This window comes from Mesoplodon mirus, assembly GCF_964341445.2.
Source record: "Mesoplodon mirus genome assembly, chromosome: 16".
NCBI classification, from domain to species: Eukaryota; Metazoa; Chordata; class Mammalia; order Artiodactyla; family Ziphiidae; genus Mesoplodon; species Mesoplodon mirus.
This window is the reverse complement of record NC_138992.1, coordinates 18683166-18785176: the sequence shown is the minus strand read 5'-3', so window position 1 is coordinate 18785176 and position 102011 is coordinate 18683166. Positions and strand designations below refer to the sequence as shown.

The following is a 102011-nucleotide window of genomic DNA, read 5'->3' as shown; positions in this document are numbered from 1 at the left end:
CAACAGTGACTACCTCTGGGCGAGGAGACTGAGAAGACTAACACTAGAGCTTGTATTACTTATGTGTAGTTATCTACAAAAATATGAATATTTTTCGTTGTTTACCTCTATGCATCAACTTAAATAACTGAAAGCTCCCCATAAAAAAATGTTCCTCGTAAGAAACATCCAATATAAATATCCAATTTAGAAATACCATGTATAACATACAGTTCCTAGTACAATGCTTGATACACAAGAGGTGCTTAAATTATGTAGGTAGCTATTATTCGTCACTGTCTTCAGACAATACATAATTATTTTGAAATTTATCCTTACTATTTTCAAAGTTGAGAATTCTATAGATGGTATCACTAAACATTGTAATAAGAAATATTCCTTTTTCCAGAAATAATTTCAGTTGGCCAACACTCAGTTAATGGGAATATTTAAATAACTGCCATTTAGGCTCTTCAACGTCTGATCACACACCCTTTGCACTTACACTCTCGGCCAACTGCACTGCTTTACAGTTCCTGACTATGTCCTTGCTTTCCTCCATACTTTTGAAAATATTGTCTCTTCTGCTGAGAGAACTTTACCCCATCTGCCTACTGAAATCACTCTTCCTAACAGGGCCAGCTCAAATCCTGCTTATCCACAAAGCTCTCCTCAAACTTTGTGAACAGGTGTATTACATACACACACAAAGAGAAAGGCAACAAAAGATATAAGAAAATACAAAGGCAGAATGATCAACTTAAAAAGTTATTTATTAAACAAGTATATTCAAAAGTCCAACTTTACTGGATCCCTTTGAAACATCTATTCTGGGAAGAAGTATTTTGTCCAACTTTCTAATGATAAGGGAAATGATAAAAATAGAACAGGTATGAATAACATTTTAAAACAAACAAACAATAAAGCACATGGTAAATTTAGAAATAAAAATAAAAACACACAAACATACAAACTATTGAAGTATGAAACCAAAACATTTCATATGTTTTTAAATGCTTCTGGTACACTCACAGGAGAGCCAAACTGTCTATGTCCAAGTTAATAAACAGTATATAAACACCTTTTTAAGGTACGATACTTAGAGAAATAACTTTAGAATATGTATTGGGCATATAAATTGTCCACATTTGGCAAACATATTCTACATATGAATGTATTCACTCATACTTAGTGAAAAAAGGAACTTAAAATTTAAACATCTTGATTTGAGAACTGTGGATTTGATAGTTGTTAAATTCCAACATCATAATCACCAAATGTGCTATCAAAAAATAATTCAAATTTCTTTTTAAAGCTGCTTCTGAAAATTTCAGTATTTTAGGGCAAAAGAAAACATCATGTATTCTTGCTTATGAATTCTGATGCTTAGTTTCTATGGTTAACATGCAAAAAAATATGCAATAGAGAAGATTCCTATAGAAAAGCCCCTGTCTTTCAGTAGTTCCAAATGGTGTTATACAATATTTCACTGGAAACAGTGGTTTTACCACAGATTTGGCTGTAGCTTCTGTTTAAAACATAACTTTGCCCCATAACATCCATCAAAGGCTTTAAAACATAATTGACTTTGACAGTACACATGGAGATCATGATGTGAATGGGGACTGCCAGTGGATATGAGGGCCTTATGAAAGGGTTTGCTCTGTGTGTGTGTGTGTGTGTATTTTAAGGAGGAAACAGGATGAAATGGTTTATTCAGAACTATAAAACACATTTTCCTAATTAGATTTCAATTGTATAAATAATGTAAATCAAATGTTTAGAACTTGAATCTCTATGGGAGGCAACTACTTTTTTTTTCCTTTTATCATTCTTTATAGCTGACAAAGCTTTAGTTACATATATTCTTCTGAACACTGAGGAAAAGGTCTCCTTTATCCCCTTCTCAGTCTGAAAGAGAAGGAGAACGAATAGACCTGCCACTGGCGGGGCTGGAAAAAGTGAAAGGCTCCTTGTCCTTTTCTTTACTATCATGCTTATGCTTGTGCTTATGCTTATGTTTGTGCTTCTTCTTCTTTTTCTTGTGCTCATGGTGATGGTGGTGATGGTGGTCGCTGTGTTTGGAGGACGTAGATTCTTTAGTAAATACTGAGAGTGGAGCTGCTGCTACTGGATGCATACTCATCTCCAAAGGTGATTGTTCTTTACCTTCAAGATTAAAAACACCCAAATGAATTCCTGTTAATAACAAGGAAAGTGAAATGAAAGTAAGAGGGAGTTGGTGACAGTATAGAGAAGACAATGGATTCCCAAGTGTTTACATCACTTCCATGAAAAAAATCAGGAATGGGAGAAGTATCCAAGTAAGACATCCAATTAGTTACACAAAGTTAAGTTTTCAGCATTGTGACCAGGAAGTGAGTATTTCAATTCCTTGTAGTCTATACAGATTATGATATATACCAGTGTGTTATCCAACCATCTTCTAAAAATTAATATTCAATATTTTAAAGTACTATGAAGTGACAACGACTAGATGTGTGTGTTACAGATTAAGACTGACATTGGTCAATGAAAACATAGCTCCTTAACCACAGTTCTGCTCTGTGGTATTTGGGTGGGGGGGAGATTAGCACTACAGGCATAGTTTGTTTCATTGCACTTTGCAGATACTGCGCTTTTTACAAATGAAGATTTGTGGCAACCCTGCCTCGACCAAATCTATTGGAACCATTTTTCCACCAGCATTTGCTCACCTCTGGTCACTCTGTCACATTTTGGTAATTTTTGCAATATTTCAAAATACTTCCAGCAGCAAAAAGATTATGACTTGCTGAAGGTTCAGATGATGGTTAGCATTTTTTAACTGAGGTATGTACGTTTTTTTAGACACAACGCTATTGCACACTTAGTAGACTACAGTATAGTATAAATATAACTTAGATGCAATGGCAAACCAAAAACTTCAGCATGTATTTTATCTCTCCTAAAAATGGATCAAATGTCTTTGAAGGTTCTTTCCATTTCCAATGTTCTATCAGCCTAGGAATCTATAGTAGTGAGTAGTTCTCAGACTCTAGTGTACAGGAATTTCTTGCTTCCTCCATGCCCTACAATTCTTGGGCCATACCCAGAGAATTCTCTCTCTGTATTACTCTAGGTTAATGGCACTGCTTTACATGCAGCCAAGTAAGAAAAAAACTTAAGAATCACCTCAGGTGCCCTCTCTTCCAGATCTAGCTGCTTACCAAATCTTGTTTATTTTTACTTACAAGAATCTCTTTAATCTGCCTCTCTATCCCGCCTGCAACTGTACTAATTCAGACCACCTCATCTCATTTGGATCACAGTACTAGTCTCCTATTAACTGGTTTCTTTGCCTGAAGTGTCTTACACTTGAATCCACACTTTACATGGCTTCACAGCAGCGGTTCTCAACCAGGGGCAACTTTTCTCCCCAGGGGTTGTTTGACAATGTCTGGAGACATTTTTGTCATCACGATTAGGGTGGGATGGGGGGAGGAAGTGTTAGCGTGACTGTGGTAGAGGCTAGGGATGCTGCCAAACATTCAACACACAGGGCAGCCCCCTAGAGCAAAGAATTCTCATGGCCAAAAATGTCAACAGTGTTGAAGTTCAGAGGCCCTGCTGCGTAGTTATCTTCCTAAAAACAAAGCTATCATGATTACTTGTTTAAAAACTCAGGTAGTTCTACTGGCAGAACAAAATCCTTAGACTTCAGTACAGCGACTTCTGAAAAAATATATATTTTTTATTCAGAGTAGTCAAAAAGCCAAGCTTTTCACTAAAATGCACTTTAATGCAGTAGTTTCTTTTCCTTTTTAAAACGTAAATTCTCAGTGCTGACTTTGATCCAATCCGGCCCCAAGCCATGTTTTTACCAAAACAAGCATCACCATAGAAGTTTTCTAAAAATCACTTTCACCACTAATTTTAAGGACAGTTTACACTCTGTCTTGAATTTATCTTATCTTCCACTATTCCTTTCTATATATTCCAGACTAGCCCTTTCATAACTCTGTGTATTTGTAAATGCTATTCCTATGCTTGGAACGTCCTTCCCTTATTTCTTGTCTGACTTGCACATTCATTTACTAATACCAGGAACTACATGGGAACTGGAAAAACAGGGATAAACGGAACAGATCTCAGTTCTCCTGGAGCTTACAAAGTAGCAAAGAAGAAGGAAATTGAATAAGTACTCCTGATTAATAAAAAGACAAAACACAGAGTGAAACAGGAGCACAACAGGAGACTTAAATTAGTGGGGCAGGGGGAATCAAAGACAAACTTCTCCAGGGAAGTTATGTTTAAACTGTAACCTAAAGGAGGAGAAAGGAAAATTAAAAAAAACATTTTAGGTTCTTATTAATTTAAAACAGCTTAAATGTCATTTTTGAGGGAAGTTTTCCCCAAACTGCCCAAAAAGAATTAGTTCCCACAACATAATACAGACGAGGAAATTAAGACACAGAGAAATTAAGTGACTTGACCAATGTGGTACTGGCAAATCTGAGCTACGAAACCAAAGAGCCTGGACTCCAGAGTCTGTGCCTGCAGCCACTCTGCTCATCTGCACGTGGCGTAGTGCACACTGTCGCACATCTTTTTATCTTGGGGTCTCTTTCAATAGACTCATAGCTCCTTAAGGATAGGGCATCATCTTTGTATCCCAGTGTATTGCACAGCATCTAGCATCCTCATACCTCCACCTCCCCCAAACTTGCTAAATGAATGAATGAATAAAACAGAATTATGCAACTGTTGTGTTTCTTTTTAAATAGGATGTCAGGTGAACTTAGTCAAACTAAATGCATTTTGAAGGTCACTGATTTTGAAGAGAGAGGAATAAAGTACAGAAACTATTATAGACCATTCATTAAACTGGTATGGACTACTGTACCTTCTTTGTGTCAGGCACTATTCCAATATTTTAGAACAAGCTAATGTGTTAAAGTTCCTGTTCACAAGAATTATTCACATTTTACTACTGCAAAATTACATTTTTTATATTCATGATTTTTTGATAAAGCTAACACTAACAGTAACGTAAAAAAAAAAAGAGAGAGATTTTATATATATACGCTAGTTTGGGGACTCTGTATCTTTTGCAACAATTGGTGCCCAGATAGTCTTCAGAAAAAGAAAAAATTTGAGAGATATCTGACTTATAGTTAAATATGCCACTATATAATTTTAATTTATATTTTAAATGAACTATATAAATATATTCTCGATTCTATAAATATGGGAATATAGGTCCCTAACTGAGTATAGCCAAGTGACAAGGAGAAGTAATAGAGCTTCATAAACAAATTCCTTTAACTCCTATCTCATTATTTAGTCAGTCTACATCAACAGACTTTGCAGCTTTCCAATTGGCTGTCTGCACTATTGGGAGTCTGAGGTCCTTTTCTGCACTGAGAGAAGTTGCATCATCTAATCCTAAACACCTCTACTTGGATTGCAGAAAAGCCAACGATTATACTAGAAACTGTACTTCCCAGTAGAGGCAACTGCCAAGTATACAATTGAGTGTACTCTTTTCCAAGGAATACTAATAGCCACTTCAAAAGTAAATTCAATCTCTTGTCTAGCGGTCTTACACTTTGCATCCAAGATATACTGATTAGAATTCTTGCATTTCTCTTGATTTGTATGAAGTCTATTAAGAACACAATGGATTAGCTAGATCCAAGGATAAAGGTGTTAGAAACCAGGACTCCTAGGACAAATGGCTGATTCCAGGTCTGGCTAGAATATTTACAAGATGAGCCTGAAACATCTGGTATAATAGCAGAAAGGAAGTTTAAAGCCTTCTCAAGAACTCAAGAGTCAAGAGTTCTCACCAATCGAAGCTGGGAAAATCTGACTATTGATAAAGACAATAACTGTAATGGACTAGAACGAATTGATCACCATTGGAGGATGCTAGCCAACTTATTATTTTGAAAATTATTAAATACATAGAGAGAATCAAGTCTTTATCTTTCTTTTGCTATATGACCTATACCAATGGCTAACAGCAGGTGAGGGGGAAGTTAGCTTTATATAAATAATCAGCTTATAAATAAAAACAGAAAGATGAATTAGAATATCACCGTCTTGTAACCCTTAATGAATTAATGGATCCAGGCCTTGAACACCTTAGTGGCTAAGCTCATAAAAAAGTCAACCAGACACTGTATGCTTCCAGATGGAAGAACACACTACCATCTATAACCCTGAATCCAATTAAGTTTTTAGATATAATTACAAATTTAAAGAAAATACAGAGGACTCTAACATGTTAATTACACCACAGGTATACAATTAACAAAATACAGACTTGAAAACTACAGATCAAAACCCTGGAGTTTATAACATTGTAAAGGAGAAAAAAGAATGGACTGGAAACTTATAATTTTAAAAGATGTAAAGGATATATCAGCCAACTGCAATGTGTAAACCCTATGTGGACAGTGATTCAAACAAATAAATTGTTAAAAATTAAAATAAAAATAATGGCATTTATGATTCAACTGAAATGTAAACAGTGACTGTATATTTAATGATACGAAAAAACCATTTATTTTTTAAAGTACAAGAATATTATTGTGGTTATGACTTTTTAAAGTCCTTATCTTTTAGAGACACACACAAAATTACCGATGCATAAAATGATATGTAGGATTTGTTTCAAAATAATTCAGAAAGGTGGAAATGGGAAAGGGTATAGATAAAAAACAAGGCTGACCATGAGCTAGCTGACTGATCATTTCTGCATCTGAGTAATGGATACATGGGGGTTCATTATACTAGTCTGACTACTTCACAGTTTTCTATAATAAAAATGTTTTTTAAAAAAGAGAAGTTAAGGCAAATTGGCACTATCCGTGAAAATGTTAAATGCTCATACTTTTTAAATTAGAAAGTTCATTTCTAGAAACATATCCCACAAACGTGTTCATGCATAAGTGCAAAGAAATATATACAAAAATATTCATTAGAATAGTGTTTGCAACAACAGAACATCTAATAAAACCTAATGTTACCCTAGCATCACCACTAACCTTTAGCTCATAAATTTTCATTTATTATAGACAATATATGTTTAATTTCTTTCCTGAATAATTTTTACCAGGTCTAATTCAAGGCGATAAGAAAGTACAATTTCTCTCTCATGTGGACCTGTATAACAATAAGATTTGGGGACTTCCCTGGTGGCGCAGTGGTTGAGAGTCCGCCTGCCGATGCAGGGGACACGGGTTCGTGCCCCGGTCCGGCAAGATTCCACGTGCCACGGAGCGGCTGGGCCCGTGAGCCATGGCCGCTGAGCCTGCGCGTCTGGAGCCTGTGCTCCGCAATGGGAGAGGCCACAACAGTGAGAGGCCCGCGTACCGCAAAAAAAAAAAAAAAAAAAGATTTGGGACACATACGAGCTTACTTTCACACTAGCATAATGAGGTCATCTATAGAATCTCTACTGAGAAAAATGCATACATTACCATCCCCGTGACACAATGCGTAATCCCACATATCATTTTAGAGGTTTACAAGATGCCTGGGGACTTGAGGCCCACCCAAGGTTAGGTGCCACTCATTTTAAAGCTAATGAAAGCCCTTTTATAACTAAATCGTTTTGCTGTACACCTGAAACTAACACAACACCGTAAATCAACTAAACGCCAATATAAAACAAAAATTTTTTTAAAAATAAAAAATAAAACTAACGAAAGCACTTTTAGTGACCCAAAATATATGTCTCTATTGCAGATAGGAGATATATCAAGAAAAGGAGATAAAAATAATTCACAATATTATGATTTGCCTATTTCATGTTATAAGGAAAGAACAAAACAGATGTTCAGTTTTGTTGTTCTATCTAACATAGAATCTTTCCTAGAGACCTACTGAATTCACTATGGATAAGGGTTAGCTGCAGTCAATTTAACAAATGCAAAACAAACAGAAAGGGGTACTTAATACACACCTAATGTGGAAGCTTTCGGGCCCATCTGATAAAAAGTGCTGATAACAGTGAGTAACCTGCTAATTCTATTAAATTTATCGCACTAGGTATACGTTTAAATTTAACACAAAACCTGCAGTTTCTATTAGGAAATGTGTGAAGTCTGTTCTTCAGTTTCTTTAGATCAAAAAAAATAAAGTGTAGAATTATATCATCATAATTTAAAGAAAAATATCAAAGTCTTTTTCATATTAGACTCAAAAGAAAGAACTCTAGCTTTTTTTTTTTTTTTAATGGATTTCTATACCAGAATAGTGCTTTTCTGACTTAGGCAAGAATTTGTCACATAGTACAGCAGCCCTGGCTAGGCAACTGCAGCAACTCTTCTTTTCTTCCCCACAGAAACCACCAGGGACTTCCCTCCGCTCCTGTTCCTGCCACTCCTCCCCTCCCCTCATCACCGCAATCCCTGCAGCAACCTGGGAGACAGACCAGTGGCCTCAGGCGCTGCAGCGGTGGGAGAAGAGAGGACGTGGTATGCTCAACCCATCACACCATGCGACCCACGCAGCCCTTTCTCCGGATTCCCTTCCTTAACTCAGGAGAAGGAGAAAGTTAAGCAATGAAGGAAAACATCCCTGCCACTTCTCCTCTCTTACCCCAAATGGCTTAACTTACCAAACACATATCATCCCTACCCTAAAATATGCCTCTCACTATCATATGCAAGGAGAGAGAAAACTGGTGGGGTGTTAGAAAGTAAACCAGGACCTATCCTCTACTTAACAGTGTCCACCCCTCCCAGATGACGTCTACAACACATTCCAGTTCTCAACTGCCATCTGGCACACTGGCTCTGAGGGAGCCATCTTGGACTTCATCTCAGCACATGAAAAAAACACCAGGGGTCTCAAACTCAAAAGCCTTGAACCTAAAGAGACAGCATAAATGAGTAAGCAGACTACCGGGTGCACACACAGAAGCAATCAATGGAACGGAAAGCACATCCCTGCCTAAGAAGGCCTCTCATTAACTCTTTTTCAAGAGAAGCTGAAAATCCAAATCTTTATTTGCAGTCTCTTCATTTTTAGTCAACTACTTCAAAAATTTTTGTAAGAATTCTATAGCCAAATAAAAGATGCCTCAGTTGGATAAGCTTCAATAAGGCCCCTCAAACCCACCTGTTAATGTCAATCTAGAATCCCTAGAGATTTAAGAGAGATCACAGCTTCCCTTACCACTATTCTATGCCTCTTCTCCAGAACCCCCAACTCTCAACCCCAGGCCAAGGTAGCTACCACAGTAGGAGATCCCAGCTTCTGTTCCTGTTTTACTGCCAACTTTACCTGGGTTAGGTTAAAGTTGTGCTTCCAACATGCCAAAATATAGAGCTCTTAGTGCCCTTTCTCTTAGAAATACTGTTACACACAGTGGTTCAGTTTGATACTTCTATTCTTCAGTATAGTATAAGTTAAAAAGGGTTTTTGTTGGCTAGTTTGGGAAAGCTATGTATCAAATATAACAATATGTCTATGGGAAAACTGTTTTTAGAATTCCAAAATAAATACACGTATAAATAAACTTTTGGAACACTACCATTGGTAAAATGAATGTTTTCTAAATTCTAATAATGACACTGTTGAATTTTAAGACTAGCTCAGTGGTCATAGGGTACTGGACAGCATAATTACATTTAAAGGAAATTACAAAGGCACATTAAAGAATATATTCAAAATTAGGTTTTACAGATCAGTCTATATAATATACTGGTATACAACTTACTTCGTGACATAAAAGGGCCCTACACTGAAGCGACCAAAGCTAAAATGTTAATGTTTTCCTATTCCCTACCACTACCCCTTTATCTCCTCTCCAGTCTTCCCATATGATGCCATGAGAACTATAAGATTGTAAAGAGATTCCAAAAAAAGTAAAAATGTAATTTTTAAAGCAATATGAAACAAAGGCACACTGGTGGGCAAAAAAGGTGTTAAGATTTGCTTCTATACATATGTTAGCGTGCCACATCACTAGGATAAACTAAACAAACATACTCAGAATTTTACTGGGACAAGAATTTATCTGACTGCTGGAATTTAGACAGAATTTACTGTTTTTTAAAGGCATGGAAGATAGGCAGAAGCATCACTCTCAAACTATATCAAGAGGTTTGAAATGCCCTATGCTTTATAATTTTAAAAGATGTAGAAAACTTTTCATGTCTGAAAAAGTTTTAATAAGTATAATGATAATAAAGCAAATTTACACCAAATCCCAAAACAAAAACAGAGAATACAAAATCGGCAAGGGCCTAGAAATGTCAAAATTCACTTAGTAAAGTTAAGTGCTAAAGTCTCCAGCTGACTTCTTTCTGAAATATATTTTGTGAGAATCTGTTATAATAAATGCATAAAGCACACAAAGAGATACAAGCAACCAACAGTCTGGGGTCTCAATACCAAAATATTTTGAGGTGTTGCTTTTGTTCAAAGTTTCCTACTAATCACAGCTGATCCCTAAGCTCCTCAAATCATTAAACAGTTACTCTTTTGTTTATATGATAAAAACATGGTTTATATAAACAAAATCCATCAGTTGGAATTTTAAAGCCTGACTAATGACTTCTGGAAGAAGTATTCTTTAAAAATGATTTTGCTTATGTATCTTGTTTTTCACTCCCTGTCCCTCCAAAACTTGAAGACTGAATCTTTGTTCATCAGCATCACAAGTTTACTCTTTATTTGATTATAATCTTCTAAGCAAAAGAAGAACAGGGTAAGTAGAAGACAATGTAAAAAAGTAAAATAGGTAATAGTCACATCTGAACTGAATTATCTTTCATAAACTTAAGCCCAATTAGTATGAAGTAAATTTAAAAGACAAAATATGTTAGTCTTCTAGGTATATATAGCATCAAATCTTCATGATTGATCATGAATGACCAATTGTAAACCTGTCAGGGGGAGGCTGAGAGGGAAGTAAGTAGTTGATTTTTATATTTTATAAAAGTATGAAGGTATAGATTTCACACCTGCTACTGAGGCTGACATTTTTCATATTACAGTATTCTTAGAAAAAGCACTGCAAGGAAAGATCAAAATGTTAATATAATGGGTATCTTTAAATGGCATTAATAGGGGATGCTTTTTTTCCCTCCTTTCTACTTTTCTGTTATTTCAAAGTTTTATACAATAGGAGTATATTACTTTTGAAATAGCAAAAAGCCTAATTTAAAAGTCTTTAAGCCAAAGCAATATTAAGAAAGAGAAACGAAGCTGGAGGAATCGGGCTCCGTGACTTCAGGCCACACTTCAAAGCTATAGTCATCCAAACAGTATGGTACTGGCACAAAAACAGAAACACAGACCAATGGAACAGGATAGAAAGCCCAGAAACAAACTCATGCACCTATGGTCAATTAATCTATGACAAAGGAGGAAAGAATACACAATGGAGAAAAGACAGTCTCTTCAATAAGTGGTGCTGGAAAAACTGGACAGCTACATGTAAAAGAATGAAACCAGAACATTCTCTAACACCATATACAAAAATAAACTCAAAATGGATTAAAGACCTAAATGTAAGACTGGATACTATAAAACTCCTAGAAGAAAACATAGGCAGAACACTCTTTGACATAAATCGTAGCAATATCTTTTTGGATCCACCTCCTAGAGTAATGGAAATAAAAACAAAAATAAACAAATGGGACCTAATGAAACTTAAAAGCTTTTGCACAGCAAAGGAAACCATAAACAAAATGAAAAGACAATCTACAGAATGGGAGAAAATATTTGCAAACTATGAGACTGACAAGGGATTAATTTCCAAAATACACAAACAGCTCATACAGCTCAATATCAAAAAAGTAAACAACCCAATCAAAAAATGGGCAGAAGATCTAAATAGACACTTCCCCAAAGAAACATACAGATGGCCAACAGGCACATGAAAAGATGCTCAACATCACTAATTATTAGAGAAATATAAATCAAAACTACAATGAGGTATCACCTCACTCCAGTCAGAATGGCCATCATCAAAAAGTCTACAAATAATAAATGCTGGAGGGTGTGGAGAAAAAGGAACCCTCCTACACTGCTGATAAGAATGTAAACTGGTGCAGCCACTAAGGAGTACAGTATGAACGTTCCTCAGAAAACTAAAAATATCGAGTTACCATATGATCCAGCCATCCCACTCCTGGGCATATATCTGGAGAAAAACATAATTCGAAAAGATATATGCACTCCAATGTTCATAGTGGCACTATTTAAATACAACAGCCAAGAAATGGAAGCAACCTAAATGACCAGCGACAGACGAATGGATAAAGAAGGTGTGGTGTATCTGTACAGTGGAATACTGTATATATTCAGCCATGAAAAAGAATGAAATGATGCCATTTGCAGCAACATGGATGGACCTAGAGATTATCATACTAAGTGAAGTAGGCCAGAAAGAGAAAGACAAATATCATATGATATTTGTTTAAATGTGGAATCTAAAAAAAAAAAAAAAAAATTAACTTACTTACAAAACAGAAATAGGCCCACAAAGAAAACAGACTTACAGTTACCAAAGGGGAAAAGGGGGGAAGGCATAAATTAGGAGTTTGGGATTAACATATACACACTATTATATATAAAATAGATAACCGGCAAGGACCTACTGTATAGCACAGGGAACTATACTCAATATTTTGTAATAACCTATAAGGGAAAAGAATCTGAAAAAGAATATATATATACATATGTATAACTGAATCACTGTGTTGTATATCTGAAACTAACACATTGTAAATCAACTATACTTCCATAAAAATAATAATATATGTAGCTTACATTTGAAAAAAAGTCTTTATGTCAGATAATATAGAGTCAATGTGTTACAAGAAAAGCAAGTCCTGAGATCTGTCGTTTTTAATGTATTCTTTAAGTTGATAAAGAAACTTTATGAAGTTAATAGATTCGTTGTTGAGCAAAATAACAACAGCAATGATAATAATAATTTCACCTGTTCCCTTTCGTGCAAGTTCCATATTCCACTGGGGTTTTGTGGTGGGTGTGCCATCGGAACCTGATGAGTGTTGGGGGATTAAAACAGATCTGGAGCTGGCTGGCCGATATTTAGAGAGCCCTAAAATGCCAAAGAAGAGCGAAAACAGGGATTTATTTCTTTGTTTCCCAAAAGAAGAAAACAGTCTGAAGGTTTTTATAAGTTAACCTTAAAGTCAGAATCAGTTCAACAGTAAAATTCCAATAATAAAAAGAATACTACTTTTTAAAAGTACTGAAGATCCCCCATTTGATTTACTTCTTTGTCATGGTTCCAATATACTTAAGTCTGAGAAAAACACACATTCAAGAAAGACAGTATACCTGACTGGACTGCTGAACATATAAATTGAAGTCTACATTCTGGGGCAGAACCATGTCATGTTTTTTATTATTTATGTGGAACTTTGCATATAGTAAAGCATGCCTGCTCCCCCCAAAACTTATTAATAAATTGTATTATAATATTTACTCAACAAATAGATCAAAATAATTTAGGAATTACAGAAGATATTTAAAACAGGAACGTTTTAATGGTATAACATGAACAGCGCTGTTGTTATCAGGAGACCCAAGTTCTAATTCCAAACTATCCACAAATTAGATTTACAGTCCAGGTAAGACATTTATTTTTTTGTGCCTCAATTTCATTTGTCACATGAAAAGTTCAAGGATTTGGGTCTAGCACTGAGTTGGCTATTACTTGGGTGTGTCATTTAGGGTAAGTCATTTAATATCTCTCTGCTTAAACTTCCTTGTCTGTAAAATTGACAGAATAGATAAATAACTGTTAAGATCTCTTACAATTATAAAAGCCAAAGAATTCACGACCTGTCAGTTTTCAAAGATAATTAGGTTCATATTCTACCTGATGCCAGTTTTCAAATTCTACTAGCTCATCCTAGATTACTAGATAGTAAAAAGTACTTTAGGTCTCACAAATAAAATTAAACAAAAAGCCAAACAAACAAAAAGCAGACCAAGGTAGGTAAGGGAGACTTGCACAAATATAGCATGTTAAAAAAAAAACAAAAAAACACTTCATTCAAATATAAAGATCATAAAAGATAACCACAAGCTGCATGAAGTATAAATAGGATTTTCCAGTAAAAAGAAACAGGAACAGGACCTCCTCCACAAAAAAGAAAAATAGTCATATTCATAATAAAAGAAATGCATTATAAACTTAATGATCATTTTATAGTTAATAAATATCTTTTAAGTTATTATATTGACAATAAAATAGTACCATGAGATACAAAAATGATAAATATTAATGAATTACACCTATGGATCAAGATGGATGAATTTTGGCAGCAAAAGGTTGAGTGAAGAAGACCAAGTCATACTGAGTATCATACCATTTTCATATAATTCAAAAACTAAGGGCAAGTAAACATATAGATCATATATATATGTAGTATACTGTAAAGAAAAGCAACAGAATGATTAAGAAAAAGAAAAAAAAACTCAAGACAGTATTTACTTGTAATGCAAAGACAGGTGAACAGAATCAGGGAAGAAGCATAAAGGAAATGGCCATGGCATGGAGTATAATATACATGTTAAGGTGGGTGGCAGGTTCACTGATATTTGTTTTATTACTGTATTTCACAACTTACATGCAAGTTACATCAAAGCTTTATTCCTGAAAATTTAAAAATGCTGATGACATGAACTAGGTATAATCTCTTCAAAGGGCATTATGGCAATAATATCAAGAGCTATGAAAATCTTCTAAAGATAAGTATCTTACAATAAAGCTAAAAAATCACCAAAAATATATTTTGGGGAATTTATCCTAAGAGCATAATTTGACAAAACCAAAAGCTTTTGTATGAAGATATTCAGAGAGAATTATTTGCAAAAAATTAAAATCGGAAACAAATGCTTGCCCACAGGGAAATAATAAGGTAAATTCAAGTGTATCAACTCAATACTGCCTCAGGTAACATTTTCAAAAGAAAAGATTATGTTGTTTGAGAGATGCGTGCAAAAATCTATGATATGATGTAATATTATGTGGAACAGGCAGTCAAGAAGAGGAAGTAGTTGTGTTACAGGCTGCATTTACTGTAGTCAAGAAGTTTTGTATATAATTATGGTTACATTATTTATAAAAAAACAAATCTAGTATTTTATTTTGAGGTTAAGCCTACTACAAAAAACAAAACAAAAAAAGAAATGAAAGCATGGACATATATACACTACCAAATGTAAAATAGATAGCTAGTGGAAAGCAGCCGCATAGCACAGGGAGATCAGCTCCGTGCTTTGTGACCACCTAGAGGGGTGGGATAGGGAGGGTAGGAGGGAGGGAGACGCAAGAGGGAAGAGATATGGGAACATATGTATATATACAACTGATTCACTTTGTTTTAAAGCAGAAACTAAGACACCATTGTAAAGCAATTATACTCCAATAAAGATTAAAAAAATAAAAAGAAATGAAAGCTATTGGAAGGAATCTGATGAATGGACTTTTGAAAAAACAAATCTAGAAGTAAGCCGAATATTTAAAAAGGACCATAATAAAGTAAAAATCAAATGAAATACTTTAAAAAACTTTATTCCTTTGCTGATATGTGTTATAATCTGATACAATCTAGTATTTTATACTGGCTACTTCTAAACTTTATAGTTGTTCTCTTCAAAATAAAGCAACACACCTTAAAATAGTGATATCGTGTGAACTTTCTCCATCAACCCGAGTGAATGCAATATATCTTACCTGGAGTTGACGGCCTTTCAAGCATGTTTAAATGATGGGAAATGAACGCCTGGCTATCATGAACAGTATCCATATCAATCTCCTCCTCATCTTGAGAGCTTGAAAACTAAAACACACACATACAAAACAAAGGAGCAAAAGAGCCATTATATCACTTCATGTTTGGATTTTTGCTCTTAAGAAAGGTAGCAGAAAGGCCACAGGATATACCCCCAAAAAATCTTAAAAGGAAAAGTAGTCTTTTTCTCAAAAAGTATTAAGAGAAAGAAAAGATTATTTGGTTCAGCCTCCCAAAGAAGCTGATTGGAAATTACAGGAAATATAATAGCAACTAAAATCTGTTCCTATGTTGTGGGAAGAAATAGTGAGCTGTGGTAGATTGTGCACACACAGTTCCTCCTCCAAACAGAGAAGTATGTGATAATAGAAGTTTAACAATCGGTTGGAATGTCTTAGATGGACATTTGGGTTCTTTTATGGTTCAGTCTGTCCCAACTGTTCCTGCTAAGGAAAAACCATTGCAAGTATTCAAAAAGATTTACAAGAAGGTGAATATCCTACACTGTTAATACAGGTTTAACCTGTATTTCTTACTCTGATTTTGAGTTTGACTTTACTGCTATCCTCATTCTTCTCCAGTATTTGACCAGGTTCTAGTGGGGACCCCAGTGGTGTATCAGCCTTCCTCTTCACTCCCTGCTGATGAGCTGATATATTACATGATGCTTCCTTGGCAAGGTGATCATCTTCCTGTGGCAATATTCAAGATCAAAATTAGATTTCTGAAGACAAGTAGCTCATGTTATAGCTGAAAACTAATACCTATAGCAACCATGCAGATTAGAGCATGCCCAGTGCCTAAAAGTTATCAGCAATGGGCTTAAAATAAATCTCACCTTTTCCTATCTGCTGGTCTTTTTGGGGGGGAGAAGGGAGATAGTAAAGTGAACTTTTAAAGCTTTCCCCAAAGCATATATCTTTTGGTGTCATTTTCTTCTCTTATCCTGAAGACTCCAAGTATGAAAGTGGATAATTTAATATACATGGGCAAGAATTATAAACATATTCATTTCCACTAGTTTCTAAATATTCAGATATAAAAGAGCTCTTTAATGAGACTCTTTTTTTTTTTCCTATTAAAAGATGTGTCTTAGTTCTTCATAACCCAAACTCTAGGATACATTTTAAATTTATAACAAATAAGTATGGTTATATTTCAGAAAATCTAGGTGGATAAGTACTTTTAAATGACTATTACTAACTAGCATAAAGAGAAATTTGAGTTTTAAAGTGTCAAAACACCAGTAGGGAATTGCCAGGCAAGTAATCTGGTCTAAATATTGGTGAAAAATGAAGCTTCAAGTACTGGGGACATTTTGTCATCAATAAGAAAATCATTTCTGGAAAACTTTCTTTAAATTACAGTAAAATAATTGATATGACCCTAAAGGTCTTTCTACAAAAAGTTTGGTAATTTCATAATGCATAGTTGGAAATAAAAGCTTTTCTAAAAGCACACATACACATATATGTAAATTTAAAAATATAATGCATACTCTCCTCCAAAAATCAGCAGATGATGCTTTTAGCTGACCATTCATTGTTATTTATTTGATTCAATAAGCATTTTCCAGGCACCCTTCATATGTTTAGAATTGTGCTATTATGCAAAGTAGCAAAAAAAAAAAAAAAAAAGTCAAGGCCCTGTGTTCAAACAGCTTGCCATTACAATATATGGACAAGATAGGTTAACATGTAATAGGCTAAATATTCATTTCAGTATTCTACTACTCAAAGTGGAAATTCTATGCTCAGGTACAAAAAAATCATTGTCATCACAAACAAAGGAGTAAATGGACTAGCAGCACATCATTTGTTATGTGCAGCTCTGTATCAATAGTTGTCCGTAGCACTTTATAAATTGTAAAGTGCTAAACTAATGTCAGCTAGCAGTTTTCTAAATGGCACAAGAAGCTGTTAGTGGCTTTAAAATTCACCAGTTCAAAAGAAACAATTCTCTTCTTCAGAGCTCTACATAATAAAACTACACCTTCTATAACACATATAATTCTTACAGGGTTCTGAAATCCAACTAGCTGTGTGTGACTACTTGGATTAACCGCAGCTTCTTGGTTGCCTGCTATGGCCTCTGGAATTATGGTTGGATTCAAGACAGCTTTTTTCTCTTTCAGATTAAGGACCAAGCCAAGTTCTGGCAAGGGTAAGCAGGAAGGTCTACTGAGGCCAAAAAGTGTGAAGTACAAGTCCACAGCACCACACCGTAACCGCCAGTCATGTGAAGTACCTAGGAAGTAAATAACAGTAATAATAAAAAGTCAACATACACGTTTATCCATACATTTTTCAAATGCTCCAGAACCTGTACAGAGGGAAGGGATGAGAGGGTTATGATACCTAAAGGAGCCACCTATTGACCTAGGCCCTGATGGCAAACCCTCCACTCTAAAGACGCTTCTTATAACACGGGAACCTACAACTGTTACAGAAACAGTAAATGTTCAAATGAAATCATGAATGTTACAACTGGAAAAATTTTATTCTTTCATTCTTCCTGCAAAATAAAAATTAGACACCTAGTATAAATCCAATATTCCCAAAACAGTGTTTTTTCTGGCTCTAAATCCTCCTTTTAGTTCCTCCTCCTTGGTAACTGCTCCACATTCATTCATTCTCTGTTTATCTTATCTGATTTTCTTCTTTCATAGCTTGTTAGGAAGACGGCACACCAAGAGCCTTCATGAACCCTACCACTGGAAACAAATTCTCCTAACCCTCAAATTTATTACTTTCAGGTTTTAAATACAGTAAGAAACTCTACAACTATTTGAAATAACACAATTCTAAACTTTGACTTATTTTAGAGAAGGAAACTATTTTGCTAAACACCTTCATATTTGTGTTGTTCTAGTAGGTATTTATTTAAAAAAAACAAAAATAAGCAAACCCCAGAGATGGCAACAGGTTATAAAACATGTATTGACCAGAAGAAAACTGCATCTGTAGAAATTCAGTTTAAAGTAGAGACACTTTCCAATTTCTCTGATGAGTCTCAGTGTCTTCATCTCCAAAATAAGGGTTTTGGTCTCAGATTATACCTTACCCTATAGCAATAAAAGACCAGAGCACAGTGACATCAGAACTCTTCCTCACTTGCCTTCTTTTCCCCAGTGGAACACTCCAGGTAGATACTGCCACCAAATAGAACTGTCAAGGTGAAATTATCATCTAGGTTTAGATAATTTCTATGGTTTCTAGGCAGAATCTAAAATGACCTAGAGAATTTAAAACATGTGAGAATAAGAAATATTCTTCTGGATAAGAAAAATAAACCATATAAATACTTAATTTTGGCCAAGAAATGTGGTTTCAAACGGGTACCATAATGTTTTAAAAAGGAGAAACAAAAAGAAAGAAGTTGCTACAGCAAACTTTAGACAGCATAAATATTAAGCTTTGTGGTTTTCAACAACAAATATTAAAATAAGTAAATACATTGTAATCAAGTACGATTTTGATAAGATTTACTTTGACAGTTAACTATTATATTAACTATGTGCAAAGAACATCCACATGGATTTATAATCTTAATTTACAGAGTTCTTACTATATACTACACACTTGCTAGGCAATACACATGCCATTAAACAGCTATCAATCCTATTTGAGACATCTTCAGTTTTGCTACTTTGTGATAAGGTAACAGATACGTAACACTGTTGGAAGCAAGAGAAAGAGGCAGGAGCTTGAGAAGTATGAGTTTTTATATCATAAAAACTACAGAGAAACCAGAAATCAGAAGAACGGTACAGAGTGAAAGTAAGGATTTTATACTGGAAATCCATTTCCTTCTCTGGAATATCCATATTTGGACACTTTAATCGACTGACATCGCCTAGTTTTTTGTAGGCACTCATTATTCTTCTCCTCAAAGAATTTTACCTATGTAAATGTTCCACAAAGGATAGGTATCAGATTCCTGGGCCTTTTATTACAAAGGCTGGAGGGGCTCAACCCTCTCAGGAAAGGGAGGGAATCCGGCCAGAGCAGCTAGCCCTGTATCTATCTATTCATAGGTATAGCAAGAAAAGAAGTGAATCTCAGGCACTTTATCAGTAAAGAAGCTAGAATGGCTTAGGGTGCATTTACACTGGAATAAAACTTAACCTTGAAGAGCAGTATTGCCCACTTATGTCCACTGCAAATAATGATCCTGGAATCTTGTAGATGACACTGAAACAAGTCAGGCAACTGAGTATGAATTCCTAAAAGTTTCTTAAAAAATTAATTTTAAAAAGCAAGTAGATAATGTATATTTTGATGAGCTAGGGTGTTGTTTTGTTTTTTGAAAGTCAGCTAAGGATGGTTAAGCAGCACAGTGAATGAAGGCTGCTAAAAGCACTGAACCTCTAGAATATGGTTTTTGTTACTTTTTATTTCTATGTGGGCTTTTTGGTTTTGGATTTGTAAAGGTTTTGGTAGACCTTCAATTTGTATGAAGGAATGAGCATTATTCTTCTGTTCCTGGGGGAAGTCCTTGATTAAATGTATTTTTCCCACAAAAAAACTGACTTTTAAATATTACAATTCAAGGCTGATAAGAGGGAGCTAAAAAAATAAGCAGCACTTCTGTTAAAATTATAAGACAGAAAAAAAATGAGAACATCATGTTTCAAAATCATGGAATAAAATTTTAAAATGGTTGTCACTTTATAGTGGAATATAGTTGGAAAAAACACTTCTGCTTACTTACTAGTTAGCTCTGTGATTTTGGGCAATTCAGCTGCCCAGGCCATAAAATGAGAGCAATTAACTTAATCTTTAAGGTCCTCTCAGGTCTAAAATTCCATGATTCCAAATCAACCAATTCTATGAGAAATAAGCCCTGAAAGAGCTCCTGATTTCTACCCTCAGTGATAGCATTCTGAAGACCCTTCTTTAATCTTCTAGCTGCTACCCCACCCAACACAATCACTTATATGGCAAGGAACGCCCATATATATGAAAAAACAAGTCATTATTCTTTCCTCTCAGGTAAAACTGCTGTCCATTCTGGTCTCATTAGCAGTTATACTTTGGGACAAGCCCTGCTTACCCGAATCAGAACAATGCTCAGTGTTGATGTTCTCCATTCAAATCAGAAAGTATCTAAAGACAAATCCTCCAAATAACAAATCTGATCTTAAAAAAAATCATCACTTCATTTTCTGAAGTAATTGACATTAAAGCTGATCAAACCAAAAAGCTGCTAAGAAGAAAGCTCACTTTAAAAGCCACCATTTTCAGGACATTTTTCTTTTTTTGGCTGTGCCCTGTGGCTTGTGGGATCTTAGTTCCCCAACCAGGGATCAAGCCCGTGCCCCCTGCAGTGGAAGTGCAGAGTCCTAAGCACTGGACTGCCAGGGAATTCCCCAGGACATTTTTCAATAAACCCAGCACTCCTTATTGATGACAGAAGCTTAAAAATTTGTAGGCCAAACAAGTATGACTGCCATATGGTAGTTCTGTCCTGACATTTCTATCTTACACCGAAGTAAAAAAAACACAGCAAATTTCATATATATTCATGTGTGCATTTACATATATAATTTCTGACCAAAAAAATGGGGCTTCCCTGGTGGTGCAGTGGTTGAGGGTCCGCCTGCTGATGCAGGGGACACGGGTTCGTGCCCTGGTCCGGGAGGATCCCACATGCCGCAGAGCGGCTGGGCCCGTGAGCCATGGCCGCTGAGCCTGCACGTCCGGAGCCTGTGCTCCGCAACGGGAGAGGCCACAGCACTGAGAGGCCCGGGTACCGCAAAAGAAAAAAAAAAAAAAAAGAATTATGTCTAATAAAAATGTTTTCATTTTCTTCCACCATTCCTATTTCTAAGAGGAAGGGTTTGGGGGAGAGAGAAACAGAGGGGCGGAACTTTGAAATCTGATGTTAATATCAAAATTGTTTATTTTCTTATTCAGAAACCTGGCAAGTACTACCGAACTGAATTTTAAGTAGTCCTTCATTCTACCCCCTAGAGTGCAGCTGTAAACTTTCAAACATTAAAAGTTATGATGTAAATAAATAGCCTTCAATGTTCTGAATAATTACATAAGTGTTTTTATGTCATTCTTACAGTGAAGTGCCAAACAATGAAGAGCAGCTTGGGAGTAATAGCTAAAATTTCCTTCATGATGATATAGTATCTCTTCAATGAATGCTTATTATCTTAAGGGGAAAAAAAAGCATTGTTAAGCAGGCAAGGCCAGAGAAAGTAGTTACATTTTAAAATATAATATTTTAGACATTGTGGGCCTTTTGGTCTCTGTTCAATTACTCAACTCAGATGCTGTAGTGTAAAAGTTGCCATAGACAATACGTAAGCAAATGAGCAGGACTGTGTTCCAATAAAATTTTATTGGTGGATGCTGACATATTAATTTCATAAATCGTTCAGGTGTCATGAGATACTATTAACAGTTTTTCCAATCATTTAAAAATGCAAAAGCCATTCTTAACTTATGGGCCGTATAAAAACAGATGGTGGGTCAGATCTGGCCCTAGAGCCACTGTTAGCTGACCTCTGTTCTAGATGACATATATACTTTGAAATCTGTAGAAATGAATTAGTACAAGTACATAAAAATTTACAACTGAAATTTACTGATGAACATGCTAATGAATAACATATTGATGGGACATCATCATGCAGCATTAATTTACTGCACACAGTTCCAAACACTTATCTGGCTGTCAGTTTACATGTAACTGTCAATATCAGTGCCAGTGGAGAATTTATTCTCAAACTGAATTTGTTAAACATAATTTAAGGTCTACATTATTACAAAAAATGTAGTCTAGTCCAGCGGCCATTCCTATAGAATGAGACACAGTTACAAATAAATACTGGAATCGCTGTAATAAATTTATTTGCCATGGAAGAATGATGTGTAATTATTTTAAATAAATTACTATATTATAATTAGTTAACATTTTCATTGCTGTGATTCCAATTTTGAATTTTGTACTTAATGTTCAGTAGTTTGATTTGTGAATTTTATAAAGAATGACTTTACACCTGTTGCAGTTGTTTTAACAGGGAAATAAACACTATACTGACTTAAAAAAAAGCACCAATAAAAATTTCTGATTCTTAGGTTTTTATTTTTTAAATGAATTTTTAAAATTACTGTCATGTTGAGCTATAATCCAGTATTTTACCTAAAAGCTACAAAAGGTAGGATCTCATATATTTTGAATTTTGAAACATTTTTCTTTGGGAAAGGAAAATGATTTCTTTCAGTGTGCAAAAAAATACACACAGCTAACAGACGTCAGACAGGTCATAATTCCACCTGCTCCTCACTGCCTACAGGATAAAACACAAATTCCTGAGGCCCTTTGCTTTTGCATCCTAATCTATCTTTCCAGATAACACTCACTATTTTCCAAATACCCTTTCAGAACTCAAAGGTTTTATATATACTTAATTCTCTTACCTAAAATGTCTTTCTCCTATGACAAACTCTTTTCCATTCCTCAAGAGCTGGCTCAAATATCACCACTCCATGAATAGTCCAGCATTCCAGGCAGGGCTCACGGTTCTGTTCTTCAGGTTACCAGGGTATTTTGCTCTTCTCTTTATTTTAGCAACTACCTGTTTGTATTATAGTTTATCTGTTCCTATGTCTCTCTTTCCATTATACTAAGTTAATGGAAAAGGCATCTTTGTATGCAAAAACACAGCACAGTGGCAAACAGGAGGTGCTCAAGAAATAACTGATGAATAAATTAATGCTTGAAACCCTTAAAAAGAACTGCCCCTGGACAATGTAATATTTTTAACTAAAAATAAAACTATTTAAGATTCTTAAGCAACGAGGGATGAAGACTATATAATGTGAAAGATGTTTCTCTTTAAAAATGTTTTACTTTCTGTGGAGGATTATTACTTTAAAAGCTGTATGGGAACTATAAGGACATTTTTGGGGACAACTGAGGAAACCTGAATATGGGATATATATTGGGGTGAAGTGTGATAATGGTATTGTGTATATGTAGGAGAATGTCCTTATTCTTAGGAATATACGCTTAGTATTTTGGAAAAAGTATCACGAGGCAACTTATTTTCAAATGATTCAGAAAAAGAGGGTTTGTAACATACACACAGAGAGTGAAAAGAGAGAAAGTAAATATGGTAAAATGTTAACAACTAGTTAACAGAGCTGAAAATATTCAATATATGGTTATTCTTTATACCATTTTTTAAATTTTTCTAAGCTTTGAAACTTTTAGAAACAAAATGGTGGGGAGAAAATGTTATATGGGAAAATTAAACCAGTGAATGAGTTAAGATATTTAATATGAGTATGCATGTTACATACATCTATAGTTGTGTGTGTGTGAGTGTGTGTGTGTGTATTTTCACAACAAAAACTGTTAGGAAGATACCTGAGTAGCACCCAAAACTCAAGGATAAGTGGAGCTACCACACAGCAGGCAGAGTGCAGAGACCAGGCAGTCCTGGCATCCTGAGAGTAGAAGTCTGAGAACCCTCCTTCTGGCACAGAGCCATTAAAATCCCCCCAGTACATTTCTAAAAAGAGTATTACTAATAGTCATTGAATGATATATCAATTTTTTAAAAAGCACAAATATGATTTCTTAGTTCATCTTACTTTCAAATTAATTTCAATTTTCTAAATCCTGTTTCTCTGTATCCTACTGCAATTAATCTCTTATTGAAAAGTTTCTGAAACCAGCTAAGCAAAGAAACTTTGATTCCTCAAGAGTACCTGATGACCATCTCATAAGATGATCCTTCCTTAACTGCCATGATACGTCTCCATATATTTTAAATGAGTTCAAAAATTTTATAACTAAGCAAAGTCAACACTTGTCAAATCCACCTTGGAACAGGACAAAAATAAATGAATGAATATAATTAAATCCCTATCGCCCACAGTTTATTCGTTCTCCATATGTAAATCAAGATAATGCTTATCTCAAGTGACGTGATAACCCAGGAACCCCAATAAGGAGTAAGGGGCAGGCAGAGTTCAGCAGGATTTAGGGACTTAGATGATGCTCTAGCTCCTTTTGTTACAAGTGAGTTCTCATTAACATTTCTTAAAACAGTAACTGTTAAGAATATAGCAATGTGAAAAATTCTCATGATAAAATGAAATTTAAAAACTTCACTACAACTACAACTATGTCCATACACATATACACAAAAAGCAATTTTTTTCCCTAAAGGCCAAATACACTCAAATCTTAACAGTGGAGATATAATGAAATTATATAGTATTTTCCTTTTTTGTTATTTTGTGCAAACTCTGCAACATGATATTACTTATTATTGGAAAAAAAAACTTTAAAGGAATTTCTTAGATCAGATTCATTTATGTATCCCAGAGGCCCAGGCTTGGAAGGGAAATGGGCAACCTTCTAATCAATCTTCCCTAATGCCCAATGTTCTCCAAAAACATTAAAAAGAAAAACAAAACCAAAAAACCCTCCCAATTATTTGTGCCACTCCCACTGTTCATATTGCTCCCAGTTATTTATCTGAAGAACCAAGCAAAAAAGTTTATGACTATGGCCTCACTCATCTGTTCTGTTTAGATTACTGGCACAGAGAATTCCAAACTGAAGCAGTAACTGTACTTTATGCTGAACACCATCAAAAATAAATACTAAACATCAATCAGACCTTGAGTTTGTATAACCACAATCTTCCAATGGGCTTCAAATGTTTTACAGAGATTGTCTCATTAATCTTAAACACATATTTATTTTGTCCATGAAATCTTCCCTAGAAGGTGATATGAGAATTCTTTGTACTTCATTATGCTTTCCTCAAAGTTGTAATCCATCACAACCATGGAATCATGCATTCTTATTAAGAATATATTCAACACAGTACAGTTTGTGCCACATATTAACTGCTGAATGATCCTTTACAAGTTTGTGAACTTGTGTGCTCATCCCCTGGATCTAAATGACAGTAATCACAACATTCTTTACGGTAACCACAAGTAGCAAAATATAAAACATTATGTAAACAGTAGCACTTATTCTTCTAGGTATCAGGGAAAATATGAGAGTAATAATTTGGTAATATCAACATAAACTGGATTATGTGTTGTTTTCTGAATATTTTGAGGACAAGGGCCATTCTATTTTCAATTTTATTAAATTTCAATGAAATATCTACTATGGTGCCTTTACTTGGGGCTATTGGACTATGATTATGAAACTGAGGGACAGAAGTTATACAACCACGACATCTCAGTGACAGTAAATTAAATAATTTTTGAAAAAGAATCAGAACTTGGTATTTAGTTGTGATTCAGTGAAGCAGTCACTAATAAGATAGGCAGGGCAAGTTATTTTCCAGTATTCTAGAAAGAAGGTAAAGTGACATATTTCTTAGAATGAATACCCACTGCTCCCTCACCATCTATCTGTAACAACTTGTCTTTAAGCAAAACACTTTTCAGCCTAGCTTATGATTGAATTTTAAATCAAAACCAGTGAATTTTAAATCAAAACCAGTATTACAATTTCAACATATCAGAGACATAAGGCAAATTTTCTTTACATGTATACTACAGTTAGAAGTCAATAGGAAAAGACCAATAATTCAATTAAATAAAAATGGCAAAGAATATGAATGACTTACATGAAAGGAACTACAAATAGCTGACATATATGAGAAGTATAATGATATCATTACTATATTAGTATAACAACATTTTTGAGCACATAATATAAACTAGTTACTGTGCTTTACAAATATGAACTCATTTAATTTTCAGTTTGCAGAAGTAGGTATCACCATCACCTGCATTTTAAAAATGAAAAACGATAGGCTTAGACAAGTCACATTGAGAGTAAGTCATCCAGCTGAGACTTAACCCTCAGCAAACTAGTTCTAGAGCTCATGCTTGGGAGCACTAACCGCCTCTTGACTTCACTTAAATAATGGAAATTAAAACTGTGATGAGATGCCATGATCTCCAAGGTGCAGAACAGTAACAATATGTACTGCTCTGAAAAGGATACACAAGAAATTGGTTACCTCTGGGAAAGGCCACTAGGAGGCTAGGGAAAAGAGGTGAGAAGCCATTTTTTCAACCCTCTGTAACCCTCTGAAATAAAAATAACAATAATATTTGCAAATTCATGTCTACAGCTCTTTAAACATTTGAGACACTTGCCCATAAATTAGTATTTTTGTTTCCTCAACCACCCTGTGGGGCAAAGTGAGTGTCTATGTCCTTAGCAAATGTAATCACAGCCACCACTGTGAAGGTAAGTATTCTTTAAAAAAAAAAAAAAAAAGACAAAAATTAACCACAGTTCTTTAGTATGGATAACCTGTTAAAAAATGAAAATACCCCAATAATAAAAAAAATTTTTTAAAGCCATTGCTGTCTTACCAGAATTCATAAGTTTCCAAAGTTGATCTACCAAAGCTTCATTGCATAAGGGAGACTCCATGTTCTTAGTAAATGGTGGGTTCTTAGTTAACATGTTTAGAATCTTATGTCTGAAAGATAAAGAAAAACTAAATTTTTGCTAACCATTAAATAAAAACTTTTGAAAATTATCTGTAGTTCCTCCTTCCTATTTTATCATCTCTCTTCTGAGATCTAGCTTTGAGTTTAGTTCCATTTCAAAAGACATTATGTTGCATTCTAAACATTTACTATTGTTTTTTTACTAAAAAATTCTGGTGGATTTGTTCTCTCTAAAAGTGCCTTAGGGCACAATGAGGTCTTCTAAAACCTGACTCTATATATTCCTAAACAACATTTCCTATCCCACTTCTAAAATGAACATTTTACTCTTCTTAGAAAAGTTTACAAAAAAGACTGTTAGTAAATATAAAAATCTTAAAATGAGGCAAAAAAAATCACATGTAGGCCAAAAAGTCTACATTTGAGACAATAAAATAAATATAAACTTTATTATTATAGTAACTTTGCAAAGCATGAAAATGTGCAGCACTATCCTAAATACGGAGATTGCAAAAAGGTTTCCTCAAAATAAGCTGAAGTTTAAAAGAGTCAATTAAGAAAAGTATCCTCACAGAGGGTAGGAGTTAAACTCCACTATTGGAAGTTTTTATCTTACATGAAAGGCTACCCAAACACATTATGGAGTCTTCTGAAAAATAGGACAATGTGACCAAAACAAAATTTGAAAAACAAATGCACAATGCTATGAGCAGGAGACACCATAAAAAAAGAATAGAGAAAGAAAAGGAGAAGCAAGGAAGCCACGGCAGTAGTCTAGTAGTCTAGCATTCAGGATAAAAGCCAGGTCTAGGACTAGGTCTGAGAAATTCAAGATCTCAGAATAATGGAAGGCTTGGGTATAACTAAGGAAGAAAGAAACTTAGGTCATTATATTTGTTGAGGTTAGCAAGACCTTAAAGAAGGTGAACCTGGGAAATTTTTACGTTTAGTGGCAAGAGATCAAATTGGATTTGTACTTGGAAAAAAAGATGGGAGGAAAGTACAACTGCAAGGTTGTAGTTTAAGTCACTTAACCCCTTTTGGCTTCAATATCATGTCTGTAAAACTGAAAGATGTGACTTTCACTGTTAACATACTTTTGTGATTTGAAATTTTAAGACTGAAGACTATTGAAAGGCTACGAGAACCAAACGTGAAATGTGGTTATAGATGCAATTTATACATAGGTAATACAAAAGGGGGTACATACCTTATGGATCTTTCATATCCGTATTTTCATATCTTTATGAGTAATTTGTTTGTAAGAATAGATTGGTATTACAGGTAAATAACACCGTTTAAAACGTGGATGGATTTTTCTTTAGAAGATGTTAATGTTAACACTTTTAATTTGCATGAAGAAGAAAAGTTAAGTTTCTATCCGGTTGCTTCCCCAATTACCCCAAATACCAAAGTGGTAGGCCCAACAAATAAAACTGGTATTTACTCAGATCATTACAAACTCTTTATAGCCATGCCAATGAATTGTAAATGGTACTCTGGGGATAGCTCTGAAATTATAATTAAAAGAGGAATAATGATTATTATGTGTACTACTTTTAGTAAATTAAGCATTTTTCAAAAGTTGGTTTTCTTTAAAGTTTAAATGATAGAAGGCTTTCACAAGGAAGTATTTATAACTGACTGAACACTCAACGCAATACTGAGAGGAGATAAAGTTTAAGAGCAGAAAATGAGAATCTTATGCTTAATTTTTTAGAGATTAAACAAAATTCACGATAAGCATACACTTCAGATATACGAAACAGACCTGAAGCAAATCCTGAGAAAATTATGGGTTTATGCCATGTTCATGGCAGCAAAAACATCACATTATTTCCCTGAACAACTGACAAATTTCTTGGTGGACTAGTCCAATCCCACTGCCAATCACTATCTATAAGAAATGTAGTCAAATCGAAACCAGAAAAATGTTCAAAATCTCTCTGGAGAAAAAGGCATTGAGTGTAAGTGTGTCCCTTGAGGAACTGATATATTGTGATCATATATGCATGCTTGATTCCAACATGAGAAGATAATTCCATGTCATCTTTAAAATAATCCTACCCAAATCTAAAGTAAATATATTTAATAAGTTCTTCTTATTAATGTAAAAAGTAATATACATGCATAGAAATGACCGGAAAGGAATAATCCAAAATGTTAAGAATTATTGCTTCTGGTTGAAATAATTACATGTTATTTTTAAGTTGTCTTCTTAATGTGAGTTTATATTTTTCCAAATCTGAATGAGCATTTTAAGTTATTCCCATTGAAAGGAAACTGTAATTTTCAAAAACGTAAATTTCATTTGTTTTAAAAACAATGCACCAACCAAAGCACACTTACTTAAATTCTTAAGATATCCTAATAAAGAGCTGATTTACAATCTGAAAATCTTTTTAAAAAAATTTATTTATTTTATTTATTTATTTTTGGCTGCATTGGGTCTTTGTTGCTGCACACGGGCTTTCTCTATTTGCGGTGAGCGGGGTCTACTCTTCATTGCAGTGCGCAGGCTTCTCATTGCAGTGGCTCTTCTTGTTGTGGAGCACGGGCTCTAGAGCGCAGGCTCAGTAGTTGTGGCACACGGGCTTAGATGCTCCGTGGCATGTGGGATCTTCCCGGACCAGGGCTCGAACCCGTGTCCCCCGCATTGGCAGGCGGATTCTTAACCACTGCGCCACCAGGGAAGCCCTGAAAATCTTCTATTGAGAGAAGACTATACAAGGAAAGCCAACAACCCTATTATTACATTTAAAACATCAAACCCAAATAAAAGACCAAGAACTTCCCCAAACATTTAAAAATAATTAAACAGCTTAAAGTTTTTTTCCTACATACAGTTGTCACTACAGAGATAAAATCACTTTTCTTTAACATATGAATTAAGTTAAACATATATATGATTAGAGGGGGGAAAATTATATCCAACCACTTGTTTAACATGTATTTAATTACCTATATGCAAAGGATCATGCTATGTGCCAGACATACAGTGGCAAAAGACGACAAGGTCCCTGTCTTTTTAAAACTTATACTCTCATGGGGGAGACAGCAGTAACAAAAAAAATCAAACTATAGGGGCTTCCCTGGTGGCGCAGTGGTTGAGAGTCCGTCTGCCAATGCAGGACACATGGGTTCGAGCCCTGGTCTGGGAAGATCCCACATGCCACGGAGCAGCTGGCCCCGTGAGCCACAATTACTGAGCCTGCACGTCTGGAGCCTGTGCTCCGCAACAAGAGGGGCCGCGACAGTGAGAGGCCCGCGCACTGCGACGAGGAGTGGCCCCCACTTGCCACAACTAGAGAAAGCCCTCGCACAGAAACGAAGACCCAACACAGCCATAAATAAATAATTAAGTAAAAAAAATCAAACTATAATAATACACATACATAGGAAGTATGTATATACTTGAGTAAAGGAACAACTGTAGGATTTTATGGGCAATTATGACTTGAGGGACCTGACCTAGTGCAGGTAGTCAAGAAAGTATCCTTGTAGAAATGGTGTTCAAATTTAGCTTTAAAGCGTAAAGGAGTAATTACAAGTAACTAATTTCTTTCCTCTAAATTTTAAGGTTTCAGCCCCCAAATTCTTCAGAGCTTTATCTAACTCTAAAAAAATCAGCAATTGTGATATACACAATAATACAGAAATTTTTAAAATCAACATTTAAAAAAAATTTAATTCTTATTAATGGCCATCTTACTATTAGGAGTTTAAAAATCAACCAAGGGGCTTCCCTGGTGGTGCAGTGGTTGAGAGTCCGCCTGCCGATGCAGGGGACACGGGTTCATGCCCTGGTCCGGGAAGATCCCACATGCCGTGGAGCAGCTGGGCCCGTGAGCCATGGCCGCTGAGCCTGCGCATCCGGAGCCTGTGCTCCGCAACGGGAGAGGCCACAACAGTGAGAGGCCCACGTACCGCAAAAAACAATAATAATAATAAAAAAATAAAAATCAACCAAAAGCCATAAAAATAAAACGCTTTTTGGGGGGGCAGGAGAGACGAATGTCACTGATTTTAAGACAGACAGAAACAGGAAAGTTTACCTAACTTTAAGATTAAGAATTCTATCCAGTTAATACAGCAGAATATAGCAGCTCTATATGATGGCTACTCAACGAGTTTAAGAAAAAGTAACAGACCAGACTGGTGGTTGCCAGAAGCGGGAGCTGGGGGGTGGTGAAATGGGTGCATGGGATCAAAGGGTACAAAACTTCCAGTTATAAAATAAATAAGTCATGGGGAAGTAATATACAGCATGGTGACTATGGTTAGTAATACTGTGTTGCATATTTGAAAGTTGCTAAGAGAACAGATCTTATAAGTTCTTATCAAAAGAAAATAATCTGTAACTATGTATGATAATGGATGTTAACCAGACTTATAGTGGTGGTCATTTTCTAAAACATAGAAATATGGAATCAATATGTTACACTCCTGAAACTAATATGTCAATTACACCTCAATATAAATAGAGAGGAAGGAAGGAAGGAAAAGAAAAGGTAATGATGGGGACAAAGAGAAAAGGACAGAGTTCCTATTCAAAGTATAAAAAATAGAGAAAAAAACGCCCACAAAAATAGAGACAGATATCCCAAGACACCAAATAATACACACATACAGTAACTGTTGATGTGGTAACACTCCTATCCTGTGACCATTCACTGCCGTTAAAGACTTTTCTTAAGACATGTTGAACTTTTTTTAACTATAACTATGGGCTAGACGATATTAAGTAAAGCCTAAGAGGTTCCCTATTCGTGATATAAATGAATCACATCACTTATGAAGTAAACACATCAAATATAATCATGAAATATATCTTTATACAGATTTTCAGTTTAGAATGTAAATAACAGTGCTCTTAAAATTTGAATGACATTAATAGCTCCACATTTCAAAAGCAATCATTTAGACTGCACAGTATATAATTTAGAAATATAACTTCAAGTATTATATAATATTATAATCTGCTGAAAATGATCTTCAAAACACAATTTTAAGATCTCAGAAATATGTGCCTTGGGTCTTCCCTGGTGGCGCAGTAGTTAAGAATCCATCTGCCAATGCAGGGGACGTGGGTTCGAGCCCTGGTCTGGGAAGATCCCATGTGCCGCAGAGCAACTAACCCTGTGCGCCACAACTACTGAGCCTGCGCTCTAGAGCCCGCGAGTCACAACTACTGAGTCCACGAACCACAACTACTGAAGCCCGTGCACCTAGAGCCTGTGGTCCGCAGCAAGAAGCCTGTGCACCTCAAGGAAGAGCAGCCCTTGCTCGCCTCAACTAGAGGAAGCCCATGCACAGCAATGAAGACCCAATGCAGCCAAAAATAAATTAAAAATAAATTAATTTAAAAAAAAGGAAATATGTGCCTTGATGTTAGTTCTTGATGTGAATTGAAAATATAAATGAATACATGATAAGCTTTATTTATACTGTATTTATACTTTCTGTCCCTACTTGTCATCAGCAGCATCTTATTATAAACTTTCAAATGCATGAGCTCTGTCAGATAAAGAGATGAGGCTGGTTTCCTGCCTATTCTCTTTTATATGAATATTTACTTCAGAATGGGTGATTATGAGATTTTTGTCCATGTCAACCTTACCCCTTGTACACATCAATAACAAGGACAAATTATTTAAAATACAATTCAGATCACAAATCAAGAACTATGAAATACAAAGAGAAGAGCTTTGTACAAAGAATATTTATTTAATAAGCATCATTTAAAACACTGAAATATAGATGTCAGTTAGCTGAAATCCCTTACATGGATTCTTCATGCTCAGATGCATTTCAGTGAAGTTAAAAGGCAGAGTTTATTTGTATGCCTTTTTAGGTGAAAAATATCTGCCAACTGATGTGTAAAGTTGAAGAAGACAATGTCTCTAGGTCTGTGTTCTTATTTCTAGCTGGAATAGCTAAAATCTAAATTATCTTCCAGCTTTCAAATTTCATTTTATGAAACTGAATTATTACAACATATGAACACAAATTTGAGTCTACTAGGTGTAAAGAAAGGACGGCAGAAATGGTAAAAATTTTAATCCTGCTCGAATACACTATAAATATCCTACTTTGCAAAAGAAAGCAGCAGAAATGAAAGAAATGAAGAAGAAAATACAAAAATGAAAATAGTTACCATGTCAGGACCAGGATTTTCTTTTATTAACCCTTATTTTCTAAATTTTTAACAACGTCATATTACATTTTTAAATCCTAAGTCCATTTATTAAAAATTAAGATTCTATATAAGATAGAAAGGAACAAATGGGATACATCAAAACACTGCTCTTATTTACTTTTAAAATAGATTAAATCAATCGATACAGAGGTTTTAGGATAAGGGCTTCCCCCATGTGCACTAAAAACGGTTACACAAGCTTTTCTTTAAGTTACAATAGAAATCACATGTAAAATTCAGGGAATTACCCTTAGTAACAATATATTTTTAAAAATGTCTTTCCAAAGGCAAATAAAATAAAAAAGGACATGAGTAAATGGATAACATATTCTTATATTTTCAAAAATTATACACATGTTCCATATACATGGAACAAGTATAATGCTCTGAAATTATTTACTTTAGGACTTAGAAAAACAAAATATTACAGCATAAAAAAACTAACCTTACATAGGGTACAGGGTCATTCTGAATCATATTAAGTAGCCATTGCAATTCTTCATAACTCCTGTCCACTGAAAATAAAAATAAAGAAATACTTTTGTTGTTAATTATAACAAATTTAAACAAGTGACAAATAGGGAGTTTACACTTAATATTTAGGATTCTCCTGCCTTAGCTGTATTTCCAATCAGACTTGAAGGATGTAGGCGATTTCTTACATGTTTTAATGCAACAGGCCACTTGGCAAATTTTACAAGTACTATGCTATATAGGTAGCCAAAACATAAAACAGGATCAAGAGTATATTTACCACTAAGGCGCAAATCAACAGTAAATACACATAAAACAAATTGTAATTTATTAAGAGCTCTAAATTAGAGACGATTAACTCTAAATGGAAATGTGATTAAATTGTTTTTCTAGATGCTCAAATCAAATTATAGAGAGGTTCGATACTCAGTGGTATCTCAACTATATCATACAGTATGGTAAACTGTTTCTGCCCAAGTGGTTTCTTTCATTTAAGACAAAAGAGCAGCCTTAACTTTTCACTATAACATAAGAAACAACTATAAAACTAGTACTATAAATACAATTAACTTTAACAAAATAACTTATTAACTATTTCCAATTACCTTTTCAAAAAGTATTGCTTTTATGATTTGAAAAGCTTTATTTTTAGAATTTTATTTCTAATATTTTCCATTTTTTCATTTTCTAATGAACTGGATTTATGGTTCACACTTAAACATCTCTCAATTAAATTACACTTATTAATTTAGCATTCTTTTTGGAAATCATAATATTAGCATTCTATTTGATTTCAGGTAGAACTAATTCATGAATTCTTCATATTATGTGATTTGAGTGAGTGAACATCATTCATATACCTTGGCTGGGAATAATGGCATATTTGGCAGACCTCAAGATTTCCACATTTCACAAATTGGTAATAGTCAAAATAAAACTGAAAACTGACATAGGATTACATTTTTTTTCTTGCCAAGAAATACGTCAAAAAACATCCATATTTTTACCAGCATTTTTTAAAAGAAAGAATACTTTAACCCTCAACAAAAAGGAAGAACAAATGACAGTCCTTTCTGAACTTGGGCCAACACATATAACACACACACTATATTGTTCTTACTCTTTTATAATGTCTTTCTAGAAGCAGTATTTCTATTGAAATTTACAAAAAATTATAAGGATGAGTATATTTTCCTCTACTTAACATGCGAAACTTAACCAATATCTACTAAAGAATTTCCCTCACCCATTCCTCTCTTTCTACATTCAGATGAGAATGTTATCATAACTTCTTTATTCTTCCCATATTTTAGTATAATCTGGAATTTTAGATTAGTTTACATATTTCTTATACTGACATGTTATTTTTTAAGAATTTCTTTGAAATTTGCATTAAATTTTACAACCATGTTAACAAATATTTAAGCTTAGCTCTTTGTTTTACAGGCATAGTTGCTTGTCACTGGGCCTTTCATATCACACTTTCATCAATCTTGAGTTATTATTTTGATTCATTTACAGGTCAGCTGAAAATTATCTTTCAGAATTTTGTTTTTAAAAATGTTACATAGGAGAAATGTACTTCTAAGTCTTCAAGGCTTAGTCTTCAAGGAACAACAACTTGGCAAAGTAGAGAATCTTAGGTCATAATTTTCCCTAAGCATTATGTTACCCTTGTGTTCACTGTCTTTTGAACTCTTCTTATTCTGAAGAAGTTACAGGCCACAGTATTCTTTCACCTTGTACAATAACTGGGTTCTGATATTCCTAGGAACTTATACATTTTTTCCTTAACCTTAAAATTTTAAATTTCATCAGACTCTAGCTTAGGTCAGTCTCATTTACACTCTTTCAAAGTATTCTATTATTTCTGGGATTACTGTTTTTCTTCCACCTGCTCTATTCTTTATGATAATTTTTTTTTTTTTTTTTTTTTTTTTTTTTGTGCTGTACGCGGGCCTCTCACTGTTGTGGCCTCTCCCGTTGCAGAGCACAGGCTCCGGACGCACAGGCTCAGCGGCCATGGCTCACAGGCCCAGCCGCTCTGCGGCATGTGGGATCTTCCCGGACCGGGGCACGAACCCGTGTCCTCTGCATCGGCAGGCGGACTCTCAACCACTGCACCATCAGGGAAGCCCTTTATGACAATTTTTTTAAACATTTTCATCTCCTTAACTTTCTTCTCTGTATTTCTGAAAATGTTTTGAATATGTAGTGTTCTCTTATTCATATTTTTCCTTATGTTTTTTTTCAACTTCACAAAGCCTTGCCTAATACCCCTCCTGAAGTTCCTAGTTGTATCTCTTGCTCTACTTTCACAGATAAGAGTTTTGACAGGTACAAAATGTTTTCTTTTTTTTTTTTTTTTTGCGGTATGCGGGCCTCTCACTGCCATGGCTCCCCCGTTGCAGAGCACAGGCTCCAGACGCGCAGGCCCAGCGGCCATGGCTCACAGGCCCAGCCGCTCCGCGGCATGTGGGATCCTCCCAGACTGGGGCACGAACCCCCATCTCCTACATCGGCAGGCGGACTCCCAACCACTGCGCCACCATGGAAACCCCAAAATGTTTTCTTGAAACCTTATGTAATTAGAGATTTCTCCCCAACCTTCTATTTCTTAAAATAACATGTAATTAAAGCTATAAAATGATACATTAACTTTTCAGAAAGACCAAAGATATCTATCTATAACTCTATTCTTTTCCCTCATTTACTAATTCTTATATGAATTCTACATTTACCAAAAACTCTCAATCAGTGAGTCAAGAATTTAAAATCAAAATATCTGTATTGTACATAATATGAAAACCCTAATAACTAAATAGTAAATGGTAAACAATTCTTTCTATTGATAAAATGATTATAGGCATATATTTCTAAAGCATTACCTTTAGTATAGTCAACAACTGCTTCCAAAGCTGCTATCCTGATGTCCACAAAGTGGCCATATTCTGCGTAAGATTTAAAAAGAGCTGGATCACTTGGCACATGGCCATTCTTCTGAAGCACTCGTATGGCTCTCAAACAACTAGGAAAATATATTTATAGTTAAATACTCTTGTTAAAGTATTCTAAATTAAACTTGTTTCCAAGGCATTAGAAATTAATCCGTAACAGTAAGCTAAAAAATGAATGTAATTTGAATCCATTTTTAAATTTTTTTTGTGGTACACGGGCCTCTCACCGTCGCGGCCTCTCCCATTGCGGAGCGCAGGCTCCGGACGCGCAGGCTCAGCGGCCATGGCTCACGGGCCCAGCCGCTCCGCGGCATGTGGGATCCCCCCGTACCGGGGCACGAACCCGTGCCCCTCGCATCAGCAGGCGGACCCCCAACCACTGCGCCACCAGGGAAGCCCCACTTTTTAATTTTTTAACATTCAATTTTTGCAATGACCATAAAAAACCCTATTAAAAGAAAACAAATTTCAGAACTTTGGAAATTCAGTTTCAGGTATTATACTTATAACTGGAAAACACTTCAGAAAAATGTATTTAGCATAAAACATAACTTAAAGTATTCTCTCCAGAAGTTTTAGTAATACATACATAGTTTATTCACTAGTATATATGGAAAGTTGAAACTGTTCATAATGTTGAATGGGTAAATCAACTTCTTTTTTAGCGAACTCCTAATGAAATAGACAGAACTTGTCGACAGTCATACATACAAAGAGGTTGACAGAAGCCTTAAAAGAAGCCTAACAATACAGGGATAAACTATAATAGAGTTTAAATTATATCAAATGGGATAAAAGATTATGCAGACATCAAATACAATGCTTATGAAGAATTTCTGATGACATGAGAAAGTGTTTATGATATAAGCAGAATATAAAAACTATATATATAATATGGCAAATAATTTAAAATTTATATAGTTACCAAAGGAAAAAATTTAGAAGGCCATTCTCCAAAATAGCAATAATTTATCCATGGGTGGTAGAATCATATAGGATTTTATTTTCTTTTACTTTATTTCCCAATTCTCTATGCAAATAAGTTTCTCTTATAATTATGAAAGCAAATAACTTTAAGAAACAAATATGAAGAATCATCATACCTGACAGTGATGGTGTGTCTATAACTCGGAAGAAGTTTTTCCATATTCAAAAACCTAGTGATTTCTTCAAGAATGAGTCGCACATCCGGATTTAAATTATCCAAAGTTCGAACTTCATTATTTACACTGACTGCAGGCGTAACAGAGTTGGCAAGGGCATCAATCATTTCTGCACGATAATAGTTATCTGAAAACTAAGCCAAAAAATAATTACGAGAAGACAACAGAATTTACATTTCTATTCAAAAGTCAATAAAATATGATAACTTAAAAACTTAATTTATCTGAAAACATAAGCAAGTTTTCAGGTTAATTCAATTCCGTCCTTTGTAGAGAGTCACACAACAGAAAAAAGAGTGAAAGAGGTTTACTAATTAGAAATACATTAGTTTACTTGACAAATGTTTACTACATGTAAGACACTCTCATAGTAATCTAGCCAGATTCCTCTAAAAGGAAGACCACAGTCCACAAATCCTGCTGGTAATACAGAGCTTCAAATCAGCTATTTCAGTGCTCTATTCTCATCTAAAACATCCAACCAAGGGTCACCATATAGTTGAAGAAAGCATTAACATAAAGAGAGACCAGAATAAAGTGGGAAAAGTGACTTGGAGGAAATAAGAGTATACAAGGAAAAGAAAACCAGTAGAGGGAAAAAAATTCAAAAGCGACCATTAATATTGTCTGAGAGGTAACCAATGATATGCCTTCCAACAGGATAATACATTTTTAAAAGAAAGAAATATGCAGAGAATCAGAATAAAAATTAAATTGGAATATAAAATTGAAAAAACAACTCCTAAAATTTTGAGCAAAAAAAAAAAAGAGATAGAAAATAGGAAAGAAAGCACAAGGAAGTTGGAAGGCTGGTGTAGAACACATGACATACAAATAATAGGAGTTCTAGCAAGAGAAGCAGAGAAAAGGGAGGAAACCATCCAAAAAAACAAATAAAAATTCCTAAATCCATATCCCAGTCAATTCCCAGAGAAGCAATTTATTGAAAGCAATCCGAGTGTGGTTTGATTTAAACTCAGCAACTCAGATACTCTAGCCTAGAAATCTGAACATGGAGCAAGCAAATTACTTCTATCAGCAGTGTTGGGATTATGCTGTGGCAAAACAAACTGCGAGGAGACAAAGGAAGAAGACCTGGCCCCTTCTGACTTCCACCATGGAGCCAGAACCTCCAACTGACACACATAATGACACAGTCCCTAAACATTCCTACGTTCGAATACCAGGTAGGAAAAAAAACAAGGCACATAAAAACAAACAAAACCAAAGAAAAAATATTCCTCAAGTATTCACCATGGACGAGTTTTGTTTTCAAACTGTTCTAATGATTAAAAAAATTAATCTCTATAACTTCAGCCAACCTTTTCTCTACGGTTTCTAAGTTTTGTTTCACACTCAGAAAGGCCATTTGCATTCAGAGATCATTTAAATAATGTTCATAGGTTTTCTCCAAGTATTTTTATAGTTTCATTGTTACCTCTGAAAACTGCTTTGCTAATAAAGCAAAAGACCATTTACTTAACCACTGTTTCTGAACTAAGTATTCAGAGCACAGAATAAACTCAGAAATTAAAAATGAGACAGGGATGTGGATGAACTACAAAAACCAAAATATTTAACATTTACCCCTCAGACCATATCCAATTCTCACAGACAATCGAATAGGCTAGATTATCTGATCACCCCAAAGTCAAGTGAAGAATAAATGATTTGTGAAACACAACTGGGGGGTGTGTGGGGGCATTTAGTACATACAGCAAAACTTCCTACAAAAAAAAAACAACTGAAGGCATCAACGTCAACGTACTGCAGCAAAGGCTGACTGAAGTTTTTAACAATGATCGTTTGGTATCAGGAATAGTTCAACCCATGTTCTGCATACTTATTTAAGAAGACAAATTTCATAAATGTATATATGATTTATTAGAAATATATGTTAGAAATTCATGTGTGTATATAAAAGATTTTCATATAAAATGACTAATAACCAGGCTTGAAAGGGATTTAATTTTAGTCTTCTTGAAAACTAAGTTATCTAGAATATTGAATTTAACGCTCCTGCCCAATTCATGAGATGTTAAAATTAAAAAAAAATATCTCCCCACCCCCAAATCCCAACTTCTTTTTGGCATTTAGTGTTCTGTATTTCTAATTTAATCTTAATTGCAGAAAAAATCTTTCATTTCTTCTCATGCACTTTATAACTTTATATAGTGAAACTTTTTTTAAAAATATGCTTAACCAAAGCCCTCAGAGACAAATCATTAGCGGTTGGAAGTGAAGTACTTTAAAAACAAACATAAGAAAATCAATGAAATATTCTTAGGCACCATCCAATCACATCTTTTCCTCCAGTTTTAATCCATTAATCTGCAAATTTTTAAATAACAAAAAAATCTTTTTCTCTCAACCATAATTTTTAAGTTTTGACATCAGACAAATCTGGGTTTCGCTCCTGGCCCTACCGCATATATGACCTTGAGTAAATCTGTTAGCTTTTATTAGCTTCTATCTCCTCAAATGGAAACTGAGATAATTATAGTATCTATCTCAGAGGTCTGATGAAGATCATATTAATCAAGTTTTGGTACAGGCCATGGAACATACATAAAACTAGCTATTATTACTGTTGTTATTATTTGCATTCATTCTGTCCTTAATATCTTCAGGGATTAAGATGTATGCTAGTCTTAATTGAAGACAATTATATCTTCAAATAAAAGAAATTCACACATAGATGAAGAAAGCAATACTATAAGTGAAAGTCAAAACAAACCAGCAGATTAGGAAAGAATCGTACAAAACCTTTCTTAACAATATTCAAAAATGGAAAGAAAAAGTGTATCAGCTATAATGTATTCTTTAAAGAACTAATTTTTTTAAGGACTCTTAAATCATTTGAATGTTACTCTACTGACTAAAGAGGAAAATTTTGCCTTCTTGATTTTCACTATAAATCACCATTTGTAAATAAAATACTTGTAACTTTTCAAAAATTAATTTATTAATTTTTGGCTGCGTTGGTTCTTGGTTGCTGTGCACAGGCTTTCTCTAGTTGCGGCAAGTGGGGGCTACTCTTCGTCACGGTGAGTGGGCTTCTCACTGCAGTGGATTCTCGTCATGGAGCACGGGCTCTAGGCGCGCAGGCTCAGTAGTTGTAGCTCGCGGGCTCTAGAGCGCAGGCTCAGTAGTTGTGGCGCACAGGCTTAGTTGCTCTGCGGCATGTGGGATCTTCCTCGACCAGGGCTTGAACCCATGTCCCCTGCACTGGCAGGCAGATTCTTAACCACTGTGCCACCAGTGAGGTCCACTTGTGACTTTTTTTTACTGTTGTAATGTTTTATTAAACTTCTCATGAATTCAACTTATCCTACAAGTTACATGTGTCATTATATGTGCTGTTCCTTCTGCTCGGAGTAACCTTCCTAGACTGGCCCTACTCAGACTGGGAAAATCCTATTGTTTATGACTCAGTTCGAGGGTCACATCTTATGTACAAAACTTCCCTGAGTGTCTCTCTATACCCTTGGAAGAAGGCACTACGTCCTCCGAATCTCCCTAGAAATTTGTGTATACGTACCTCCACTTTAGCAGTTATGAATAACCTGTTTAATTGTCTGATTTCCCCATTAGGCTGAATCCTTGAGGCCCCAGAATCAGACTGTGATATGCAGCAGTTCTTCAACAGATGTTTAATTTAAATGAAATTCCAGACGGCAACTACCATGCATTCTTTCTATGTAACATGGTATACCGCCTAGCATAGCATATATTCTCAAAAACACTTGCTGATGGTTAGAATGATAACAAGGTGAAATAACTTTTGAAGCATGGCATTCAATAGCTATTTACTAAATAAATGAATAAAACACACATAATGGTAAAAAAGAAAAAAGTCAAATTCATCAATGAACAAGTTATCCCAAGAGGAACTGTTTTCTGGGTATCACTTGATAAAAGAAAAAAGGAATAAAAATAAAATTGGGCTGTCAGACTTCACCAAAACAAAAGTTAGCTGAGTTCCCCAAATTTGATGTACTTCTATCTCCACGTTATAACAGTATAAGGAACATTTAAAAACCAAGTAATCTTGGTTTTCATCTACTGATTATTATAATAAATCATGTTTGTATATTTCTTTCTCTAGAAATTTCAAGTATAATGGAAACAATGATTTCACAGTCTAAATATTTCTTTAAAAACAAAATATCACTGGCTACTTTTATAATACTAAGGTATCTTACCTTATTTTTTCTGTTGTCATTGTACTTGATTAAGTCTAAAATAAATGTTAAGACTTCTTTGGGACAAAGGTTATGAACATCTCTCAGTAAAGCCATCGCAACTGGCATAGTCTACAAAAAAAATATTTTTTTAATTTTCATTACTACAATTCAATGAAGTATATGCTGAAACAGGGTTACTCTGGGGCTGACACAGGTATCTGGATGGACCCCAACCCCCACCGACTCCTACCCCCTCCCACTGGGAACATGTCTCAAACATGCTAACAAAGGAGCTGAGTAGGAAACCAAGGGGAAAGCTGCATAACTGGATACACTCTGTAGCCCATTTGTTAGAAGAGGTATGTGTAATGTAAATTCAGTTCTGTGTTTTACAAGGGACAAGATATGGGCTTTAACATTAGATAAGACCAATGTTCAACTTCTACTCCACTACCTATTAAGATGGATTATTATAGCTAGTTGCTTACTGAGCAGGAGTCTAGTTTCCTCACAACCATTTTCAGGATTAACGGATACAGTGGCTGGAGGCATGTGGCAGGCAGACAGTAGAGTTCAATCACCAGTCTAAGATACTGATTCTCCAGTACCACTGCCCCATTCTCAGCCTAAGGAAAAATGGTAAATTATCTAAAATCCAGCTTAACTTTCTCCTTTCCAAATTGTCATAGGCAACTTTTCTAAGGAAGTAGAAGCCTGACTCACAGTGGTAACCTCTACCATAAAACCAAGCTATTCAAACTTGAGGCAGAACTACAGACAAATAGACATCACAGTCCCCAGTACACAGAGAGATTTGGACTACCCCGTCTTCTGATTCAAAATAACTATTCCCTCTAAACTGGGGGACAGAAAGTAGCCACGCTACCAGAAGCAAGGGGACGGTCAGTGTTACAACAGTTATTATTAATGCTGTGAGAACTGAGGGAAAGGTTTTTTCCCATAGAAATAGGACTTAAATTTGATTTAAGCACTAATCCTCTCTCTCTCTTTTCTGCCACTAGAAGTATGTGAAAGGTGAATTAGTCTAAAGCACTGCTTTTCCAATTTTTCTGACTGTAACCCACAGTAAGAAATACATTTACTTCCCAACCTCACACACACACACACACACACACACACACACACACACACACACACACACACACATGTCATGTATATAAAGTAAAAAATAAAACCAAAAAAATCTTACACCTACCCTTATTTCATGTGTCGCATTCTAATACTGCCTATTGTTTTATTTAAAAAAAAACAAACTTCCAAATTGATTTCATGACCCCCCTCATTAATGGATCACAACTCCCAATCTGAATATTGATCTCAGGTATATGGAAGCACAATGGCATAATGAAGGGGACACATTCGGTAGTCACAGAAGTTAACTTGCTTCCAGACCATACATTAGTGAAATGGCAATAGAGAGCTGAGCAACATGTTCAAGTACTATGAAATGCTCGGTTCTTTAAAGTAACAGGATGCCTCAGACTTCTCTGATCACACCAATATTGGCTTTTCCCAAACCCGATCTCCTGAATCTGTTCTGCTGATGAAATTCTCTATCAATATGTCATGACTTCCACTCTCACCATGTGTCTCAATGTGGCTGGGTAATTCTTTTCCCATTTCTCTCCATCACATACAAATCTCACCTTGCTTAACATTCCCCTCAACATCTATCATTTCATTTACTTTTAATCTGCTTTCTACCTGCCTGAGAAAAAGGAATGTTCTTATCTTTTCTAAAATTAACCTCACAACTATGTCCCCACCCACTACTAATAACTTCAGAATTTGCTCTATCTTATGTTTTTTATATTTACTTGCTCCCAAGAGATGAATATTTCATCTCTGCTTCTCCACTGGTTCCTTTCTCTGTGCCAAACATGCCTCAAGCTTTTTCTCCCTCTATACAAAACAAAACCTGAAATGTCCTTTCTCAGCCTTGCTTTATCCTCAACATGTCACCTTTCTCACACTCTTCAACACCAAATCATAAAAGAATAGGCTTCATTAGTTTTTTTCTACTTCAACTTTACTCTTCCTTCTAGCTAATCTAGTTAATCTAATCTGGGCCTTCATTATTAAATTACTCAAAATATTTCACAAATGATTTCCAAATTGCCCAAATGCTGACCACTCTGCCATTCCCACATCACTTCCTAAAACAGCGGCTCTATCACACCACCACTTTCTAAATTACCATTTGTAAAAAACTTGTTATTTGATAAGAATATAATGTGAAACACTTCACATCCTTGATATTATTTAATTCTAAAAAAAGATAAATTTACAATTGAGTAAACTGAGGCTTAGAGAGTTAAGAAACTTGTCTTCTTGCAAACTGCTAGTGAGCAGCAGAGCTGGGACTGAAACTAGAGCTGTGTGCTGTATTGGCTCTGACTCAGAAATGCTGTCCACATCCTACAAGGATGGCCATCAGAAGGACTTACCCATACCTCCATCCCCCATGTAACCAACCAAAAAGTCATATTATCCATTTCTACTTACTTTAGTATTAATATGGACAGTGACTTACTCGCACACAGTTCATAAAATCAATGAACCATTGAAACTTTGGAAAACATTTTAGAAGCAAAAAGAGAACACAGACAAAATCATTTATAAGAAAGTAAATAATATTTGAAGAGTCCCCAGGTTAAACTGAGATATACAGATATTGGCAAAAGACAATCATAAGAAAACTGGAAGGGAAACTGTACCTTCTGTAGAAAGTAACTTTGAAAGCTCATAAAGTTGTTTGTTTTCACAATGTTTGGACAAGTTTTACAACAAAACATCCTAGTAAAGAGTGACTTCATGGCTGGTGGTCCTGTCCATGTGCTCACCATTGAATTTGCAATCTGCAAGTAATTAGAAAATGAAGTAATTTGATCACCATGGAAAACATATTTTTAAATAAATAAAATAGCTTTCTAAAAGTTATCAATACAATCGGATTCATTTTTAACAATTTCAGTTCTTAGAAATTTAATACATTTTAGCTTCTCATGATCATTTCCAAGAAAATGTATATAAATATATTTATATATTTATAAATATATATAAACTCTACCCCCCCTAAAATTCTTATGTACACTTGTAACTGTTTTCTACAAGTTAGTTTCTAAACTGGAGCACTCTTCTTGTGTTTTAAGAAAACTTGTTTGCAAAGACTTTTATTCTGAGTAAGTTTTGTCCATTTAGGCAGATGCAGTTCTAATGTTTTAAATTTATCAGATAGAAACATCACCATGGATTTTAAATAAGGCTTTTAAATCTACCCTAATTTTAAAATAAGCAAGTACAGTGCTACCACCTAAGTCTGTAAGAACACTTTACAAAAAAATCCACATCTTGCTATTGATACTTTTAGTGTATATAAAAATCATATCTGAAAAGAATGAAATTATAATTAACTTTAAATAAGTCTATAATTTTATGGATCTGCTACGAATTTAGCATGTGAGAATCACAAAGAACTTTACAGGAGCCATGAAATTACATCCTTAGCAGATGATTATCAAAGAAAATCACATTTTCCCTCATATATCTGAGTAGATGTAGGAATCAAACTGCTCACTAGTTACCATTAGAGATAAAACAAATCTAAACCATTATAATCTGTTGAAATGTTGGCCAAGTGGATTTAGCAGGGAGGAAGGCAAGAGAGTTAATATATGGGAATGAACCTAGTACCAATATGCTTTTTAAATACCTGGAACCCAGTATTTCTGGCCAAATATTTGTCTGCATTTTCTGGCTTTCATTTGTTCTACCTTCAGGTTTTTTTTTTTTTTTTTGTATCTAAAGAAAAACATGCAGTTTTCTTAATAAATTAACTTTTCTAGTACGTTAAATAATAGAACTTATCGTTTTAAATTCCATATCCCTAATATTGATTACTAAGCTCAAACCAACAAGAAATCACCACCACAGTGGGATAATTAAGATGAACTGATTTCATGTACTACAATATAAAATATCACTCAAACCAAGGAATTTCTTACATTCTTTGCTTTAACAATTCTTTGGTTGGCAATTCAATAAAATGGGAAAATTCTCTTTGGTTTTAAACTCTCAGTTTCAGTTTGACAATTATAAAATTTTAGTGAATTATTTATTTTCAGGTCAAAACGTGTTTCTTCAAATCAGCCTTGTTAAAAGCATTTGGCAAAAGCTTTCAAGAGACCAACCACCAAGTAGAATTAAAGACTGGTGAATTTTAATTCACCTTCAGAGATAATTTTTTTTTTTTAAAATACGCATCAGCCATCTTGTTTTCTTTCTACTGTACATAATCTCACCTTTGCAAGGCAGAAGCAAGCTGACATTCTCACGCGGTAGAAACACTGCTCCTGTTCTAATATGTCAGTAAGGGCAAGCCGAGATGCTGGAGTGGGGAACTTTTCCAAGGCCAAAATGGACTCTTGCTGTGCCACAACATCCCTCTCATAGCGGAGCTGATACTGCCACATAAAATCCGCTTGCTCAAATTCTACTTTCCTCAATACTGACATGTCTGGGTCTATCCTTATCCACAGCAAAGGAGAATCAGCACTGAAAGAAAATATAATTTTTTAAATTTATTTTTTCAATTTCATGTATTTATAAAAACACAGCATTTATTAACCAGATTCCCTTCTCCATGCAGTTTTACTGCATTCATGTTTTTAAAAATCACTTTGACAATTTTCTCATTATGTTTAATATGAATTTCAAGTTTCTCACAATGTCTAAGCTATCTATATGGATCTATTCTTTAATAAATTTATTTATTTATTTGTTTATTTATTTTTGGCTGTGTTGGGTCCTCGGTGCTGCTCGCGGGCTTTCTCTAGTTGCATCGAGTGGGGGCATCTCTTTCTTGTGGTGCCCAGGCTTCTCATTGTGGTGGCTTTTCTCTTGTTGCAGGGCGCGGGCTTCAGTAGTTGTGGCTCGCGGGCTCTAGAGCGCAGGCTCAGTAGTTGTGGCGCACGGGCTTAGTTGCTCCGCGGCATGTGGGATCTTCCTAGACCAGGGCTTGAACCCATGTCCCTGCATTGACAGGTGGATTCTTAACCACTGCACTACCATGGAAGCCCTACACTGATCTTGTTGAAACAAAAAAATCCATCTGAAAATATTAATTTGGGGATTTTGATTAGTGATTGTTATGATGTGAAAAGGGGAAATTGGACCAAATTTCTTTATTTTACTTCCTAAAGTCTAATACTTGCCAATGGCTATAAATGCCACTCTTTATGAGACATCAATCTGTAACTAAAATAAACTTATTTTTTTTCTTAATTAACTAATTTATTTGGCTGCGTCCAGTCTTAGTTGTGGCACACGGGATCTTCATTGCAGCCTGGGGGATCTCTACTTGCGGCATGCAAACTCTTAGTTGCAGCATGCGAACTCTTAGTTGTGGCATGTGGGATCTAGTTCTCTGACCAGGGATCGAACCCAGGCCCCCTCCATTGGAAGTGCAGAGTCTTAGCCACTGGACCACCAGGGAAGTCCCAGATAAACTTATTTCTTATTAATTTATTAAATTAATTTGTTTAGCTTTTTAAAAAAAAATGCTAGACTCATGATCATTTTTATCAAACAGAAAGTTCTGAAATCATAGTTCAGAGCTTTAGCATAAATTTATCCTCATGTACCTCTCAAAGTAACAAGAACAGTTTTAAAAATCTAGTCTAGAGACTTCCCTGGCAGTCCAGTGGTTAAGACTCCACACTTCCACTGCACAGGGCTCGGGTTTGATCCCTGGTTGGGGAACTAAGATTCCTCATGCCGCCTGGGGCGCGGCCAAAAAAGAAAAAAGCAACCAGCCTAAAAATCTAGTCTAACACTCTTATCAAAGAACACCACCTGAAATATAAACTCAATTCAACAAATACTACTGGGTACTTATTACAGGCAAAGACTTAATATGGAAAGATTATATAAACTGTGTAATAAATAGAAGTGATATTTGGTAACCAAGTTAGTAAATAATTACAGATGTTTTATAAAAAATACACAGGCACAATATGGATGGGCGAAATAAACTCTGAGCTACATTATATTTAAAAATAAAATGCCTGTCAATCAATAAATATTACCACAAAATTTTTACAATGATATTTAAATTGTTTTTTGCAAACATAGCAAGTCTCAAAGTGCCCTGGGGCTTTGTCCAAAGACAAAGAAAACCAATAACATCTGAGAACTCACTGGAAATGCAAACTATCACGACCCACTAGTGAAGAGCTGGGTCAGAAACTGAATTTTAAGAAGATTCTCCAAGTGACTTACACGCACTTCAGTTTGAGAAGCACTGCTCTAGAGGCCACCAGGGAAGCAAGAAAACTAATTCAAGGCTACTTCCTCTGAATTTCACCTGGGCCAGGCTAGATTTACTTTTTTCTCTTTGATTAATTATAATTTTATGTTAAAATCTGTTTTCAACATAAGGTTTTTATTGCCTTCTAAAAGTATTAAAAGCACAAATTTCAGGACATTTACATACTTTTAGATGTAAATATATTACTACATGAATGAGAATGCAGAAAATGTTATATCCTTAAACTTAAGTAACTAACTTACTCCATTGCAGAAAGATCCATGTCAACTTCTTCTCCATTCATCAGTGGAATTTTTTTCTTCTTATTCCTACATTTAAGGAAAAGTAAGTCTGAAAATTGTGATATTTCCAATTCTGAAAACAGATAAAGAGCAGCTGAAGTTCAAATTAAGAATTTCACATAGTGTTGAAAGATATCCTAAGGAGGAAGAGATAGAAAATGTAATGGAATTTAAACACCACAAAACCTGTCTATTTTGAAACTGAAGGGAATGAAGTAAATGATATTAAAATGTCTTCCTGATCAAAGTTTAACAAAAATCAGAAATATACAATTAAATGTTAACTTAAAACATATATATATTCCCAAAAACTGGTACCTGGAAGTTTTATACAGAAAGATAAGAGATCTACCAAATAAAGAAATCCTTTATAAAAAAATGAAAAAATAACCAGGCCTGAAATGAGACATGAATAATTCTGAACATGTTATGTACATGCATGGTGCTGTCCTATATGGTGGTAAACTACAAAACATCTTAACAGTACTAATTAATATGTATAATTAATTAATATGCACAAGATTTAAGATAAGCCAAAACAAAAGCAACTGCTTCCATGCAAATTACTCCTGAATCATAAAATCTACTGGACACTACACTAAATGCATGGTCACGTGAGGACAAAATAGGAAAAGAGAGCACAGTCTTCATATGTTCCTCACACCATAGGATACATAAATGATGTGCTATTACTACAGAGAAAGCAAAACAAAGGAAATGTTATGAAAAGGATAGCAATCAGATATTCTCGATTTCAAAGGTGGACAGGACAAAAAGAATTTCCCTTTGAACTAAGAAAGAATTTTCACAGAGAATGATTACAGAGATTTCAGAATCAAGTTCTCTAAATGCCTTCAAAATCAACTGACATTCTTGTCTGTCTGAGATAACCTAAGTGTAGTCATAAGTATAAGACTTCTGTCCCTGAAATTTTGATATTACTACACATTCCTTTCACTATTCAGAGCATATGCTAATAGCTGAATTAAAAAACAAAAAAAGTGGTAAAGAAAAATATATTAAATAAAAGATGAACCATTGGACCTTTTTTAAGTAAACTGGTAATGTGCCTTTGAAAGACATCAAGAATGTCCTTTCAGGGCATGGTGATACAGAGAAAAGGGAGAGTAAAGGAGACATAGTAAAGAAGATGCAGGGGCTTTTCGTGACATATGTATTCAGCTATTTTCCTTATAGTCAATGATCATTTCCCCAATATTTTCTGTAGATATTAATCAAATGAGACTAATAAGAATGAACCTAAGCGATTTGTCTTGAATTTTTCCTGGCTCCAAAAACTCAAACTTCCATTCCACCTCCCCCTGTCCCTACAAAATAAGGATTCTCAAACCTAAATTTTAAAATTAATTATTTAATTCTAAGGATACAAATGTTGTCAAGAACAGAAAGCAAATAAAGAATGTTTGGGGACTTCCCTGGTGGCACAGCAGTTAAGAATCTGCCTGCCAATGCAGGGGACACGGGTTTGAGCCCTGGTCCGGGAAGATCCCACATGCCACGGAGCAACTAAGCCCGTGTGCCACAACTACTGAGCCTGTGGCTCTAGAGCCCACAAGCCACAACTACTGAGCCTGTGTGCTACAACTAATGAAGCCTGCACACCTAGAGTCCATGCTCCGCAACAAGAGAAGCCACTGCAATGAGAAGCCCGCGCACAGCAACAAAGACCCAACGCAGCCAAAAATAAATTAATTAAAAAAAAAGTTTGGTATTACTAACTTGAAGTAAAAGGGGGAAAAATACTAGATAACATGTTCTCTACTTAAAAATTAGGTATGCATTAGGGTTTTTATTTTGGCATTTTAATCTTTGAGACTGAAGTTTATAGTTATGATCCAATGCCTACCTTCTGCTTTTGGAATGGCAGGGTATATCATGTTTAAGACTGTTTTCTTCAATTTGCAATGTATGATTGAAGGATCCATCTAACTCCTGTACTGTCACTTTAAGTGGTCCCTTTAAAAAGAAACATACTGTTCAAAGATAGTACTAGGAATAAAACCAATGTGTGTTCTTATGTGTACAGGTATATATATCAAGATATAAAATAACACTATACAAGACCTCCATGTGGAGACACAGAAAGGCAGCTGGTACCAGAGGTGGGGATAATTGGGAGAATTTGTTTCCTCCAAGATCTCTATCAGCAACCCTCTTCTCCCTTCCCTGACACTTGGTGTTTTCTCAATTTCATTCTTTGCAAACAAAATCTCACTATGAAACTTCCAAACAGCTCCCCAACCATAAACCCTTCCTTTATTTAAACTGGCGAGAAAGCAGTGCAGGAGGCCATTTTGGAAAAAAAACTTACCACATATTTCTGAGTTCCAGGAGATGTATAATCTTGTTTTATTTCCAATTCCAAGACATTTCGTTTTCTATTAAAGGCAAAACTTCCATAAAATTTTACCACTCCGCTCTGGTCTCTGAAGAATTGTAAAGGAATTTTTGCATACTAAAATAAATATGTACTAAACAAAATAAATTATTCATTAGGGTAGTAATAATTTTCAAATGCATTCTCCCCGGTTCAAAGCTTAAGAGCGTACTCCACTCTAAACCAGGTGGCAAAGTATTCAAAATTCTTGTGAAAAATGTTTCCCTAGATTTAAAAAGAAATTCTGAAACATTAAGAAATTAGTTTTTTTGAAAGAGACAAACCCACTCTACTGGATTATTAATATAGTGCTTTGAAATGAAAAACATGTAACAATTGAAAAGTTCCAAGATACCAAATTGTGCCAACCTCTAACCACATCTAAGTCACCAGACCACTGCATCTTACAAGTAATCCTACAGGCCTGTCTGGTGGATTATTTACCTCCCTCACCATCAAGCCTATGACTATACTCACACACTAAAAGGTACTTTAAAATATGCCAAATTTTACAAATATAGATGTGTATGTATGTGTCTCAGTACTTATTAGGCACCTTAGAGGAAATGATTTACAGTTCCTGGTTATTTCTACTATTACTTACCTCCTTTCATCCTGCAAAGCCCTTTTCTTCCTCCTTCCCCTTATACACATAACCTTCCCTCCTTTGCTGAACTGCTATTGAAAAGGATACACCCACTGCTTTATTAAAGGCTGGATGTCTTTGCCAGAGACATTCGAGATGGATTTCAAAAATCCAGATGTGGAAACCAACATCTGACTCCACATATGTGACTGGAACTTCTGAGATGAAGCAGTACTAGCCAAACTTAGCAGTTTATTGAAAACCTGCAAGGATCAAAGTGTCATTTAGTTTGTATAAGATAACATACATTGCTTGCAATTCTGTACTATTCCCACTTTGCATTATAACTTTATTATAGACTATTACAGAAGACAATTTCACATCTTACTTCATTGATTGTTTTAGTTAAAGACTATTAGCAGTGGAAGCATGAAAAGATTTAAACAGCCAGACTATAAAATCATTCTTCCTCTAAATATAATTGAATTTTAATGACATCCTGGCCAGACAATGAATACTGTGTTTTTAAGAGCTATAAATACAACACCTATAACATATTGTGCTACGAGCTTTACATAGCAACTATAGGTTCTTTAAGAAGTTGAGAACACTCATTTGCATTTATACCACTCTAAGAAGTGAACCGGCTCTTTACAGACCCCATCTCATTTAATATTCCTGTTCTTTAAAGGCAAGATAAAGGACAGAAGGATTCAAGAAACTTAACTTTAAGGCAAATTTAAAATGCTTTTTAAAAAAAGATTACTAAGAAGTTATTTTCCACTTACCTCTAAGAATATAATCAATGGAAAAAGAATAACTGAACATTTATAATACAACTGGCTTTCTATTACCTCAACTAGTACATATCAACTATTTCCGCCAAAACTTGCTTAAAACATATGGCAGAATTTAGCAATAGCAAAAATAACCATCTTTTAGATAAATTTGCTTTTTTCTAATGAAAATATTTGTAAATGGCACTTTATCCTTAATATTCTAAATAATGCCAAACACAAAATCATAGCATAAACAGGTTTTACTTTTAACCTCACATTTTAGTTTTATCTTCATAAAAATCCTGCATTAAGTGGGTCAAGTATTCATAACCACTCTACATCTGAGGAAACACAAACAAAAAGAACAGGTTACTTACTGGGCAAACAGCTAATTGGATGCCCTGACTCCTATTCTACAGAATAGTATTCAGATTGTATACATATAGAACAGATCTTTCTCTACAATTGTTAAGTTCTTTAATACTTACTTGTAACATAAATTCCATACTGATCCTATTTTCAATCAATCTCATCACAAGGTGAGCTTTACACTGAAACATAGTGTAGTATTCCCAGGAGAGCGTATGTGGATGCTTTATGGAAAAGTGTAGATGGGATGCTGGACTAAAAAAATAGACAGATTTGTTTAAGATAACAAACTTGAATTAAATAAACAATAAATTCCATAGCTACATCAAGACAATAAATCAAAAACCTCATGGGAATACCTTAGCAATTTCCTTAGTATGAGAGCAAGGAAGACTAGGAAACATCTAAAAATAACTTAACTAGACATAAAGGAAAATTTGAATGAACAGAAACACATGCCAACCTCCTGGTAGGAAGACACAATAGTGTAAATATTTCAATGCTTTCCAAATTCATCCATACAATCAATGCAATTCCAATCAATACCCCCAGGTTAAAGCACACACAAAAAACATTCAAGATGGATTACATATCTTAAACAAAAACAATTATAAAAGTACTAGAAGAAAATAAAGGAAAAAAGTTTCTTTTCATAATTTTGGGGTGGGAAAAGTCTTCACAAGGAAAAATATAAAATCCAGAGGGCATAAAGACCAGACTATGTAAAAATTAAAAATTCTGACATGAGATCATCAGTAAATTAAAGGATAGGTACAGTCTGTAGAAAAATATTTACAACATACATGAACATTTAAGGTGTTTACACTTTTTTATTATTTCAAATAATGCTACAGTGATTATCTTTTCATACATGTGCAGGTATTTCTGTATGGCAAATATCTAGAAGAATAATTTCTATATGATAACATACTCAGAAGTTGAATTGCTGAATCTAAAAATTACCCATTTTAAAATTCTGATTGGTACTAACAAATTACCCTTCAAAATCAGTGTGCCAAATTATACTCTCACAATCAATGTGTAAGAACAGTCATTACACTTCCTTAAAAAGCATGGCATACTGAAATATAAAATTTTGTAATTTGATATTTGAAAAAGTACTTTTATACTCCACTATTACTTCTGGGCTTATGGACAGCAATATGAAAAAGGTTAAACAAATTCCAAGGTATAATGGAATACTATATAGCACATAAATAGAACAAAGTAAATTCACATACAGTCACATGGAATGCTTGCCAAAATACAGATACAGTTAATTTTTTTAAAAAAGAGAAGTACACAGTAACACGCATGACTCAATTGTATTTTGTAACTGCCAAATACACATAAATAAAGACCAGAAAGAAAAAGAGGTCTGGAAGACAATATACCAAATTTATAATCAGGTTATCTGCAGGGAGAGGAAGCGATGGGAGTGAGAAGTGGTTAAGAGGGCTAAAAAAGATCTTTTACTTTTTACTCCACATGCTTCTGAACTGTCTTGTTTTGAATCTCTTCAAAGAGCATGCATTCATGTGTTGCTTTTATACATAAATTTTGAAAATCAAACATACAAAAGGAACTAAATAAATGGACAGAACAAAGGTAAAAGCATTTAGTGTAAATAATTATTTATACACAATGGGAATGCTCTAATTATATGCTGGGAAACTGCCATATAGAAGGCAGTCAAGAGAAGAAAGTGAAAGGAACTAACATTTTAATGAGTGCATACTATGTATAAAGCTTTACCTCAAGTAATCCTGGCAACCAACATGGTTAAGATGGATCATCATGGTTGTTTTACACATTAAAACATGAACACTCACAAAGGTTATACAATTTTCTAGGCTCACAAAAATCAGTTAACAACAAAAATCCAAGTCTGTCTAACTCCAAATTCCTATGACTTCCCACTGACCTAATCTTGTCTCAGTCACCATACTTCCACTAAAGAAAAGACTACTGATTATACAATTTGCAGTTTCTTAACCTTTGTTGTACTTTTAGACACTTAGGTAGTCTGGTTAATCCTACGGATCACAGAAAAAACTGCTTTTAAATGTGCACAATAAAATAAACAGGTTTAACAAAGGAAACCAATTATAATGAAATACAGTTATCAAAATATTTTTTAAAACTATGACATTACCAACATATGTGCTAGTTTATTAATGCATTAAATAACAAGACCTAGCAGTGGTCTACTGTAGTAATTTTAAGGTAATGAGTGCAAAGAATATTTCAAGATACTTGCTAACCATTAAAATGTGACAAGAAAACATCCATGATTTCTACTGTTGACAAAGTCACAGCACTGTCTGTTACCTACAGTCATAATTAAAAAAAATATAAAATTTCAGTTAATGGTGAGTAAAAAAATACAGAAAAACTTTCCCATCCAATTCAATCCATATTCCCTTAGGGAATTCATGGACCCTAGAACAAATAAGAATCCCTGCTAGTACCATTATGTTGTTATAAGTGGTTGTCTCAGTGACTTGCTAAAAAATAGAAAGGGAAAGAAAAGAAGCAAAGTGAGAAAGAGGGAAATAAAAGGAAAGAGGGAAAAAAGGAAAGAGTAAATAAGTGTCTAGGTAGCTGACCATTCAGATAAAACAGGTATAGGTAGGATGTGTTGATGCTGAAATCATCTACTTAGCCTTTTCTATTATTTTTAAACATTTACGAGAATAGTACAATACATTAGCATTAGGAATTAACATGAAAAAGAAAAAAGCTTTATCATTTTTAGTCTTTTTTTAATGTTTAAATCCATTTACAGTCATCACATGCAATAGTAATAAAAGGGGTAATTAGAATACTACCAATGTCTATGGGCTCAGTATTATTACAGACCATTATTAACACTTCTTTGGCCTGTGTGGGCCTCGATACACATACAAGTAATCTTAAAAGACTAATCCCATAAAACAAGGTTTGTAGTACTTCTGAACAATAAACATACTTATCCTTCTCTTTTCCTCCACCAAATATGGGATGTAATAAAACTCCACCAGTTTTTAGTTCGTACGCCACTATTTTGTCCAGCTCCTTAAAAAGACATAAAAATAGGGGTCAGTGAAAATTATTTTATGTATCAAATTTTAGAATTCAGCTGTGGTTTCCAATTTCCTGGAATCTGAATGTAAATTTCTGAAAATAAATGAAATGTATTTGAAGGGTAGTTTATGTTATGAACAAAGCAGAGTACACAACTGGCCGAATGATAGAGCCAAAAAGCCTCCTCTACTTTGTGACTTTAGGGCTGGCCAGTAGCCTGGCAACTTTTTCTAATGGCTCTCCCCAACCTCTCTGACCTCTTCTCCAAGTTTATTTCTTCCTTCTCTGTATTTTGCTTCTGGTGGAGGATTTAAGCAAGTAAAAACAAATAGGGATAAAATTATGACAGGATCTATAATTTTAAAACTTCTCTAGTTTTCTTTAATATGACACAGATCAAAATGAAAAAATAAAAGCTTAAGTGGAAAAAAAGACAACACAACTGTGTTGGAAATTCATGACTAGCTTAGGTAACATACAAGCAGTACAGAGAAGTGGTAAAAATCATAATGAAGTGGTTAAAAGCCGGGTTTGAATCCTAGCTCTACTATTTACTAGCTGTGTAACTTTAGCCAAATAATTTAACCTCTCTGTGCCTCAGTTTCCTTATCTGTAAAATGCAAATAATAACAGAGTAGTTAGGAGGATTAAGATAGTTACTATTTATAAAATGTTTGTAACAGTGCCTGAAACACTGTAAGTTTTTGAAATTAAAAATTGACTCTTCAGTTCTAGATGTATGAATCTTTTATAGTTCTCAATATTTGAAATCTTTTGCAATTACTTTTTGGCTTACTTAAGTTTAGGTTTAGATGGTGAAGGTATATAAAATGAGAAAAGAAGGAGGATAGAGGGTGTCTATTTAATGAGGCTATTAAAGCCTGAAATTTTTCCACCTGAGAGGTGAGAAGATAAACATGATATGATTAAAATGTATATGAACAGAATGGGCTAGGCAAAACACAACTGACTTTCTCTTTTTGGCCAAATCTTTAAATAATGGGAAAAGATGTGAAAATGACAGAGAACATAAATACACTGAAGGACTAGCCAAAATACAATAAGTACTTATTATGACCTAGGCACTATGCACATTACATGTATAACATCTCACAATCCTTGTCCATACTACTAGTAGTAGATAGATACTACTACTACTTACTTACTCTCCTTATACAAAAGACGCTTGGAAAGATTAAGCAAAATCATAAATAAAGCTTGTGAATGTATGAAGCAAAATGAAAAGCAAACTGACTCCAGAATCTAGGTTCTAAGCCTAAACAAATTTAGAAAGCACAAAATTACATTAAAAGTGGCTACTATGAGGAGCTGGAATATATCTAACAACTAACTTGATGTTTAAGGAGCTTAAATATTCTCGTTCTTAGCAAAAAAGTCCTTGGAGGCCAACACTGACAATGGAAAGCAGATAAAATAGACCATTAGTCTTTCTCTGTAAAATAATTCTCATTTGGCTGGAAAAACTCAGGGACTTTCAAATGACAATAAGTGTTTTATAGTTACTAAAAAATAAAGGACACATGACTTGAAAATCTGGAGAACACTAACATGTCTTATTGACTTCTAAGTGGATAATGGATCTAGTTGCTTTTACCTCTTTAATCCAATGGCGATATTCATTAACACCAAAAGTTTTTTTCATCCAGAGACCATAAATATAGCCTGAAATTCCCTTCAATACCCATTCATCAGACCTAAGCAAAAAGTCAAATAATAATACATCATTTTATATATTTTTAATATAAATAAAATATAATAAATTTTATTATTTTAATAATAAAAATTCTTCAGATATTTTTGGCCAAAGGCCAAAGAGGGTAACAGAACGAGCATTAGCATGTACTTCTCTGCCTTCCTAAAGAAAATGAAAGTTATCAAACCATTTGGCTTTCCCACTTCCTCTGGCTGAAGTCTGCCTACCCACTCATTGTACCTTCTTCACATCTGGCATCAACTTAATTATAAGGCCACTTTATACTCTTGGTTCAAGGTACCTACGTTTGTGCTTTGCTCTGGCAGTGCTGCTTCCCTTATACCCAAGTCTGCCTCTAAGGAAAGACGTGCACGTAGCCAGGGCCATATACTGCTCAATTCTTTCTCTTTGTTTTCTGATTGATTGATTGATTGATTGATGGCTGCGTTGGGTCTTCGTTGCTGTGCGCGGGCTTTCTCTAGTTGCAGCGAGCGGGGGCTACTCTTCCTTGCGGTGCCCGGGCTTCTCACTGTGGTGGCTTCTCCTGCTGTGGAGCACGGGCTCTAGGCAGGCAGGCTTCAGCAGTTGTGGCTCGCGGGCTCTAGAGCACAGGCTCAGTAGTTGTTGCACACGGGCTTAGCTTCTCCACGGTATGTGGGATCTTCCCGGACCAGGGCTCAAACCCAGGTCCCCTGCATTGGCAGGCGGATCCTTAACCACTGTGCCACCAGGGAAGCCCAATACTGCTCAATTCTTAAAAGTCCACATTCTTTTATTACCAATCCCATGCATAATTATCAGTGAGATCCTAAGACCTCAAGTTTAATTACTTATTTTTTAGTTTCTTAAGTGGAAAGGCAATGACACCTTTCATTTATTTATTCGTATGTTTATCCATTCATTCATTCATTCATTAAAACATTTTGTCTATCATGTTCCAGATACTATCCTTTAATGAAACTATGTGTCTTAGGAAAATTACTAATCAAGAGGCCTTACCCTCCACCCTTTCCCCTCCAGAAAGAAAGAAAAAGCCACCAAGACTTACATACTATATACTATAATCATAAGTTATAGTCTTAAGGGAATTTTGTCTAGTTCTTCAAATTCACCTCAAGTTTAGAAAAGAAAATAAAAAGTGTTTTATTTCTCACATCTTTCAAGTAAATTAGTACAAATCTAGGAACTAACAGGAAAATCCCTGTAGCATCATCACTATTGTAGAGGACCATTATTTTACCTTAAGTATTACCAACTGCACTCAATACTGACATCAGAATTCTAACTATAGTTCTCTGTACACTGAAGTCCTTGTATCTACAGTATTTATTTAGTTCTTTAAGAAACTGATGTTGTCAAAATTCTTACCTTATTCTTATTGCAAATTACAAAATGAACTCTATTGATATACTGAGGACACGGCCAAAAATTTAGGATGAAATTTATCCTGATCACTTTTCTTTAAATATATATAGTAGTGTCTGTTAATTATCTGCAGTTAGGACAAAGTTCAACTTACACTGCAGGAAAAGAAAATAAAAATAAACTTCCCTGATTCTTCTCAGTAGTTGTAAACTTTGAAATTACTCACCAAGACATTCTGGATATGAAACATCCAAAAAACTGCTGGGCCAAGGACTGGGCTAAACACCTTCTAGTCAAAGGTGTCTCATCTATAATCATGGCGCTGTGTAACAGATTTGTGCTGGAATTTAAAAGAGACAGCTCTTTATAACCAAGAAATAAATAATTATTCAATCAAAATAAAATTATCACACTTTTTAAATAACAGAATTTAATTAACACATAAAAGAGAAAAACCAGAATACTGTCCCCAAGAGCTTTTACAATTTTAGTTGAAATCCATAGCCTTAATAACTTTTGTTTAAAGCAAGGACTGTAATGTTTCCCACTGATCTCCATGAAAAATATAAATACCCTTTTAGGGGGGTAGGGGGTTGCAGCATCAATCAGAAACTGATATGTTAATCAGAGACTAATCTTTTTATGAAGGGCTCTTCTAATTTCAAAAATCTTTTCCCAATAATACTATTATTTTTTTGTGCTATATTATTTACTTTCAAATGCACTGACCCATCAGATTGTCTAAACAACTCGGAAGAATGCAAGAACACTACTATTATGTCCATTTTACAGATGAGAAAATAGACCCCCCCAAAAAAATGACTGACCCTGAGACATATAACTTCTAAATTTGGCACTTTTCAAGGAATGAGAGAAGGGAGGGAGGTAAAGAGGGTAAAAGAAAAAAGAAATAAAACTTTTTTTTTGCATACAGATTTCTGATGATATCAATAAATTCTCAAATAGTGCTAGGACAAAAACCCCACTAGATACCCATATAGTAACTTGTATCATTTTTGGTTTTAATGCATAAGCCAAAAAGAGACTAAAACACATATGTAAGAAATTAGTATCAGTTAATTCTGGATAAAGATAATATGAATCTTTTGGGTTATTCTGAAATGTTCTTCTTTATGCTTTTCTACATTTTTCAATTTTGAAAACACTGGATTTTCTACAAAGCCAACCATAACTAAATTGAAGGGAAAAGGTTCAAACTGCATCTTAAAATTGATCACAGGGGCTTCCCTGGTGGTGCAGTGGTTAAGAATCTGCCTGCCAATGCAGGGGACCAGGGTTCGAGCCCTGGTCTGGGAAGATCCCACATGTCGCGGAGCAACTAAGCCCGTGCGCCACAACTACTGAGCCTATGCTCTAGAGCCCGCGAGCCACAACTACTGAAGCCCGTGCACCTAGAGCCCGTGCTCTGCAACAAGAGAAGCCACCGCAATGAGAAGCCTGCGCACCGCTACGAAGAGTAGCCTCCGCTCACCACAACTAGAGAAAGCCCATGCACAGCAACAAAGACCCAACGCAGCCAAAAATATATAAATTAAATAAATAATTAAAAAAATTGATCACAAAATAAATAACCTATCTTCACATCATTAACCTAATTTAGGCCTTTTGAATTTGGATACAAACCTAAAAATGCTCATGGACGCATAAGCAGCCACTTCAACATAAGCCTCATCGATGAATACAGTCTTAAAACAAGAATATGGGTATCGACATGTAAGAATTTCTTCATAAAATTCAAAAACTTCATGAAGATACGATGTGGTATGTTTAAGCAATGGAAGAAGCTGAGGTAAACAAAAATGAGTAACCTAAAGATAAAAAACAGGGAAGATCATTAAATAAAAGAGTTAACTGAAATCTTAAATTTCCTAAATATCTCAGTTATAAATGAAGCTGCATATAAATCCCTCCCCCCAACCATTTTTTTTTTAAACAAATCCATGGCACTGGGAAAATACTGGTATGAAATTAGTGACTATTTTTACTATGTTTACAAAATATTCATTGCACTTAAGACTTAAATTCATGATGGATTATAAGTCTGAAATGCTTAGATCCAATGAAAATAATAACTTTGGTTCCAAATTAAAGTTTCTTTTGCATATGCATACAAAACAATCTAAATTTCCAAGGCTTATTGTAAACCTGCCTTTGATTCATAAATATCTAACCTAGTGAATACTGCACATCATAGTACTATCTTAAATAATTAACAGTCATTATACTATCTTCAGTACATATAAAAAACAATATGAAAACTGCAGGGAAGCTTACTGGTAGTGAGGAGATAAGAAATATCAGCAGCAGAAATAATAAGTCTGATTTTCTTACATTACATCCCACTTTGGACACAGACACTCAAATATCACATACTGTCTCACTGTCTCTTATTATGATTCTGTGCCAAATGAACAACATCAATAATGACATATCACTCTGACTAGAATGACTCAGCAAGGTTTCATGAAGACTACATTTGTGCTAATCTTTTTGAATTGAACAAAAGTTTCATATGTAAGGAGAGGAGGAAAAGAGAACATCTCAAACAGTCAAAGACGGGAAAAAATATGGTTTGGTCAGAAAAAAATCTAAGTAAACTATATTGAATATAACAAACATAAATAGAAAAGTAATGAGGAAAAAGCTAGAAAGGAAAATTAGGGTCAAATTCTAGAAGCTCTTGAAAGCCATGCTAAAGAAATTTGATTACTGCAGGATATGGAGGCAAGGAAAGTTTTTAATATACAATAAAAAACTATTCTTCTGACAACATTATAAAAGAACAGATTAGAGACTACCATAAGTGAACAGTGAGCATTTATTTAACATTAGTGGTCAGGGCCCAAACTGCATCATGATAAGCACTCCTCTTGGTACACAAACAAAAAATAAAATACTATTCATCAAATAAAGAAGACTCACTTTTAGACAAAACTACATGAGAGCAAATCTACTGATACTGCAATAGAAACTATTTATTTGAGACAGAGAAAGATTAAGTCACGGGCTTTAAGTATTCAGGAAAAATATTTCTTGACTGTCATTTACCTTTCTCCCATCCAATGGCTCAGAGTGGGAAAACAAAAACTTCCAAAATACAAAGCAGGTACTAATCAAATCTTGATTTTCAAGTTGATCATTTACCAAAGATGATAAAATTCACTGCCAATCTTATCAGTGAATATACTTTTAGGAGTCATTGTCAAGACACCAAAAGCAAATCATTCATAAAATATCTTGAGTATTTTCCATGAGTGATTTTATAAATCTTGTAAATTTCAGGAAAGCAAATACAGACTGAGGAGCTCACTGACTTTCCTGGTTGCCCTCAATTTTTGCTCATACAACTGCAAGAAGTTGAGATATACACAGTCACAATATAAGCCTTATAATTCAAACTAAACTAACTGTAATCAAAAACATAAAGAACTAAGAGTAAATAGAGATTCATTCAAATGTTACTTTAAACCTATACAGAAGCTATGAGTGTCAATAACCAATGAATCACTTCATAACCACCAGAAAGTTGATGCTTGAGGAGGCCTAAAAGCACTAAGGGGCTTATCAATTGATATATGATTTGTGGCCAGATATGGGATGGGAGGAAATTGGGAGGAAACTTTCATTAGTTCATTGACCAGAATTCTAACCCTGCCTGCCTCAGCCTTTTCTCTTCCCTCTATATATGCTGAAGAGAGAATAAATCTTGCTCTTTAACTTTGAAATTGTAGTATTTCAGGTTCTGGAGATGGAACTGTAGCATTCATAAACTCATGTTAATTCTGTAACACAATCAGTTACAGAAATCAACCTATATTCTAACCAACCTATACTCTAAGGTATACTTGAAGTTCTTTTGGAACACTAAGCCCTCTCGTGAAAAAAATACTAAATTTTAATATGCCAGCATTTTAAAAGGAGTTCATGTCATTATATATTTCAGATAAAGAAAGCTTTTCTCTCTAGTGATAGTTCTAACAGTTGAAAGAAGAATTAAGAAAAACTTAGTATTTGATTAATATTCTTCTGATTAGGCATGAAAGAGTGGGAGGGAAAGAAGCAAGAAGCTATGATTTACCTCATGCATATATGGATCTACAAGTATTTCAAAAGGTCCAATGGCCAAGGAGATATTCGACGCAGCTGTTGGAATGGTAAGCATGTAATGGAAGGTTTTCTTCCTCATATCATGGGTATACACTGTCTCCACCAAATCTCCATTGGAAACAGCCACCATTGCAGCATCCACTGTAAATTCTAATTTCCACGTACATAATTCAGAGTATGAATCAACACATGGGAACCAAAATCTAGAAAAAAGATCAACAGTGCAGAAAACATGTTGAAAGTGTAACCTACATTGTTTCTGCCACATATAAGTTATTTTAACATTTACAGAATATGCACAAGAAGAAATTTTAGCTATTTGCCCACTGATGTTTTTTACTGAGCAACCTGAAAGAATGTGATTAAAGATAAAGTTCTGTCTCCAAATATTATTGGCAATATTAATAAAATATATCATGTAGTACCTCCAGTTTAAACCCTGAAAAGAGGTAAGCAATTCTTAGTTTCCAAGTTTTTAATTAAAAATCATTTTTACTTGTATATTCATAGTCAGTTTTTATGTAGCATTCATTTTTGGAAACTAAAAGTGCTTACAAAAAAGTTTTTAAAAATACAATATTCAGAATCTATTCCAAAACGTCAGGAAACTGCTTTTCTGGAGTATGTGATGCATTGCATAAATTCAAACAGTGCTGGTAAAGCCAGACATAAAATTTCTATTCAATGTTCCATTCAGATCAGGTTTTACTATGTGCCAGGGTCTGTACTTGTTATTGAAACACAGAAATATAAGACATCATCCCTGGCTTGGAGGAGTTAATAATCTGAGGAGACTACACATAACATAATATTGCAATAACATGGTTAACTGTAGAGCTATGAGAATGAACTACAATTACATGCAACAATAAAAGTACATCTCACTACCACAATGTTACACAAGAAAGGCAGATATAAAGAGCATAAGGCATATGCTTCCGTTTAATAAAGTTCAAAGATAGGTGTAATCAATTTACAGTATTTTAGAAATCAGGATGGTGGTTGCCCTAGGGCAGGAGGCTATCAGGTGGGCAAGAGTGAATGGAAGTGGGTCGAAGGGGGTACTCTGCGATGCTGGTAATGTTAATGTTCTTTTTCTTGATATGAGTGTGAATTACACGAGTTTGTTCACTTGTGAAAATGTATTGAGCTTTCTATTTACAATTCGTGTAATTTTCTGTATGTTTTACTTTAATACAAAGTTTAAAAAAATGAAAGAATTGAGACGACTTTAGAACAGCAGACTTGAAAAGGAATGGAGGGAAGACAGGATTGAAGAGGAACAAGATTCAGAAGAGGTTCAAGCAGTTGGGGATCAAGCTCATACTTCTCATTTTACACTAAATACATGTATTGAATATTCACAGAAAAAAATGCAATTGAAAAAATGAAATCAACTGAAATACGTAAGAATTAGTAATCTACCTTGTGGAATTTTGATACCCACAAGAGAAAACATGAGCACCTCTCTCTGCCATACTTCCCTCTACACTGGGTACCACAAAATGAAGACCTCCTTTTGGCTGATCCAAAGAAAAATTGATGTGTATCTTTAGCACCTTTAATTCTGCAACAAATAAATACATACATACATTGATATATAAAAATATAATTAGGTAACAGTGGTCTATATAATAAGGGCAAAGACTTACACTGAACATAAAGTGGGAATCAAAGGCTGAGTTTTACATAAAAGATCACACTACTTAACCTAGTTTAGGCTTTTACCATCTCTTTGCCTACAGGAACTCAACAGTCTGCTTCCACTGGTGTTCTTACCTCCACTCAATTCTAGTCACTGCTAGTTGTGTTCTCCCAAAATACTGGTCAGACCATATCCCCCTCTCAACATTTCTGACAATGCTATACTGCCTAAAGAAAAGAGTTTAAAACTACCACATAGCTAGGGCCTTCCAGATCCCATTCAAAACATACTTTTCAAGTTTGTTGTCTTAGTACATTCTCACACAGATTGTTAACCCTACTTGTGACTTATGGAGTAGGGAGTGGGGTAGGAGGGAAGGACTACCCAAAAATTTACATTATGCAGCATTATTTACTGTTTGATTTCTAAGTAATAAATACGTGCTGCTTCTGTAAGATTAAAAAAGATGTTCCTTTTAATTTCCCTCCAAACATTACAACCACATGCACTTTCTCCAACCCGTGAACATGCAATGATGACCTTCCACGCCTGCCCCCTAAACTAGGCAACCCCCCTGCAAGGTCAACCCCTCCCCCCACCATATACACCAACAAACTATCCAAAAAGAGCAAAAACAAAACAAAGTCTTTTACTTCCTTATCTTGATTAATTTTATCAAGCACAATAAAGGTAGGCACAAGGTTATGTATGATAATTATAATGGCTGTTAACTTTATACAAGGAAATAAAGAAGATTCAGAAATAATAAGACAAAGTAAAAGTATGCAGAGTGGGTGTTAGCAGCCCTACGTTCTAGCCTTGGCTCTACTACTAATTAGTGACATTCAGCAGTTCACTTACTCTCTTTAAACCTCAGATTACTGTTCCGTAAAAGGAAAGAATTGAATCAGATGACTTTTTAGGATCCTTCCTTTTATAAAATGCTATAATTCTAAACTGAGTTAATACTGTGTGGGTTCTCAAATCTTGACAAATTGTTCCAACCATCTAATTTTTGTTTTATAACTTTCGCTTTAAAAGCAACAATGAACTGAGTTGCTTTTTGTCATAGCCCTTGATTGCTATTTTCCTGTTAGCCAATTATCTTTAAGGAAAAAAAGAGCTTCCAACTCCTGTATATTTCAACTGATTAATTTATAATTTAGGTACCATTAATTTTCATGAAAAGTTTCTAGTCACTGAATCCAACATGATTTTACTGTATACTCAACATGTTCTTGGTATTTTACCATCAACGTGTTTCCATAACTCTGATGGAACCTTAATGCAAAGTTCTCCATTTCCTGCATCAGGATCCACAGCACTAACCGCAGCTGCGTAAGCATTGGAAAAATAATTGAGATTTCTCCTGGGGGAATAAAGAAAAGAGAAAGCCAGCTTTAACAATAAGCCATATATTTCACCAAGCATTTTCTTAAATACTTGGCACCATTTGTTTGTAACCATTATATCATCTTACATAACTCATAGGAATGCTCTTTAGCCAAGTAACTGTTGCTCTATTTCCCAAGACTAAAACTATTAAATTATAAATGCAATGGCATATATAGTCTACTCACCAATGCTATGTGATTATTATGACTATCACATCCTTCATTAATTTTAGAATGCCAAAGCCACTACACTTTCCTAATACAAATGTAAAGAATATACATAGAGTTGAAGAAATAATTATTCTTTATCTGGCAAAAATTTGAATGGATTCAACAAGCTTTATAATCTGATAGAAATTAAGATGTTTAAAACAAATCAGAATGGGAATTAATTCCTCAAAATATAATACTGCTCCTCTCCACTCCCCAGTACATGAAAATGTAAGCTTAATGAAGGAGAGGAACTTTCGGATGGTTCACTGTTATATCCCCTAAATGCCAGGGAACACTAAAAAAATATTTGTTCAATAGGTACTTGGCCTTATTTCCTACTGAATGAAAACAATACACAGAAGCCTTATGAAAATATGAAAATGCTGTTCTCATATGATTTTCTAATTTTATTCCATAAAAATAAGTCATATATATATGTATATACATACACACACATGTCTCATTTCCTCACTGAAATCAGTTAAAGTAATATGGAAGAAGTGGAAGAAAGAAAAAAGACAAGGAAAGGCAAGAGCGAGAAAACAAGATCAGACACAATACTGTGAGCCGTATTCTTGTTGGGCACCTTTATGTCTATCACCTTGCCATTAGATAACTCCACAAAGTAAAGTCCGTGATATTTCACTAGCTTAATAAATTAAAAGACAAGTTTCATATACTCTACAGAGTCATTATAGGGAAAATAAAAGAGGAAAAGCCATGAAAGAAAACATTAAACTTACACACTCTCAATATGACGGAGGCCATTCCTCCCCCATCTCCAACTCTCTCCTAACTAGTAAGGATGTAATATTAACTATGACTTTTAACAACTCCAAAACACAAGGTTCTGAAAGTAGTTAAGCAGACTTCTCAATAATTTTAACACTTTCTTTCTCTTAGATAAATATGTAAAATAAAAGGTATTAAAAACTCCAGGACCGGGCTTCCCTGGTGGCGCAGTGGTTGAGAGTCCGCCTGCTGATGCAGGGGACGCGGGTTTGTGCCCCGGTCCGGGAAAATCCCATGTGAGGCGGAGCGGCTGGGCCCGTGAGCCATGGCCGCTGAGCCTGCGCGTCCGGAGCCTGTGCTCCGCGGCGGGAGAGGCCACAACAGTGAGAGGCCCGCGTACCGCAAAAAAACCCAACTCCAGGACCACAATAATAAAAAAAAAAAGACTGTTTTTTCACATACCAATTTTTTTTTTAATTATCATACTGTAAAAGTAACTTTTTTCCTTTGGTATATAATTCTATAAATTTTAACATGTGTAACCATCACCACAATCAGGATATAGAATAGTTCTGCCATCCACAAAAGCCCCTTGTGCGATGCCCTGTGTCAAATAAATGGAATCATACAGAATGCAACCTTTTGAGGCTGGCTTATCTCACTCAGTATGTCTTTGAAATTCATCTAAGGTGTCACATGTATCTACTGTTTGTCCCTTTTTATAATGAATAGTATTACATTGAATAGACTGTACCACAGATTGTTTATTCATTCGTCCACTGAAAGACATCTGGGTTGCTTCCAGCTTTTGGCTATCAGGAATAAAGCTGCTACAAATAACTGTGTAACAGTTTTTATGTGAATTTAATGTTCACTTCTGTAGTACAAACATCCAAGAGTGGGACTGCTGAGTAATATGGTAAATATAAGTTTAGCTTTATAAGAATCTGCTAAACTGTTTTCCAGAATAGCTATACCATTCTGCATTCTCATCAGCAATATATGAACATGCCAGTTGCTCTGCATCCTTACCAGTACTTAGTTAACATACTATCTGATTTTAAAAACTACTTTGTACATTTATAGGTTGCAATTTCTTTTCAGTAAAATTTCAAAAACATGAAATCTGAAAGATAGCTGAAGAACTTGTAATATCCTCCAGTTATCTGTGAAATTCAAAAATAAAAAAATCTTTGTTACACAAAAGGCCAAATTTAAACATTACATATTAAACCACTCATTTTTTTTAATGGAAAATTATTCTCAATCTCCTTACTTCCTGAGAGAAGGTAAAGTGGTCCAAATAAAATGGTGAGTCATTATAAATGGAATCTATTGGAAAGTCAGTTATGAGGAACAATCTTCTCATGGTCTGGATTTCAGTGTTTCCTTTCATAATATGAATCAAAAATGTTTCCTTTCATAATAACCTAATAAAAGCCAAAAATTACAAGACAAGACTATAAGTGTTTTCAATTTTCAGAATAATAATCATTGCAAAATATTAATATGCCCTTGCCCTATAACCACCACCCATTCTTCCTTAAGGAAACAAAGCTTAAAGATAAGTAATGTTGTAGGGGATACTTAAAAACTAGTAAATTAAGGTAATCAAAAGAATTTTCTCCAAGAACCTATTATAAACATCTATATTAAATTAAAATAATCTGTTAATTCTTTGTCAGATAAAGAACATGTGCTTCTTAAAACTGTGTGTGCAGATTTTGCAAAACTTAAGATTTAATTATTTGTAAACTTCTTCTCTGTTTAAAAAAATTTCATGGAAGCACAATATACATCAGAAATATATATATACACTCTAAGTATACAGTTCGATGAATTTTCACAAAACCAAAGTAACCAGCATGCAGAGCAAGAACAGAACTTTAGCAGCCTCCCAGAAGCCCTCTTGTAATCACTAACCTAGCCCTGCTTCCTACCACCAAGGGTAACCTATTATTCTGATATCTAATGAGATAGATTAACAACTTAATACACATTCTTTTGTGTCTGACTTGTTTTATTCAACATTCAGTTTGTGAAATCCATCCATATCATTGCATCTAGCTGTTGGTCATTCAGTCTCATTACTTTTAGAATTCCAACAGTGTAAGAATATACCACAAACTACCATTCTACCATTGATGGGTTTTCAGGTAATTGACAGTTTTGACTATTACAAATGCTGCTGTGAACAGTTCTGTACTTTTTTTCTTGGTGAACATATTGGATATACACGTAGGAGTGAGACCACCAACCATAGAGTATGTATACATTCAACCTCAATTTACATTTCTATTAGCTGTGTTTGAGAGTTCTACTCTATATCCGTGTCAACACTCAGTTTTTTCTTCTGTCTTATAATTCACATACAGAATAAAATAAGTAAGTAAAAGCCAACAGAAAAATCCACTTTCCAGAAATGGAACCAATATCAAAATTAATAAAAATGACTTCAAAAATAACTGAAACAACAATAATTTGATAATGATGCCATGAAATAAGGCTGCTTAGAGAAAACTCTGCCTTAACAAGTTTTTCTCTGAAAAAGTCTAGGGTATTTCACTGATAACAAGCTCAAACTTGAGTCAATTACTTTAAAGTAGCTATTGGTGAAAAGCTAATGAATTTCAAGCCACTAGAAATAATGAGTATAGATAAGAATAAAATGGCTTTACTGCTATGCATGTGTGATTACAAGTCCAAATAAGAAGCACCCTATCTAGTTCTAGGGTTACCACATTTACGAAAACACAACGCCAGAGAGTATTCAGAGCAGGGCAAAGAGAATGGTTAACAAATTTGGAAAGAGTTTTAAATGAGGAATGGTTGAAAGTATTGAGATACTACAGACTGGAAAAGAGAAAACTTACAGGAAAACAATTTTTAACTAGCATAAGTTTGTGAACATTATAGCAAAACAGACTGTGGCTCGATGTAATAAAGAACTTCCTAGCATTCAGAAATGAAAGGGGTGCTTTAAAATATAGTAAGCTCTCCTGAGCTGGACATATTCAAGCAGAAGGTAGAATAATATAGGAAAAATTCCTGTTGAAGTTTGGACTAAACAAACCCCTAAGTTCTTCCAATTATGACAACTGAATTCCAAGCAATACTACTAAAACAACTGCCAGTGAGGCACTGTGGGCTAAGTTAAAATATAAAACTAGTATCCATATTACTTAACCATAATCAAAAAAGGAATCAACCACTTCTCCCATATGATATCAGTAAAATAATAACATTTAAAATCCCTTTGTAGACGTCTGTATTAAAATATAGGACCTAGAAAATCTTTTTAAAAAAAAACAATTTAAAAAATCAATTCTAATCACTCTAAAAACTGCTCCAATCACTCAAAGTTACTTCATTTATATCTTAAGTTAGCTTCATTTCTACTGCCACTCCTTAATGGAAATGAAGACAGGAAACAGGAATTAAACTCATTCTTGAAACTCAGGAAAGTGGAGACTTTTCAAGTAAAATAAAAAAGGTCTTCTCAAAGCAGCAAAGCCTATCCAGGGAAGGAAAAGAAACAAGGAGGAAAGAGATGTCAGCCACTGTAGGCTACTCATGCACAGAAACAGTCTCTCTGGTAAAATCTACATTTACTTTATTCTAAGAAGAGAGAAATGTAGCAAAAAAAAAAAAAAAAAAAGAAAAGAAAAAACAGAAAAACCACCGAAGAGACATAGCTTCTATGGAGGCAAACTATACCTACAATATGTAGGATTCAAACAGAAAATATATTTAGAGAAACTTAAAGTGCTTAAATTATTTTCCTGGCAGACAATAAGCCAGAGAGAGAGAGTCAGAGAGACAGAGACACAGACGGAGAGAAAGAGAAGCCTTATAGATGTTACATAACCAACAGGTATTTTATTTGCTAGTACAGGTAATTTAACAACTCAGCTAACGTCTAGTTGGATTAAATAGGTAGAAATGCCTTTTAGTCCCTTATCTAAATGTTTCCCTTCCTTACTTCCCCCTGCAGTTCAAAGGTGCTGAATCTCAACCAAGGTAAGCACACTCTTGCCATTAAAAATAGGAGGGCCTGGCACCTTTACTTTAAAACAAATAAGGAGAAAATGTGATGAAGTAGCATATTACTTCTTTGAATGTTAGGACATTCTTGTACATATTCAAGACCAAATTTAACCACTGAGTTTTAAGTTTAACTTTCAATTTAAATCTGCTACATTTAATTTCTGTTTCAGCTTTAGCAGAAATTTTACTGCTTCATTAGAGAAAGAAAGTTACTTTAGAAACAAGAAAAGTAACAGAAGTATCTAGGGACATGCTAAAGACCTTAACTATCTGCCTTTGCCAAAGTTCTCTTTAAAAATAAATAACATCATTCACATGAGATACCTTTCACATCTAACTGCTAAGCAGTATTTCTTCTGAATAACTGGTAGGTTTCTGTCTTTTGCCTTACAAATCTTATAAACAATAGTGTTTCCCTCTTTCGTATGGCAACCAGAAATATCAAAACCAAACCTACAGTTTTCCTCTAGTAACTTAACAGTGTGGTACCCACCATCTTATACTTTTTTACCCTTTGTGCTCATTTCATTAGCTACTTTAAAAAAACTGTTGTCTAATAAAATTCTAAAACCACTCTCAAATCCTCTTTTGAACAAGTCAGAGAATAAACAAACACCAGCAAAAATAACTGTCATCTCTCTTAAAAAGTAATCAGGATTCTAGAGCCAGGCAGAAAATACTAAGTGACCATGGCTAAGAGAGCTCTGGTGCTACCTGAAAAGTTTAAATATACTCTATCGTTCCCAATTTCCTAACCTAACCTTCGAAACTATTCTCCTTTATGACTTCCTTTTCTTTCTTTATAATACTAAAAGTGATGAGGTATCTTCCCTATCACTAGAGAAAAGTTTTAGGGGATATCATCACCTCAAAATTAACATAGCAAAGCTTGCTTTCTCAACAGATTTGAAGTCCACTGTTCCTGTCATTGCACTGTCACAGATCATCTTCTTTGAGACCTGAGCAGCAACAACTGGTAAAGCAGCTGTGCAAACCCTGTTTTGTGACTGGCAGATGGAGAAGCTTCTTACCCTGTCATCAATGCAGAGTTCTAGGCTCGACAGGGTGGCTATTTTGGCCTCTGGCAAGGTAATGGCTCCCCTACCTGCTCTTTTACACATGCCTTTTCCATCCATTAGTGGTACATACTTACTGCTCCAAAGGCAAATGATTGCTTTTTTCTGGGGGAAAGAGGATGCAGATGATTTTGTAATAAGTCTTTTCATGTCAGTTCTACAAGAGTGGCTGTAAAAGCATGTAATTTCAACCACTCACCTTTATAGAATGGGAAGTCGCATGAGCAATTCAGAGACTCCCTTAATTTTCCCAACACCGTTTTCTCTTCTGAGTTTCAAAGATTTTAAACCAATGATTATTGGGATGATAAATATGTCTATTGATAAGTGTCCTTTCTCAACCCTCCCAATCCCTTAAAGCAGTGGTTCCTGCTCAAGCTTTACCTTTTATCAGAATCACCTGGCTGGCTAGTTGAAACACAAATTGCAAGACCCTATCCCCAGTTTCTGAACCAGTAGGTATGGGGTACTGCTTGGAAATTTGCATTTCTAACAAGTTCCCAGGTGATGTTGATGCTGCTTGTCTAGGTGTCACACTTTGAGAACTGCTGCCATCAGTCAAATATTATACATACAGACCTGTTAAAATATCACCTTGACTAAACAGAGTTTGCAGTTTGGAGCATTCTAACCCAAAATACGAAGAATCACAGAAATGATATAATCCGATGCTATCAAAACAGAAAAAAACAAGTGCCTTCAAATGTAGTTGACAGTATTTAAATCAGTACAAATCTTCCCAGGGCACAATCAAGTGAAATGCTAAAAAGAGCCATAAAAGAATAATAAGTAATCCTATTTTCCTAAGGAAATAATTCAAAGTAAAAGAAAAAAAAAAGATCTAGAAAATAATCATGTAATCCACAGTATACTGAATAAATGGAATATTACCCGACCATAAAAACAATAAAAAAACGAAGCCTATCAAGTTATACGTGGAAAGGTGAAAACAAAGTATTTAAATGAAAAATGCAGAACATAAAGCTGATCACAAAGATATAAGTTTACTCATAAAAATCAGAAGTAGCCTCAATAGATGCAATATTTAAGGTGAAGGAATGAGATATTTCAGACTATTTTTATGTGATATTCTAAAGCTGTCAAATATTTAGAGAATATTTTAAAGTAGTTTCTGGTCTACAGATTACAGTATCATCTAATTCACTGAAGATTACATTAGTATCTATGAAACTAACATTTTTTTAAAACTTTAAAAGTAGAAAAATGGCTAAGAAAATTTATTTAAAGTTCTCTGATAGTACTTCTTTAAAACTGCAGTCTGAAGAAAGGAAACTTAATAACTTACTATGTTGGCCAGAGCTAGTAAAATTTTTTGAACCAAATGTGTGCAGTGGTAGAAGCAACAGAAATTATAATTAGAAAAAAATAAATTGGGAACCAGAATCTAATAATAATCTAAAAAAAATCTGTTGAAAAAATTAATCCAACCAATGAAAAAAAAAACTGTTAGAAATATCGACTTTTAAAGTATGTAACTTACTGTTTTGATTCATTGTGACAAACTTCCAAGGTTGGATCATTATAAATAAAAGCAGCTTCTAAATCATTGATCCTTACTCGGTATATTCTACACTGTTTGCTGTTCAACTTGATTCTATTTAAGTTTGTAACTGTGGGAAATATAGTCAGTTCCACAAATCCCTGTAAAGATAAAGAATAATAATTTCATTAAAACGAACACAGGTATGTTTTGGAACATATTTCTTTGATTTCTACTACTTATACACATACTACAATCCAGAGACAGAATCCCAAATAGCTACACACATACAAGTACTCTCCAAGGATCTTCACTTCAGGTATGGCTGCCCTAGTGACTGAATGGGTGTGAATTATGTTACTTTATCATCCTGGTGGTTCACATTCACTATCAGTGAAAAGTAGAACATCTGCTAGGAAAGAAAGTAAAAGGACTACTCACAAATATAAGAATTTATAGACAGACTGGAATCCAAACAGAGAGGAAGGGGAAAAAAAAAAAACCCAACAGAGCAAAAAGAGAATCAAAACCACTTCAGTGAGTAAAAGAACAAGGCCTCTCAAAATAGGGTAAAAAACTATACCACCAAAGCTAACAAGTATGAGTCTGCTCATGGGAGGTAAATCAGGACATGAAGTGGCAAGAGTTACAAGAAACATTTAGGCAAGTAGGGAAAAATCTACTGACACCTCCAAGAGCAGCAGACACTTCAAAGTGCTGCATGATTTCCTACCAAGCAGTCCCAAAGCCATATATAGTTCTACCACCTTAGCTGTGTGGCGAGCCATCTATCTGAAGCAGGTACATAAGACGTGAGAGACAGCTAAATATACCGACTGTCCACCACCCTCTTGCATTGAATCAAATGGGAAAGATGGACCACTGAAACACTGAATGTATGTCCAGTGAGTTTAATATTCTGGGTTGGAAACATAAAATATGGAGGACATGAAATAGTAACATTTCAGGGGCTGCAACAGGAATATCTAAGATGAAATTCAGGCAATAACCATACAGAAGTGGATTATGACAACTGCAATGGCTACTATCTAATGAGCACTACTATATGCCAGACGTTACACTACTTTCATATGTTCTCTCTAATCCCATTAACAACTTTAAGAGACAAGTACTACTTTATACTTTTTACAGATTAAGAGTTAAGAAAATCATACCATCAATAAGTAGAGAACTGAGATTCAAACCCACATCTAAATGATCCCAACTGATTCCCATTATGCCATAATGTCTCTCAGTACAAGGCTTTTAAATAACATGCAAGAACGTAAGAATATTTTTTAGATAACATTCAGCCCAACTGCTCAAAAGCCTATTGATTCTACAGCCCCTTTTCCCCCAATTCCCAAATAAGAGAGTCATACATCCTTCAGTTAGACCATCTGGACAGAGTTATGTGGAAGCAAATAAGAACAGAAAAAAGCAGAAGCAAAAATACTGCTGATGAAGTCTCTGACTTGAAAGGTGTCAAACTGTGAGCAATTGTATGAAGATCCAAATTCCCTTAATTAGCATACCAGCAATCCAATGACCAATCTACATAAATGAGCTTGGATCAGCTGAAAGACAGCAAGGAGAACCAAGATAATGTCAAAAGTGAACTAGAAAAGATTACGGAAAGTGCTGTCATGAAGTGGTTACAGGAGCGAGACATAAGAATAGGCTTTTGCTTTCTAAACTAAGTTTAACAATAATAAACCAGTGAACGGAGTATACTTCATGAAGATAGGGAAAGCCCAGTCTCCTTGAATCATCAGGTCTCTGTACCACCTACAGCCCTAACCTACACCTGCCTGCAACATACAGACCCACTAACTGGCCTCCAATCCCTGTCAACCTTGGCTACTAGCATAACTGAAACCCCCCGGGTCATCTAACCTCTCACTTACTCTCTCCTCTTGCTCCTGCTCTCTCCCCACCACCTGACGGCGGACCATCCTCCTAGAGTCCCTACCCCTTTTGAAGTAACTCCCCTGTGCTATTCAGCCTTTTCAAAAACTCCTCTACCTGTCAGCCTTAGATGAAACATCTCTTGAATCCCCTTTGAAAAGAAGCTGCTTATTCTTTTACTCACTATAAATTAGAAGAAGGGAAAACAGGAAACCTCCTACTTTCCACTATTTCTACATCATTTATAGGCTTTTATACAGCATATGCTATAAGAGCAAGGGCACAATAGTGTCACTGTCTTCTTGAGGTAGACTGCCTGCATTCAAGCCCAGTTCCACTACTCAGTAAGTATATGAGCTTGAGCTAAGTTACTCTAGCTCTCGGTACCTCAGTTTCCTCATCCGTAAAACAAGAATATCGACACTACCTACCTATTGGTGTTATTATAATTGAGCAATTTAATACAAGGAATGCGCTTAAAATCATAGCTGGCATCAGTAAATGTTTTTATTATTGTTCTTTTCCTATGTGTTCAAGCCATACAGGTATACCATCCTCTGTTCCTTTCGTTAATATTGCCCAAATTCCCCAATACTCACTGAAGGTTCATCCTTTACCTTTCTAACCCATCTCAGCCATCACTCTACATGACATGAACGCAGATATAGCTGATCCATGCAGTATCACTGCTTCAAAGTTCCTTGATTTCAATTCCTACAATCTTCACTGCCATTCCAGGATAGCAATCAAGATCACACTCTGAAAGACACCTCATCACTGCTCAGGACTGCTCTGACGCTGACATTTTAAACTGCAATGCCCACCATGCCTGTACTTCTCTGCCAGTCCTCCTGTTCAACCACATGAAATTCTCCTGCTCCTTGGCCTCCTCCAGGTTCTCACGACAATCCTCCCTGGTATTTTTAGCGCTACATTCTTCCTCATCCACCCAAGAGCCTTAACTTGAACCACTCTACTGCCAATGATCAATTCTCTTGCCCTTCTGCTGCACACACCTATCTTTCCCTCCTGTTTAGGAATGATCCTTCCACTACTGCACTAGAGGCCATCCTCTGTAGTATTCTCAGAAATCCTGCTCTATTAATTACCCTCTCCTATAATTACAATCTCTCTTCTTTATAAGACTTTTTTCCATGACTACAAACATGTTCGACTCTCACTTATCTTTCTTTTAAAATCCTGAGATTTATGTCACCTCAAATAAATTAATTTTTGCCCTTTTCCTGGGGTTACTATATCTTGGTTCTGAACTGACACTAATCCCTGGAGTCCCAAAACATTACAGTAGTCCACTAGTCAGACTGGAAGTCTTTGGGGGTTTTTTTGTTTGTTTGTTTGTTTTTGGCTGTGCAGCGCAGCTTGTGGGATCTTAGTTCCCCGACCAGGGATTGAACCCGGGCCCTCGGCAGTGAAAGAGCGAAATCCTAATCACTGGACTGCCAGGGTATTCCCCAGACTGGCAGTCTTGGGAGGTCAAGTAATAAAGGGGTTCCCACGTCTAACGCAGAGTAGGACTGGAGATTATTTCCCCAGTCCAGAACATACAGTATACATTTTAGTAATTGGCAAATCCCCATATTCATTCTCCGACCTCACTGAGTGAGGACTACAGTGGAAGGACTAAGTGGACACCGCTGGAACACCCATCCCCCTTCTCCAAGATAGCAAATCAATGCAACTAGACATCTTTGGGGAACTGCAGAGATTAATGCCACAACAGAGACTTGAATGATGCCTACTACGTCTTCATTTAACTCAATTATTTGGCGAGTGCAAAAGTCAAGTAGGTTTTCGAGAATGATAGTGACTTATCACAAACTTGCCAATCACAACCATGTTTGCAGATGCAGTACTTTGACCGCAGCAAATCAGCACAGTTCTTGGTAGCTAATATTGCGACTAATTATCAGGCGAATTTTTTTTTCCCCCAATTCCTATCAGAAAAAAAAAAAATCAATCAGAAGCAGGTTGTCTTCCAGACATCAGAAACCCCTCACTGTCATCTAGTAACTATATCAACTCTCCTGCTCAGTCAAAACATAGTCCAAAAAGTCCCCTGATAGCCCAGAGGACAGGATAGCCCAGAGAATTACACTGGTATGTTATATTGACAACATTATGCTATCTGGACCTGGTAAGAAAGGAAGAGTAAGTTCTCTAAATGCCTTAATAGAAAACACGTGGATACCAGAGGCTGCGAGTTAAATCCCATGAAAGTTCAGGGGCCTGTCACATCAGTAAAGCTTCTAAGGTTCCAGTGGTCTGAGGCACATAAAAATAAACCTTCTAAAGTGAAAGACAAGTTGCTTCATTTTGCACTGCCCACCAAAAGGGGGAAAAAAAGGAGGCACAAAAATTGGTAGGCTTCTTTGGATTCTGAAAGCAATATACACATTTAGGCATACTACTTACTAAGCAACCTATGAGGCTATCAGCTTTGAGAGGGGTCCAGAGCAAGAAAAGGTTCTGCAGTAGGTCCAGGCTGTGGTTCAAACTGCCCTGCCACTTGGGCATTATGACTCAGCATATCCAACGGTATTGGGAACGTCCACAGCAGACAAAGATACTTTACTGACTCTGGCTTTCTTCAATAGAATGACAGTACACCATCATTCCTGGGGTTTCAGAGGAAACCCATGACTTCTTCTGCCAACAACTGTTTTCCATTTGCAAAGCAACTACTGGTTTGCTACAAGACCCTGCAGTATGACTGCACACATGATCGTGGGACTCCCCAAAATTTCATGTAATTTTTGTTACCTAAAATGGCCATTACGAACTCAGTATGTGCAGTAGCTTTCCATTTTTAAATGGAAACACCACCTCTGGACCAGGCCCAAGCAAGTTCACAGGCACAAAGAGCAAACAGCATGAGCAGGTGACTCAGAATCCAACGGGACTTGTTCCCATTGCATCTCCACCGCTCCCTCAATCCACACCCATGGCCTCATGGAGAGGTCCCCATGCTCAATTAAAAGAATAGGACAAAGCACAAGCCTGAATTATGAATAAGTCTGCACAGCATGCCAGCGCAGTTGGAAGTGGATGGTAGCTGCCATCAGAACCCACTGAAGTGTGGTCCTGAAAGACAACGGAAGAAAAGCCTACCGTGGGCAGAACGTTGGTGAATACAACTGGCTGTACACTGCTTACAGACGTAGAGATGACCTGAAGTATACATCTACACTGATCCGTGGCAACTGCTGGGTTGGCCAGCTGGTTAGGAATATGAAAAGAACAAGACGAGAAGACTGAAAATAAGAGGATGGTGGGAGAAGTAAATGTAAAAATGAATTTCTCAGAGTAGCTATAATATGAAAATATTTATGTCCTCACGTAAATGACCAACAGAGGCATCCTCAGAGACTGCAGAGGGAGCCCTCAAAAATCAACTGGCAAGATTATCTAGCCAGTAGATGTCCCAGACTCTTTCCCTAGCCACGCTGCTCAACATACAAAGTGGTCACTGGGGCAAGACCCCAAGGCTATGCATGAACCCAGCAACACGGTCTTCCCCCAACAAAGCTTGATCTGGCTACCACCACTGCTGAGCACTCACCTCCCAAGAGCAGTGGATCGAAATGAGCTTCTAATACGGGACCTTCCCAGGAAGGATCAGTCAGTCACTCAGTAGTAAAATGACTACATTAGACAGCTGGTATCATGGAGGGAGACAGTCATTTGTCCTTATATAAAAATAGACACATATTCTAGATTTTCCTTCCCTAACTATAATATATGTGCAAAAAGCCATACATGTCAACATGCTATCCCATACATGCCTCCATGTGTATAGAAAAGTGTGGCAGTGGGCTCTTACACACAAAATTACTCGTTTTTACCTTTTGTCCTATCATCCAGAGCAGCTGACACGATCAACTACTGAAGGCTCAGTTACAGCACCAATTGAGACCTCCAACAGGATGCCATCTTAAACTAGTGGACAATATGTCAGGTCATCTCTTCATAGCCAAAATAGATCTGGGAACCAAGGGACAAAAGTTGGAGTGACTACGTTCACCATTCCTTCAAAAAGCCACTGAACAATTTTTGCTTCTTGTCTTCACGACCTCAGGGTCAGTGTGTTTGGAGGCCTTAGTAGCTAAGGGAGGAATGCATCCACCTGGGCACAGAGTCATGGTTCTATTAAACTGGAAGCTGAGACTTGACCACTTCGGGCTCCTCATGCCACTGAACCAATAGGCAGACAAAGGGGTCACTGTACTGGCTGGAATGACTAGCAGCAACTGAGATTCTACTACACAATAAAAGCAAGAATTCCATCTGCAATCCAGGGGATTCACTGGAATGCCTCTTAGGTCCACGTGACCAACAGTCCTAATCAATGGAAAACTGCAACAACTCAATGAAGTCAAAACAAGCAAGGATGTAGATCCTACAGGAATGAAAGCCTAGGGCGGACCAAAAGAAATGCCGTCAAAAGGAAAGAGAAAAGCGAATGGGTGGAGGAATAAGGAAGCTGCGTATATCAACCCTGACCTTGACACCAGCTGAAGAAAGCAGAGGCTGTAGCAATTGATTTTCACATCCTTTCAACCACTTTTCTTCTACTGTCTTATATGAAAGATACTGGTGATAGCTAATATCTTAGATGGGAATAATGCTGAACTGCCATTTCTTTGCACCAAGAGATTAGTCCAGGGATCAGCAAACTTTTTCTTAAAGGGCCAGATGGTAAACAGACATAACGGGCCACACAGTTTCTGTCACAGCTATTCCACTTTGCCATTGTAGCTCCAAAGCAACCATAGACAGTGTATAAATAAATGGCTGTGGCTGTGATCAAATAAAGCTTGACTCACAAAAACAGGAAGTTGGCTAATGCCAACGCCTACAATAGCTGATAGGGCTTCGTTAAGTTGGGAACACTTTCATCATAACAAAAGACAAGAGAGGATGATGTGGGGCAAAAGGGGTAGACTGTTCTGGATATTCTCCTTTTGCCCCTCCTAATCTGCCCTCTCTGCTTTACTCTGCATCCCAGGAGTAGCATTAACTAGGCACGAGCCCTCTGGCTGCCTGTTGGGGTGATCAACTGGGAGGCACAAAGAGAAAACTGAAAGCAGAAGAAAATCGAGCTCCGTATATTTATTCCCCCAGGTTCCTCCCTGCCAGGCTGAAGGACGCAGTAGCTCCACTCTTCTATCAAAGACCATAGCTCCTGCATGGTCAGTGTTTCCTACAGGTACAGTAGGTTCTTGTAACCTCTCCCTTCCTTTGTTCTTTCAGGTTTAGAAGTGATAACTGTTTCTCGTTGCTAACCTAGGGTGCTCCTCCAACTTTTGTTGGTTTCTCTTAACCCTAAGTAGTCCCTTCATTACTTCCCTCAATTAATCTGTAGACTGTGCCTTCTGGGACCCTAGCCCATAGGCCATCTAACCAATCTTTCCAACAGGAGACGTAAAAATCACCTACAACTCCTTTCTAGCATTCCTAGTTAAGAGTCATCTGCAAGTCCTTTCTGCCTATCATAGTGCCAGGGGTAGAGGATGTGGAAAGGGGAACGTTTGATTAAAAATGGCTCAATCACTTGCTATCTTCATGCCCTTAAGAAATTTACTTATCCTCCATTCTTTCAGCTGCTTTATTTATAAAAATAAGGATTAAAATAGTATCCATCAAAAAAAATTAGCATCTACCTCATGGGGTTACTGTGAAGATTAAGTGAGGTCATACACACAAAACCTTAGAAGATGGTCTTACATGTAGTATGTACGTAATAAATGTTCACTATCAGTCAATCATGTCAACTCTATTTCTGTGCCATTTTGCTAATGATACCTCCATTCAGGGCTAAATCATTTCTACCCTAGATTATTACAGTAACCTTTAAACGAGACTCTTTAATCCTCGTAACTTCCATACCCAGTTCATACAACCCAACACACCTAAAGTATCCTTCCATGAAGTATAAGGTAAATAATCATATGTAAGGGATTTTGAAAGAGAAGTTCCTTAAATGAGGATACGGGACTTCATAAACCTTTAAGCATCCTTATAAATCTAAGATTCTGCGATTCTAATGAAAAGGTTACATTTTTAAATAGCTCATCTCAGTTACCGGGACAGAAAAGTTTCTAAGTACTGTAAAGGGTGGACTGTTATTGCTTATAACCGCTGAGGATATACTTACCACAACAGATTTTCTCTGGAAGTTTATGTTGTTGATGCAGACGACCTGATGAGTTGTACATTAAAGAATAAAGAAATATTTCAGTTATTAAATAATGCATAACTCTATCCAAGTATAAACAAGAACTGTGTTCTAGGCAGCTCAGAATCACACTTATCTTTCATGCTAAAACCCTACAAATTAGGGTAACTTGCTCATTTTAAATTTAGCAACAGCCACGAAAATAAATTTCTTTGGACAAAAATGCAACTTAGTACTTTAAGAAAAAGGTTTATTAACCTGCAAGAAGCAGTAGATCTGCTGAATTACACTGTCATTCAAACCATTTTCGCCCTACAAACACCATCCCCATCACCGTGAGTGGCTTCCAGTTTCCCACTAGGTCTCCCAGGCCCACGAAATCAGTTTCAAGCAATCACAAAACATAATTAATGAAAACTAAACGTAGAAGAAAGGGAGATGAAAAAATACTTATAATTTATAGGGCCTTGGGCTTTCAAAGCCCTTGTCTCCTTTCTTCCTGTTCATTCTGGCGGGCTCTAAACCAGTCGGCGGCATGAAGGGACCCCGCGGAGCTCGGCTTCCCGGCTTCCCTGGGGGCGGCGGGGCATTACCGGTCTCCGGCACCTGACACTCCCCGCTCCCCCGCGCACCCAACAGTCACACCCCGCGGCCGGGGCTCCCACGGCACCCACTCCCGGCCCTGCCCGATCTGCCGCCGCCAACGCCTCCAACTCGCTCCCGCGATTCGGCTCCGTCAGCTGTCTCCGCCGAGCTTCTGTCACGGAGATGCCCCTCACACCAAGAACGAACGGCGCCAGCCAGCCGACATCTTGCCGGTCACCTCTGACCTGCGACGTCAGCGGAAGTGGGACAGCGTGAGGGCAGGAGTCGGAAGTTATGTGTCAGTGGGCGGGGCTTGCCCGAGTGCCGGAGTTTTTTGTTTTCGTCTTTTCGTATACGGACGGTGGGTGAGAACTGTTTAAATTTCGGAAAGCGGCCAGAGATATTTTGTGGGTGAGGCGAACACAGCGAGAAGGAAAGAAGGAAACACTAAATTTTAGAGGAATAAAGATCTAGCGCAAACATATTGAACAGTATGGGGAAAAGGTTTTCGAAGAGCCAGGGGCTGGGGACTAGGAACCCGGGAAATAGGAAACCAGGAGAGGTGTGCCTCTGGTCTGCTGTGTGAAAAGACACCATAAACTCACTGGAGCTCAGTGATTTAGGCTGTAAAATACGTGATTAGACCTCAAGGAGTCTAAATCGAATTCCGGAGTCCTCACTAGGCACTCCTGCCTCAGTGTTTATTGAAAAAACCAAATAAAGTTAGTGGATTATATAGATGCAGAATTTATTGAAACACCGGACAAATATTTTGAAGCCATCGTATTTGCATTTTATGCATGAGAATAAAACAGTTGTAAATTCCAATAACAGTTAAACCTTGGTTAATTGTGGATTGTGCGGTTACAAAAAAAAATTAACTTCGGACTAGATTTAACCTTGGCCTACCCCTTCCAACTGTCTTGGTAACAAGTTCATTAGCTAAGTTAAAATTAATTTGAACTTTGTTCTAAACGAAAACACACTAGGAAAATAAAGATGTAAAGGAACTTTATCAAGCATTCCAAAACCAGCCAGAGATTACTTGTAGTTTTCGAGTATTACCTGTGTCAGTATCCTTTATTATAGCATTATAAACTACTGTTAGCATTCTTCATTTAGGATTAGTATTGAAATGGGTCTTCTTTAATTATAAACTTTAACACCATTTTGCATGGAAGATGGGGGGATATTTAGGGAGATAGATGCAACTGGATTAAAGAGAGGTCACTGGGTTAAGGAAAGAATGGGAGACAAGGAAGCAGAGAGGGAGTACGCAAACTTTCATCCCAGAGTGCATATCTCAGGTGGGAAGTAGATGGGTCCTTGGGCTGGACACCTGGTGTCTGTCAAGTGAAGTAAAATTGAAGCTTTGTTTTCCCCCCTGTACTCCAAGGATAAAGCTAGTGGCAGAAGCTGACTTCTGCTGATGTAAAGAGATAAGATGACCACTCCTGAGGTCAAGAAAATTTCCCTGACTGCACAGGCACAGGAAGGCTCCTTGGACGTCAAAAAAGAGAGGGGTGCCACCCATGAGTGTGGACACATCCCCACAAGCCTCTGCGGTGGAATCCACCTTAGCAAAAAGTTGGGCACGCATGTTAGGGAGTGTCCTAGAACAGGTCAGATGTGGGAAAAGAAACAAGATAATCGTCCAAAGATAAACAAAGACCCGGAAAAACTGTCTTATGTAAGTGATTTAAATCACTTCTTTACTGGGCTCCTCCTCAGTAGGGAGGACGCCCACACCCTTTCTCTCTGGGTGTGTGTTTCTGCGTTGCTTCTGTCTTAAACAATCTGTTTCTCTGTGTGCTCTCCCACTTGTGCCATGTCTCTAATAATAAACTTTGTACCTGTTTTTATAGTTTTTGCCTTCTAGAAACATTCTTGCTTTCAAACCGGGCAAGAGCCAGGGGAACTTTGCTTCTCGCCTCTAGCCCCTGGTGGACTAGCGGCTAGGATCCCTGGTTTTCATCCAGGCTACCCAGGTTCAGTTCCTGGGCAGGAAACTAAGATCTCTCTTTAGAACCGCTCACTGCTGTCTCTCTGAAATCATATCTACATCAGCCAGGTGAACAGGAGCAACTGTCAAGCCAATTTCATCAATATAAACAACTAATTTAGATAAATGATATAGCATCACGTGACTTCCTGTTTTGGTGGAAAGTCAAAAGTAGAGGGGAACTGACTTGAGAAATGACATTTAAGTGAATAAATAATTCTCTTCTAGGAAACTATTTAGCTCTCTGAAAACTTCTAAATTTATTAATAATTAGAATGGCAAATCCTAATTAAAGAAATGCAGTTTTAAATATAAAAAAAGCAAAACTGTTATTCTATAAATAAACCCACAAAGACTACTGAGACACTAAATATAGGAAATAACACTTTCTTTTGTCCTTGTTTTCACTGTGTACATAATACAAATATAACCTGAAAGATATAAAATACCCTATTACGTTTAAGAAAAAAAAAGAGCAGTAGTTTTAAAATGCTTAAGATGAGGAGAAAAATGCCTCAAAGAATTAGGTTTTTAAAAGGCTGGAATACAAGTACATAAAAAGTTTTCTTATAACGAGCAACTTTACAAAGCAACTTTAGTCGCAAAGACAAGACTGTTGTTCTTTTTAAGAAATGGGTCTTCTTGAGTTATAAACTTTAACACCATTCTGAATCGAAGATCGAGAATATTTAGTGAGTAATGCACCAATGGTTTGCTTCTCTCCACACAAATCTCTGTGGGAACAGTAAAAAAATTAATGAACATCATAAATATTCTAGGGAACATAACACAATTTTCACAGCACTAGCTATTTATATCTCTCTCCCCCAAATCCATCTTTCCAACAAACATAAGGGTGTGTATTTGTGGGAGAGATAGGGTAGGGAGAGATTACTAAGCCATAACTGAACGAGGTACATCACATGTATGTATTATCTCCAACCTTCACAGTAAAAGTAATGTATAATTTAACCCCATGTTAGATATAAGGAAACAGGTTCAGGTGGTAAAGGATGGAGCCAAATTTTGCAGCCGGCTCTGTAGGTCTCCAAAGTCTGTATTTTTTCCATTATATCACACAGGCTTCCAAATCAGACATAAAAGCAATGTGATACAGTGGGGTCTAGACTCAGAGAACCTGGATACCTGTGTGAGCTTATCTAGGTTACCTACCCTACCTGAATTTTAGCTTCCTCTTCTGTACCTCAAAGGAGAGAGAGAAGACTTTGACTGGAACATCATGAGGGAAGGGAAGATATGGGAGGACCTGAGCTGGGGAAGGGATCAAGGGAAGATCACACAGGGCCTTGAAGAACATGAGAGGGAGTTGTAATTTAATTGTACATATAATGGGAAGCCAGTGGAGGGTTTCATAGAAAAGCATAATGTGATCTAAGTTTTAAATAATGGAGGCAATGAGTTGATGATTATGGAAGCTAGGTAGTAAGTACATGGAGGGTTCCTTATATTTTACTGTTACTTTTGAATGTTTAAAATTTTCCAGAAGTTTAAAAGGAGGGGAGAGGAGAAGGGAGCAAAAACTAAAAGAGGGAGACCAATCAGAGGCAGGTATGAGATGATCCATCAGGTTTCGCTCACAGTTTGAAACAGGGGGCAAGAGAAAAAAAGACAAGGAAGATTTCTAGACGTTTTGCTTGGGTAACTGGATTAATGGTAGTGCTGGTAGCTGAGATGAGGGTGATGGGGTTAGGACAGGGGGAATCAACAGTTCCATTATGAGCATGTTTGAAATTCCTATTAGATATCCAAGCAGAAATTTAGATTAGGTAACTAGATGTAAGAACCTGGAGCTCAGGAAAATGGTCAAGTATGAAGATAAAATTAGGAAGTCACTGGGCTTACATGAGGGCACCAAAAGAAAAAATACAAAATGAAGAGAAGATGGCCAATAATAGAATGCTAGAGCACTCCGACATTTAAAGATTGGGAAAACAAGGAGACATCAGCAAGAGATGGAAAAGGAGCTGCCTTGGGGGAGAAAGGAGAAGGCTGGTGTGTTTCAAGTAGGAAGTGGTCCACTGCGTCAAATAGTGTTAAGAGGCCAAGTAAACAAGGACAGACAATTGACCACTGAATGTAAAAAAGAAAGATGCCATTGGGTTAAGGATCTGTCATTGGGTTAAGGAAAGAATGGGAGACAAAGAAGCAGAGAGTGAGTACACAGACTTTTAAAGGGAGCTTTCTTGTGAAGGAGAGCAGAGGACGTGGGGTTCCATAGACTGTATTTTTTTTTTTTAAGATGAACAGTACTACAGAATACTGTTCACAGCAATACATGTGTTGCTGGACATAATCCAGTTGGTGGGAGACACTGATAACACAACACGGGAAGGGACAACTAGAGGATCCTTTTAACAAGGCCAGAGGGGATGGATCTAGTGCAGAAGGAGGGTTGGCCTTAGGAGCAAGGACAGTTCATGCATCACACAGGATGGACGGCAGAGCAAGTGTGCGCACACACAGCAGGCTGGCAGACTGGGCCATGGGAAAGGAGGTAGTTCTTGTCTTGCCTGCTTCTGTTTTCTCAAGAAATATGGTTGTGGGCTTCCCTGGTGGTAGAGTGGTTAAGAATCTGCCTGCCAATGCTGGGTACACAGGTTCAAGCTCTGGTCTAGGAAGATCCCACATGCCGCGGAGCAACTAAGCCGTGCGCCACAACTACTGAGTCTGCCTTCTAAAGCGCGAGCCACAACTACTGAGACCATGCGCCACAACTACTAAAGCCCGTGCGCCTATAGCCTGTGCTCTGCAACTGCAACAAGGGAAGACACCGCAATGAGAAGCCCGCACACGGCAATGAAGAGGAGACCCTGATCGCCTCAACTAGAGAAAGCCCACGTGCAGCAATGAAGACCCAATGTAGCCAAAAAAAGAAAAAAAGAAAATACGGTCATAAGCTTAGGATGAAGAGGTAACGGGGTATTGCTGGTATGAAAAGAGAAAAGAAGATGTAAAGTAAGTTCCAATGGTTGAAAAGTTTCATGAGGAAATGGTGCCTTGCCAGGGGCCCTGCTAATTACCACTTAAGTTTTTAAGTGAGACTAGCAAGCCACACTGTGTCATTTCTCTCCAGGAAATTTCAGCTGCCCTGGTGCAGGTACAGAGTAAACAGGAAGTTGGGTTTAATCTTTGAAGATGTTTGCCAATGAGGTATGACAGGACACAGAGATAGGGTGCAAGGAGTAGAGGGGGTACAGGAAGAGTTAGAAAGACTGACCCTGGAAAGCAAGCCAGGGAAAGAGAAGAGAGAGGTCCTGAGAGGTGGGAGATGCCGTGAGGAAGCGGTAGTGTTTATTAGTGGCTTTGAGGTTGGTTCTACAAGCAGTGGCTTCAGGGCTAACTTGTTCTTCCACAGTCTGGCTTCTACCAGAATGTTAAAGTAAGGGAGTGGGAAAGAAAGAAGGTGGGCATCAGAGAGGGGTGCTTGCCTTAGAGTCATAGGAGGGTATACAGTTGACTGTCCCTCTATGAGCTGCAGTTTGCAAGGAGAAGAGCAAAGAAGTGATTCTAGAAGCAGTAGTAAGGAAGAGAGATGACACATACCCCACCTCCCAGATCAGTAGTTGTGAAGAATGATAGAGAAGACAGCCACCACTAGAGAAAGTTTGGAAGGAAGCAGTGTCTTCCAGGAATACTCAAAAAAAAAAAAAATTCTGAAAATCTAAAACCCTATGCCACTCATCATAAGAACAGTCAAAATCCATTTGTAAGAAATTACTTACTCAATATATGGAGCAATATCTTCTTCTGTCCACTTCTCCCTCAGAGAGAATAGACTATTAAAACGTTCCTGATTATCCTCAGGCAAATCATCTACTTTCAGCAAAAATATGGTTTCTGGTCTTGAGTGTCTATCCACCAAGGCTAAACCCTGTAAGAAATGAGAAAAAGGACAGTTCAAGTAATGGTCTGATGTTTAAAAATGACTCATTTACCTTATGTTTAGCTTAGCCCAAGGTATTTAAAACATCATCCACATGAAACTTACACAAACTACCCAGAAACTTACAATAGCCTTTTTCATAAAAGAGCTCCTCTAAGCAGTGACTTAACTTTCCCTTCTGTAATCTGGCTTTTACTACCACCAATTTATTGAGATGGCTCTAGTTCTAAAGGTCACTGATGACCTGTCGTTGCCAAATCCAGTGGGCCCTTTTCTTGGATTCATCTCGCTAGACCTGTTTATTTTGTTAGTGTTGATCACTCCTTCCTCTAAGCCTTTAAGCCTGCATCATGATCTCATTATTTTTCTCCTAACTTGATGTTGTAGTTCCCTGGCCCCCTACCCCATCCCTCTACTTGTTTCACCGTCACTGTCCTAGGTAACCTCTCTAAACCCGTGACTTCAACACCACTTACTTACAAATATTACAGTCATCAGCAAGTATCTTCAACTCAAAGCCCTCTTCCAAGCACCAGACCTCTATATCCAAACCTATATATGCACTCATTGTGTTTGTCATCCAAACCTGTTCTCATCCTGCTAATCCTAGGAAACCAAGGCATCATCCTAGATTCCATTATTCAAACCCCACATCTAAGTGGTCACTAAATCATATAGATTTTAAGGCCTTAACATTTCTCTGTCCTTTCCCCATCACCTATTTCTTTGGCCCATACTCTCTGAGTTAGGAGTAAAGTGTTGGAAACCTAAATTTTTCATAATCTAGCCAACCTTCCATCAACCCATCCTCATTACTCTCATAGTGTTCTTTCCAAAAGGCAAAACTCATCAGGTAGCATTTCTAACTGATGCCACTCAATGGCCCCAAAGAGCTTTCTAGATAGAGTTGAGATTCCTTAGCACAGTCCATAGTGTCATTCACCAACTCACCAGCACCCTTCTCTCCAGTCATGCATCCCTACTGTGTGTCCCAATTTTTATCCCTCCATGCTCTCCTGGAACCTTGTCTCTCCTGGAACCTTGTCTCTGCCCTTCCGTCTAGAGTAACACATGATCCTTTCATACTTGGCAGCTAAAACATTCATTCCTTCAGAAAATCATCCCTGATTAACCAGTCAGATGGATAAGCCCTTTCATTTGCTCCCATAACATCTTGTGCATGCTCTGCCCATGGCACAGATCACTCAACGTTGTCAGAAGAGATATATACATGTAATGTGCACCCCCATTGCCGGACCCCAGGCTGAGGACCTAGATGGCACCTTGTGTGACGTTTTCTGCTCAGCATCTAGCAAGGTAAGTTTAGACATAAAAGGAACTCTGTAAATATTGAGCAAATACTTTCACTTATTTAATAAATTCTCATTGAGCATATACTACATGCCAGGCAGTATGCTATATATTGGCAAGCAACAGTGAAAAAAATTCTCTTAAAGTGGAGAGCAGGGAACCACATAATAAAACATTTTTCTGAAGCTAAGTGAGGATACCATGAAGGAGAAATCCAGGGTGCCATGGAGAGTAAAACAGGAAGTATTTTTTTTAGAGTAAAGGAAGGCCTCCTTGATGAAGTGACTCAAAGATGTGTAGGAGGTGGCCAGGTGACACTGGGGAGAAGTTTATTCTAGAACAAAAAGCTTTGTGTAAAAGTCCTAAGGTAGGAAAGAGCTTGATGATCTTAAAAATCTGAAAGAAGGCTGGTATGCAGTGGACAGGAGGGAAAGTATCAAGAGATGAAGCTTACAGAGGATGGTATGAAGGGCCTTGTAGACCAAGATTTTACATATTTTATATTGTAAAATATTATTTTATATTATAATACTCTGGATTTTATATCTTAAATGCAATGGGAAATCATTAAAGTGATTTAAGCAAGAAGTTCATCTAATCTGACGGACATTTTTGAAAGATCATTTTAGTAGCACCGCAGAGAAAGGATTGGAGGTGGGCAGTTAAAAGTACAGAAGGCCCGCTTAAGGATGCTATTGTGAGCCAAACATGATAGTTTCAGCTAAGACAATGCTGATGGAAATGGAGAAAAAAGGAACAAAATGAGATACACCAGGTGGGAACCAGGATTAACTGTAAATGGGCCTGAGTGATCTCACTGAGTTGACAAATGTTCTAAAACTAGACTGTGGTGGCTGGTAACTCATTAAATTTACTACAAATCACCCTTTTCAAAAGGGTGAACTGTGATATGTAAATTACACTTCAATCAAGTGGGATTTTGGGGGTTTTTTTAAGGATTTTTGTGATGTAGAATGCACTCCTAATGGGGGGCTAGGAAAATAAACAGGCTCCAAATTCAGTTCCAATACAGGCTTCACTTCACCTAGTAACCTGCTGAGCTATGGAGGTAATCACCTGCTGAGTTATGGAGGTCATCACCGTCGCCGCCTTACCTTAAGCTGATCGAGCCTAGTTATCACTCCTTCAGGAACACTCTGTTGCCACACTTCCTGAAACTCAGCGAGATTGAATTTCACTGCATTCTGAAGTAGCATTTGTGCTGTAGCTCTGCATATTTTATCTGCACTCAATTCAAAATAAACTTCACCTAAGGAAAATGTATCAGAGAGTTTCACATGGTCCTCTGACAATTATACTACTCATTTTTATACACAACTCATCTCCCATCACCCTATGGAGTTCTTATTTTTAACAGGAAGACATTTGAAAAAGGCATACCAATTTTAACACATAGGAGTTAAAATACCCGTTAAAATACTTTCCCAATCTTACCTTCCTCTGTATATTTCTTTCCATAACATTTAAGACAGTGTCCAATCATCTCCCTGAAAAATTTTAAACACTTATTTGAAAAGTTTTTCACATATTTATACATTATCTTTTAAACACCATTGCTAACTAGAAACTAAGATAAATTTGAAATAACTAAAGGATTTTGGTTGCCAAGTATAAAACTTTACATTAGAAACTAACTAAAATACACTGGAAAGTTACTATATACCAGGTCCCATGCTAAATATTTTTACACAAATTATATGAACATACCTTTATTATAAAATAGCTTAAATTATTCCTTTATATTTTTTATGGCAGAGAAAAAAAAGATACACATTTATTCACCCCAATGACCAAAATTCCCAAGTCCTTCTTGGTTGTATATTCTTTAGATTTCTATAAGATATCAAAATATAAATAGTCTATGCCCTGGGTTTAGTCTTACCCTGAAAATAATTTTCTTCCCCTTAAGGAAATCTGGAAGGACAATGAATAACATACTTACTCTGTCTCTAATGGTCCAAGTTCCTGAAGGCATGTATTCAAGGGAACTTTACTAAAAGACCAAGATTCAGAATCCACAAGCTGAGTTATGTGATTCAGAAGTTTCATCTCATAATCAAATTCAAGAATCCTCCAATAACCTACAAATTCCAAAGTTATATTTACCAAAGGACATTTTAAACAAATGAATTGGCTGATAGACTGATAAAGCAGCAGTAAACTCTTGCCCACTGCAAAAAAGAGACATGAAAAGTCTTAGCTTTCTTTGTAAACAATGGTTCTGTTTATGCTTGTTTCCTGATCATTACAAATTGTGTCTTATGGGAGATCAGATGGTTTTTAAAGAGTACTTTTCATATGACTAACGTTTTGATTTTTTTTCAAGTGCTTTAATACTCAATTATCTCACAATAATCTTGTCGTTCTAAATGGAAATGTGGAAACCTGTAGCTGGTACAGTCATTTCATTAGAACGTCATACAAATGAGGTGAAGGTCATAGGTTGGATATCCCACACAGTGATCTCTGCTATGGGGCACTGCCATGGTTACAACCCTCATCTCAGCTATCTTGGAGAGGTGTTCTCATGCTCATAAAGAAGTCTAGCTCATTTAAGAGATAACAGACTCAGAAGTACAATGTGGACCAGTGGCAAAATAAAAGCTGAGCCTCAAGATACGTTTCCCTATTCCTGTGAAAGACTATGAAATGCTGTCTTATAACCAAAGGCACTACCACCACCCCTAGAGAAACAAATCACATACACACGCACCAAATCAAGTACACTCACACCAAGGGAGAATGTTCCTATTCTTACTCTGAAAAAATAAAGGCAACGTTAAAAAATGGAATGCGTGATGTAAAACTGAAAAAGAAAACTAGGAAAAAATAATCTTTGCATCCCCACACACACATACCCCCAAAATGTTATCCATTCCCATGCAATAAGTGAATAATACAGAGGGCTGCATTAAGCCCATTGGTTCTTCTTTTTTTTTTTTTTTTAACCTTAACATTCATGGTACCCCCCTTATACCATAGTAATTAGCAGCAGGCATCCACAATTAGAAACTTTATGCCCGATGCTTAGGACCAAATGTGTCTCAAGGAACCACAACAAAGAGCTAAGTGTTTCCAGTTAGTTCTAAAGTCATCTGCAGCTGCTTCGCTCAGCAGAATTCACCACATTTGAGAGTTACAGTCTCACAAAAGCTAATCTTGCTTGGAAGATTTAGGAGTGCATCCACCAAACCATGCCAATTTCCTCCTTCCTAACACATGGGTGCAGAATTAAGCTGCTTCTCTGGGCAAGCTTAAGAGGGCTGAAGGGCTTCCCTGGTGGCGCAGTGGTTGAGAGTCTGGCTGTCGATGCAGGGGACATGGGTTTGTGCCCTGGTCCGGGAAGATCCCACATGCCGCGGAGCGGCTGGGCCCGTGAGCCATGGCCGCTGAGCCTGCGCATCTGGAGCCTGTGCTCCGCAACAGGAGAGGCCACGGCAGTGAGAGGCCCACGTACCGCAAAAAAAAAAAAAAAAAAAAAAAAACGAGGGCTGAAAAATGCACACAAACATCTACTCAAGTGTTACTGCAGGCCCGGATGCCAGAAAAAAAAATAGCTCCTACTCTACCACTCCAGACCAGGAGATAATCAAAATACAAGATACTACTGGGCTTCTCCATCAACCCCTGAGACCGACACATACCACTGCAACTTTTATACAGGTTTCTTACATAAACTACTTAACACATTCAAAAGTATGTTGAGTTATCACAAGAAGAAACACATCTTCCAAGCAATTTGGAAATACAGTGAGTTAATTCTGAACCAGGAGTTCAAGTACCTGGGTTTTATGCCTTATTCTGTCACCAACTCAACATGGAACCCTGGACAGGTCCGTTTCCCTTCCTAGGCCTTAGTTTCCTCACCTATTGAAAACAATGAAGGGATTAGACTACCTGATATCTAAGACCTTTCCTGATCTAATATGGTTCATCTATTACCACTCAGTCCAAAGAAAAAGGCCTGTAAGGAGTGGAAAAAGTCACTGGTCAGAGACTGTAAAGGTGATCACATGTAGTCTCTTCCCCACACCCCAAAATACAAATATCACCTCTGAGCCCAAAAGAAGGTTAAATAAATAGCATGGAACAGTAATAAACAGGTGAAGATGTCCAAAAATGTCTCTCATATGATGCCCAATTCCATCATTATTAATAATAGTAAGTCATGCTACCTCCAATCTCACAGGCATTTAGAACTTGTAACTGGGCCATTATTTCTTCCTCACTTGCCTGAATTTGATCAAGCAAATCTTCAGTTGTATACTGAAACAAGAAAACAAGAAAAAAAAAAAAAAAAAGCAAGCACATTTTTAGGCCAAAGGATGTTTTTAGACTTATTGAATAAATACATAGAAGAGATTAAGGCAAGGTACCCTAGTTTAATTTCTTTTGTTAATCTGTAATGATTACTACATAAAATCAGTGGATTCTTAGAAGAAAACAGAGGATGACTCTTTGTGATGTTGGATGCGGCAATGGTTTTAGATATAATGCCAAAAACACAAGCAACAAAAGATAAGACAGATAATGTGGACTTCATCAAAATGAAAACTTGTGTATTTCAAAACATCATCAACACAAAAGGACAAATACTGTATGATTCCACTTACATGGGAGATTTGGCATAGACAAATTCACAGAGACATAAAGTGGAATAGTGGTTGCCGGAGGGTGAGAGGCAGGGGAAACTGGGGAGTTAGTGTTTAATAGGTACAGAGTTTCAGGTTGGGAAGATGAAAGTTTTCTGTAGATGAGTACTGGTGATGGCTGCAGAGCAATGTGAGTGTATGTAATGCCACAGAGCTGTACAGGTCAAAATGGTTAAAGTGGTAAATTTTATATTCTGTTTATTTACCACAATTTTAAAAAATCAAGAAAAGACAATTCATAAAATAGGAGAAAATATTTGCATATCATATATCTGTCAAGGAGCTTGTATTTAGATTATATAAAAAACTCTCCTACAATTTAGTAATAAATAGATAAATAACCCAATTAAAAATTGGGCAAAGGGGTTTCTGTATAGGCATTCTCCAAAAATACAGAAATAGTCAACAAGCACATGAAAAGATGCTCCAAGTCATTAGTCATTAGGGAAATGCACATCAAAACCACAGTGATACCATTAGGATGGATACAGAAAAGACAGATAGGAACAACTGTTGTCTACGATGTAGAGAAACTGGAACCCTCATACAATGGAAATGTCAAATAGTGCAGCCACTTTGGAAAACAGTCCGGGAGTTCCCCAAAAGGTTATACAGAGTAAGCACAGGGCCCATCAATTTCACTCTTAGGTATGTAAGAAAAATGAAAATGTAGGTTCCCTAGAAACTTGTACATGAATGTTCACAACAGTGTTATCCATAATTATCAAATAATCAATAATATCCAAAAAGTAGAAACTACCCAAATGTCCATCAACTGATGAATGGATGAATAAAATATGGTATATCCATAAGATGGGGTACTATTCAACAATAAAAAGGAATGAACTACTGATGCATGCTACAACATGAATGAACCTTGAAAACAGCATGCTAAGTCAAAAGCCTGTCGGAAAAGGCCACTTACTGATTCTTTTCATATGAAAGGTCCAGAAGAGGCAAATCAATAGAGACAGAAAGTAGATTAGTGGCTGCCTAGGGTTGAGGTGGGAGAGAGAAGGAGGGAAAGGTAGGATTAGAAATTAACAGCTAAGGGGTACAGGGTTTCTTTTGGGGGTGGTGAAAATATTCTAAACTTCATTGTGATGACTGCACAACTCTGTTAATGTACTAAAAACCGTTGAATTATATACTTTAAAATGAGTAAATTGCTTGGTATATGAATTATATCTCAATAAAGCTGTTACAAAGAAAAAAATTCAATCAGTCAGTCAAACTTCTAATACAAATATGGTCTTCAGGATACCAGTAGAGTTCTATAACTTTGAATTACATTTAAAACTTAAAATTTTTTTAATCTGGTTTATAAATATTTTTCCATACTTCCAGGAATTAGTCCATTCTGGCTTTCCATTTTCATAATGTCTTTTCTCAAGAGCTCCTAATTATAACTTTTAATTAAATAAATTACTTTAACCTCTAAAAAACTATTATTTCTTAGTTAGGAACATGAGAAGCTTTCAGCTACATAAATGTCACCATGATATCTAGGACTTGCTTTAAAATACTCCAGAAAAAGAAAAAAAAACCAAAAAAGGTGGAAGGCAGCAGGCGGACAGAATAAATGAGATTGACAAAATATTGACAGATGTTCAACAGAGTGATGAATATATGGAGGTCTTTCTGTTTTGGGGTATGTTTGAAATTTTCATAATATGAACTTTAAAAAAATGTCAGCATTAAGTGTCTCTATAGCTCTATTTTTTAAATTCCAAATTAAAAAATGAAAATACTAGTCTTACTTTTGAGTGATTTGAATCCTTTTCTTTTTCACTGTCAGGTCCTTCATAGGTATTTTCCATCAAAAGTTTCTTTAGCTTCTTTAATTTAGGTCTACATCTTCTTAATTCCCAGTAATTATTAGAAAAACCAAAGATCTAGAAATTACAAATACATCATAATCATTTAGGGGCCATTCTAAAAGAAAACTTCATATAAAATTTCAACCAACCCACTCGCCCTCCACAAGAAACAAGAAAAGGGAGCCAAAGTATTCTGCTTTCTGTTGAGAAGGCCCCCATCCAGCCACCTCAAGCAGATGGATGGGTATTTTCAGGTACCATCTTTTCAATCCCCAGTTTAGAAGAGACTGCCAACATAGTGAGAATGGATAATTAAGCTCCATATCTCAAGTATACGCTGGAAACTAGAGTATGCCCAGAAAAGAATGACCAGGATGGTGAGAATTCTGCAAACCAGGTAGAAACACAGAAGAAGAATATCTTTAGGCTGACAAATAGAAAATAAAGAAAAAGCATTATCACAGTCTTCAAACAATATATGATAAAGGGAAGGGGGGGAACCCTTGTTCTGTGTTGCTCATGATGTTAAGGATGAAAGACTCCTATTCAATACAAGAACTTCCCACTAATTAGAATTGCAATAATTCCTTATGGACTTGTGAAACAGTGAGAGGCTTATCACTTAAAGAAATCCAGGTGACAGTGGCTAAATGTTGGATAAATATTTCTTATCCCTCTCTGTATCTCCAGGATTTGCCCAATGTCTAGCGCTTAGTAGGTGCCCAATAACTGTTTCACATGAAAGAAGGGAAAAAGGCAGAAATGGATTGTCTCCTTCCAGCTCTAACATGGAATGTCAGGGAATGCATCTACTCTAAAACTAGTAGAAGCCTTGATTGACAAGACAAGGCCCAGAGCCAAATGGAGATGCTGCTGAATCTAAGAAAAGTTTAAGGACCAAAACACAAAGATTGATTTCATCCACAGTTCACAAATTGGCAGCCTGCTGGCTGTATCCAATGCACAGATGTTGGTGTGTACTTTTGTGTTGGGAGAAAAAGGGAGGTTTAGTATAGAGTTTTCATTAGTTGCCAACATTGAAAAATAAGATGTTGCCCCCCAAAATCTAAATTTTAAGCTTCACTTGGACAAAGGAAATCCGAAGATGTGGCAATGCTGGGCCTGCTTTCCCACAAGGCCAAGAAGTGCCCATCCACTTACTTGGGGCTTGTGTGCTCTAATCTGTCTTAGATCCCCCATTCTCTATTACTCCTGAGACTGGGTATTCACTACCATTTATCAACTCCAGTCTGCTTTGCTCACGCGCATTCCTTAGCCAGCCTTTTTAGGCATCTAAAGTGCAACCACAGATTTAAAAACTCTAGTTAGTAGAGCTTTGTTAAGTTTTACTCAGTCTCAGAACACAGAATTCCCATAAGAAGAGCTCAAAGATACTCACAGGTATTGTTATACCCTCCCCAAAGCACCTACAAAACAGCTACAAGAAAAATAACACCTTTTCCAAAAGGATGAACTGTCAATATTTCTAGTTAATTACAATGAAAGACACAACCCTACAAAAAACAAAATACAATATTTACTGGCAGTTCTTCTGTTCTAGCAACATATATGAATCACTGAAATGTCCCAGTATTTTCCCTTATTTCTATTCCAATTCTATTTTTAGGAACTAGCTGGCCTAAAGTTTAATAGAATTAAGGTCTGTGCTTTGATTGTATATGTATAACAATCTAGCCAGGATGGGGACTTTGGTTTGGTATCTGCCAACAGCAGTCTCCAAAATAATTAAAAATTTGTTATACATGGCTATAAATAGTAATGAACTAAACTAATTTCAAAGGTGAAAAACACACTTCCCTCAGAAACAAATTTCTTCATTTCTCTGCCTCATCTAATGCACTAGTTATGGTTTGAGGGAGTCCTTTCAAAACCTATCCATGGTAAAACTTTTAAAATGAGTCACCTAATAGCAAATTTTCTATACTACAGAAAATGGTCAGCTTATCTGGGACTTAAATCAGATTGGGATAATAAAGACAACTTTACGTGACTCCAAACAAACAAAAATAATGCTGAGAAATTTCAAATTTCATTAGAGAACTTTTCAGATTCTCTATGATTGTACATTTTACACCTCAAGTTTGTTTGTTTGTTTTTTGGCCACGCTGTGCGGCATGCAGGATCTTAGTTCCCCCGACCAGGGATCCAACCCTTGCCCCCTGTATTGGGAGCACGGAATTTTAACCACTGGACCACCAGGGAAGTCCCACACCTCGAGTTTTTAATTAAATGCAAGATTAGCAAATGTGTTGTCATTCTCACATAAATCAGGAAACAGAAGACAGTACCTCAGTGTGAATAACGTTACAGTGTGTCTCTTCCATCTTCATCTGGTCTGGAGTTTTGCAACCAGGAATAAAAAGCAACATATTGGAAGTGTCTGCTATTTTCAAGTCATATGTTTTGTCTTTACTACACAGAACGGCCATCTCATCCTTATCACCACGAATCACAAGACTGCAGGAAAGTGGGAAAAGAAAATACTTGCTTTACTGAGACACCAATGGACATCTTCATTATAAACAGTTCCAAAATCCTCTAGGCTTCTAGAATTTAAAGCTAAGTCTTAAGGCTGTGTCTGGCCCCTGCTCTCACAGCCCTCCCATGAGCTCCACAGAGCAAGGCCTGGGCCAGTTGAGACCCAGAGGGGCAGCCGGTGGCCTCACTAAGGAAAAATAATTCCACATGGGCAAAAAAGATCCAAGGAGGCCAAGAGGCCAAATGTTACTACGTGGCATCTCTGTGCAAACTGCTGGGAAAAGCATCCAAAAGCTTCAGTGAAGATTTCACAACTTTCTAAAATTACTGAAGCAATACTTCTCAAACTTATGTGTAGGCACGTTAGGGAACCTTGTTAAAAAGCAGGTCAGGGGGCTTCCCTGGTGGCGCAGTGGGTGAGAGTCCGCCTGTCGATGCCGGGGACATGGGTTCGTGCCCCGGTCTGGGAGGATCCCACGTGCCACGGAGCGCCTGGGCCTGTGAGCCATGGCCGCTGAGCCTGTGCATCCGGAGCCTGTGCTCCGCAACGGGAGAGGCCACAACAGTGAGAGGCCCGCGTACCAAAAAAAAAAAAAAAAAAGCAGGTCAGGATGCAGTATGCCTGGGATGGGACCTAGGACTCTGCATTACTAATAAGCTCCCAGATGATGGCCATGCTGCTGGTCCTGGTACCCAACCAAGAGTTGTCCTTGTTTTGGCCTGAGTATTCCCTAACAATCAAAGGAGCACAACCTGGGCTAATCGTCACCTATGCTGCAAAGAAATCGGGACCCTGAGAAAAGAAAGCTGCAATGTTGAGTGAAAAATATGAAAATGGTATGTTTACAAACTAGACTAAATGATGTCTCTGATAAAGGGTCACAGGTGGAAAAAAGCACGAAGAAGGAAGAGGGGAAGGACAAAAGTGAGGACGTGGAAGAAGAAAAATGATAAAGATAACGGAGATGACAAAAAAGGAGTCGATCCTAGGAGTTTTCCTTGTCTATAAAGTATTTAAACCTCCTTACACAATTCACTTCTTTTAAATAAATAATAAAAAAACCTGAAATAGAAGACTGAAAATATTTTTTAAACTAATCCTTAAGTGAAAATAAAAGGTTTTTTTTAAAGCTTCTTGGTGCTAACAACATTTAATAGTCGCAAGTACCTACTCTTAACATTTATTTCCACGTGGCACTATCCCTGCTTTCAAATATTTTGTTTAAAACAACTACCCCTTCCTTCTGCAAAAAAAAAAAAAAAAATTAAAACACACATTTTCATTCTGGTTTTTGCCAGCTATTAACTACTATAAGGGTCCTCGCACCTTAAGTCTTTTCTCAAATTTCTGCCAACTCAGCTGGGATGAAAACCCATGAGTGACGTTCTCCTTCAGTTACTTTAAAGATATGTTATTGCTAGCATCTGAAGACTAGCCAGTTAACTATAACACGGTTAGATGAGTTAAGTAGGCAAAGTGAAAGCCTGAAGGATTCAATTTAAAAAGCATACAAGAGGGCTTCCCTGGTGGCGCAGTGGTTGAGAATCTGCCTGCTAATGCAGGGGACACGGGTTCGAGCCCTGGTCTGGGAGGATCCCACATGCCGCGGAGCAACTAGGCCCGTGAGCCACAACTACTGAGCCTGCGCGTCTGGAGCCTGTGCTCCGCAACGGGAGAGGCCGCGATAGTGAGGCCCGCGTACCGCAGTGAAGAGTGGCCCCCGCTTGCCACAACTAGAGAAGGCCCTCCCACAGAAACGAAGACCCAACACGGCAAAAATAAATAAAATAAATTAATAAACTCCTACCCCCAACATCTAAAAAAAAAAAAAAAAGCATACAAGAGAACAAACTATACCTAATAAAATACAGATGTTGGAGAAACAACAGAGCAGAACAGAATTAAACCAGAGCCCCTAACTCCTCATTTCTCTCATTTCCAGGGACTGCACAAAGTTGAGAGAACGGACTTCTCTGTTTTTTAACCCACGGTCTTGCAGCAAATGTGTAGCTGACCTAGAATTAGAAAACAGCTTCCGACTCCACTGAGTGACCCCAAGCAAGGCTGTTTTTTGAGGGCCTTCCACAATTACCAAGTCTGTAAAAACAGCTTTACACTCATCCCCCCTCAGTCCTATCTACTGAGTAAAATACATATAAGTAGCAGGCAGGAGGAACTCCATAAATACTGGATATTACCATTGGACTTTAAGATAGAATGGCAAAGCGTTCTGTGTAGTGCCTAGCCCCACTGTTAACATCTCCAAACCTTCCCCAAGGTTCTATTTCCTGACTTGTTTCCGCTGACAGAGGCCTCCAAGACCAGCCGGACTAGTCCAGCTAACTGGACGGACTAACAGCGGCGCGGACTCCTCGGGAAAACGCAGCCAGCTGGGGATCAGGTCACCGGCCTGCTGCGAGGGGCCTGGTCAAATCAATGCACCTCTCTGGCCCAGTTTCCCCATCCTGTGTTTCCCCGCAGGAAAATCAGAAGGTGGATGGCACGAGGCTGGAGGCGGCAGGCCCCGGCCCCGGCTCACCTGTGTCCTGCCTCAAGCTGCTGGCACAGCGCGGGCTCCAACTCGAGCAGGCAGAAGTCGCCGGCGGCTGCGCTGGCCCCGGGGCCGAAGCCCAGGCAGTGCACGGTGGGCAGCAGCTCGGCCGCGTTCAGCTTGGCGATCTGCAGGGTCGCGTCCACCTCGTCGCGGGTCCTCTTCATCTCTGCGCGGGGTCGGGGGTGGTCCCGCGGTGCGCGAGGGGCCGCAGGTTTAAGACAGTAGAATGAAGCTCCCCGGGCGGCCGCGACCCGGCAAAACAAACAAGTAAAACAGAGCCTGTTTTAAAAGCGCGCCTAGGCGGCTGGGGGCGTGTTTCCGGGGCGGAGCGTGCTGCGGGGGCGTCCCCGAGAGAGTCCGAAAGCTTCCCGGACTCGTGCCCCGCCGAGGACTGCTGGGTCACCCAGGCCGAGCAGCGGCCGCTGGAAGGAAACCCGGCCTCCGCGGGGAGCTCTCGGCGGAAGCTGGCTGGAGCTGAGCTGCGACCCTTCCGCCACCGCTTCCGCTGCCTTCCTCCCCTCCCTGTTGCCTGCCAATACCCCCATTTCCTCGCCATCAAAATAGTCGCGTCTTCCGCCAGTGGCGGGTCTTGCAATAAGCACTTTGCATGCATAATTTCATGAATCCTTCACCACAGCCCTGCGAAGTGGACCCTTTTAAATACCGTTCTGCAAATGAGGAAGCAAGCTCCTTACCCGAGGTGGTACAGCCA

General features: G+C 36.6%; 2 protein-coding genes across 7 annotated transcripts; both read right to left on the bottom strand.

Annotated features, from left to right (window-relative positions):
• Positions 1-734: 734 nt before the first annotated feature.
• On the bottom strand, positions 735-82795 carry TAF2 (TATA-box binding protein associated factor 2). Of its 6 annotated transcripts, none has more exons than XM_082600883.1 (28): positions 82625-82795; positions 81930-81974; positions 79618-79756; positions 73847-74007; positions 66134-66252; positions 64664-64805; positions 63210-63441; positions 60755-60939; positions 59337-59450; positions 57647-57746; positions 55937-56022; positions 53085-53220; positions 51926-52080; positions 51166-51280; positions 50701-50810; positions 48795-48860; positions 46526-46778; positions 44942-45082; positions 42222-42332; positions 37957-38150; positions 36785-36924; positions 33868-33937; positions 27143-27252; positions 17776-18005; positions 16295-16450; positions 15701-15806; positions 12929-13051; positions 735-2148 (listed from the first exon to the last, which is right to left on the bottom strand). In XM_082600883.1, the coding sequence occupies exons 3-28, from the start codon at positions 79630-79632 to the stop codon at positions 1886-1888; spliced, it is 3633 nt and encodes a 1210-aa protein (XP_082457009.1). In that variant the 5' UTR covers positions 79633-79756; positions 81930-81974; positions 82625-82795; the 3' UTR covers positions 735-1885. The 6 variants fall into 6 exon arrangements, with proteins under 6 accessions (XP_082457009.1, XP_082457008.1, XP_082457007.1 ...); XM_082600882.1 differs by lacking the exon at positions 82625-82795 and adding an exon at positions 82401-82476; XM_082600881.1 differs by lacking the exon at positions 79618-79756 and having other exon boundaries at positions 81930-81984; positions 82405-82795.
• Positions 82796-83669: 874 nt separating this feature from the next.
• Positions 83670-101776, bottom strand: DSCC1 (DNA replication and sister chromatid cohesion 1). Its single transcript, XM_082601128.1, has 9 exons — positions 101285-101776; positions 98555-98723; positions 96186-96320; positions 93949-94039; positions 91716-91854; positions 91208-91260; positions 90868-91022; positions 88281-88429; positions 83670-85271 (listed from the first exon to the last, which is right to left on the bottom strand). The coding sequence occupies exons 1-9, from the start codon at positions 101461-101463 to the stop codon at positions 85163-85165; spliced, it is 1179 nt and encodes a 392-aa protein (XP_082457254.1). The 5' UTR covers positions 101464-101776; the 3' UTR covers positions 83670-85162.
• Positions 101777-102011: the final 235 nt, after the last annotated feature.

What these genes read in the sequence shown, in the direction of transcription:
- TAF2 (XM_082600881.1), bottom strand. Translation starts at nt 82,487, where the DNA reads ATGCCGCCGACTGGTTTAGAGCCCGCCAGAATGAACAGGAAGAAAGGA. An exon ending in TTCATATCCAGAATGTCTTG is followed by an intron (nt 57,747 to 59,336) that starts GTGAGTAATTTC and finishes CTTTTTGCTTAG; the next exon opens with GTCTGATGAATGGGTATTGA. An exon ending in AGTTGTTGACTATACTAAAG is followed by an intron (nt 33,938 to 36,784) that starts GTAATGCTTTAG and finishes TTTTATTTTCAG; the next exon opens with TGGACAGGAGTTATGAAGAA.
- DSCC1 (XM_082601128.1), bottom strand. Translation starts at nt 101,463, where the DNA reads ATGAAGAGGACCCGCGACGAGGTGGACGCGACCCTGCAGATCGCCAAG. An exon ending in CAGCTTGAGGCAGGACACAG is followed by an intron (nt 98,724 to 101,284) that starts GTGAGCCGGGGC and finishes ACTTTCCTGCAG; the next exon opens with TCTTGTGATTCGTGGTGATA. An exon ending in CTTGGACCATTAGAGACAGA is followed by an intron (nt 91,261 to 91,715) that starts GTAAGTATGTTA and finishes AAAATTTTTCAG; the next exon opens with GGAGATGATTGGACACTGTC.